This window comes from Gambusia affinis, linkage group LG19 (assembly GCF_019740435.1).
Source record: "Gambusia affinis linkage group LG19, SWU_Gaff_1.0, whole genome shotgun sequence".
In the NCBI taxonomy this organism is placed as follows: domain Eukaryota; kingdom Metazoa; phylum Chordata; class Actinopteri; order Cyprinodontiformes; family Poeciliidae; genus Gambusia; species Gambusia affinis.
In genome coordinates this window covers 267830-392063 of record NC_057886.1, presented here as the reverse complement: position 1 = coordinate 392063, position 124234 = coordinate 267830, and the positions used below count along the sequence as shown (strand labels likewise).

Sequence of the window (124234 nt, the reverse complement as noted above, 5' to 3'; positions counted from 1 at the left end):
CTGGTTAAACGCTAATTTTTGTTTTATGTATGACCTCGTTTAGATCAGGTCGCCCCCCCCCCCCCCCCCACACACACACACACACACACACACACACACACACTCACACCCCGTCAGGATGGCGAGCTACCACCGGATCACCGCAGCTTTGCGGTAGGATGTAATTGAACCAAACTACCTCATTTTTTCCGGACCTTTACCTTTTTCTTTCTTCCCTTGGATAGTCCATGGACTAAAAACAGTTGGACTATTGTTTTGGTGAATCCTTAATCACCATACCAACAAAAAGCAGACTTGAATGAGAGAAAGAAAAACTCTTGTCTCATCAGGGTTTATTTATTTGTTTGTTGTTGTAGTTGTTTTCTTGTGTTTATTGTTTATATTTCTAAAAAAATATTATTATTATTAAATACCATCCTAAATATATGAAAAAGTATGCATTAAAACACAATAACTTTACTTTCTGTCGGATGGTGTTTATTCACACACGGGCTCCTCGGCCGAATCTTTCTGATTGCCATACCACCATAATTGGCTGTAGTCAGGCGCCTAGCTTCAATTAGCGTTACATTTTATTTTTCATATGCATGCTGTCTGTACACCTCTAATCTACAGTTTGTACAATTCTGTTTTACTATATAGGCAAAGTAGTCTTGGAAAATTTGCATATATTGAATACACAAAGTTATCTGTTTCACCTGGAAAATATGTTACGTAATTCTTTATGTAATTTATGCCTCTGTATACTGGTAGCCTGATATGATTGCAGTACTGTACTGTGCAGTGAAGCATATAATTTACAAAGTAGCATAGCAAAGTTTAAAGGATATTGATAAATAGCTAGTGTACTTCACCAAGAATTATAATAAACCAAAAATGTTATTGTAGCATATGATACCAGTACTAATATATTAAACATATCATGCTTATATGTTGACATTCTCAGCCACTGATCATAATCGGCCGATTTCCATGAAAAAGTGTATAATAGGTGATTGCCGATCACACAAACCGATCATCTGTATCTCACTTTGCAGCCTGTGTGTGCAGCTTATCTTCTCTTTCCTTCACACTGTGCAAGCGAGCAGCAGCAAATCCTAAGAATTGTGACGTGGAACTTTAACGCTCTGAGAGTGAATGGGGACGTTTGCATGTTGCGACAGAAAATTACCTCAGAGGTGAAGCACATCAAAATGCATCAACACAGCAAATCTAATATGACATTTATAAAACAAGCACTCGACGGGGCATGGCTATATCGAGGCTCACTGCAGGTTAAAAAACATCCGGAGTGGCCAGAAAGCAGGTAAAGCAGCGTACAACTACCAACACTCACCCGGAAGAGTATGATGGTCAGAAAGCTAAACACATAACCCAAAAAATATGCTACTGGTAGTAATATTTCACCGATGTAGTGCCGCTCTACGTCTACCCAGCAGTGAACTCTCACATCAAACGTCCATTTAAAGCTTCAGCACGTAACGTAAACAAAAATATATTTTACATATGTATTGAAACTTTCGCTATAAGTAGATAATCTGAAAAGAAAAATCGATCTCCTCTGCTTCTTCCCTGTGTTCTGCAGAATTATTCGATCAGAAACAACCAATAAGAACCAGCTTTCTGATTTCTATCAGGAAATTTTGATATAGTAACTGAGGATTGTTTTTTATTTCAATGTAATCTGTATTTAACTTTGAGTGAATGTTTCCCTTTTTTATTATTTGATATAGACACTGTTATGAGATTTATTTGACTCATGTATAACTTAGGGTACTGAGAACCTTACTGCTAAATATTATTTTACTGATTGCAGGTTTTTCAGTTGTCCTTTTGACTGAATGGCTGCTGTATTTTGCATGTTTTATGTCTAAATCAGGTGAATTTAGTACCAGATCATTTTTCCATTTTGTCAGATCGCATAGTAGCATTTACATCTAAAGTGAAAAATTAACAGCCAATCCAGGTGATTGGCAATAATCGGCCCTCATGGGTGATCGGTATCGGAATCTGCAGCAAAAATCCTAATCGGAGCATCTCTAGTAATCATGCATGGTTATACTCCATAAAAAGTAATATACTTACAGTGTACAGAAATACTTTTAGTTGTTCCCAAAAAGCCAATAATAGTACACTTAGTACATGTCAAATTGTAATTTTCTACAATTTAATTGCAATTAAAATACATTAAGCACAAAATTTGTTGTTTCAAAATAACATGCAGCAAGTTAAATAATCCTTAACAAACTTAACGTATGGGGATGATTGCATATTCCCCAGAGCCGTCTAACTACCTAGAGCAGTTAGAGGGCAGTTTAGAATTTATTAGCTAACAGGTGAAGGCTGCACAGACTTCTGTTAATAGCTGCTGCTCCTGTCATCAACCACACTCATTCTGCCACACATACCATCTCTCACTCGCTCCTAAAACATGTGTTTCAGCACGCAGCGCCCCCTTCTGACCGGAGGATGCTAATCATCACATACAGTCAAAGGCACTTCCCGCAACGAAAGGAACTGAAATAATCCAAAAGAAAAATTATCAAAAGTGGAAATGAGAACAAAATAATCATGCACCTTATTCTCCATGATATGATCAAAATGATCCTACACAGGGAAACCTTCCTCTTCCCTGGTTGATCCATGCTGGTATTCAAAGCAAAGTTAGAGTGACCAGACGTCCTCTTTTTCCCGGACATGTCCTACTTTTCAGACCTAAAAAATGTCTGGGGGGAATTTAAAAATCGTCCGGGATTTTGGTCAACTGCCTCAAAACACATTACATAGCTTACAGTGGATTGTGATTACATTGCCACTCCGTTCCACTACTCCATTCCAGGTATCTTTGTAAATTAGTCACGCCTTCTCCCCAAATCCAATCACGTTACATTATGTGTGTGAGTGTGTGTGGGAAAAGTAAAGATAGCTGAGTTGACTTGTACACCGGCCGCTAGACTAGTTAAACCTTAAGTGTGACAGGCGATAGTAGTGATGGGCAAATGAAGCCTCATGAAGCAATGAAGCTTCCGGCCCATTGCTTTGCCCAAAAGTTCATTACTCGATGCTTCATTCATTTCTCACTAGTGACACCTGCTGGTGAAGCTGTGACAGCCTTGTCACTCAGACAGACATATTTAAAAACAATTAGTAAATGCAACATTGTCACAAAGTTTTTGTCAAACTCACGTTTAGTAACAGGAGAGTCAATTAAATCCTATTTAACTAATCGTTTTTAGTTATTAAAATTATTTGTTGCCAATCCTAATGGCTGTTTTCTTCTGTCATTGACTGGTTTAACAGTAGACATTTGTTGTGGTGTACTCGGAGTGCAGTGCTTGTTGGGGCAGACAGTTTTCTTCGAGTTTTGATTTGCCTCCTGAAAAACTTTCTATTGGCTTTCTGATCTGATCCCTTATATTTTTACTCCTAAGCCAGAATTTTACTCATCCAACAGCTTTAAGTCTGTTTCTGCTGTGCAAGACTGATATATTTTTGCAGAACAAAGAAATAGTGGAAATTTCAAGAAGGTGAAAATTTTAGAGGTGAAGGGTTTAATTATTGTTATTTAAGAATCTTGTGAGTGAATCATCTCAAGTATTCCCAGATGTCAGATATTTTCTTCTTGCTGGCTCCTTTTCAATCAAGTTTATTTGTGTAGCACATTTCAGCAACGATGCAGTGTCAAAATGTTTTACTTAATAAAAACACATAAATATAAAGTCATAAAATATGCCACAATCAACCATTGAGAAAACTGGTAACAAACATTACACTTTGATGAGTGTCATCATCAAAATCATTAATACACATGAACTATAAAAGGTTCCTTTTATTTCGGCCACTTATGAAGACAAATACTGATGCGATCAAGCAGCGACTCATCACGCTTTTATTTTGAAAACCGACACGCAAAATGAAGCAGTCACGTGACCCATGCAATGCGAGGCCTCGTTTATTGCCAGTCACGTGGTTTTCAGCAAGACGACACAAGCCTCGAAGCGGGGCTTCATTGACACGCCCCCTTATTACTCGGTACAAGCCTCGAAGCCTGGCTTCAGATACCAGTGCTTCTCAATTCCAGTCCTCAGGCCCCCCTGCTCTGCATGTTTTAGATGTGTCTCTATTCCAGAACAGGTGATTCTAATCATTGCATGACCATCAAGTGCTGCAGAAGCCTGTTAATCATCCATAAATTCAATCCAGGTGTGTGACAGGAGGGAAAAACCTAAAACATGCAGAGCAGGGGGGCCTGAGGACTGGAATTGAGAAACACTGAGATAGACCATCACTAGGCGATAGCACATGTGTGTTCGCCGATTCTATGGCAAAAATGCCTCCAGGGGTCTCAAACTCCAGTCCTCGAGGGCCGCAGTCCTGCAGTTTTTAGATGTGCCACAGGTACAAAACACTGGAATGAAATGGCTTAATTACTTCCACCTTGTGTAGATCAGTTCTCCAGAGCCTCAATTATTCCATTCAGGTGTGGTGCAGCAGAGGCACATCTAAAAGTTGCAGGACTGCGGCCCTCGAGGACTGGAGTTTGAGACCCCTGGAAGTCACAGATTTCTTTGTGACAGAGTCAGACAGTGCAGCTGTCACTGCAGCAGAAGGCAGCTTTGCTTTCCATACTGTTAAGCAGTATAAGGTCAGTAAAGAGACACAATATTTATTTATTTTTTTGGGGGGTTATGAAGTACCCCCCCACAAAAAAAAAAAAGTGTCCTCCTTTTCAGAAACCTAAAACTGGTCACCCTAAGCAAAGTACACAAAGTATATAAAACCCACAAACGTCGACACTGTTTCTTCCTCATAAATACAATTTGGTGCGTTCTCATCCAAACAACACAGGAACTGTATCAGTCACGAGGTTTTCCTTAAAGTGATACGCACAATGACATGGGGTTTCGTCTTGTTTGCTCAAAGCATGTGCTGAGGTTTCTGTGTTGTCAGGCCAATCACCAGCATTCAGGATCTCCTCTCGCTCTTCTCTCTGGTTCACCTGGTCAGAAATCCCACTCAATCCCAAACCCCGGAAACCTTCATCTTTCCCCCTTTGGTGGAGCATCTCCTTAATCATCAGTATGCAAGAAAATTTACCGTATCTTTTGGACTATAAGCCGCTATGTACTTTATTCCCCACGCTTTGAACCATGCAGCTTATAGCCTGATGTGGCTTTTTTGTGGATTTTTCTTCAACCGCAACAGGGCTCTTTGGAAGTCAGAATTGGAAATAAAAGTAGAAAACAGTAATTTTCCATTTAGAACAAGCACATGTTAGCAGGAGGCACAATGGAGAAATTTCTTCAAACTCATACCCCCTCACCATAGAAATCACATGAAGAAGTTCATATGATGCAGCTTTTAAGTTGAGGGCTATTGATATAGTAGTACAGGAGAGAAATAGAGTTGCTGCACATAAGCTCGGCTTGAACAAATCCATGGTTTGGCATTGGAGACAGAGAGCTGCGTTCCTATTAAATCCAGCAAATTTATTAAGGATGCAGCCTTCTGCTGCGTCCTTGTGAAAAACCTAGAGCGGTGGAGATATCAGCAGCTTATAGCCTCGTCTGGCTTATATATGTACATTTCCAGTTTAAAAACTTTGTAGATGTGGCTTATACTAAGGTGTGCTGTATAGTCTAGAAAATACGGTAACTTGCATTTTTGTCCTCACCTACTCACTTCTCGTCTGCTCTGTTTTCAGTGATCCAGTTGTTCGCAGCTTCCAGTCAGAAAAACTCACTCATTCACATTTACTTGTTTGTTCAATAAACTTTATTTACTTCTCGTTTCGTCTCCTGAGTGTTTTGCATGTGGGCCAAAAACCATGATACAGTTAACAATTAAATTAACTGAGGACAAGTATACTGAGGAGGAAGCGGACCGGATATTAGATTCTCATGTGTGCTTTTCCAGGTATGTCTGTGGTGGCCATCTTAGTCAGAACAGTCTGTAAAGTAAAAAAAAGAACAAATTGTACAATGAGAAGTGGACATTTGCATGATGTGATTGGAATCTGATTGGTTAAATGAAAGTTTCTATTTTCATTGTTATAAATTAAATTGATTATTATTGGTGAAAATGAATCCCAATGGCTTGTTTCTGGAGGGCCTCACAACAGGCTGTGTGTTAGAGGCGCATTTTGTGTATTATAAATGCAGTACTACTGGTAGAATTCACTATCAAATAAAGGCCACTAGAGCCAGTTAAAAAAAGTCAAACTTCTGTAAAGCAGTTGAAATGTAGGTTTCAAACTACTTGCATAGTTCTCAAACTACCTTCAAGAGGACAAGTGGGTGCACTTCACCCACCTAGGAATGGTAAGGGATTGTAATCTGTTCATTTTGTTTGCCTCTTTGTTTATATTTATAATACTCCTATAGGTTATATGATTGAATTTAATAAATTTTTTTGTACAGTGCTTTGACACAACATTGTGAATTGGCACTACATGTATAAACTGAATGGAATTGAATGACCACAAGCAATGAAATTTGTTGTTCCAATTGCGATCACATATTAAGATTAAGCTAATAAAATAACAGTGTCATGAAGTGTAGTGGTTGATGGACCTAAATGCACAAGGTTGAGACAGTGAGTGGATTTTAAGGATTCAAGCATGAAAAAACAAAACCTTACAACAAAAGCTATACAGAGAACGCAGGAAGCCAGAGCAGAACAATAACAGAAACCAGGAACAACAGGGAAGTAACAGATTTAACAGGAGGAACCAGCGAGGGGAGGGTGAGTGCTGGAACAATGGACCTGGGCTGATTAGCTAATGGAATGCAGGTGTGAGAAGAGAGAGTAGAAGACAGACTGAGGGTTAAGAGTCGGCAAAAGAGAGAGAGAGAGAGAGAGAAAAAGAGAGGGCATGACACAGTAGTGAGGGAGAGCATACTGGGCACTGGGATGTGAATCTAACATTAAAAATAACTAGGCATAAGAAACATAATAAAACTAGAGTAGTAGGGAATAACTAGTAAAACATAATAAACTACTATAATCAAGAAAGGACTAAACAAAATAAAAATAGAAACAAGGCTGATCTAGCACATTTAAGAAACACAGTAATGGAGTTCCATTATTGTGTTTGTTAGGATAAATTAATCTAAAACAACTTCTAAACAAAAGTGTGGCTCAGTCAAGGCCACACTGGCAGAAGTGTATTCTGTAGCTGAGTGGCCCCAAGCAGCTTCATTATTGCATTGGAAACACTGTGGTTAAATGGGGCATGAGATGTAATTAAAACTCATGAGTCAGTAATACAGAGAGAGCTGGAGTGATGAAAATCAACAAATAATCCATTAATACGTAACACATACGCACATAGCTAGAGCACTGGTGAGTCAGCCTCCTGTGAGTCACAGGAGAAATCAGAAATGTCATACAGAAAAAGAGCACTCACAAAAAGTTCACACACACTCTCTGTCTTTCTGTCTTCACAAGGACGTTGTATTAACTTCCATAATGAAAATCATTTTCATTATTTTGTATAGCTTAACCCTGACACCTGCTTTAGGTCTAACCCTAAAAATAACCCAAACTCAATTCACACCATGACCCAAAAACAGCACTTCTTTTGGGGCCCAGACTATAGGCCCCAGAATATAGTCCACAACATATTTGTTAGGGAAATGGTCCTTACACACTATCAAATGCATGGCCAAATACACACCTTTGTACTCCTATCCACACACACCAGCCTTTTCTGACATTATAAGTTAAGATTTATTTGTCAATGTCATCAACAAATTACAACCAGATTGAGACCGTGTTTGACTCGAGTTAAAGTGCAGGTTATATACACATACACAACACACAATATAAATATACATACATAAAAAGATAAAGAAACAAACAGCACAAAACAAGAAATAAATAGACATCAGAAGGTGGTTGCAGAGCCTGGAGGTGTCACAGTGAACAGAATTTACATTTTTAACAGAGTGATGTCAAGAGCAGAAGTTCTTATGCCTTTAAATTTCATGCCATGATTGCCATCAGGTAGAAACTGTTTTTTAGGCGATTTGTCCTGGTTTTTATTGCTCTGTATCTCTGGCCTGATGGCAGCAGCTGGAAGAAACCATGGCCAGGGTGTGAAGAGTCATTTAAAATGTCCAGAACTTTCTTGTCCTCCAACTCCATGCCCAGAAACCTGAACACTGGGACCCTCTCCACACAGGTCCCACTGATGGTGAGAGGCTGGATGTCCGTTTTGTTCTTCCTGAAGTCGATCACCAGCTCCTTTGTTTTGGAGATGTTGAGGAGCAGGTTATTGACTTTGCACCACTCTGACAGTCGCTTCACCTCATCCCTGTACTCCAGCTCCACCTTCCTGTCTGAGATGAGACCAACAACAGTCGTGTCATCTGCAAACTTTATGATCTTGTTGTTGAGGTGGTTGGAGACACAGTCATGAGTGTAGAGGGTGTAGAGAAGTCGCTGAGCACACAACCCTGTGGCGATCCGGTGTTCAGGCTCAGAGCAGTGAAGGTGTGGGGGTCCAGTCTGACCCTCTGGGATCGACCTGTTAGGAAGTCCAGGATCCAACTGCAGGTGGCTGATGGGAGCCCAACGTTTACTAGTTTGGACACCAGACGTTGGGGGAGTATAGTATTAAATGCTGAGCTGAAGTCCACAAAGAGCATTCTGACGTAGCTCCCCTGCTTCTCTAAGTGGGTCAGAGCGGCATGAAGTGCTGTGGATACAGAGTCCTCTGTGGACCTCTTTGCTTTGTAGGCAAATTGGAGAGGATCCAGCTCAGCAGGCAGGCGGGCGAGGAGGTGACTCCGCACCAGTCTCTCGAAGCACTTCATGATGATCGGTATGAACGGAGCATAAACATAACTTTTCTCCACATCTTATAATAGACCGACCAATATGAGAGGGTCAGATTTAACAGACATGAACAGAAACCTGAATACTCCATTCTCCTGATTCACAAACAGCCTTCCACTCTTCAAACACAGGTACGCCTTTTCTTCTTTTCCAGGAAGCTTTTAACAACCAACACTTGAACATTTAATGATAAAGAAAAGCTATTTTGTAATTTTCCATCAACTCTTTATGGTCTTTCTGTGCAAAACGCAAAGAGGACAGAGATACAGCTACTGCTTGATTAGATTTCTCTTGACAAACTAAATTAAATAAGGCTACAGCACCCTCAAGAGGACAATAAAACAGAGGGAATGATCCTGGTTGCTGTTCCTGAAATAAATTCCAAATAATACTTATTTTTTTTAATATAAATAACCTTTGATTTGACTGGGTGTAAATGTAAAGAGTTAGATCTTGCAAAAAAAAAAAAAAATCCCATGTATGCTTAAGTTAATTCTCATTTTACTGCTAGTTTCATTCAAATGTTTCTATTTATCTGTAGTTTTACAGGTCATCCTTTTTAACAGACAGGCCCACAACTAGAGAGCCTATGGACAATATTTTTAAAAATTATGCAACATTGTTTTGTGTTTTCCCTGATTAAGTAAATTCAAAATGAGTAAATGTGGTAAGATTATCTAAATAAATATTGTGTTTATTACATCCATGGCACTTTACGAGCAAAGCCTTTTAGTTTTTAAAGGGATGATGACCTGAGTTTTGATAGTACAGTTTTTTTACTTTTTCATAAAAGTAAAACGACTTGTACTTTTTCTAAAAGAATTTCCATAGAAATGCAAAAGGAAGCAAGAAGTTTACAGAAAAGCCTCAATCCAGACGTTTCTCTTTTTAAAGTTGTAAAGTCTTATTTGTTGTGTCTTTTTGTCTGCCTACCATGTTGCACTGATTGTGTTTTTATTTTTAGTTTGATGAATGTATGTGTATTTTCTATAATCAAAGATCAAAGTGCATTAACATTAAAATTAAATATACATATTCTGAAACTATGTATATTTTCAAAATAATTTACCAAAAACACAGTGGTGCCCTCAGATGGGGGAGCAAGATTGCAGGATATATAGACAGATCTTAGAGAAAAGGCTATCATTTTAAATGTACACTTTCTTTTTTCAGTGAGAAAGATTGAGTTCTCCACAGTTCTTCCGCTATTGATTTTATACTTTCATGAACACTGAAAATCAGCCTTCAGTTGTTCATTTATTTCTTTTTGATCATTCTGCTCTGTCTTCTCAAGCCTCCAGTCAGCCAGGGCAAATGGCTGCTTGTACTCAGCTAGCTTCTGGTTCTGCTGGAGGTTTCTTCCTGTGAAAGGTGAGTTTTCCCTCAGTGTGAGGGATTGCTGTAAAATCAACAACACGGTGCAAACGATTATTGCAAGGTTCTCATCCAGGAGCAGAGAACGCTGCAAGTCAATGACTATGGAATCTGCTGGGTTTCCTTAGATAGACATTTTTTAACTGCTATAAGTAAATGACTGAATTCTGTACTGTTGATAACTGGCATAAGATGCAATGTATGTATAACTGAATTGTGTTGGCGCTATCTGAATAAAATTGAATTGAATAATAAAATCATCTACTATTGATTAGAGAAATAGGAAATAATTTTATTGTGTCAGCTCATTCAGCCTGTTAAAAATTTTAGGCTACATTTATTTTGGATATAGCCTTAGTCTATTAAATTATTGAGTCTTGTATTTTTTATTGCAATTTTTTATATAAATCAAGTCTGGTGAGGGTGTATAATATGATGGGTTATCTTTTTAAGTCTTGTTGTGACCAATGTCTTGCAGATGAATTTAAGAATAAGTAATATTGGAGTGTAGATTGATGGAATCATGGGATCTTTATTCAGCTTGAAGATTATGTTACCATGAGTTGTGTTTGGAGAGCATTCTACAAAGTCTTCTGGTCACTGCAGACCTTCACCTTTCAAACGATGGTGGTAGCCAGGCTCGGCGGGATGGGCAGACAATGCCCGCCCACAGAGTCAGGGCAGACAGTCTCCATGGGAGAACAGGTTCCAGTCTTGTAGACTCTTGACGCTTGGAAAAGTCTAAAATTGTCCCTGTACCACCCACCCCCTCCCAAAAAAATCATAAAAGAAACCTTTATATTTAAACAATATCAATATTATAAGGTTAAATAAACAAAGAATGATATAAATCTGCCACTTATCTAAGAAGAAAATATGAACACATTTTAGCCCCACTGAAGTGAGGAGCTATGGCTCTGCAGTACAAACAACAAACTGTAAATACTTAAAGCAAAAAACATCTTACACATTTTATTTACTTTAACTTCTAAATAGGAAGAAACACATTAACAATAAAAATCAGACTGCAGTTCATGATTTTACTTTGACTCTGACTTAATCATGATAAACTGCCAAATCAAAACTAGCAAAACTGGCTACATTGCTTTGATAGACTTAGCTTTGTTTTTCCCAAAGGTAGCAAACATTTCAATCATGCTTAGCTCTTTAAATCTTACATTAAAGGATTAGAAACGGGAGGAAGGGGCTGATTGCTACAGCCAACAGCTCAGGGTGTGGGAGCTGAGAGCAGAGAGAGACAGAGCAAATACCATCCCCAGAACCAGAACCAAATCAGGAGAAGCAGCATTCAGCATCTATGCACCACACATTTGGAACAAACTTCTAGAAAATTGTAAAACAGCTGAAACACTGACTCCCTTTAAATATCGACTAAAAACCCATCAGTTTAGGATTGCATTTGAAATGTAGTCAATTGCAAATTTAATGATGGAACTTGACTTATTGTCATGTTTTGATTGTTGATTCTATGTTGCAATTGCACAAAAATCTGTGAGGGATGGCGGAGTCCCAGAGCGAAATTCCGTGAAAGAGGTTTACGGAGCCTCTTGTTGGAAGCGAATGACTGAAGGTTATTGTGATTAACCATAGAATTGCACAAAAATCCGTGAGGGACGGCGGAGTCCCTGCTCGAAATTCCATGAAAGAGGTGTGCAGATCCTGGTGCCGGAAGCCCTTTGAAAGGTTGTTTACATCATTTTAAACTGTGTGATTGTGAGCTTGAGTGGGAATAAAAATAGCAATAAGTATTTTGTTCCATAGGAGTGTAACTGGTAAAACTTTTATGGATGCAAACTCCACTAAAAACCAACCTGTTCCTGATTGTTCATGAAAGTATTTGAATGATCAGAATCGGGTGTTTCAATGACTTCCATGGCCACAGATGTATAAAATTAAGCACCTAGGGATGCAGACTGTTTTTATAAACATTTGTGAAACAATGGGTCGCTCTGAGGAGCTCAGTGAATTCCAGCGAGGAACTCTGATAGGATGTGGAAGAAATCCAGTGGTGAAATTTCCTTATGTGGGGTTGTTTTTCAGGAGCTTGGCTTGGCGCCAGTGAAAGGAACTCTGAATGTTTCAGCATAATAAGAAATCTTGAACAATTCCATGCTTCCAACTTTGTGGGAACAGTTTGGAGCTGGCCCCTTCCAGCACCAGCACAAAACAAGGTCCATAAAGACATGGATGGCAGAGGTGTGGTTGAACTTTACTGGCCTGCACAGAATCCTGACCTCAACCCACTAGAACGCCTTTGGGATAAATTGGAGCGGAGACTCAGAGCCAGGCCTTCTCATTCCAACAGTTATGTGACCTCACAAATAAGCTTCAAGAAAAATCGTCAGAAATCCACATCAACGCACTCCTAAACCTTGTGAACAATCTTCCCAGAAGTGTTAAAGCTGTTCTAGCTGCAAAGGGTTGAACAACGTCACATTGAAATATATTGCCAAATTTTGGCAATATAGTGTAATATACGTAAAAAAAAAAATGCTAGTTCAACTACAGTATTGGTATTATGTTGTTGGTATTATTCACATTAATATTTAAGAATGAAAATCTTAATTATCACTAATAAAAAAATTATTAAAAATGTTGTGATTTAGCTAAAGTGCTTTTTGTTTTAAGGTTCAAAAGCCTGTTTCTATAATTCATTGTTATGTTATCTTTTGAGAGATGCCTGCTTAATTTTCTTTCAGAGAATTGAGCTTCTTCATTGAATGTGAATAATTTATTGTAGATCTGCCTTAGGTTTGAATAACTTAGGGTTTAACAGTTGGGCTGTGGGGGACCCAGATGGACGGGTTAACCCAAGACTACATTCGTTCAAAAATGGCTACTGCTGGAACCAATACAAGTGCTTAAGTATATTATGATTAAGCACTGTTTGTTCTTCTCTCTCTCTCTCTCCACTCTCGCTAACATCCCCGGTACTCTTTATTGCCAGGGCAACAAACCTCTCTGCACCCAGGATGTGAGGCATCAATAACCCCCCCTCCTCCCGCTTTTCCCCCTCTCGTCCTGACGTTTCAGTCAACCTCTTGACGTAGTGATGACGTTTGACTTATTATTTCGTCTGTGAATTTGTCAATATTATTATTTTGGTAATTGACACGTACTTTGCAACTGAGAGGTATAGAAAAAGGATGTCACTATCATTTCCCTTAGCATTAATTTTGTACTGTGGTCACGTGGTTTGAGTCCGTGTCACGCCTATAGATCACACAGACGCTCCCACTTCTTCGCTCACTGAGAGAAAGAGAGGAGGAGGAAGGAGGACCTGAAGTCAGGATTTGACTTCCTTAACGTATCAAAGCGGAGTAAGTCTCGTCGTTCTTAAGTCAAACTATACAGTGCTTCTTTATTTGGCATTTAATTATGGGTTTTGGTGGAAGCGATTGATGTAATACTAAATATAAATATAAGACACTCTGCTGATCACAGATAACAGGTGAAAGCGCACTTCATTGGCGCAACAGTATCATGTATGTTGATGCCATTTCCCTCAGTAACGTTTATTTTGGTGCTGCTTCTGGTCTACTACAGTCTAGTAGCTCTAGAATACTAGACTGTTTGCCGTGTCTTTACTAATGGATTTTTAATCTCCATAACACAAGTCATAATAGATTATTATTTCACGGCTTCATGTAACTCTGTCAGCTGACACTTCCTGTTATGTATTTTCGATCTCTTCAGTTGGTAGAAAACATGTTGATTCTCTGCGTTTGACTTTTGCTAATAACCCAAATTTATGTTGCTTTGAAATTATTTTTTAAATAAAATATCAAATATACCGCCTGACAATTTAAAAAGTAAATCGACAATCCAGTGGTGCTGATAACGAAAACACAATTTAATTGATGAAGAATAACTCTCTAGTGATTATGAAATTAAATTAAATGGCACTTTGAGTGTCCAGCACTTTTCTGGACACTCAAAGATATGGAAGAGGATTAGAACGACTGGGCAAAAATAATTCTGACGTTTTTCTCAGAATTCTGACTTTTTGCATGTGGGTATTCTCTCAACAATTTGCACCTATCTTATATCTACTCTGGTGAGTACTTTTGTGTTATTTTTAATACAATAGCTTTAGTGTTGTCTTTTATATTAAGTAACTAATGTGTAACATAGGACTGTATTTGTTCTAAAAGTATGTTTTGAAAGTTGGGTCACTCTAATGGCCATGTTATTTGCATTAACGAGGAATTAGAATTAGAATTTATTGTTTGTCATTGTGCATATGTTCAATGAGATTTAAAGCCAGCTCCAAAACAGTGCAATGTAGGGAAATCTAAACAAGATAAACATAAATATGATGATATTTACAGTATTGAAACTGTTAAATTTATATATACACACATACACAGATAGCCATCATATAATTAGTTATGTAGGCATTCAGGATGTTAATTGCTTTTTTGAGTCTTTTTGTTTTGATATTGATGCATCTGTAGCGCCTCCCTGAGGGCGACAGGTCAAGAAGAGGAAGCCAGAGTGGGTTCTGTCCTTGGTGATGGACTTGGCTTTGCTGAGGCAGCAGGAGGTGATAAATCAGAGAGGACAGCCAACAATCCTCTGAGCTGTCTTCATGACCCTCTGCAGCCTCACACTGTTTATAACAGTACAGCTGCCATTCAATACTGTGATGCAGTACATACATCAGGTGCATGGATGAGTGGTAGAAGATCAATAGAAGCTTGGAATTTAGTTTGTGCTTCCTTAGTACTCTCAGGAAGTGTAGCTGCTGAATCTACTGTGATGTCTGTCCAGAAGACGTCAGCAGAAATGAGGACGTCAAGAAACCTGAAGGTGTGGACCCTCTCCACATTCTTAGCATCCTCCCTGATCTTCTCTAGATTAATGGTGAGCTTGCTGAAGTGCATGATGACCTTGGCTTTCCTGGTGTCCAGAGTGAGGTTGTTCTCTGAACCAGGCTGCCAGCTTCAGGACCTACTTTCTGTGAGATGAGTCCAACCACTGCGGAGTCATCAGCAAACTTGATGATGCGATTGTTGTTGTGGGCCGGGCTGTAGTCTTGGGAATACAGACAATACAGGAGGGAGCTCAGCAAACAGCCCTGTGGGGAGCCGATGCTCAGTGTGCTGGTAGAGGAGAGATGATGGCAGTCTGGGGTTGGTTGGTGAGGAAGTTCTTTGTCCACACACATGTGAAAGGATGAATGCCGAGAGTGACCAGTTTTCAGAGGAGTCTTTCCGGAATTATTGTGTCAAAGGCTCAATTGTAGTCTACAAAAAGCATCCGGACATAGCTATGCTGCTGCTCCATGTTCAATGCTGAGTGGAGAGAGCTACAACAATGGTGGAGATATCAGCGACTTATAGCCTGGTGTGGGTTATATATGTACCGTACCTTTCCTGATTTTCTCAAAAACCTTGTAGGTGCAGCTTATAGTAAGGTGCTCTCTATAGTCTGGAAAATATGGTAAGTGACATATTGATGAACTGAGCAAATACTTTAGATTTACACAGATACATTCTTGCCTAAAACCATCCACCCATCCATCCATCCATCCATCCATCCATCCATCCATCCATCCATCCATCCATCCATCCATCCATCCATCCATACATCCATACATCCATTTTCTGTTCACCCTTCGTCCCTAATGGGGTCGGGAGGGTTGCTGGTTCCTCTCCAGCTGCGTTCTGGGCGAGAGGCGGGGTCGCCCTGGACAGGTCACCAGACTGTCGCAGGGCAACACAGAGACACACAACCACTCACACACACACTCACACCTAGAGAGAATTTAGAGAGTCCAATTAACCTGACAGTCATGTTTTTGGACTGTGGGAGGAAGCCGGAGAACCCGGAGAGAACCCACCATGCACAGGGAGAACATGCAAACTCCATGCAGAAAGACCCCGGGCCGGGAATCGAACCCAGGACCTTCTTGCTGCAAGTCAACAGCTCTACCAACTGTGACACTGTGCAGCCCATTCTTGCCTAAACATTGTAAAAAAAAAAAAAAAAAATCAAGTTGCGTCACTTAAAGTGTAATATAACAAAATAATTTGCCACTCTTGACCGCCATTACCGCTTTGCCTGAATGTCCGGTTTGGACCTGCAATAAATCATGGGATGTGTTGGGCCATGAAGGATACACCAGAGCCATCCTTCAAATCATTTGAATTCGGACAGGCCTTGGTGTAAGCAGCCTACAAATCTGGCCTTTGAGGGATGCAGCCCATGAATTGAGACATGGCCACAGAGTCTACCCTCTCCAATTTTACCAGGATCTGGAGTCCAGTCCCAGCAGAGCAGAGTACGACCTGTCAGTTGCAAGCTGGCATCAAGTATTCCCGGGTGAAGTCTAGGAGTCAAGTCTCAGAGATAATCAAAATGTAACAGCTCCGAACATAACAATTTCCAATCAGTAGTAGTTCCAAATCATCTGTTTTATGCCGAGATTTCGCACTGGAGAGATATAAGCATGGAAGAGGCTCCAGCTGAAAGCAGCAGAGTGGAACAAACTCTTTTTAGCATAAAAAACCTGCTTATAAATGAGATTATGACTCTTTTTCTTACATCTGCACAGTTTAACTATATTTTGAGTGTTTGGTTGATCACTAACCTGCAAAAATAAAGAAAAAGCACAACAGCAATGAACACAATGTGTAGCATTTGTCATCCAGTTTGTTTCTGATGTGAGGGGTGCGTTTCTCAGTCCTTTCCTCCAAGCATTTAAAATAAGGTGTAAAATCTATCAGAAATAGTCAAAAAATATTGCAATTTTGCTACACAAAAAAAGGTGATCACACAATTATTTTGGGTGTACTACAATTTGGTACTGTTTACATTCAGATCCTCTGGTTGTAAGAACCAGGGATTGGGGGGATTTGACCACAGGGAGCGGGGGCCATTGCCCATGTCAGCCATATTAGAAACCAGCACTGTCAGAGATGGATAAGAAGCTGAGTACAGAGTCTAGTGACCACTTTGTGGTATGGTGAGGAAACAATCATCTCATCTTAAATGTGAACAAATAAAAGGAGATGGTTTTAGATTTCAGGAAAAATAAGGTTAAATCAAACACTATGTCTATCATAGGAGAAGAATCGGAGATGATGAATACCTCGATGTGCATCTGGACAACAGACTGCACTGGAGATGCAGCAGTGAAGCATCTATAAGAAGGGACAGATCTTAGCTTGAAGAAGCTAGTCATCTGCTTTAGTCAGAGCTAACCAAGAGGGACACATCTGACATCGTTTGTCTTTAGGCCCCGCCCGGGATATTCATGTTTCCAGCAATCAAAACTCTTTGAAAACACTATGTACTTCTCTTTTACTTCATATTCTTCACTGTAGTGTCTCTGATGTCAGGTTTCATTCCATTGTTTTGTTCAAGTTGTGTGTTTATCAATGTCTGCGTCAATGTCTGGATGTAAATAAATTCTGTGTATCTGTTTCTGGCTCTCAGACTATGGATGATTTAAGCCCTCGCCATGGTGGCTCTGTGTTTGCGGGGCTGGTGGGAGCGTCGCAGGTGCTCGGCCTTGTGTCCGTGGTTCTGACTGGGGTGTGGATGGGTCACTACCGAGGAGGTTTTGCCTGGGATGGTTCAGCTCATGAGTTCAACCTGCACCCTCTTTGCATGGTACTGGGCCTGATTTTCCTGCATGGCGATGGTGAGAAAACCCACACATGTTTTATTTTAGTCCACACAAAATACATCTCTTTCAACATGCCCTCATTTGATTGCATTAGAAGAATACTAAGAACATTTTAAGTGATTGAGGCCAGTGAATTGTCTCTCTACATGTTATTAACCCTTTAACTGTCACCCCAAATACTGTCACATGCAGGTCAATGGATCAATCGGACACATGGCAGTTAAAGGGTTAATTCAGCATGATTCAACAGTCCAACTATAGGCTATCCTTGCAAGAAAGACTGCTTTCTTTAAATCAGTCAGTGGTCATGGTTACACCTCACTTTGAATAGTAACTGAGTATATGAGGGAGAAGCTCCTCAGAGTATGATTGGGTGTGTTGCTGTGGTTACAGTCGCTAATGTCTGTTTAGCCTCAGGCTGCTGACCTGTTGAATTAGAAAAACAAAAACCAGATGCCTGTCAATCCCAAACTGATCGAGTGAGTCAGAATTTTATTGAAAAAAAATTATTGGCTTGTTCTGTGATGCTCTGACTGGTGGTAGAATATGTCAAATGGACAACTATTAGCTGTACACTCTATAAATCGGATCTCTATGAAATTGTGGCAGGAAGAAAGTCAAAAGAAGTTATTTTTGTAGTCTACCACACACCACGTACACGGCACAGCAAATAGGTAGAAGAATTTGCTCTGGTCAGATAAGAACATCAATACATATTTTGGACTGTGTGTAAAATTATACTGGACCCTAAAGGATGGTGAGGAACCACATAAGATAAAATTTCCCACATAGATTTCTGACCTCACTAGTTGTTCCTCTTGACTAAGTGATCTTATTTGGAACCCAGAAAATTAGTCAAAGTCAAAGTTTATTTATGTAGCACATTTACAACTGCCTCAGCCAACCAGCGTGCTTCACAGCACACAACATCCCTCCTTTTCCTTTTTCTCTTTAAGTGGTGTTCAAGGTCAGGGAGAATAGATGAGTCTTCAGTCTGAACTTAGACTGAGCAACTTACTGAGAAAGCTTAACAGAGAAGGCTCTGTCCCCTCTAGTTTTTAGCCTAGCTTTAGGGACTGCCAATAAAATCTGGTTTGTTGACCTTAGGCCTCTGGGTGGGCAGTAGGGCTGCAAGAGCTCACTTATGTAAGAAGGCCCCATGGAGTTTAAACACTTAAAAACAATCAAAAAAACCTTAAATTTGATCCTAAAAGGAACAAGGAGCCAATGAAGGTGCACAGAACTGGGGTAATGGATTCACGCCTCCTTGTTTTGGTCAGTAGAGGAGCTGCAGCATTTTGTATGCTCTGCTGTCACTGCAGGAAGCTCTGCTCCAACCCTAAGTACAAAGAATTACAATAATCCAAATGTGATGTAATAAATGTGTGGATAGTTCTCTCAAAATCAGGCAGAGGAAGATAAGTTTTTCTCTTATCAAGGGTCCTCAGCTGATAGAAAGTGGCTTTGATAACAGCACTAATATGCTTAATACATTTAAACATCGGATCAACAATCACACCCAGATTTTTTATGAATGGACAACAAAAAGAAGACAGGGGACCAACACTAAAATCCCAGTTTTTTCCATATTTAGGTTAAGAAGATCTACTCTTAACAATGCCTGTACATCCTGAAGACAATCCTGTAGCATAAATACAGCAGACTGGCTAAATTAGTTTTTTTTTTTTTTTTTACACTGTAGCACTTATTCAATTAATTTCAATTCAAAAATTATTCATTAGCCCCTGAAGACATTGTTGTCAGTCTGTAGAAGGTGCTCAGGGTTATCAGTGATGTTATTGAGTTCTTGGTACAATCTCCAGAGCTTCCAGAGCAGTCCCCAGGACCAAACCAACATCTGACTATTAGTAAACAGTTTTCAAACGTAATAGAAACAAGATAATTTTTCACATTAATCATAGCCCTATGTTCAAGAAAATGTCCTAAGAAGTAGATAAGATCAGACAGAATGAGCTGTATCAGGCTCCCTGCCCATCCTGAATGAACTTCAATATGATACTTTCTCTCGACATAGTTGGTAGTTACCCCATTTCAAAGATTTTATTTACTGTTTATCAGCAACTATATTGTAGCTCAACTGGCAATTGTCATTAATCTCATCCTTCAGTAAAATGCAATATCTGTGTAACAGGAAGGCTGGCCTCATACAATATTTGAACCAGTTATGGTAAAAATTCTTTTCTTCTTGTCTGAGTTTATGAACTAGTTTATGAACTTTTAATGTTTGTTTTTCCAAACTTTTTCATAAGTTGAGATCTCTCCAAAATCCACAAATGATTTGAGACTTCTAAGAGAATAACAGATTTTGTCGACCCTGCAGGGCGCACACTGCAGCAGATCCTGTTAATGCCTTTTTACTCAGACTACAAAACAATATGAATTATCCTGCTCAATCGTTTGGTGTCTGTAGCCCTTGGTAGTTTCACAAATGAGAATAACCACATTAGACCAACTGGTGCAGTCCTGAATTGCATTATGTCAATAAAGGAAAAGGTCAGTTAGACGTTAGATGGTGACTGTAATGGGGAGGCTGATGTGTGTAGTAAAGCCCCTGTGGCTTCCTCACCCAGACATTAAACAGAAATTGGAGCTAATGTAGTTACACTGGAAAGTACGTATACTATTCTACTCACAATCTTTCCTTCCTTTTTGTCAGAAGTCAACGTCCGATCTATTGACTTCTGACAAAAAGTGGACATACTGTAAGGAAAGGAAAATGTTCAAGCTTCTGGAAGTAGATCTCTTGTTGCATACAATTTTCACAAAAACGTTGCCACTAAATAAACTTAGACAAACCTACTCGTACAGATGCATCGTTGATTTATTTAATAACATAGTTGTTGTTTGCTCTGAAATGCAACAAATTCTGTGGCTATAACACCAATATATTTTGCAAACTTCTGTTTTTGTGATGACTCCTCAAATTTTCAGGTTGATGTGCAGAGTCACCTTAACATCACCATTAACCACACAACATCAGAGCATGTTGAACTGCAAGAGTGCAGCAGAAATGACATTTTCAGTGCATTTAATTGAAAGCAAGAAAAGAGAGCATTATTAATTATTAAAGTGCTTTCAATCTGTGAACACAAAAGCATTTTCACTTTGAAAAGTGGATGAAGTTTCATCCACTTTTGGTGTGTCGAAGCACCTTCAGCCTCTGTTAAGAAAAATAATTTTAGAAAATGTGGCACATTTTAGTAAACTCAGTTTACTAAAATCATCTCTGCCTGTAGCAATTAGGTAATACAATGCCCAACTCTGACATTCCTTTATCAAATTCTTCTCTGGACTAATTTATTTTTAGATTTATTTATAGATCAATATATTTCCAAGTGCATTCTTATTATTTTATTTATTTATTTATTTATAAGATATGTTTATTGTATATTAAGTCATATTTAAATTACAACTTATGTATATATTTTTATCAACTTTATATTGCATATGGTTAATTAAGGTGTACCAATATTTAACACTTTGAACTGAGTTTTAATATCTGGGGTTGTTTGACTTTATTATGGGTTTATTTATTTCTCTGTTAATCTTCTTAAATCAGTCTTGTTCCTGTCTTCCTTTAGTCTTAGTGCTTTTAGTTTTGTTTATTTCTTAGTTATTCTTTGTTACTTTAGTTTTATTAGGTTTCTTTAGTCTAGTTATTATTTAGTGTTAGAATTATTTCCTGATCCCCTGTGTAGTCTCTCTCGTCCCCTGTGCCAGGTTGCTGTGCCCTGGTCTAGGTCTTTTGTTTAGCGTTCAACCTCCTCAATTTCTAGGCTTCTCATTTTCAGTCACCACTCGCCGGATCCTCTTGTCTACTCCCATCTGTTCCTTGGTTCTCCTCCATGCCATGTAATAATACATTCTCCATGACATTGCAGTTTATTACGATTCAGTGATTTGGAGGCGACAGAGCCTTCACTGTTGGACATTTCGCCCCAGAAACATTGAAGTCATTATTGCTTCCTGAACGATATGACTCAATAAATATGGTTACAGTCCTTCAGTAGAACCAGACCCCTCTTCCTCATCGCTCCAAAACTGCAAATAATTTGATCAAATCTTTACTGAAATCGCTTACAACTTCCTTTGTTTTTTTTTATACTCAGTTTACTTGTTTATGGTTTGACTTACCCTCATTATGTCACAACACGATGCCTGTGTTTGACCCACTTACTACAGACAAAAACTGCAACACTCTGCAATACATTGTACACAAAAGTTTTTAATAATAAATATTTCTCACAGACGACTATAAATTCCAGAGAATAAAATCACTGCAGTTCATCTTTTTAAAGTGGTTTTATTATGTCAGGGACATATTAAAGTACTATTTATTCACCAATCAACACATTAAGTATTAATTGATTTCACTGTGTTCATGATAACTGAATCATCTAGTCACATTATCATTAAAAGAATTAGAGACTGCTTTTGAACCCTTAATGAATTGCTGTAGTGAACAGATGAGTGACTTAGGGACAACTGGGGCAAGTTCAGCCAAAGGGTACATTGAGTTACCCATTGTGTCTAGGAAATGGTAAAAAAAAAAATATTGCTCATGTAGCCAAATAATTAGGAGTAAGGCATAATTTAAAGACCTTTCTGAAGGTAAGAACCTCGTGAGTAAAGAGATTATTTCTTAAAATTAAAAATCATTTTTCACTTTTGAAAGTGAATTTACTCTATCATAAGTTTCATCATCAGAATTGTGCTTACGCCATAATAAGTTTTTTAATTTTATTTATTTGTTTCATATACCAATTGTTATGTGTATGAGTTAAAACATGAGGTCATAAACTTAAGTTAAAATCGTATCATTTGAGGTAAGATGGGGGATTTAATCTCACTTGTCAAATTGGTTGCATATACCTACTACTTGTATTTTGGATGTAGCATACATATCTTAAATATTAAATCAACATTCTGAATGTACATTATTACAGAGTGGACATAATGTGTCATGTATATAAGCACTAAACAGGTAGGAGAGCTGTTGGGTCTATTTTAGTTCCTAACCTGCAAGGAATCAACCAAAAACACAAATTGCTTTTCTGCAGAAAAGGGAAGCTGAGCCAGACGCGGAGAACCGCCGTCAAACACTGTCTGTGGTCAACTCCGTCTGCTCTCAGTCCCCAACTGCCTTTTATTATGACTACAAAGAAGGAGGTTGGCTTTTTCACACAATGGATCAAAAGACCTTTACTACAGGATGATCCGGAACCTTCTGTGGACATGCCCTTACAAGGACACGAGGCTGACCGTTACCAATCAGTTTCACAGGAAGCTAATAAAACAATCAGCCAGTGACCAGCAGCTGAAGACACAGGAATGTGTCAATGTTTCTAGCCTCCAGGCAAACATCCTAAAAACAGTTACTGATGTACCACAAAAGAAAGAAGTCAAACAAACAACACACAAAATAATAATATGAGTTTATTTAAAAGGTAATGTTTTTATAAGTAAATGAACCTAGATAATTTTTTCTAACAAGAGCCACCACAGATGTCCTGGAAACAGCCACCAAGGAAGTTAGAGAAACAAAGAATGCAAAAAGTATACAAAAGGACTCAGAAATGGTATGTAGCATTTTCAAATGCCACTCTCCAAACATTAAGAAAGAAACTATGATTCTGAATGCTATAGTGCTATAATATCGAAACAGTGATGTTTACACATATTCTGATTGTTGGAAAGAATGCACAACATTCTGAAATACATGTAAGTTAGCGACCAAACTAAGTTTGCCTTAATTCTAAATATGAAAAATTTTTCATTTTACCCAAGTCTCTCCTGCAAAACTGAAAACATTATGACTTTGGTATTCTGAGAGGTGTTTGTTTTGTGTACTTGGCAGCAGGGCTGTCATCAGGAGGCAAAAGCTGCCAGTGTTTTACCTGATGGGGTTCAGTGTTGCTCTTTGTAATAATTACAGTCTCAACCAGCAACCACACAAAGAGAGATGGTTGCTGATTAAAATAAGTGTTGTGAAGTACATTATGATATCATCTAAATGGCTGCCTTGTATCACTAAATAAACCCTGATGTCTGACTTGTTCATCTCCACAGCAACTCAGCTGCAGACTGCTTTAAAAATCAAAGTAGCTCAGAAGGGCTAACTATGCTAGCATAGATTTAAATTGGCACGGTGGAGATAAAAATAAGTGGATATCTTCTACATACAGCCATGAGGTCAAAAAATTATTGAAATGCAAAATAAGTTGAATAAAAAAATAAATCATTTCATCAGGGTTAATATAAATACATGTATGCACCTCAAGTTTGAGTAAAACCTTCACATTTATAGATATGAACATTGGGACATTTTGATTTCTTGAATTGGGGGATGTTTGGTTTTCCATACATGATGAGCCTCAAACTATTGGTTCAGAATTTTCCCTAATTCCTTACATGACGTTTTTAGATTGGAGCTCTGAATGCTCTGAGCATTCCTTTGAAGATGAGGTCATTTGTGCTGCAATGAGCAATGAGCAATCCCTTTACAACCCATATGTGAGGTTGTGTCTCATCCAAGGGAATAGTCTTCCACCCAGTTCAGCCCAAGGTCACTGCAATGAGTAACTTCAATCTAGAACCTTTTTCCAATAATCCAGGCATAACGCGATGTATGTTTGGTTTATCACTGTTGCCTAATGACATCATAATTTATCATGCTGTAAACACAATCAAGTTTATTTGCACAGTACATTTCAGCAACAAGGCAGTAGAAGGGGCTTTACATCACAGAAACATAAAAATACAAAGTCATCAACAATTGAAGAATTACATTTTGTCAAGTGTCATCCTTAAATATAAAAAATATTGGTTAATGTTTCATGTATAATGTTTCAAATGCAACTCTAAACAGGTGGGTTCTTAGTCTAGATCTAGAGCTGTTTAGGCAGAACTGTGAACACATTGCAGTAAGTGATGCAACTACAGATAAACGCATGGATGGGTTCGTCTGGTTCTTGCTGGAACATTAGTGTTTTAACCCTACAAATGTTTTTCAGATGATAGAAGGTCACCTTTGTAACTGTCTTTATGTGGCTCTGAATGTTCATCTCAGATTTGAGCCTGAGCTCTAGTTTCCAGCTGTAGTAACTGAATTGACTCTAGATATATGACTCTAGATCATTCCTCTTTCATTCCCAAAATATTAATGTCAGTTTTGTTTCTGTTCAGCTGGAGACAGTTATTTCACATCCACACATTCATCTATTTTAAGTAACTGTTCAGTACCTGGAAGGTTCAGAGTCACATGGTGACATCATAATGTGATGCTGATTACATGCTGCATAGTTATAGTAACTAATCTTAGGATTGAGCCTTGGGGTTCCCTTCATGTAACTTGTCCTTGCTTTGATGAGGTGTTTCCTACTTAAATAAAGAAATCCATTTTCTATAAGTAAGATTCAAACCAGTTGAGTTCTGGACTGCAGAGTCCAACCCAACTCTCCAGTCACTTCATTAATATGTCATGGTCAATACTGAGGTTTAACAGAACTAGAACTGTGGTTCTTCCACAGTCTGTGTTTATATGGATGTCATTGAACACTTGACCAGGCCAGTCTCAGTACTGTGGTAACCATGGAAACCAGGCTGAAACACGTCAAAGTGGGAAGCTATTTAACTGTTGAAACAGCATTTTTGATCATTTTAATGATGAATAGGAGGTTGGAAACCGGCTTGTAATTTTGTAGTAGTAATTTGTTCAGATTGTTGTTTTTTTTCTATCAGTGGTTTGATAACTACTGTTTTAAAGCCTGAGGGAAAACACCCAATGAGAGGAATGAGTTCACTATTTGGATTATATCATTTGCGATGACAGGCAGAACTTTCTTAAGAAAGGTTGTAGATAGGATATCAAGACAGCAGTAACTTGAGCTTAATTGATTTATAATTTCTTCTAGGCTTTTACAGCTAAGTAGTTGAAATAAAGTTATTTTTTCTGCTTTATTATATCTGGTCATAGCATTGGTACTGGATTTAGTGTTGATTGTCAGATTAATTCTCTGTTTTTCTTATTTTTTCTGCAAAGTACAATTGGCAAATTCATTGCAGGCCTCGTTTAATTGCAGGTCAGTCACTGGAGGGTTTGTGAACCTGTCAACTGTTGCAAATCAAGCTCGAGCATTGTTAGTTTTTGTTTATGATTTCTGCAAAAAAACATTTCCCTTGCATGGTTTAGTGTTGAGTGATAGCTATGCAGTTTCTTTATAGATTTCATAATAAACATGAAGTTGAGTTTTATGCCATTTACGTTGGGCCCTACAGCAAGTTGTCTTGTAGATCTGTTTGGTCATTTCTCCATGGAGACTTATTTCTATCAGACACAACCTTCACGTTAATGGGGGTGATGGGATGGGTCAGTATCATCCAAGGTTTGGTTCAGGTCATAATTTTAAACTTCTTTGGGAAAATTGCAGAAACTCAAAGATTAATGAAAATTATGCAGCAATTACAAACATTAATTTTTAATTAATTACTTTGTAATTAACTACCTTTTTCATCTTTTTAGATTTTTTTTCTAAAAAGGTAGATTAAAATGTTGAACCTGCAAAACAAAGGGTATTTGTTACTTCCATAACCAGTAAAGAAATACAAGCATTTATATCCATTAGCAGCTATGATAAATTTGAACTATTAATGTTATTCACACCTGATGAAGACCTGTTTCTCTCTTTTTAGCCATTTTAGTTTACAGAGTTTTTTGTAATGAAGCAAAAAAACATGTGAAGCTGCTTCATGGCTTTATTCACCTGCTCGCCCTCATCATCAGCATCGTAGGTAAGAGAAAGTTGATTCAATAAACTTTAACATTGTAGGGCAAAATCATTACTTCCTGTCATGAAGCTGTCCTGTAAAATATTGTGTGTGTGCAGGGGTTGTAGCTGTGTTTGACTTTCACAGAGCAGCCAAGATCCCAGACATGTACTCTCTTCACAGCTGGTGTGGCATGGCCACCCTAGTCTTCTTCTGCTTACAGGTAGAAATGCACACACTCACATGCTTTCAGTGCCTTGCAAAAAATATTTCATTGCTTTTGACTCTGAAAATGTGTACTCTGACAAACATAAATGTATAATCATGATTCATGGTATTAGAATTACATGCCAAACTTTTCAATTTATTAGTACATCTATCAAACCCCCTGCAGTCTTACACCACCAATTAAAATAGTGTACAACTGATTTCTTTTTGTAGTTGTCCAATGACACTGATCACAAATGACATCAAACATTTAGAACACTGATTGCCAAGGAGGAACTTGGCAATTAGTTCTTTCTTTCCACACACTCTGAGTCCTCTGCATTTCAACCATTGTTTAAATTGCTCCACACTGTATGAAAGCAGGGATTCCCCCAGTGTATTACAAGCCTGGTGCCCCGCCATTCTTTACTAGCTGCCTCTTTAACTCTTTAATACTTTTGCTTGCATTAATCTGGAGGCAAGCATCTCTGTGACTCTGAGCGTTTCACTGCCAGAGCAAATTTACTCCTAAAAGATAAATTTATAATTTATGCATTTAAAGCTGGGAGAACAAACCAATCACATATCTGACGCCTCTGCACATTGCCTCTCTCAAAGGATCCGCACTGAGGCAGCAGCAGCACTCATCCTGGACACAGGCTGTCCTGTCTGGATATTTACATCAACCCCCTGTGTGGAATTATTTTTCTTTGGCGAACTTCACATCAAGGTGAAAGTTTAAAACCCACTGCGTTAGCTCTGGTTGTGCAGCTCTGAACCGCAGGAATAACTTGTAGAGGAGCGCGTCGAGTGAGCGGTGAGAATGATTTATCTTTGTGGGCAAAGAATTATGTGGGGGGTTTACATCTCAACACGTTGCCCAGCGTGTGGCTCTGTCCCTGTAAAGTTTATGTATGCAGTCCCAGTTGGCCGGTGGTTAATGAACAAGCCCTTCTGCTCTTTCCTAGTAGTCACGCTTCACACTGGTTTCATATTATATATTTTTTTATTATTATTTTTTCCGGTTACACGATGCACCAAACCATAGCAAATGCTTGGTACACTTAGTCAGCCAGAGTTAATGCGCACAGCCCATGAAGATCAGAAAAACTCGTCCCATAAACTTGAGCAGCCAGAACAGTTTCTGTGATGCTTGTTAAAAACTCAACAGACACAAAATGGAAGAGCTACTAAAATCACATTAGCAGCATTTAATTAAATCTCGAGTTTGATGCGCAACTCTTAGTCCGCAGTGCAGTGAATTTAACTCATCATGCAGGGCCGGTCCTAGGCTGTATGAGGCCTGGAGCAGAATCTGACTTGGGGGGCCCTCTTGCTGCTACTAACACCAGCACCTCTAACAGCTTCTGTGTTAGTTTTAGTGAAACGTGGGAGAATGAGAAATGGCCAACCTAAAACAATAAGTTATAATTGCAGTTTACTAATTTGTTTTTGTGAACAAACAGAGTTTAAACTCAAAGATTAAACTCACAGCATCAGATTGATTGTTACTATGGTAACAAAACAATTTGTTCTTTGAACTTTTATAAAGTAAAGTTGCCATCTCCTTAAAATCTTACATTTAAATGTTAAACAATTTAAAATGTTTTAATTTATGCTGAAATCATTAAATCAAATTAGTAGCATTGATGATCTCAATAAACAAATGTTACCTTTATTTATCTATGGTCTGGCCCCTGAAGACCTGAGGAGCCTGATGGAGCAGCTGACCTAATGTGCATTAAACAGAAGTGCAAATAATTTATATTCATTTTAAGTGTATATTTGATTTGTTGTTTTTAAGACTAGTTGTGGGTTAGGTAGCATTTCACTGGTGATGTTTTCCTGTAACATGTAACATACCCAGTAGTATTTTTACTTTTCCTGTCTACTTAACATCTTTTATTAACAAAAACACGGTGGATCGCCTCTGTCCCCGATCACTGGGCTTAGCAAGTTTTCTGGAAAGAATATTGAAACAAATCTCCCGGGTCATCTTCCAGTGTCGCTATTCTTTTTGCACTTTGTTTGTCCGAACATCCAGCAATAGTGACATCATTTGTGGTCAGTGCCATTAAAATCTTGAAAACAAAGGAACACTGCAGACAGGGTTCTGTTTTCAATTTGCTGCAAGCCGTCTAGGAACCATATCTGGAACATGCTGTATGTTGTTACAAAAAGTGAACTTTCTGATCTCATGGCAAAATGCAATTTTCCAAAACCTAATTCTCCATTTCACACTGAATACACCATCGCCAATTGGTGGAAAGTGGGGGTACACCATGAATATAATAATTATACATATATAATTATTGATTTATATGTAATATATAATTAATGTTTCTATATTATGTATTTAGAGACGAATGGGTAAAAGATGCCAGTATTTATGTTCATAACTAGAATAAAAACACTACTACATAATTACTGGCTGCTATTGTCCTAAATTATTAAAGTGCTTGAATCCAACACATTTTTAAGATTTTTTTTTTTTTCCTTCCACTTCACAATGAAAAAAATGTTTGTTTCTTGGTTGTATCATCACAAAATGTGAAAATATTCACGAATGTTCTACCAAGCACTGGCCTACATACAATACAGCTTAAAAAAAGAATACTTATTATTTATGTGTCTGTTTATCCCAGTGGGTGTTAGGTTTGCTGTTTTTCCTTTTTCCTGTTGCATCGTCATGGTTACGAGCCACATACCTGCCTATCCATGTCTTCTGTGGGCTCACTCTGTTGGTAATGGCCATCGGGACGAGCCTGCTTGGCATCACAGAGAAACTCCTGTTCAGCATTACGTAAGTCTCTGTTGGTCTGTGCCAATAATAGTAGGCACTGTCTTTGATTATAGAAGTTTTTTTTTGTTTGTTTGCTTCTTTTTTAAATAATCAAGATCCTTTGATTGCATGACAACCCCAGAGCGCCTCCGGGTAAAACCTGCAGAGGGAGTAAGTGTTAAAGATTTGTGCAACACACAGTATTTAAAAGCAAGAGATTTAAAAAAAAATATTTGAATAAGATAAGATAATGTAGTAATTATCCATCCATCCATTTTCTGTTCACCCTTCGTCCCTAATGGGATCAGGAGGGTTGCTGGTTCCTCTCCAGCTGCGTTCCAGGCGAGAGGCGGGGTACACCCTGGACAGGTCACCAGTCTGTCGCAGGGCAACACAAAGACATACAAGACAAACAACCATGCACACACACACTCACACCTAGGGAGAATTTAGAGAGACCAATTAACCTGACAGTCATGTTTTTGGACTGTGGGAGGAAGCCGGAGAACCCGGAGAGAACCCACCATGCACAGGGAGAACATGCAAACTCCATGCAGAAAGACCCCGGGCCGGGAATCGAACCCAGGACCTTCTTGCTGCAAGGCAACAGCTCTACCAACTGTGACACTGTGCAGCCCTCTATGTAGTAATTATAGAGACCCAAATATCAAATTACAACAAAGTGCTCAAAAATATGCCTTAAGCAACCAAAATTAATATATTTTGACAGTTGAAACCAGTAGCTTAAATACGCTAAATAAAATGACACATGTGCATTTTATTTTTCATTTTAGGTCAATTAGGATCATCAAATTTTTTCTATTTCCTAAATACCAGAGTAATGTGTGAGAGAGATTTTTTAAGGCAATGTTTATTACTTTCTTAAAAGGAAAAAGTTTATTTAAACTTTACGAGTATTTGGGGTTTTTTAAAAACCAAAAACCATTGAAGTGCACCAGTCTTTTGTGCAGCATAACAGCCCCACTCCATAATGCTGCTACCACCATGTTTCACAATCAAGATGGCGTTCTGAGGCTGTCAAGCCTCCTTCTTTTCCCTCCAAACATAATGATGGTCATTGTGGCCAACCAGTTCAATATTAGTTTCATCAGACCACAGGACATGTCTCCAAAATCAAAAGTCTTATTCCTGTGTGCATTGCAAAAATGTATCTGTCTTTTATGTTTCTTTTAAAGTAACGGCTTTTTTCTGGCAGAGTGGCTTTTCATTTTATGTACTTGTTGATAAAGTTCTCGTTTCACGCTCTGGACAGAATTTGCATACGCAGCCAAGGTGTTGAGGGGATCCATTATGGTGGCCTTAGGATCGCATCTCTGCTTTTTGTGGATGATGTGGTCCTACTGGGTCAGCTGAGTCAAAAACTGAAGCTCCTGATTTACCAGTCGATCTACGTTTCCACCCCTATCTATTGTCATGAGATTTGGGTCATGACCAAAAGAACGAGGTCACGGATACAAGCGGTCAAAATGAGTTTCGTCCCCCGAGTGTCTGGGCTCTCCCTTAGACATAAGGTTCTCACAATACGGGAGGGACTCAGAGTAGAGCCGCTGCTCCTTCACGTCGAGAGGGGCCAGTTGAGGTGGTTCAGGGATCTGGTCAGAATGCCTCCTGGACGCCTCCGTGGTGAGGTGTTCCAGGCCCCTCTCACCAGGAGGAGTATATTTCACCCTGAAACAATGTATCACTGACCTTCCATGTCACACTAATATATGATTGTGTGTTGGTCTGTGACATAAAATAAGTAAAGCTTTAATGTGAAATGTGAAAAAGTTAAAAGGGCGTGTTGCTGACTTACTGCATGCCATCTTCACTATATTATAGTTTTTGTTTCTGTTCACAGGGATGCATACTCTCTGTTTGCCCCAGAAGGGGTGCTGGCCAACATGTTGGGGATTCTGCTGCTGCTTTATGGGGTGCTGTTAGTTTACCTGATCACCAGAGAGGAGTACAGACGTCCCCCAAACCCTGAGGAAGAGTCTCTATCTGTCCACTTCAAGAACCTGACTGAGGGTGGGGTGCCACCAACACCCTGAAGCTCCAACTGACACTAACACATCTGGACCTTTCTCATAAAAAAAACAATGTTTGTGTAAGCTGTGATTTTTACAAAGCATAAAATAATGAACAGAGAGCAGTTATGATTTACTCTATCCTGAAAACAAAACTCATTTATTTTCACTTTCCTCCCAGCTACCTAGCTTTATCTAAAATTGTGTATTTGTGCTACAGAATATGAATAATGCATCACACAGAATGACTGAAATCTCAGAAACTACATTTGTGAAAATAGCAACAGTCGGTGCTTAAAAAGAAAGTAGTATTAAAGATGAATTTCAAAAAGATATTTATTTCCCTGTATTCATCAAAATCGGCTACTCCAAAGTTTTAGAAGAGATCCCCAAATCCGTACTTTATTCAAGACAGTTTAATTTTAAATATTTTCTTGATTTGAATATAGATTCAACTCAGGAAATATGACAGGATTCTGTCTTTATCAAAGCAGTTATACTATAAACAGATTAAATACATCGCTCAGTAATGACAACAGCAGCAGAAAACACAATAATAAGAATATTATGAAAATCAATCAGGACAAGAAACTTTATTTCCTGCTTAGCTGTCAATGGGGAGCGGTCATCTCATAAATTCTAAGAGGATATGTGGTGGTACGCCACTGGGGCTTTGAAATTCATTTTATGTTTTATACACTCCACACAGCTATTAAACATAAATGAGAGTATTTTCATATATTGGGATTCAGAATTAGGGGTTCAGCCAAGGCACCATTCTCAGAACTTCCTAACTGCATGCTGTCAGTGTTGTGCCCAGACTGGGCAGACACTCATTTGCTGCAAAATTAGCCTCTAATGAAAACCTAAAACACATATTTTCCTAAGCACAAATCCATAATCTCCAGTTTGAAGTGATGAATAATATATATGGAGGAATAAGAGACATTCTTCCAAGTATCTTACTTATAATAAGTAAGATACTTGGAAGAATAAGTATCTTACTTTTACTTGGTATCTTAAAAACATCAGATGTTTTTCAGTTAAAAAAAATATAATTAGTTTGACTCTCACTGGCCTTTGTTCCAACAATTTCACTGAGAATCAACACAATTTATTGAAACCAACCTTATGTTGGAGCTAAGATGTACAAAATAAATGTTAGAGCATGAAACACAGAGCTTTTTCCTTCTGTTCAAATAGATGCACAATATGCAACATGGTCTTATAAAATCTAACTTCAAGATTTGTGTATTTTAAAGATGGCTACATGAGATCTATTGAACATGGAGCTCCAACTTATTATGACTACTTTGTAGGAATGGTTTTATGGAAACACTTTCAGGTTTAAAACCTTATCTTTTTAAAACTTTGTAATATCAGTAGCCACTATATGGGTATGTTGACACCTTTAAACTTAGGGTTGTCTTTTCAGTTCTACATGCCATTGAATGTGATATATGTCACAGAAATTCAAACACATAGTATATGGAAATGAGTGAGTGCCAAGTAACAACCATTAACAGCATTGAAGGAAACCTGAAACTTCCTGCTTCATGTGACTTTTAGAGTCAGATTTAACCGAAACAGTTATTCCTGTCTTGAAGCTCTAAACTTGACTGTTCTACGAAAAGTTCTCTGTAATTAAGTTTTGGCTCTGTGGTCACTGCTTTGTAAATGTTATACAGTACATACCAAAAGTTTGGAAACACCTAATTGGTGTGTCTAATTAGGTGTGTCCTAAATCTAAACAAACAGACAAAAAAAAAAAAAAAAAAAAATCACAGAAAATCTAAACTTCAGTCTGGAATGGAAACTTCAACAGTAAATAATATTTAGGTTGATTTACATTTGATGATATCTTACACCTCACAGGGTGCAGAGGCAAGAGAGCACTCCAATACTTCAATGGAAACTCAGCAACAGGAGTCCACAGTGAGGGGTCACCAAATTAGGTGACACACCAAATCAGGTGCGTCTAATTGGAAGGACACACTTTGAATTCAATTAGAAGGTGTGTCCTTCCAAACTTTTGGAAGAACACACTTCTTCCATTAGAAGGTGTGTCCAAACGTTTGGTCTGTACTGTATATGTTTTCTGATGAAACACAATTAGGCAGAGAGTCTTGCTGGTTATTCTAAACACAAATGAGCTTTACCTACTTTACCTACTTTATCTTGCCAAATCTCCACTGCTGAATGTTGTTAATCTTGATGTTCCTCTTAACATTGTAACTGTTCAAAAAGAAGTCCTAATCTCACTATGTAAAATAAAATGTGTGTGAAATGACTTGACTCTTTAGATGCAATTTAGGATATGATAAATTTTAAAAAAATGCATTTGAATAAATGTGTTGTGAAGAATGTCCACATATAAGGCATTATTGGCTTATCTGGGACATACCATTAAAGGGACTTGACAATATAATGAGATAGCATCCTCTCATTGTAAATTATGAAAATTCAAAGATGAAAATTAGCATTTACAGTATTTTGTGCCCAACCTGCTGTCTTAATGAATCTGAGACTGTTCCAATAGTTAAACTCTACCTTTTATGTTTGAGCTCTCTGAAACCTGGTGAAGACATGAGAGTAGAACAGATTTTTAAAGAATGGAGACCATAACCTTCATGGTGTCTTTGACCCTCATATTTAGTGTGCATACTGAGAGGGAGAAAGAAACCCTAGCAGACAATCAGTTTGAAAGGCCTTCTGCTCCAACTGACCGTGGGTTTCAATAGACGGAGCAGACACACTCATAACAAGAACACAAAAGCCCTGGATTAGAGGCCATTATTAGTTATATTAAAGATAATAAAAGGCCATCATCACTAATTAGATTGCAGATCACATTTTATTACAGCATGGACATGTGGCAGTATGTTAACACACACACACACACACACACACCTATATATATATACATATATAGATATCACTGTTCAAGTGAGTTGTTCCATTTAGTTCTCTCACTGGTAATGAGTGGAAGTGTTCCAACTGGACAGTTTTCAGTTTAGCTTTAAAAATGTGTTGAAGCATAACTTTCCCAACCGGGAGCTCCTGAGCAGTATGAATTATTACTGACAGTGGTCAAAAATCCTCTACACACACACACACACACACACATATATATATATATATATATATATATATATATATATATATATATATATATGAGAGAAACATCAGTAACGATTAGTCTGCAATGTCACAAAGTCACCTGAAACAAAGACAGGTCTGTGCAGTTTGTGTCCACATAAGTAATGTTCGGTGTGGAAAATTCAGTCCCATCTTTTCCCAGAATTGACAACATGGTAAACACTTCCTCTTATAACAATATTGCTGATAGATGAACATATTTTATGCTTTTCTAGAAGAGCTCAAACTGAGGTAGAAGTTTGATACATATGAAGCACCTCTGTGGCTATAAAGGAAGAAACACACTTTGTACAACATTGAGTGTGCAAAATACTTTATCTTTTTCAATTATTTGTTAGTTTGTTATTTACACATAATGATTATGTTCCCCAAAATCCAAAATGAATTTGATGCAAAATGTAAGGGGACAATTAAAAATAAATAAGACAAAAAGTGAAGATATTGTATCCAGTGTGTCAAGTCTTTAATATCTTTCTCTATGGCTGCCAAGCTGCTAACTTGAGACAGAAAGTACACTGGCCCAACCCAGTTCCAGAAGGTAGAGGGTCAGATGTGCATACAAGTGGTATAAGAGGAGGATTGTGGCTGGATTTTAAATGGTCAGATATTTGCGGTTTCTTAGTATTTAAATGTCCAAGTAAACCAGCAACAAAAAGTTAGAGATGCACTGTTTGCTGCTAATTCTTATCAGATTCCAATTCCACCCCATAATAGATATGAAAGTAATTAAACATATATCTTTATTGAAAAAGTCAATAATTATGGAGCGTAGCATCTTGAAGAAGATGGAATAAGTCATTAGTGTAGTCAGTGAAGTAAGCATTCCTAAGAATAAAACAGATGAACTTTGCTGTTTTATAATATTCAACTATTGTATTGTTTACTGAAAGATTTGTCATTTCTCACAGCCTGAATTAAATAGCTTTTATAAAGCTTCCTACATCTGTCAGCAATTTTATTTCATTTTTAAACACCTCATTGAGTATAAAAAAAATTGCTAAGTGTTTGCACTGACAATGTAATTATGGTGTGTTTAGTAATCAGGAAAAAAAAAGTGTTTTTGAGTTTCTAGTTTGGGCATATCAAACTGAGAAACATTTCAACAAATTCCTTAGGGTATCTTTAAAAATTATACAAAAGAATCTACGTAGAAACATAAATTCACGTCTTGTTATTGTAGGCATTAAACTTGGTTCAACGCTTAATTCATTCAGTTTTTAATTAATTTATTCTACACATGGGAGAAAAAACTCCAGAAACCAATATTTTAGATGACATAGAGGGGAATGGTATTAATTAATATAGATTTCTTCCAATCTATATAAAAATAAGGTATTATTGGAAGTCAGGAGGATCTGCAGAATTTAGAACCAATAGAAAAAACAGAATATTAAAATTGTCTTCAGCAAAAACAAAATATATAAAAAAATAAAATATACAAGTAGGGCCAAGAAAACTTAAATATATAAAATAAATTACAGCTGCAAGCAACCTCTAACAGCCCTCCCAGCTCAGCACTGCTACAGCCTCATGTAAAATATTGTAGGGGGTGCTGTAGAGAAATTAGGCCACACCCACAAAATACTGTTGTGTATTGCTATTGGGGGGTGGACGAGGATTGATAAATAGAAACCATTTTATTCACAGCAAAGAAGTCTTTAATAATTTTAATGCATTGTCTGACTTTCTTAAACTATGGATTTGGGTCTGAGATGCTGATGTTTTATTTTTACATTTTTACATCTCTCTATGTCATTTTAGATGGCATTGCAACAGGAAAAGGTAACAGCGGTGCTTTATTTACTTTAGTGAATCACTATAATACTGAGCTATTTGAACAAGATGAACAAGAAAGAGAAAAATGTGGATGTTTTTTTCAACTGTTTCCATTTCACAGAATGCTCCTCCGCCATCTTGTGGCTTTGATGATTGAAAATTTTCTCCAGTAATCATTCCTTGCGCTGCCTGAAGATACCAAACCAAGTAAAATTTTGTTTGTTGTTAAACTTCAATTCAAGAGTAAATGCTTACAGTGTGTGCTGGTCATTTAAAAACTGATATTGAATGTAGAACTTCAGTGCAGCAATTGGCAAAGTGTTCTTAAGAGTTATAACTTTCTTCAAAAGTTTAGAATATAATTTAGACTCTTTTAGAATTCTGCTGGATACTGACAACAATGTCCAGTTAAGCGCAGTCTTGTCCAGCCAAAACCTGGAAGTGAATGCCATTTAGGATTTGAGTTGTGCATTTGACTTTTTAACTTCTGAGGCTAGTTTATTTTAAGCAGTTTTTAATTCCTAATCCCAACTTGAAATATACTTCCCGATGAGTTCCTTTAAACCTTTTTTATTTTTTGTTCTTCTTTACACATTTGACTCAACAAAGGGTCTTTTTGGTTTGACAGAAGAGGTAGGTACAATCCTTTCTACTGACCTGTCAGAGCAGTTTTGGCTAACCGGCAGTGTTTGGGCAACCTTCACATCAAAATAGGAAGGGTTCTGACTTGAAACTCGTCCCGAATACTCATTCCATCGGCTGTCACCAGGGGTGTTGTGAGCGTTGTTGTTACTACAATTGTAGTAGGCATTAGATAATGGAGCTTCTGGAGCCAAGCCTTTCTGGTTGCTAGGGCTTTTGCTAGGTGACGTGACAATCGTGTCGACTGAAGAAACAGCCCAGGAGCGAGAGAGGCTGAGGCAGGATGCTGAACTACAAGGAACCTGCTGATGGTACTGCTGGTGCACCCGTACCGACTTGTCTGTTATGGGGTTCCTGGAAGAGCGTCCTGCCTCTCCAGGATATGTCCCTCCTCCAGTCATGCAGATCTCTGACTGCAGAGAGGAATTAAGAAAAGGATCATCATGACAACCATAAGAATCTCCCATAGATTCTGAAGGTAGATCCATGTGCTGGGCAGAGGTCCTGAAACCTTGACCTTCATTAGTTAGCAGCCCATTTGCAATGTTAGAAGAAAAGTGCACATTAACACTCTGGGAGTCTATAAGAGACCTGGGAGGAGGAGTGAAGGCTGGGGCGGCATTAAGAGGGAGATGAACTTCATCCTGGTGTTGATAGTGAAAATCTTGGAGTGACTGATTGCCCATAGTTGCCTCTGTAACTTCCATTGGGTAGTAAGCTGCTTTAGACTGGTTGCGGCTGAACTGTCGAGACTGGCTAAAATCATTTACTACCATTTGGTCCACTACTGTTCCTCTGCCATGTACAGGTGTTGCTTGCATCTGGCAAACAGCCACATTGCCCAAAACATGAGACGCGCTGGAACCAACACCACAACGGACAAGTGGGCCATGTCTGACATCAAACTGTCTAGGGTTAAAGTCTTCCCATAACTCTGCTAACTCTTCAGGAAGATTGGTAAACTGGGAGTAGGCAGAACTCCCTAAAACCAAATCAGAGTGGTCTGAGGAGCTTGGCTGACTGCTTAATATGACCTCAGCCTTGGTATTCTGGAGCCGCAGGCTTTTGGAAGGGCTGCGTTTAAACAGGGATTTCTGATCGGAACCAACGTTGTTCTGCTGCCTGCCCTGATTATGATCTGCTGGGCTAAGCACTGAGACAGTTTGAAGGTGGTGTTGTCCTCTACTTTCAAACATTGAGCCAGCTCTTTGTGGATGCTGCAGGGGTGTTGAAGGACCCTCACTGACATGAGGATGGCTGGGGGAAGTGCGAGGTAGTAAAGAATGACTGGGGGAAGAGAGGTCTGCTAAATGAGTGGGACTAGAGGGGCACTGCTGCATTTGAGTTGGAGAGAGAGAAAATGGTGATTTCAGTCCAGGGTAGCAATGGGTGTCAAGACTGTGGACTGTGTGAGGAGGATGATAGGACAAAAAGTCTTCCTCTGCCCTGAAATGCCCATCTTTTTCTTTGTCCACTTCCTCATCTTCCCTGTTAAAGCTTTCCATGTTCTGCACATGAAAACAGTCAAAATCCCTACACCGGGCTTCATTGGTGGACATCGCCATCTGGTGTTGATAAGCAGAGGGAGGGTCTTGTTGCTGTGAAACTTGCCGACACTCTTCTTTCACCCGAGACAGAAGGCGCTGGATCTCCCTGTTGGATGGACATAGACGGCTGGCATCCATCAGGTCGTCCAACGCAGCATGGAACTGTCTGAAGGGACACCAACAACAAAATGGAGCATTTTAAAGAAGATCAAAGAAAAAGAGAAAATGGAACTTCTAACTTTGTTGAACTCGTTCATACAATTTCTTCTACAACACACTTCCCCCTATATTTCCTAATCTTTTTAGCTGTTATCCTCTTTTGTCTTGACTCTTCATGGAGGGGCCATAATTGACCTGATTATAAATCTCCAAAGAAAGTTGTTTCAGATGTGCTAGAGACTAGGGATGCTCAAATCAGGATTTTTGCTGCTGATTCCGATATCGATCACCAGTCGGTGACAATCACCAATACTGATCAGATGGATTGACTATTTTGTCTTTTCATACAGGTATAAATGCTACTGTCTAAGTGATCTAGCAAAATGGAACCATAAAATCAAGTAATTTAGACAACATGCAAGCAGCAAAAATTCAGTCAACAGGACAACTTAACAACCTGCAATCAGCAATATAATAGTTAACATTAAGGCAGTAACATTCCAAATTATACATAAGGTCAAATAAATCTCACAATACTGCCTATGTAAAAAAAAGTCAAGTAAAAAAGGAAATGTTCAAAGTCAAATACAGGTTGGATTCAATTAAACAATCCTAAGTTACTAAATCAAAACTGACTGAGAGGATGTGAAAACCGTTAGTCACTTTTGACATTGCACGACAGTGCTAAGACCCGCCTCCTGGCTCTGATTGGTTGTTCCTAACCAAATGGAGTATTCCTCAGAATACAAGGAGGAAGCAAATCAACTGGATTTTTTTTTCACAGATTCTGCCTCATGTTAGAAGGTCTGGTTAAAGCTGCAACATGTAACTTAAAAAAAGAAGTTTTTATGTATTACAGCTTTCACTGTCCTATGTGAGAGTCCACTGTGGTGGAGCTTGAATGGCTCCATGTCTGTGCTTATGTGCCAGAAGCAGCAGTTCATCAGCAAGAGCAGTCGATGGAACTCAGCATCTTCCACCTCTGGTCATTTAACTCAATGACGTGCTTCACCCCCGAGGTCATTTTCCATCACAAGACACAAATTTCCCCATTCACTCTCAGAACAACATTGCTTAGGATTTGCTGCTTGTGCAAAGTGAAGAAAAGAGGGTGATATGTTGCACACGGGGTCTCTGCAGGCTGCAAAGTGTGAGACATGGGTAATCAGCTTTTGTGATTGGCAACTAGAGCTAGTGATCGGGGAACTCCAGTCATATACATTTTCACAAAAATTGGCTGATTATGATCAGCCAATTTTTGATCACACTCCACTACTAGAGACCTCTGTCAAAATGTTGTACAATCAAGTCAAATAAAGGGACTTGAAGGAGTTGAGGAAGTAAAATATGAATTAAAGTCATCCATCGATCCATCCACCCATTTACCATCTTCCTTGTATCCAAGATCGGATCAAAATCGCTGACAGTTTGACACTGAGCATTTGAACATTTTCAGCTCATTCAGGCATTTCCAGGCTAGACATGGTCTCTTCCCAGAGTGACTTGCTCGGAAAACCTTTAAAGGGAGGCACTCAGGAGGCATTGTGATTATCCAAACATTTGTGCATAAGCATACCCCCTCAACTGTTTCCTCTTAATGCAGCAGCTCTACTTTGAACATTCCCTGGATGAGGGAGCACCCTATTGTTTCTCTAAGTCTGAGTCCAGCCACCCGCCAGAGGCAGCTCATTCTGGTCAGTTGTATCAAGGATCCTATCTTTTAAATTGAAGTCACCAATTAAGAACTGAAATATTACTGCAGTCAGGATAATAGGTTTTTCACCTGAGTGAATTTGGACTTCCCACCTTCTTCAAATCAAACTGAAATTATAGTGGCACAAACTAAAATTTCTGCTGCAAAAAAGTTTGATACCAATTCTAAGATTTTAATAAATGTTTCCAGAGGTCAGAAAATGTCAACCAGCCTTCCCACACTTGCACAAACAAAACACTTGTAGCGCAAACATTTGACACCAATTTTTGATTATGTGACTATCAAATTAAAGAATTTAGTAAAGGTTTCCTGAAGTCATGAAAGATGAACCATCCACCACATGATCTTCAAGTCAAACAAATCGGTATCACCACGTTTGTGCTGATAAAATGTCCATTTGTGAAGACATCACTGAAAATTAAAGATCAACCAGCATCCCCACATTAACTGAAAATCAGTCATTTCTGCCTGAGTCCATTACATGGACGTCTGAACACTAGCATGGTAGTTTTATTGAGAGGCTAAGATCACAAACAAATGAAAGAAAATAGTCTGAATATTTTATGCTCTCTATTCCACTAACTTGACAAATAGCCTTTAACCTGCTTTGTTTCTGAGTCAAACCGATTCACTTTAGTGATGAAATAGATACCTGCGGCTTCGTTTAGCCCTGGCTCGGGCATAAAAGGCCTCGTAGGAGTTGGATTTCAGCTCTAGAGCCTTTGTAGCAAATTCCTCAGCAAGGTTGAAGTCCTATCACACAAACATACAAAAAACACACAAATAATACACAAAGATTAGAAGTTACACTCAAAAATTACTAGAATTGTTTTGGTACTAGTGGCCTTTATTTGACAGTAATCTGACAGGAAGGCACAAGGAGGTGCCTGTGTCCCATCCTCTGTGCTGCAAAAGAACAGAGGATGGGACTCGTAGCAGGGCTGCTGCGTCAGGGGTAAATTGAGCCAAAGGTTGACCCCAGAAACAACACTTTTGTTTGTAGGTGTTTCTCACCGAGGAACAAAGGTGAGCCACCTTTTGATTCTAGGAAGAGGCGAAGAAAGAAAAATTGTTGATCATGACATCAAATAGATAGGAGGAAGGCATTATTTCATGAAGCTTGTGAATGTAAGAAACACATGGCTGACGTGGTTAGACTTTTATTTCTTAGACAAAATTCACTTTCAAGAGTGGAAATTTGTTTATCACAAGTTTCATAAGAAATGTGTTTAGACCACAATAGGTATTTTTAAAATTTGTTTTATGCATCAATTGTAGTATGTATGAGCTACAAGATAAGGTCATAAACCAAAGAAAAGTGTAACATTTTGGGAGCGGACCCAAATAAAGTTGAAATGGTAGTTTTGGGGTAAGTTGAACCATTTGACCAGGGGTAAGTTGAGTCACTGGCTCAGCTATGATTCTCAAACAAGCATTCAGTTCTGCTGCTTCTTATGGCTCTATCTACCTCGCACCTACACTAAAAAAATAACTCTTTGGATGAACATAAAAAAATCATGGAAAGGTTTTCCACCTGATTACTTTGTTTTATTTTAGCACCATGTAATTATGTTACTCCTATTTAAAGCAAATGTGTTAGGTCAACTTAATTTATTAAGGTTATTCCAATGTAAAGAAATTGTGTTGGCTCAACTTATGTTATTTTGGTTATTTTATTAAGTGATGGATCAACTTAATTTATTATGGTTATTCCAATTTAAAGCAAATGTGTTGGCTCAATTTAACTTATTAAGGTTGATTCAACTCATTCACTATAGTTGGACCCAATGTAATTTAAAAGAGCCAGCCCAACTAATTTGCAAAGCTTTGGACAAAATAATTTACTTGACTAAGATTAATGGCAATTTAGTTGAAACCAACTTTTTTTTTTTTCTCCAAAGAGTTTTTGTGGCGCTAGTGGCTCCTATTTTTTGAGACAGTAGGAGGACATGCGGCAAAGGTTGCCAGGACCGGGAGTCGAACCAGTGACTTCTGTGTCAAGGACTATGGCCTCCAAACGTGCAGTGTGTTAAACCATTGCACCACCACAGCACACTGGAGAAACTAACTTATGTTACAGTGATACCTTCACAATAATTATTAAGTTGATTCAACTCATGAAAATTAAATTAGCTCAACAAACATGCTTCATGCTGAAAGAAAGCTATTTAATCATGTGGAAATCCTTAATAACGTTAATTAAAAGACTTTTTTTTAAAAAAGACATTTTTTTACAGTTCTTAAATGCTGAAAGAAATTTAAGAACTGTTTCAGTGCAGTTCTTAAATGCCAATAGTGCCCTGCAGAGAAAAACAAATATCTATAGTTTAATGTGTAACTAAAACTGCTTTGAGTCTTCCCAGGCGCAAAACAGTGATGTTGTGTGATCTTCAATAATCTCTCGTGATCCTCTGATCTTGCTAGATCCTCTTTGGAGGGAAATGAATCTGACTTAATTGAATCACGTTATTTCAACTTGAATACATTATTCAAGACAAAAAACGATTGTCTCGCGTGAACTCGCGTGACATCCCGTGATCTCACTCGGCTTCAGCACTATATCAGTCTGACTATAAAGAATCATGTTATCTCAACATGATTAGATTTCATAAACATGAAGTTGTTGAATTTCTTGTTCATCCAACATGATTGTATCACATTTTTGTTTGAAACATGAAATTATTTAGTTAAAAGTACATGATATTCTTTTGTTAATCTGATAACCCCCTAAATTCATTTTGCTGAAAGAAAGCTATTTAATCATGTGAAAATCTTTTCCATGATTTAATAATGTTAATTCAAAGACATTTTTTTTTAAGTCAGACATTTTTTACAGTTCTTTTATAGTATAACACTGCATTTAAGAACTGCACTGTTTCAGTGCCAATAGTGCCCTGCAGAGAAAAACAAATATCTATATCAACCAGCAACCCTTCTGACCCCATTAGGGAAGAAGGGTGAACAGAAAATGGATGGATGGACAATACAAGTTAGAGCAATGTTTCCCCAGACTCTTTGTTTTAGGAAGCATCATTCTGAATAATCATGAAAACAGCATTAAAATCATCAGTCCAATTTATTAAGGCCAAATAAGTGATCATATTGTTTTGGAACAGAGAAATAGTTTAATGTTACAGCGCTGGTCCATCACCACACTTCCTTATGGGAAACAACAAATGGCCCTAAGCAGTGGATTTCCACTCCTTTTCTCTCCTAAATAAGCTCCGCTCTAAAGAGGATGTTCCCCTGTGATGTCATTTCCTTACCCTTGCGTGTGTAACCTTACGTGTGGGTGTATATGTGTGCATGCAAGCAGCTAATAGAGACAGAGAGAAAAACTCAAAATCATTTAACCATAACAGCAACTCGTCTATCACACCAGTCATTGCTTTGAATTACACTACTTTGAGTAAACCCTCCTACAAGTACAGGCATTTTACAAGCCTTTGTAAGCATTTGTAAAGCTCAATAATGCTATAGATCAATGTTAGCCACAGCCACGCTTGCTATTCCAACTCCTGACTCATCACTAGGTGGGTGTTTGTGTCTGGATGAGATTGTTGTATGTCCATAAGGAGGGTTGTGTGATGAAAAGCTGTGCTATTCTAAACAACAAGAGAATTCAACTGTTTAGGCACCAACGCGAACACATTAAGTTGGTTTTATATTGTTGAACTACACTAATTTACACAAAAATGTCAAAATTCGCACAGAAATATCAAGACAGTACCTTAAAGTACATCTTTCACTTTAAACTTGTTGGTTTCAACATGTTTGTATTGTAACAGGATTTAAATTCACATTTTTGGTGTAAAAATGGACAATATTTCAAAATAAAAGGTACCAGTACTGCCTCTATCTAGCCTGCTTACTGCTCCACCTGAGAAAAGGCCCCTAGCGGCAACCATTACTGATGTAGATGGAGGAGAACATTCCGGACTGTGCAGCTAAAGACACAGAATAGGACCTGCAGGAGGTGAACAATCCTGAGAATTAAATTGGCTACATGTTTAAGATTGAAGGCTCAGAGGTGAGCCAGAAGCTAGAATTATTGACTGCATAGTAAACAGCAGAAGAATAGATACAGGAATGGAAAACAACATTTTTATGGGACTATATCTACCAAGATAAAATAGATAAATAAGCATACATACTCAGAAATATTCATACCTCTAGAAGATTTAATAACACTCTCCACAGCCTTGTCCAGGTCAAAGTTGGGACTCTGGCTCCGTGAGATGAAGTACCTGGTTTTTATTTCCCATGTCATTGCTATACATGAATACAAGGAAAGCTCAATGTAGCTTAATTCTGTACAAATAAAATTTATTTTAACCAATAAATTCTATTATGGAGAATTTCTTTTTAGTTCTCAGAATTTGTGGGCTTTTTCTCATAATGTAACAGGTGTCTGTGTGATCACTTTGGACACATGGACAGCAATACTTGTGACCATTGGTGAGTAGTCTAGAACTCATGTTCTACAATTTATGTTCAGTCTTACCATACCAGCTTCTCAATTTTCAGCCAGCCGTCTGGTGATAATATTCTACGGCTAATTTATTACATTTAGGGAGTGGCCTCATACATCTGTCATTTAACATGTCATTTCTACATTTCTTATTATTAGAATTGTACAGTTTTGTACAATTTGGTAACACAACATCACATGTAAACAAACAAAAACATTCAGTTTCACAAAATGTTTAATGTTGTACACAATTAAACTACATTCATCATTGGGCAACACATCTGCAACCATCATCAGAACAGCCTCACCTGATGAAGCTGAAGACAACAAAGGCCTTCCAAAGATTACTCTGGACCAACAGTTTTGAAGTAATAAACCTTTATAGCATACTTTGGCCACATAAACTGTATAAGAATATTAGACGTTTAGTTTTAATTAGTTTCTGATTTTGTAGCAGCTTTGACTGTGCAAACTGACACCATAAACCAAAGAAAACAGGCATGTTTTTGTGGAGCATGTCTATGTTCTCCAGGACCACATGAATGAAATTGTTGTGGGGGAAAGAAATGGAATACTGGCACTGGTCAGATGTGCAGTCATCCATCATATAAGGTACAAATTGTTCATCAGTTGTGTCAGGAGTTACTGCTGGGGTTTCCAACTGCAATATTGCATCTGTTATCTGCAAAAACATGCATCCAAAAACATTCATTAGACTTTATATATAAACAGTGTAGGTGTATACATTTGATTTAAATGACAAAACTTTCTAAAACTGTTTTCTACCATTTTACAGATTACCTTAATTTGATAAGTTAGGAGAGATTCACATATTTGCATTTTATATACCGTGTTCCAAATTATTATGCAAGTGATATTTTCTCAGATCTTTTTAAATGGTCAATGCAAATGATGGTCAGTATAATTTTCAAGTCATGAACTATTACAGTATAAATCAAATTTTACTGAACAAAGTTCCCCATGAATTTTTTTCAAAAATAAAATCTCAAAATGCACTGTTCCAAATTATTATGCACAGCAGATTTTCTAAATATTCTATGGATTATAAAGAACTGCAAACGGTCATTCTTTGAATGTACTGCATTAAGTGGTCACATGTACTAAAATCAAAAGTTATTTTAAAGGAGCGAGTTACATGTTAACATAGGACCCCTTCTTTGATATCACCTGCACAATTCTGAACAAGCCCAGAGATGTTATTAGCTATTCTTGCTGGAAATGTGATTACAAGAGAGACAAATCACCAAAATAACTGGTGATTTGTCTCGTGCCCATTCTAGTCTTGGAATGGGCACGACTAGATAAAAAGTTTCAGAACAAATAGTTTAAAGTACTAAGCTGATCCTGAGGCAACCAAAATGCACCAGAATGATTTGTTTTAATTAGAATTACTGCATAAATTAGTAATCAGTTCACAGCGACAAGAGAGATACATTTCTTCTTTAACGCTTCACTTTTACAAATGAGAAAGGTGCAATCTGTACGTCTTCCACACATTCTAATTAGATATGGCAAAATATTAAACTTTTTGCCAGTATATTTTAATTATTGAAAGTACTGAATCATTAAACGTTAAGTTCCACCTACCATTGGGTTCTTCCAGTTTAGGAGCTGCTGACCGGGAAGTAGCTCCAGAGGAACCAAAGCTCCAGCTGCTGCTGGAAGAAAGTGTTTTGTCTCTGCTCCCAATCAGTGCTGTTCTTCCCGTCTCTGTCTCTGCTGTGTTATAGTGGTACTGCAGTGGATTTCAGTCTGATTTTGTCATTTCTTCTGGATCCCATGTAGTATTCATTTGGTTGTAAGCCCTCTCTCAGAAGTGCGCAGTACAGATCGCCGTGTTAGTTCACATTGTTGGTGGTGAAATACTGCCTTTCCAGTTGGATGAATCTCACCCAAGGCTAAAAGGATTTTTTTGTTGTTGACTTTTCTCACTGTGGGCTGAGAGCCTGAGCAGTCGCACATAAACAAGTTTCTACCACAACAGAGCCAACAAAACCACCTTGAACATAGCAATCAGCTCAGCCGTTACGTCACACAAACTGTACAATTTTTTCTCAAAAGATAGATTTTTGGTTAATTCAACACTTTAAAACATTCTCTAGCTAATTAGAGACCAAATACAGCAATCAGATTTGCAATTTGACCTCAGAATATATTTTTCTACCATTTAAAAGAACCTTAAAGAAGCACTTCAAATGATGTATTTAGATACTTTATAAGCGAAAAAAAATTGGCCTTAGTTTCACTTTAAATGTGTTTTCCTTAACTGAAAGTGGAAAACCACAATTAAACAGAAATAAATGCATGAAAACATGGTCTAATTCCACTCTGTATGGAATTAGACCATATAATGTGTCTCACTTGATGAACTGAGTTCTTAAAAAAATTAACTTTTAAAAAATATTCAAATTTACTTAAAATGACTGTCTCCTGGGTTGTTGTGTGTGTGTTTTTTAATCCACAGAGACTCACATTCATTTTACGGCGGCAGCGGGACAAGTTGAGCAGCACACACACTCTGAGCTGTTTGAAGGGCTTTAGCTCGTCTCTGGGAAACTTGTGGAGGGCTGACTGGTAGGACTGTGCAGCTTCTCTCACCTTTCCTTGCTGTAAATATACATACATGAATTACTGCAAATATCAGTAGCAGTGCATGTTATTATTCTGGACATTAGTGGTAGTATTCACCTTGTACAGTCTGTCTCCTTCTTGGATGATTTTACTGAGTAACACCATTAAAATGTCCGGCTTGGAAGTGGCCATGGCCCAGGTTGCTGGTCCTAAGCACACATAGACATGAATAAATATAAATATATTTAAACATTTAGTTTGATGAAGGTGGAAAAAAAGAATCTGGCTTGCTGCAGATTGAATAGCCAAAACAGATATTTTCAGCACCTTGAAAAAGCAAAGCCATCAAATCGTTTCCCATTTCTGTCATGGTGTGTAGATGATTGGGTAAAACATTATTTGAAGGAGTGTGGATAAGACTGACATGACACTGTCATAAATACGACATAACACCTGTTATGAACATGAAGATGTGTTTATGACTGTTTGACTGTTGTCACTGTGTGTCACTCAGTTAGCAATGACACTTTAATGCATTAAAAGTTAAAATTGCGCTCACAGATACCCATATCAACAAACGCGTCAGCAGGTTTACAGAAGTTGGGATGAAACATTTTGTCACCTTTCCAACATTCCAGTTGATGTGAACTGTCTCATCTTTGCATCCTAAAATGACTGGCTGAGCTTGGCCAACCTGCTTAGCATGCTTCCCTTTCGGCAGAGCTAAATAATGCCTCAATACAGATGAGATTTTTTTTACATCACTAAAGTTTATTTGGACACGACACTTACCCTTTTAAAACAATAGAAATTAGAACACAGTATCCACTGCATTGTTTTTTAAACATTATAGGTGATGGTTTATTACTGTGTGAAACTATTCTGAGTCATGTTCCTACCAATCTTAGCTCCCTTCTTGAGAAGAGCAATAACTGCTGAAGTGTTCCTGCAGCCAACTGCTCGGTCCAGAGGGCGCATCCCACTGCAGTCCATGTGCTCCACCAACGCTCCATGATCCACTAGATACTGGACCTGCAGCAGCACCGTCATGTAAGTAAACACCAACTTTACTTAGAAAATGAATACACTGTGTCTAGTCACATGAAGTCACATCTGTATCTGTGTAAGCTAACCACTTCAGGGTCTCCACAAAAGGCTGCTAGGTCCAGAGGTGTTCGACTGCTGCGATCAGCATGGTCGGTGGCTGCCCCTCTCTCCACCAGCTCCCTGACCAATGTGAATTGGCCTTTGAGGCATGCCCAGCTCAGAGCAGTCAAGCCTTCCCTATCGATCTGGTTGAGAGAGGCCCCTAATTGGAAGACAGATGACAATCACATAACTGATTTTACTGTGTCACACAGTAATCTTAGAAGCTGATTCTTATGGTAAAAAGTTACTCACCCTCCATGTGCAAGTACACAGTGCCATGCTAAAGTATTCATACCCTTTGAGCTTTTTGTTTATATTGACAATGCAATGACAAATCCTGACTTGGTTTTCTCACTTTGTCTGGGTCTTTAATGGTTTTGTTGGGGGGTTCATTTTCTAGCTCCTCAGCCCTCCTAAGCCCTGTTGTTTTCTTGCCTACTAATGCTTCATCTGTGAGTTTTATAAGGAAGAGGCGAAGAAAGAAAAATTGTTGATCATGACATCAAATAGATAGGAGGAAGGCATTATTTCATGAAGCTTGTGAATGTAAGAAACACATGGCTGACGTGGTTAGACTTTTATTTCTTAGACAAAATTCACTTTCAAGAGTGGAAATTTGTTTATCACAAGTTTCATAAGAAATGTGTTTAGACCACAATAGGTATTTTTAAAATTTGTTTTATGCATCAATTGTAGTATGTATGAGCTACAAGATAAGGTCATAAACCAAAGAAAAGTGTAACATTTTGGGAGCGGACCCAAATAAAGTTGAAATGGTAGTTTTGGGGTAAGTTGAACCATTTGACCAGGGGTAAGTTGAGTCACTGGCTCAGCTATGATTCTCAAACAAGCATTCAGTTCTGCTGCTTCTTATGGCTCTATCTACCTCGCACCTACACTAAAAAAAATAACTCTTTGGATGAACATAAAAAAATCATGGAAAGGTTTTCCACCTGATTACTTTGTAAACATGAAGTTGTTAAATTATTTGTTTATCCAACATGAATGTATCACATTTTTGTTTGAAACATGAAAATATTAAGTTAAAAGTACATATTCTTTTGTTAATGTGATAACACCGTAAGTAAATTTTTTTCAGTGTTGTGCAAAGGCACTATATGCCAAACTTGGAGTCAGAAGTCTTATGAGGTGAATGTTACCGTGATCCAACAGAAGCTGGGCAGAGGTAATGTGTCCTTCTGAGGCTGCCGTCATCAGAGCTGTTCGACCCTGCTGGTCCACACTGTTCACCTCAACTCCATAGTTCAGCAACAGCTCCACCACCTGATGGAGAAACAAAGGAAGAGGCAAAAATTTGGTCTCTGCAGGATTAAGTCCAACTGTCACACTGTAAGTGGGTTTTACCTGTGTGTGTCCCCGTCTCACGGCGCTGAAGAGTGGAGTGATGCCATGCCTGTTGCCTTGCTCAGCAGCAGCTCCCTGATCCAGCAGGAGTCTACACACAGCAAGCTTTCCATGTCCTGCTGCAGCTGTCAGAGCTAAAACACACACCAACTAGTCAACCACCATTCCAACTGTTTTCAACCACACTAAACAACAATAATAAAATACTGAGCGTGAAAGACCACAAAATACAAATTAACCCCACTTCAGTAACACCTATCTATTTATCCAACTCATAGCTACTCTTCCTGTTGTACATAAAAGAATCAGTTTGCTTAAAGACATTTAGACAAGTGGTGACTGCAGGGTCTGTAATTAATCAATGGAAAGTAATTGCATTTTAATTGAAAGCCATATTCTGATAAATATAGATTTTCAACTCAAAAACGACCTTGGTGCAAAATTATTGAATATATTGAATATGAGCTCAACAACAAAGATATTGTTTTAATCTGTTCATTTATGTTATCCATCATCAGATTGGTACAAAGTGCAATTATATCCAGCTTTCACATTTTTCAGGAACCCTAGATCACTGAGCTTCTTTGAAAAAATATTCCTTTAGAAATGTGGACTGTGGATGCAGAAATTAGCATGGATGTCTGTGCTGCTGTAACATGCAGAAGTGCACACTGAGATGCTATTTTAGACCTGGAAAGCTTCAATGAAAGGCTAACTCCTTTTAGCACAACTTGTGCACAACAATAGTTTTATCCAACATCCTATCAAATCGTTTTTTGATCCAGAAATGAACAACAAGTGATCCACGAGAAAAGAGACTTTGTTGTCCATTGTTGTAAAGGCACTACTGTGAAATATATAGAAATCGTTGTGGGAAGAAGAATTCTTCAAGATAGTTATGGAGAACCCTGGGCATTCTCCTCAAGAGACTGTTGTACAGAAACAAGTTATTCAGTCAGAGGCTTCTTCAGAGCTGCTGTAATACAGACCACTACAGGAAATACTTCGTGCTCACTTCCATCAGCATCTAATGACATGAGTCACATCATTTAATATCCCTCTGGTATTAATAATAATTTTAAATGAACTGAATTGCTTACTTTTTAATTTACAAACAAAATCTGAAATATGTAAGCTGTATTTTGGAGACTATTTTTCAGCTGAGTTGAACATGAAGGAGAACAGCTTTTCAAGATTCTTAACCAGATTAAGGGAGAGTGAATAAATCCAAGACATAGCTCCTATATTATTTAATCTAGAAAACAAGTTGGAAACCAAATATAGTTTTCCTTTCACGTCTCAGTTATCCACTACTTCGTTTTGGAGTAAGTAGAAAAGAATTCTATAAAATTCATTGAAATGTGTATTGTATTACACATTATTGTAACGTATTAAAATGCGTTACAATAACATATTTAATGCCTGAAAATTTTTTCCAGAGCTCCCTGTTTTCCTCAGAATCTGTGTTTTGCTTAAATTTCTGACATTTATTATGAATCATACCTGTTTCCCCCCACAGACAGTCATATGTGTTAATCTCAGGTCTCTGCTCCTCTTCCTCATCTTCTTCTGGAAGATCCAGGAGGTATGACACCATCTACATAAAACACATCATGTTATTATGTTACACATTATTCATGATACCAACCTTACAGTATATGAACAAATGTCACATGCTCTTATCCTGAGTTTCTCACTTCCGCATGCCCCATGTTGGCTGCTGCAATCAGAGCCTGCTGCACAGCTTGGCTCCTGCTTGTCCCCCTCTGGCTACAACAGGAAGTGCAGCTCCAATCAAGGCTCTTCAGCAGGAAGCGCAGCACCTCAAGGTGACCGTGCTGGGCTGCCAGAACCAGTACACACCGACCTGAGCTGTCCATGTGGCCAATCTAAATGTATAGGAAGGCAGAGACCATATTCGGAGCAGTATTATGTTTGGTTCTGTTTTACAAAATAGGTTTTTGTTGAAACCTATTTTTTTCTTTTCCTTATTTTTTTATTCAGTTAGAAATTTAGCTACCTTGGCTTTGTGGTGACTCAACAAGGTGACAATGTCCAAGTGGCCAGCTGCAGCAGCAAATCCCAGAGCTGTTAAACCGTCATCTGACTGAGCATCCACCTAAAAATAAAATACACAGGCCTCCTGTTTGGTTAAAGTCTTTCAATTCATTGCCATAATCTCAGGTAGACAAAAACAAAAAATAATCACTTGGGCTCTGTGGTCGAGCAGCAGTGCTACGACATCTTTGTGGCCAAGGTGAGCATGGACACACAATAAGGGGGCACCTTTAAAGACTTCAGTTCGGTAATCCACATTGGCTCCACCCATTATCAGGAGCCTGCTCACCTGAATGGACACAGAGACAAAAGTGTGCATGTACCATCACCACAAGCACAAAAAAGCTGGCGTGGATGTTTTATGCTACCTTGATATTGGGGGTATAGAGGTTGCGCAGCGATGAAAGCACAGGGCAAAGTCTTCCAGTGCTATATGACATCCACAGCCCCTGAAGAACGGAGGAGGAAACCCCAAGTTTTTTACTCAAGCCCTGGAAGAGAGTGACACACACACACACACACACACGCATATATATATATATATTCAGAGTTGGTGTTACTATGCATATTCAACTTCATAATCAGCTTCATAATTCTAAACTTTGATTTTCAAACAACTCATTTGAATTTTAGCAGATTTGTCACGTGTAAATACAATTCCCCAGGTTTTTTTTTTAAGTGCTATAGATTTGTTCTGTGATTTATTTGCATTTGCATGGCAATGGAAAATACATCACCTAGGTTAAAAAACACTCCAGCATTGCTTTCAACAGATGTGATGCTATATAACTTGTTCACAAGCTAAGTTACGTTGCCTGGGGCTATTTTTTTTCTTACTTTTTTTTATTGCTATTTGCAGAGTACAATCAAGAAAAAAGGCAAAACAATACACAAGAGCTGTAAAAAACAGAAAAACTAAAACAAACAATTTGGACATATGGGGAGACTCTTAAATAGCACAAAACACAAGGATGTTTATTGTTTATGGTCTAAACATCAAGAGCTCCTAAAATACAACCCATTTCATAACATACACCGCAACCACATTCAAAAATTGTATGGATGTGCCTGTTTCAGAGGGTTATCAGTCCCTTGATATTTGGTTTGACTTTGCCAAACTTCAAGTCAAATAACCCAAATAGTTTTTTTAAGAAAATTGTTTATATGTCCAGTATCTCATTTCATGAGATCAAACAAATGTTTTGATTACAGCGCTCACAGAGCTCGAGTCTTAGGAATGCCTGTAAGACTTAAGCTTAGAGGCATTCTAATGCTTGAGAATGCCTCTAGTTTTTGGATCACTAGTCCATGTCAAGTCTGAAGTTACTTTTTTAAACAACTTAAGTGTGTGTTGGGTCAACTTCTAGAGACTAGAGTCACCATTGGTATCGGCTGAAACTAGAATCGGCAGGTCAGACTTTTTAAAGATCTGTAATTGGCCGGAGATTTGCAATCAGTGCAGCCCTAAAGGTATGACTTTCTGTTGTTTTTATCCAACAATTGTTGACTGCATGTTGTTTTCTTTATAGCTTTGTAATTTTTTGTATTTATTATGTAAAGCACCTGGAACCACCCTGCTGCTGAAATGTGCTATATAAAAAAACTTTGATTCGATTTGGTAGGCCATGAAAATTCAGATTTGTTGTAGATTGCTAGTTTGAGATCAGCCTGCAGTGGTAACTGTTATGAAATGTCATTTCGAAAAGTTAAGGGTGTTAAAGTTAGCAGACTTTAAAAGTCTTCCCCACAACAATTCAAAAGATAGCCTACATGTAAAGGTTAATATCCTTCACAGAGATTTAAATAAAAGAGCTTAATATGTAGGTTCTGTAATATTGTTGCATTATGACAAGTCACCAGAAGCTTTCAGAATTGTAAGAGGATGTTTTTGTTTTAGTGTCTGCATAGAATCTACTATAAAATGTTTCATTACTCAGCAAAAATCAACCACCATTCTCAGTGTCTAGTTTTACTTAACATAGTTAATCTCAAAGTAGTAGTAACCCAAGTAGTAGTAGTAACAGTAGTGTGACAAAAGAACGACAAAAAATGGATTCAGGGTAAAGGAAAATGAGGTAAAGTAACAAAAATTGATCCATAATCAGTTTCTGAAGAGTAATAATCATGTTTAGGTGAAACAATAAAATAAAAAGATTTATTTCTGAGTCAAGGCAAACCTTGTAGATATGAGCCTTCAGAATATGATGTCCCAGCTGCAGGGTCTGCTGTCGGCTTAGTTTTCCCTCTTGTCTGCAGAACCAGAAGGCCAACAGGGTGTGTCCACTTCTAGAAGCAGAGAGACAGATGGATCAGAGAAAACAGCTGCGCACTTTTCATCAAAACGTCCTAGAACCCAAAAAGCAATATTATGACATTGACTTTTCTCATAGCTAAGTGCTAATCTGATTGCTGTGTGATTACAATGGTCCATAGCTGACCATCTAACATTATGAAAGCATATGGTCTGCCAGTACTATATGCTCCAACAGACACCACACATGATGATGTTCTCGTCTGCAAACTTCACTTTGGACATGAAATTTGTAGGGTGGTGAGCAGACAATGAGATTGAAAGACTTCAGCTTTGGCTTAATTTCATTAGACTGTGATATTTTCTCCCACGATATCATTTGTTTGCCAAATTTTACGCAAGAAAGCTAACATGTTTAAGTGGGCTTTTTCTTCAACAGTGGAGTCTTGGGCTGTGAGTACACATTGAGGAAATTTTGATCATTTCCAAGTCTGAATTTCTTTACATGTGCTGCCTGGCTCTTGGAAAATTCTTGTGAATTTTCTTTTGACTCATCTGTAATGTGTTTCATATTCTTTTCCTGTGTAATTTCCAAGTTTGAACCTATAATCCCATTTGAACAAACTTGCTTTGTTTCTTTACATGAGTGCATTGCTTGGGTTGTTGCAGTCATCTGGTGTGAATTTTATGTTCCCTCATACAAAAATGTTACGGATCATTTTACCAGCAATATGTAAGGCAAACAACTGAAATATTTAGTAAGTTTAATTCAATATTTTTGTGCATGTGCACTAAAACTTTATAAGTCTCTGGTTCCAGCTGCATCTCAGGATACCTTGGGTCACAGAGGAACTTGTCATCCTGCCCCTCCTCCCTCCACACTAGCCACTCCCTGAAGGAGGCATGGTTAAGCATCCTGCTGCCGTCACTCCGCAGTAGCAGGAAAGAAGAGAGCTGATCTAGGCGATGTGTAAACTCCTCCCACTGGAATGTTTCTCCACTGAGGCAACCTGCATTCACCACCTCAAACAACTTGGGAAACAGTGAATCCAGAAGTTAGATTACCTCTGCGGTTGAGTAAAGTGGCACCAATGTTTGGTTTTTATTACCTTTAAAAACTGGTATATACCTGCTGATCGGTCAGTGGGTGGAGCGAAGCCACAGTAACATTGAGCAGAGCCAGTACTCTTTGAAAAGACGACTGGGTGGGAAACCTCATGTTAAGCTGTAGCAGGTACACTTCTGCTAGGTTGACTGGAACCACCTGCAAGCAAAGAGAATTGATTATCTACTTCGCACAGTTTGACATTCTCACATCTTTCTTTGCAAATGTAATTTATAAAAAAGTTTTCCATTCTGTAACAATAACCCTATCCTCACCTTAAAGCTAGAACTCTTCAGAACAAGGTAACCTCCTTCGATTAGGTCAAGAGTCAGTTTCAGGTAGAGGTAAGAGCCTTTGCTTAGGCTCTTCAAGTGGCTGATCATCTTGGTCAGTGTTGTGTTGTCCAGGCGACCATTGCCCAGCGACACATTGTTCTGGATCCCAGGGCTGCTGTGGATACGCTGCATCAAGTAATCCTGAATCACAAAAAACCAAGATGCATACAGTAATTGGAAAAAGTATTAGCCTCTTTACAGAATTCTTATGTTCTTGATTTTCATACTTCAGTTTTATACATCATATCATAACATTAATGATTCAAGAACGTAGTTTTCTATTTCTTTATTCAGGAAAAAAGACATCCAAATCAACCTACAGTATGTGCATAAGTAATTGCCCCCAAACACGCCAACGTTGCACCACCCCTTAAGGCAACAACAGCTGTGATGCATTTGTGATAACTGGCATTGCATTTTTCCATCACTGTGGAGAAAGTTTGCATCCTTTTCATCCAGTGATGAAGCAATTTCCCCTGTCAAAAAAGGTCAACAAACATTGGCTGAATCCAATTTCCACAAGACTGCATCAAATGACATTAATGTAATGAAAGCATCCCCCAAGGAGGACCTGGAAAAGGGTATTAAGGATCCCAACCTTGGAGCAAACCTTCCACCAATGCAAAGCAGCCTTGGAATAAGTTGCGACATCAACACAGATGAGTTTTCCTTTCAAGTCTCAAAGAAGAGAAGCCTTACACCCGTAGAGGAGTGCTGTCAACTACACTACCTTCATATACCACACTGCCATCTTCTGTAAGTTGAGTTGGAAGACTGAAGAACAAAAGATGGCAGACATATCAATGGATTATACTGCCGTCTCACCTCCATGGCATCACAAAGCACATACTAGATTTCAAGTTGTCTTTTGTACAATAAAGAAACAGGAGGATGTATGTGAAAACAAAAACACAAAACACAGCCATAACCATGCACAAGCACCTAAACAAGTGGGTAAAAAGTCACTTGTCTCTTTGCACATCCTCCGAATCGGATCTGGTTACTTGATCTCTCAATAGTGCGAATAATCAAGCTTTCTCAAGACTGGGCACAGGAGATCCCACTTTTACTGCAGGGACTAACCCGGGGGAATACACCCTGGATTTATTTGGATTCATGATGACAGGATTTCTGCTGTTTGAAGGTTTCAGATACCTGGCATATCGACAAATTTGTGATGGATTGGGATTTTAGACTGACATGCTGTGGGGACAGGGGCGCAAGATGAATGTGATTCTTTCGCAGGCAGAGTATGGACACTAAAACTCGCTAGCGAGATAAAATCGCAGAAGTTGTTAGTTTTGGCCCAGTGAAAATAACCACATCGATTTGGATAATTGGAATTAAAAGACATGTACTAGTTAGACTCGAGGGCAGATGGAAATTATTTAGTCTGCCCAGCTCTCACAAATCTCCTGGAGGTTATGTAAACAAGCTGCAAGGCAGGGGGAGATGGAACTTGAGCCCCTGCCCCTTTTGTCCTTGATGGCCCTAGTGCTCTTTTTGAATTTTTTATTTATTTTTGTTTTTTTAATCTGTATGTCAGAAGGCCTGCTTGTGCCCCTCAGCAATAATATTTAGCTAAAAATAGTAATTTAGCTAAATAAACTAGTCTGACTGCCCTCAGTGTTATAATGACTCAATTTCTCTTCCTCCATGTTGTTCAGACAGGGAGACGGATCTGTATTCTCTAACTATCAAATAATGGGCAAGAATATTTTTTATATACTGGTTTGTGAATAAAAACGTAGGTCTGATGTTGACGTTAGAAAAACTGTTTCCATTTATATTTTTATAATTTTCCTCGCAATAGCAGGACTAAACCCGCCTCGCCCCTAAACACAGAAATGATTCGGCTGCACAGAAAACTTCTGACTTTAACTTTATCATTCTGCTAAATGCCCGATTGGCTACAGGCAGTCTGAGTCGGTCCCACCGACAGATATAAAGAATGTCTGTCTTTATATCAGACATCCTGATATAAGACATGGTACTGCGACTGTCACCGCGAGTCGCTACGCACCTCAAAGTCCCGGTACCACCTGGTACCACCTGCTGTCTGTTCGCTCTTGTTCTCCTTAACGTTTCTACCAGGCGGGCTAAAGCCTCTATTGATGGGATCTGGGCTGGAGGTTCTCGGCTGTAAATAGCACCACAATACATTAAAGATTTACTGCTGTTGTATCAACCTTCCAGACCTCTTAGGTCTTCTGGTTCTGGTTCTGCTCTGCATCCCCAGAACCAGAACCAAACGAGGAGAAGCGGCATTTAGCATCTATGCACCAAAAATCTGGAACAAACTTCCAGAAAACTGTAAAACAGCTGAAACACTGACTTCCTTTAAATCTCAACTAAAAACCCACTTGTTTAGAGTTGTATTTGAAATGTGATCAATTACAAATTTATTGACGGAATCTGACTTGATGCTGTGTTTTTGATGTTGATTCTATGTTGCATTGTGTTTTTGTGTTTGATTTGATGTAAAGCACTTTGAAATGCTTTGCTGCTGAAATGTGCTGTACAAATAAAGTTTGATTGATTGATTGATTGATTGATAGAAGTTATTGCAGAACCTCAAGTGTTAAAGGAAGATTCGGCCCAGAGCATTTAGAGTTCACAAAATAAACATCAAAGACAATACTGTAGCAATAATTAGAACCGCAGCATAAAGCCAAACATGCCACAATAAAATGAATCAAAATGTCTCCAAAGCATCGGCGGACTGACACAGGGGCCACCGGGGGATTCCAGGTAGATTCCAGAGATGCGCATCGCAGTGGCTGTTCATGCAGGGCCGGCCCAAGGTAATATGGGGCCTTAGACAGAACCCTCCAGCCCCCCAGAACCCTTCCTACTAAGAACCTCAGCATCACTAGCATGTTTAAATATTGATAAGGTGAATCTGTGGGAGGGAGACCAGGTTTATTGACCGAGTTTAAAATCAATCACTGATTATTGGTTATTTGCTGTGATGTATTTGTGAACAAACCCAACACAAACACAAAGATTACACCATATTGTAACCATGGTAACATAACAATCAAACTATCAAGATGCTTCTTTAAACTTTTATAAAGTAAAGGTCCTAATTAAATCCTAAATGTACTATTTATTTTTCTCAACTGAATACATTAAATAAAATGTAATAACATTTTCATTTTCTATAAATGATGGTACAGGTTTAGATCTATGGTTTGTGTCACAATTAAACCATTTCTAGGGTTCCCTGAATGTCTGAATGTCCCCTACCAGCAGCTACTGAGTTTTCTTTGCCTTGATATCCCAGTCTTAAAATTCTAGATCTCAGAGGTGCTAACATCAAACTATTATACAGAGTTAGCCCCTTTGAGCTTTTTGGATCTATAAATCAGTCTGCAGCCAGGTTGTTCTAGAGGTTAAATAAATATTATTAGGGCTTCATTAGTAAAATGGCAGCAAATTAGCTTATTTCATAACTTCATAACCAGAGACCTTCTCTCCTCTGGTCTGTTTAACATCTACAGTTTCAGATCAACTCAGACCTCCAGGACTGTCAGCAGCAGAAGCAGAAACTTTATACCAGTTGGGGAAAATATACATTTGCTTTGCATTCAATCAAAATCAATCAATCAATCAAACTTTATTTGTATAGCACATTTCAGCAGCAAGGCATTTCAAAGTGCTTTACATCAAATCAAACACAAAAGACAATGCAACATAGAATCAACATTAAAAACACAACATCAATAAATTTGCAATTGATTACGTTTCAAATACAACTCTAAACAAGTGGGTTTTTAGTTGAGATTTAAAGGAAGTCAGTGTTTCAGCTGTTTTACAGTTTTCTGGAAGTTTGTTCCAGATTTTCGGTGCATAGATGCTAAATGCTGCTTCTCCTCGTTTGGTTTTTGGTTCTGGGGATGCAGAGCAGAACCAGAACCAGAAGACCTGAGAGGTCTGGAAGGTTGATAATCAATACGACTGAAGATAAACGCATGGATGAGTTTCTCTAGATCTGGCTGAGACATTAGTCCTTTAATCCTGGAAATGTTCTTCAGGTGATAGAAGGCCGTCTTTGTAACTGTCTTTACGTGGCTCTGAAGGTTCAAGTCAGAGTCCATCACTACTCCCAGGTTTCGGCCTGATCGCTGGTTTTTAGTTGTAATAACTGAAGCTGTGCACTGACTCTAGATCGTTCCTCTTTAGGTCCAAAAATAACTTCAGTTTTGTTTTTGTTCAGCTGGAGGAAGTTTTGGCACATCCACACATTTATCTGTTCTAAGCATCTGCTCAGCGATTGGATGGGTTCTGAGTCTCCTGGTGACATCGTAATGTAGAGCTGTGTGTCATCTGCATAGTTATGGTAGCTAATATTATTTCCTGTTATAACCTGAGCTAGTGGAAGCATATAGATATTGAATAAGAGGGGTCCTAGGATTGAACCTTGGGGTACCCCACATGTGACCTTTGACCTCTTTGATGAGAAGTTTTCAATTGAAACAAAGAAATCCCTGTTCTTTATGTAAGATTCAAACCAGTTAAGCACTGGACCGGAGAGTCCGACCCAACTCTCCAGTCGATTCAGTAATATGTCCTGGTCAACACTGAGGTCCAACAGAACCAGCACTGTGGTACTCCCACAGTCCGTATTTATATGGATGTCATTGAACACTTTTACGAGGGCAGTTTCTGTGCTGTGGTGAGACCGGGAACCAGATTGGAAGGAGTCAAAGCAGTTGGTTATCGTTAGGAAGCTATTTAACTGTTTACACACAACTTTTTCAATAACTTTGCTGATGAATGGGAGGTTGGAGATCGGCCTGTAATTCTGCAGTAGTGACTTGTCTAGATTGTTCTTTTTTATCAGTGGTTTGATTACTGCCGTTTTCAAAGCCTGGGGGAAAACGCCTGATGAGAGTGATGAGTTTACTATTTGGATCAGATCAGTAGCAACAACAGGCAGAACTTTCTTAAAGAAATGTGAGGGTAGAACATCCAGACAGCAAGAACTGGAGCTGAGTTGACTTATAATTTCCTCTAGGGTTTTATAATTAAGTAGTTGAAATTGGGTCATTTTTCCTGTATTTGTTTTGTTTGGGTTCAGTGTTGGTACTGACTTTATAGTGGATGTGCAGATTAATCCTCTGATTTTTTGAATTTTCTCTGAAAAGAAACTGGAAAACTGGTTGCAGGCAGCAATAGACTGAAATTCAGGTGGTAACGTGATAGGAGGGTTTGTGAGCCTGTTAACTGTTGCAAATAAAGCTCGAGTATTGTTAATGTTTTTGTTTATGACATCTGCAAAGAAGGCCTGTCTTGCATGTTTGAGTGTTAAATGATAGTAACGTAGTTTTTCTTTATAGATGTCATAATGTCATAATTTGCATTGTCCCCACATGATGGTAATGATATAGTATGATTCAATTAGATTCTTGATTAACATGGGTTGTTGCTATGTTGTTGTAGGGTGTTATTTTTCAATGTGCCCCTTTGTTAAATTTAAGCCCAGGCCCCTCCAATGGTCTCTGCACGGCCCTGCAAGCTGCTCTTCCTACATCCTCCTCTCTTCTGAAGCCACCCGTGGAATTGTATAGCTGAACTTTCCAAGGACTTGCTCGTCGATAACAGCACTTTCTTTGAGACTTTTGTCCCTTAAAACTCGAGCAACCAAGAACAGTTTCTGTGGTGCGTATTAAAAGTTCAACAGACACAGAATGGAAGCACTACTAAAGCCACATTAGTAGCATTAAATTACATCTCGCGTTTGTTGCCCATCTCTGCACAGTGCAGTGGATTTAACTCATCATACACTGTAAAAAATGAATTTAGGGGGTTATCAGATTAACAAAAGAATATCATGTACTTTTAACTAAATAATTTCATGTTTCAAACAAAAACGTGATACAATCATGTTGGATAAACAAGAAATTCAACAACTTCATGTTTATGAAATCTAATCATGTTGAGATAACATTATTGTTTTCCTTTTTTCTTTTGTTGTTTCTTGTGTTTAATGTGGACAATTTACCAAAATAAAGTGATTGATTGATTGATTGATTGATTCATTATAGTCAGACTGATATAGTGCTGAAGCCGAGTGAGATCACGGGATGTCACGCGAGTTCACGCGAGACAATCGTTTTTTGTCTTGAATAATGTATTCAAGTTGAAATAACGTGATTCAATTAAGTCAGATTCATTTCCCTCCAAAGAGGATCTAGCAAGATCAGAGGATCACGAGAGATTATTGAAGATCACACAACATCACTGTTTTGCGCCTGGGAAGACTCAAAGCAGTTTTAGTTACACATTAAACTATGGATATTTGTTTTTCTCTGCAGGGCACTATTGGCACTGAAACAGTTCTTAAATTTCTTTCAGCATTTAAGAACTGTAAAAAAATTTCTTTTTTTAAAAAAAGACTTTTTTTAAGAAAAGTCTTTTAATTAACGTTATTAAGGATTTCCACATGATTAAATAGCTTTCTTTCAGCATGAAGCATGTTTGTTGAGCTAATTTAATTTTCATGAGTTGAATCAACTTAATAAGTATTGTGAAGGTATCACTGTAACATAAGTTAGTTTCTCCAGTGTGCTGTGGTGGTGCAATGGTTTAACACACTGCACGTTTGGAGGCCATAGTCCTTGACACAGAAGTCACTGGTTCGACTCCCGGTCCTGGCAACCTTTGCCGCATGTCCTCCTACTGTCTCAAAAAATAGGAGCCACTAGCGCCACAAAAACTCTTTGGAGAAAAAAAAAAAAGTTGGTTTCAACTAAATTGCGATTATTCTTAGTCAAGTAAATTATTTGGTCCAAAGCTTTGCAAATTAGTTGGGATGGCTCTTTTAAATTACATTGGGTGCAATTATAGTGAATGAGTTGAATCAACCTTAATAAATTAAATTGAGCCAACACATTTGCTTTAAATTGGAATAACCATAATATATTAAGTTGAGCCAACACGTTTGATTTAGAATCAACCATAGAATAACCATAATAACACAAGTTGAGCTAATTCATGTTATTTAAATTAGAATAACCTTAATGAATTAAGTTGACCTAACACATTTGCCTTAAATAGGAGTAACAGAATTACATTTTGCTGAAATAAAGCAAAGTAATCAGGTGGAAAACCTTTCAATGATTTTTTTATGTTCATCCAAAGAATTATATTTTTCAGTTTACAGGGCCGGTCCAAAGCTGTATTAGGCCTTGAGCAGAATTTGACTTAGGGGCCCCTTTTGCTGTTAAAAACATCAGCACCTCTAACAGCTTAACAGAGGACAGAGACTGACTTTCAAACCTTTGCTGACGCAAATAAGATCAGGGATAAGATGGGGTTCACATATAAGTATCGGCCAATCACAATCCCCCAAAATTTAGGAAATCGGCGCCCAGAGATTCACTGGCCAATAAATGTATTCTATATTATACATGCATAGGTTATAAAGTAAATATGGATGCTTGGGACGGTCCTGTCCTAACCAGATGCCCAAGCCACCTCAACCGGCTCCTCTCGATGTGAAGGAGCAGTGGCTCTACTCTGAGTCCCTCCTGGATGGAAGAGCTTCTCACCCTATCTCTAAGAGAGAGCCCAGACACCCTACGGAGAAAACTCATTTTGGCCACTTGTATCCATGACCCAGTTCTTTTGGTCATGACCATAGATGAGGGTAGGAACGTTGTTTGCTTTTTGACTCAGCTCTCTTTTCACCACAACAAACCGGTACAACACCCACTTCACTGCAGACCCTGCATCAATCCGTCTGTCGATCACCTGCTCCATTTTCCTCTCATTCATGAACAAGATCCCAAGATACTTGAGCTATTCCACTTGGGGCAGAACATCCTCCCCGACTCCTTTTCCAGCTCAAGACAATGGCCTCAGATTTGGAGGCACTGATTCTCATCCCGGCTGCTTCACACTCGGCTGTGAGTCACTCCAATGAAAGCTATAGATCATGACCTGGTAAGGCCAGTAGGACCACATCATCTGCAAAAAGCAGACATGCGATACTAAGGCCACCAAAAGAGATCCCTTCAACACCTTGGCTGCACCTAGAAATTCTGTCCATAGACTTAGACTTAGACTTAGACTTAGACTTAGACAGACTTTATTGTCATTTTGTATGCACAGGGGTGTATACATAACGAAATTTCGTTGCATACGGCTCAGGACAATGTTTTGAGGTTTCAATGAGGGTACTCAGAATAAATAAGACACACAATAAAATATAAATATTAAATATAAAGTGCAGGAGTGACAGTTAAATAGAAGTTATTTAGCTATGTACATGAAGTGGGGACCAGTTATTTCGAGTGCAGTCCAGTTAAGAGTTCAGCAGTCTGATGGCAAGTGGGAAAAAGCTGTTTCTGAATCTGGTGGACCTGCACCGGATGCTGCGGAACCTCTTTCCAGAGGGCAGCAGGGAGAACAGTCCATGGTGGGGGTGTGAAGGGTCAGTGGCGATGTTTCGGCCTCAGGACACGCAGCGCTGAGATGAAATTTCCTGAATGGAGGGAAGGGAGGCCCCGATGATCCTCTCTGCTGTTCGCACCACTCTCCTCACGTTCTTCCAGTCGGAGGCGCTGCAGCCTCCACACCACACAGAGAGGCAGCTGGTCAGAATGCTCTCTATGGTGCTTCTGTAGAACGTCTTGAGGATGGGCGGGGGCAGGTGAGCTCTCCTCATCCTCCGCAGGAAATACAAACGTTTCTGTGCCCTCTTGACCAGAGTCGTGGTGTTCACAGTCCAGGTGAGGTCATTTGTGATGTGCACCCCCAGGAATTTGGTGCTGCTGACCACCTCCACAGCCGAGCTGTTGATGAGCAGTGGAGCGTGGCTGGGCCGGTTCTTCCTGAAGTCGACAATCATCTCCTTCGTTTTGTCAACATTCAGGATCAGGCTGTTGTCTCTGCACCAGTCCACCAGCTGCTCCACCTCCTCTCTGTAGTCCAGGTCGTTGTCATCTCTGATGAGGCCCACCACCGTTGTGTCGTCCGCGAACTTCACGATGTGATTGGTGGCGAACCTGGGGGCGCAGTCGTGCGTCATCAGAGTGAACAGCAGAGGGCTCAGGACGCAGCCCTGAGGGGAGCCTGTGCTGAGGGTGATGACATTGGAGGTGTGTTGTCCGATCCGGACTGACTGAGGTCTGTCGGTGAGGAAGTCTAGTAGCCAGTTTCGCAAGGGGGTGCTGAAGCCCAGGTGTCCCAGTTTTCCTGCCAGATGTTGTGGGATGATTGTGTTGAACGCTGAGCTGAAGTCCAGGAACAACATCCGCACATGAGTGTTCTTCTCCTCCAGGTGAGCCAGGCTCAGGTGTAGGACGGAGGAGACGGCGTCCTCAGTGGAGCGGTTTCGGCGGTAGGCAAACCATAAAAGCAATGAACAGAATTGGTGACAAAGGGCAGCCTTAACCGAGTCCAACTGTAATGAAAAATTTTATCATGTGCCTCTCGTCCCTCTTGTGCTTTTGATTGATCTCATCATGAGATTGGTCCATCTGCTCTCCTATAGAAACATAACAGCAGGAGCTCCTTGATCCTGGAGACAAAGTGTTACTTCCCCAACGTAGAACTTATCTGCCTTTTCTAGCATCAGAGAACCACCTCCTTTCCTTAACAATCGACAAATGGCCAGACCATCTGTGTTAGCTTCCACAGAATTGTTGGTACATCACAATCAGGGATTCTCACCTATTGTCCAATCAAGTCTCTCTTCTCTGACCAGAACCTACATAAGGAAGCCAGATCCACTCTTGGTCAGAGCAGACTTGACAGACTCCTTTGACTCTGTATTTCTGTTCTAACTTTTCAAGGTTTTAATAAATTTCTTATTTCTTCTCATCCAGAATCTTGTTAAAATAATTTCTTCCATGACACAACTCTCATCGGAAATGAGCCCGACTTACTGCCGGCAATGCAGACCATTAGAATAACCTATGGACCTAACAGTCCATTTCAAAGGGCCTCCTACCCCATATTCCCAGAGAACCCCCCACAGGGCTCCCCGAGGGACACGGTCAAACTCCTTCTCCAAGAACACAAAATACATGCAAACTGGTTGGGCGAACTCCCATGCACCCTCCAGGACCCTGCTGAGGGTGTAGAGCTGGTCCAGTGTTCCACGACCAGGACAAAAACCACACTGTCCTTCCATAAATTTAATAATTGTGATTAATCAATTACACACCACACAATTCCCTCGATTAAAAGTTTTAATGGAGTCAGATCACTAGTCAATGATTTAGTCTACAGCCCTATTTAGGCAGGGATGTGGCGATCAAAATTAAACAAAAATTATTTCTTAACAATGGGAGAAATATATTTTTTGTACAGATTTTGTTCCACAATATGTGAAATCTAAATTTGGAAACTGCATATGAATTTACTCAAGTAATCTTTGTGTAATATCAAAAACTGCTAAATGATCTAAAACAACTCAATGTGACCAAAAAATGCAAAAACAGAGGCAATCTATAAGGAGGGAAATACCTTTTCACTGCAAAACATGAACAAATCAAAGTGAAACAACTTGAAAAGGAGGTGTTCAGGTTACCTCCAGGTCCTGGTCTATAGCGTTGTTTTCCTCCTTTCCATCCAGTGAGATTTGGTGAAAAGGCAGACATTGGGCAATGTCCTGAATAATTAAAATTAGTTCAGAAAAATGTTAATTCAGTATTTTATTTGCAATAAAATTTAGGGTTTTAACGCAAGACTCTTAGCAGGTGGTAAATGTTGCTTCTGATTCTATTTAAAACAAGTTATATAAGATTACTGAGTTTCTATACATTATAAAGCAGATGCATAAACTCAAACATGAATAAATTTAGGATTTTTTATATAACAGGTCCATTTCTTTTAATCTTAGCACTTCAAAAATGACAAAGAATGCAATGAAGGAAAAAGCATATATCTATACCTACTACACAAGTTATATAAAAAAAGTAAGCACAAAAATTATTTAAGATGACTGCAAAAATTTAAAATAGATAACTGAATACAATTAATTAAATGCACATTTTTCTCTATCTGGTATTTTTGGTTAATTGCTCTTAATTAAACACAAATTACAAATTTCCTCTTAATTACTTCAGAATTAAGAGGGATGACTGAAAGACAGAATCTCTGAGAACGCAAACAGAAGAGCTCATTTAAATTACCCACCGATTCTCGGAAAATAATTCTACATTTAAGTTTATATGCTTTTGGTGATACATCCATCCATTTTCTTTACACCCTTGTCCCTAGTGGGGTCAGGAAGGGTGACGTTCGCTGGTGCCTATCTCCAGCGAATGTTTCAGGCAAGAGGCGGGGGTCACCCTGGACAGGTCACCAGTCTGCCGCAGGGCAACACAGAGACATACAGGACACACAACCACGCACACACAGGGAGAATTTGGAGAGACCAATTAACCTGACAGTCATGTTTTTGGACTGTAGGAGGAAGCCGGAGAACCTGAGAGAACCCACCATGCACAGGGAGAACATGCAAACTCCATTCAGAAAGACCCTGGGCCGGGAATCGAACCTGCTGCAAGGCAACAGCTCTACCAACTACACCACTGTGCAGGTGAAATAAAAAAAGTACTTCCCCCAAACCTAGAGAAGACCAGTTAGCTGACATGTAAAGCACTAGAATAACAGCAAGAACTGTTTATTTATTATGACTGCAGTTAAGATATTTTTTGATTTGTAACTTCAGAAAAGATTCAAATGGAGCTTCAGGTATTGTGCAGCATGATTTTATGAAACAGTGTATACACATTGAGAAACTTCATAGCTCTAAAAATGTATTAAATCGTTGCTATTTGAAATATATTTGTATAATACTTTTTGTGAGCATACGTACCTGCTGGCTGGTCCTGACAGTAGAAATTACCTTCAACCACGAAGGAAATTTTTGAATGTTTCGAGAAAGAAATGAAGTCAGTGTATCTCCGTAATCAGGCCGGTGGAACTCAGCCTCGTTTAGCCCATCAATCAGTACAATGAGACTCTCCACATCAATCTGAAGCTTTCGCTCTGAAAGGTAAAAAACAACAAACTAAAACCGCAAGCATAACTGACATAAGGCCAGCTCGCCCCCATGTGGAAGCAGAGCAAACCCCGACAAACAGTGTTATAATGGCAGAGGCAGTAAAACTCAATGCTATACCCAAAAATTATTTTGAGTTACTTTTGCCTTTATCAGGTAACACTGAGGCAAATGCAGCACGCACTGCAGCCAGAGAGCCGGATCTGTTCATTTTCACGGCGCTTTTGATCGATTTCTCAATAAAAAAACTCATATAATCATGTCAAGGTTGTAATTTTCAGTTTAATCGGCTGTTAACAAATTGTAAAATAAATAAATAATCAAGGTCTTGTGTGGAGGTCTTCTTACACTGTTTTGTGTTGTCTTTAATCCAAAGAGAATCTATCTTTTTCCTACTTTCGTCACTCAATCTGACAAAAAAAAGTAAGTCACCAAACACAGTTTTCCAACACATTGTGTGTATTTATAATTTTTTATTGCTAATATACGAGGAGGGAAGCTGGCTGATAGCAGAGCACAAAGATTAGACTTCCTGAAAAGATGAGAGTGTAGGCTTTCTGGAAAATCGCCTTCTGATGTAAAATGGATAGAAGAAATTTCTAGTGATTTTTTCACAAACTTTGCAACTGTGCTTATTCCTCTCATCAACAACAATAAATTCTTTAAGTTTGAAAACATTTGCTCTTAATTTGTTGACTGCAAATATAAAGGCAGTATTTTAGCTGCCTGAAATAATCTGTTCCCCCTCTATAACATGGGAACAAATTAATTTACCAGCAGGTCTTTAACTGTGTTTATTCATCTCTTGAACAGTCAGAGACTGGTCCCCCCCCCCCCTACCTTTGGCAAATAATGAATAACAATTTCCAAAATCACATGTTTTATTGTTGATGATGAGAGGAATAAGCACAGATAAAACTTGCTGGCAAAATAATTTGTTCCTATGTTATAGAGGGGGAACAGATTATTACAGGCTGTTAGGATTCAGTTTTGATGTGAGAACTCTTCCCATAGACGATCTTCATGGAAGAGTTCTAACTGGCTGGCGCACCTGAAGCAGATTCCACCAATCAGCTGATGACCTCTTAAGAAGCGCTGGAGCTGTCAGTCATCGCTCGATGGTCCCCACTTGTTGGTCAGAGGCAACCTGAAGATCTTGTCACAGTTGTTTTACAAAACCTTCAAGTTATTTTGTCTTCTGCTATCCACAGACCCCGATTGTCGATATGGATCCAGGCCGGAGCCCGTCAAGCCAAGGCTCGAATCATGGATTGATCCCCGCTTCCAGCCTGGGGACTTGGCACCTACCTGAATCCTCTCCTCTTCCTCTGCGCCCCCCTCCGCCAGGGAAACCTGTTAAGCCGGCGAGCCGCTCACGACTCCAGAGAGCGATCTGGAATAAACCCGACCAAGACTGATTGTAATAAACTTCCGAAACAAGAACTCTTGGTCTGATGTGTGAACCTTCATGTGGGTCAAGAAACTTAAAACCAACATGACAGAACCATCGAGCCATGTTGACCCAGCAGGTCCTCACCCGTTTTAAGTTCAGCAGATCTCCTATTGGATCAGCAGAGTTTCCAGGGTCAGCTGATGAATCAATTGATGTCCTAGTCTCAGAACTGTGAAACAGGCTGGAACATAACCCTCAGCCTCAAAACACAGCCGGAGCGGCGGCCCCTGCCTCGTCAGCTGGGATGGAGAATTCGATGCCATCTGTTTTGGTCAGGTCGTTCCGAGGATGGGAAATTTTGCCGCCGACACCCGAACATTATTCGGGAGAAATTGAAAAATGTGGAGGGTTCATTTTGCAATGTTCAACTGTATTCCGTGCCAGACTCATTTCCAGATGACTCCACCAAAATAGCGCATATGATCGGGTTATTGAAGGAAAGCCCTTAGATGGGCAGAAGCTAAATTTAGTCCAGCTCAGAGATATCACATCAGCTTTGGAACATAAAGCACGGGTCCCGTTCCGTAGCTGAATTCGCAATAGACTTTCGCACTCTTGCCGCCACATCTGGGTGGAATGACGAAGCGCTTAAAGGAGCTTTTATCCAGGCTCTTAATGAGTCCTTTAAAGATGAACTGGTTTGCAGGGACGAACTCGCCAGTTTGGAGGACTTAATATCTCTGGCTATCAAGATTGATAATAGACTAAGAGGGAGGTCCCGAGAGAAGAAGGGATTTAAACCTGTGCTTTTTCCTGACAGTTTTGCACCTGATGTTGCCATGGTAACCACCACGAACGCGCTCCCTCCCGAGGAGCCCATGCAGATTGGTCGCACCAGGATTTCCCCCACAGAGAGAGAACGAAGGTTAGAAGCTCGGGCCTGCTTCTATTGTGGCCTCACTGGCCATTTCGTCGCCGCCTGCCCCGCTCGGCTAAAAGGGAGAGCCCACCAGTGATAACGGGAGTCCTGGTGGGTGGCTGTTCCAGTTCGATCTCCCGACTTTCTCTCTCTGCTTCCCTTTTCAGCAATCAAAGGTCAGTTAATATCTCAGCTCTAATTGATTTGGGATGTGAGCAGAACCTGATTGATGAAGAACTGGTTAAGATACTAAATATACCTACAACTTTTCTCCCCGCTCCGGTCCAAGTTTCTGCTTTGGACGGAGGAGCCCTGCCTGTCATTTCTCGGCAGACTAAGCTCATTGAACTCCTGGTTTCAGGCAATCATCATAAGTTTTTGACTTTTTACGTGTTCCCCTCTCCACAGACCCCTTTGGTCCTGGGTTTCCCCTGGCTGAGGCTACATAATCTTCCCCTTAATTGAGGGCAGAGTGGAGTCAAGGAGCAGAACCTGCCACGCAGGTTCTGCACATTTCTCCTTAGAAGAAATGTGCTAATGCCCCGGTCTTTATTCAGCCAGACCCCAATCAGCAATTCACGTTGGAGGTGGATGCCTCCGAGTCCGAGGTGGGGGCGGTTTTATCTCAAATCTCGGCCACTGATCACAAACTGCATCCATGTGCATTATTTTCTCGCTGCCTGTCGCCTTCAGAGAGGAACTATGACGTAGGGCAGGGGTGTCAAAGTCCAGTACTCAAGAGCCACTGTCCTGCAACTTTTAGATGTGTCTCTGCTGCACCACACCTGAATAGAATAATTAGGTCATTAAGGCTCTGGAGAACTGATCTACACAAGGAGGAGGTAATTAAGCAATTTCATTCCAGTGTTTTGTACCTGTGGCACATCTAAATACTGCAGGACAGCGGCCCTTGAGGACTGGAGTTTGACACCTGTGACGTAGGGGATCGTAAGTTGCTGGCTATTAAACTGGCTTTTGAAGAGTGGCGCCACTGGTTGGAGGGAGCTGAGCTTCCGATTGTGGTGTGTACAGATCACAAAAATCTGTTCTATCTGCAGACAGCCAAACGGTTGAATCCCCGACAGTGGAGATGGTCTCTTTTTTTTTCTCTCGGTTCAATTTTCTCATTTGTTACAGACCTGGATCAATGAATGTTAAACCAGACGCTCTTTCTCGGCAATTCTCCTCTGATGAGGAGAGTCCTGTCATTGACACCATAGTTCCACTTCATGTATCATGGGGGCAGTCTCCTGGAACATCTCTGATCAGGTCATCAGAGCTCAGCAGTCCAATCCTGTTCCAGGTATCAGTCCCCTGGACTGAACCTATTTTCCTCTTTCTGTTTGCTCCCGTTTAATACATTGGGCCCATGTTTCTCGTTTTTCTGGCCATCCTGGCACCAGCATAAATCAGACACTCCTTCTGGTGGCCATCCGTTCATAAGGACGTGAGGGAATGTATGTTTCAGCCTGTCCTACCTGTGCTAAAAACAAGTCTCACCATCAACCTCCCAGTGGTCTTTTGCAGCTCTTACCAGTTGCTGGACGTCCTTGGTCCCACATTGCGCTCGTTTTTGTTACCGGCCTGCCTCCTAAAGGGTTCACGGTCATACTTATTGATCGTTTTTCCAAGGCCTGTCACCTTGTGCCCCTTAGGAAATTACCTACTGCTACAGAAACCGCCCTTTTGCTCATTAAACATGTTTTCAGACTCCATGGGATTACCACTGATATCCTGTCTGACAGGGGGCCCTAGTTCATATCCAGGATGTGGAAAGATTTTTGTGGCGCGCCAAGGTGTCTTTATCTTCTGGTTTTCACCCGCAGACCAATGGGCAAACGGAGCGCATGAATCAGGAGATGGAATCTACGCTTTGCTGCCTGTGCTCCTCCAACCCCTCATTGTAGTCCTCTAATCTGCCCTGGGTTGAGTATGCCCATAGCTGTCACATTTCTGCTGCTTCTGGTCTTTCTCCATTTCAGTGTTCTCTAGATTATCAGTTTTCTCTCCTACCCTCAGACGAAACCTCGGAATACCGTTACTTCAGTTCAACACCACATTCGTAAGTGTCAGCGTATTTAGAAAGACGCTACTGCAGCTTTGCACCACACCGCGGCTCAGAACCGCCGCTTTGCTGATAGAAAAAGAAGACTGGCTCCTGTTTATAGTCCGGGTCAGAAAGTTTGGCTAACAGCGAAAGACATAGCGCTCCCAAGTATTAAGGTCCTTTTGAAGTCCAGGCTATTATAAACCCCACCGCAGTCAGACTCAAGTTCCCACATTCTCTCAGGGTCCATCCTGTGTTTCATGTTTCACTGCTTAAACCTGTGAGATATAGCCCACTTTGCCCGCCGGTCGATTCCACCCCTCCCGCCCCTCACATTGATGGGGATTCGGCCTACACTATTAATAGGATACTTGATGTCCGTCAAAGAGGCAGGGGTTTTCAATATCTAGTAGATTGGGAAGGTTACGGCCCTGAAGAGCGCTCCTGGATCCCCAGGTCATTTATTCTGGACTAGTCGGTTCTGAGGGGATTTTATGCCTCCAAAGCCACAGGTTAATCTTGGATGTGAGAACTCTTCCCATAGACGATCTTCATGGAAGAGTTCTGACTGGCTGGCGCACCTGAAGCAGATTCCACCAATCAGCTGATGACCTCTTAAGAAGCGCTGGAGCTGTCAGTCATCGCTCGATGGTCCCCACTTGTTGGTCAGAGGCAACCTGAAGATCTTGTCACAGTTGTTTTACGAAACCTTCAAGTTATTTTGTCTTCTGCTATCCACAGACCCCGATTGTCGGTTTGGATCCAGGCCGGAGCCCGTCAAGCCAAGGCTCGAATCATGGATTGATCCCCGCTTCCAGCCTGGGGACTTGGCACCTACCTGAATCCTCTCCTCTTCCTCTGCGCCCCCCTCCGCCAGGGAAACCTGTTAAGCTGGCGAGCCGCTCACGACTCCAGAGAGCGATCTGGAATAAACCCGACCAAGACTAATTGTAATAAACTTCCGAAACAAGAACTCTTGGTCTGATGTGTGAACCTTCATGTGGGTCAAGAAACTTAAAACCAACATGACACAGGCAGCTGAAATATATGGTTCCCCCTTATAACTTTAGCAAATAATGAGCAAATGCAACTCCTTGAGTTACTTTAACAGTTCAGATTGGTTCAGTCTATCAGGTCTGAACCAATAATAACTAGTTCAGACTTTTCAAACATTGTATAGTGTTTTACCTCTGTGGAGTGCATCCAGGGGGTCTAGTATTCCTTTCTGAAGGGCTAAGCTCGGATCCTGAATGCAGGATCGCAGACTGAGGATGCCCTGCAACTGTGGTGAGTGCTGCAACAGTTTTCGATAGGCGGTCAGTTGAGGAGCAGCGATCAGCATGGCAGCCATGTTGTGGACGAACTCAGGAACAAGGCAGGTGTAACAGTTATCAGCTTGACAGAAGTGATAGGACACTACCTGCAAAACAGATCAGCATACACATAAGTTTGACTGTCTTTTCTTGGAAATGCGACAGAAAAGACCAAGACAAACTTTATTGTCATCCAATTGTATATTTAAAATGTACATATTGAGCAACATGTACTGGTGGGCTCAGTACACACTGAAATCATTGTGTAATAATGCAATAATAAATCATTCTTATTCACTCTGCTTAATCTGTTCCACATTTTCTTAACTTATAGTCACAAACTTTAGTATTTACTACATTGTCAAATGTATTCATTTGTTTGTTTTCACACATGAACTTTAGCTTCAACTATCATCTATGCTGGAGTCTGTTGGATCTGCAGCTTATCTCCAGCTGAGATAAGCTGCAGTTGGATAAGCTTGCTAGTAGGGCCAGTTCTGTGCCAGGATGCCTGCTTACCAGGGAAAGTAATTGGAGACAGAAGGAGTGGCTTAAACAACATCACTATCTCCCACCCCATGCATGAAGTTGTTGCTGAACTGGAGAGCTCCTTCGGTGACAGACTACAGTGTTTCCAACAAGACCACTTCCCCCCAAGAAGCTCACATGAAGTCATACTGTGAATACATCAGAGTATGTGACGTGTTCACAGATAAGGCCAATCATTTTATCAGCCTATCTAAATAACACCCCCATCATGAGCCTCTTCTGTTTTGATGTGGGAGCTGCTCTGCTACTGACAACTCTCTCTCAAACTAGGTTTATAGGTGATGAGTTGAACTTGGCAAGAGGGTGAGCGGCTGGTTATGCACGTCCAAAGTTTTTGATCTGGATTGCTCACAGCACCTTACACTCAGAATGGTTGGTTTTGAACCAATGTTTTACACCAAACAGAAAGCTGGCCATCTTAGATTGAAATTTCAATTTTGACCCAATTCTGGCCATTTACAGCAATTACAGTTGGTTGAACTCCTTCTCGTGACTTTGATCATTCATGCTTAAGGGGCGTGGCCTGACATCAAGGTTTGACATCTTGCCATAAAATACAAAAATATCACACACAATAACTCACTGAGACACCAAACCTTCAGGGATTGAAGGGCTCAGTGGTCAAATCCTGACATCATTGAAGCCATGCTGCGGAAATAGGAAGTTCAGTGTTTTACTTTGAAAGGTCCACATCTGACTCTTGTCGCCTAATCAATATGGCATTGTGCCCATTGACAGGAAGTTGGTGAGACATGGCTTACAGTGCTGACGTGTTTATGTGTGCACTATTGCGTCCTAGTATCATGCCATTCTTAGTGCACATTGCTTAATATAAAGTTTGCTTACCTGCTGCAGCCATAGGAGGTGAAAGTGAGTTTTGAAAGCTTTACACAATATGCATGAGTGTGTTTATAGAATTTTAGTATTCTTTCAGAAGTGCATTTGTAAGGTGCACTGATTTTGGACAAGAAAACTTGGTTTGTGGTCAATTGCCATAGTTACTAATTAGCTCCTGGACTAATTAGTAAAAAGAATCTCAGTAGAAATATAACTGTTCTTTGAGGCCGCAACATCTTAAACGAGAGAAGAAAAACAGGGAAGAGGCCCATGGCATTTCTGGAGGAACTGCACAGAACCACAGCTCGGTTAGAAAAATGTGTAGACAGGAAAACGGTATGTAATGCGCTCAACTATTCAGGAAAATCACCCTGAAACACTATTCTCACTGTGAAACATGAAGCTTCTCCAGAAAGGACAGAGAAACTGGTCGAAACTGATGAGAAGAAAGATAGTGCTTAATAGCACATGAACATTTTGCAGAGGCATGTTTTGTTTGCTTGGATATGCAATGTAACCCTTCTTTGTATATTAGCGCCTTTAGATTGAAATAGCACATAGATTCAAGTGCTTTGAGTATGTACGTTTTACTTTGTTGCGGGTGTTAAAGTAGAAAACAAATAGCAAAACAGTTACTAATTTACTAATGTAAATTATTAACTTCAAGTACAGTTTGACACAGAAGAGGAAATACAACCTGTCCAGCTAGTCTCCACAATGCCTCCTGTTGTCTTTGGTCCTCTGGAGTTCCTGGAGAGCTTTCTCCTCCATTTTCTTCTCCTGCCCCTCCTCCTCTTCCACAAGAATCAGTTGAGAGAGAAACCGATTCTCCATCTGTAATGCCAATAAAAATGTTGGATTAAGTTTTGTCTCTGGTTTATTGCTCTTCATATCTGATGGATTTTATAAACACTCTCCATTCATACTGACAAAGCCTTAGATATTTTTTAAAGTAAGAAAAATTTTTCAGTCTCTAGATAGGTAAAACTGGTACAGACATCTCAGTCATCTCAAAACAAGGAAAAGATAAGGAACACTGTGGCAATTACAAATCAAATCAAACTTTATTTGTATAGCACATTTCAGCAGCAAGGCATTTCAAAGTGTTTTACATCAAATCAAACACAAAAACACAATGCAACATAGAATCAACATTAAAAACATAACATCAAGTCAGATTCCGTCAATAAATTTACAATTGATTACGTTTCAAATACAACTCTAAACAAGTGGGTTTTTAGTTGAGTTTTAAATGAAGTCAGTATTTCAGCTGTTTTACAGTTTTCTGGAAGTTTGTTCCAGATTTTCGGTGCATAGATGCTAAATGCTGCTTCTCCTCGTTTGGTTCTGGTTCTGGGGATGCAGAACAGAACCAGAACCAGAAGACCTGAGAGGTCTGGAAGGTTGATACAACAGCAGATCTTTAATGTATTGTGGTGCTAAACCATTCAGTGATTTATAAACTAACAACAGTATTTTAAAGTCTATTCTTTGAGCTACAGGGAGCCAGTGGAGGGACTTTAAAACTGGTGTTATGTGCTCTATCTTCCTGGTTTTAGTGAGAACACGAGCAGCAGCATTTTGGATCAACTGCAGCTGTTTGATTGATTTGTTGGACAGACCTGTGAAGACGCTGTTACAAGGTTACAAGGTTCCTCAAACACAATTTGCGACCTGGGATAAGATAATATCAAGATTCATTTGGGGCGGAAAAAAAACCTAGAGTTAAATATGAAACTCTTCAGCTACCGAAAGACAAGGGAGGTATGGGTCTCCCAAAACTAAGGGAGTACTTTTGTGCAGCTCAACTCAGGCATGTAATATGCTGGTGCACACCAGAATACATAGCTAAGTGGAAAGATATGGAGAAAGAATTTGGAGGATACCCAATTCAAAGTGTTATTGGAGATGAAGATAGATATGAGAAAATCAAGAAATACATGGACCCAATTACAGTGTTCACACTGGAATTGTGGTTCAAAACATTAAAAAAAACACAAGATAAAGAAAGAAATGAAGGTGCTCCGCTGGATAGCATATGATAATGAATTCAAACCAGCAATGTATGATAAAGGGTTCAAACAATGGATAAATAAGGGGGTCACAGGATGGTATACCCTTCTGAAAGATGGGGAGCTTGTGATGTTTACAGTGTACCCTGTGTTTCTTGTTCAGCCAATCCAAGTCACGCCCCTCATTTCCGTTATTCCTCGCACTTGTGTTTCTCCCTAATTGTCTCCCTTCTTAAACCTCCCTCAGTCACAACCAAGCTGCCAGATTATCGAACGCTTTCAGCTAGTAGTTTTCCAGCACTCTTACCTCGCCCTTATAATCACGACCACGCCTTGTTCCTCGGACCTGTTCCTTTTGCCTCGCCCTTGTCGGACTATTACTGATTGCCTTTCTGGATCTCGACCCACGCCTGTTACTGTAACTCCGCTCTCGCCCACTCCCACGGATTCTGTTCTCTGTCCCGATCGTGTATGACCTCCGCCCGTCTGACTAGGATTCAGGATCTGGATTTGGTTCGTCTGCTTCCCCCACAAGTTGGCACGCTGCCCTGCATCAGCGCTTCCCTCCCCAGGCACTTCGTCCCGAGCTCTGCGTCAGCGCAGCATCTGCTCCACTCCTTATTCCTCAGCCGATCCCCACATTTACTGAACGCCAGGTTAGTGTTTCCCTTCACACATACGCTAACTGATCCCTTTGTTGCTATTTCTCCGGTCATCAACCTCTCCTTTTCGCCCCCCCTTCGCAGTGCTGCAGCTGACGATCCTGTGCCCGGTTCAAGCTGCCTTTTAATAAATATCAGATTTACTGCTCACTCCTGTGTCGTGGCTGAATTTCTGGGTCCCTCTAGTGTACCATTACAGAGCTGAAGAGTTTTCAAAAAATGAAGGAGAAGTATAATTTAGATAAACATGAATTTTACAGGTACCTGCAATTGAGAGACTATTATAAGAAAGAAATCAGGTGGGATCCCTCTGTGGAAGTGAATGGGGTGATTAAAATTGTGATAAATTCATCCAGTGGAACAAAAATTTAAATTATCTCTACTCTATATCAAAAATTGATGATGAACAAACATTCAACTAAATATATAAAAGAAAAGTGGGAGTCAGAGCTGAACACGACAATTACAGATGAAGACTGGTTGGATATGTGGGAAACACATCAAACATCCACCAATTCACGGATATGGAGGGAATTCTCATGGAAAAATCTAATATGATTTTTCATCATGCCTAAAGTCCAGAATAGGTACAAGGGCACAAACATGGGGTGTTGGAGGAACTGTGGATCAATGAATGCTGATCATTCTCACATATTCTGGAACTGTCCTGTCATTGTCCAATTCTGGAAAAATGTTCATGTAACAGTGGAGAAGGTTCTGGGATATGATATCCCTATGAGTAGTGAGGTACTATATCATTGCAATTTTAATAATATCAAAGTAAGGGCAAAAGACAGGTATCTGATTAAGATACTGTTAATAGCTAGCAAGAAAGCTATTACGAAGAAATGGGGAAAGGCGGATCCCCCTTGTCAAGAACAATGGACTGGAATAATAGAAGAAATCCACATTATGGAAAAACTGACACATCGTTTGAGACTTCAGCAAACACAAATGGAAGAGAAGTGGAAGAAATAGACAATATTCAAGACAAAGGTCAGCGACAAGAAATAAAGAACTAGACAAACTAGATGGAACTAAGGTCAAATAGAGGAACAGCTCCCAAGCCAAAGTTTTATGTTATGTTATGTTGATTGTAAAGTGTTCATGTATATTGTATATGTAAGCAAAAATGGAAAAAACTAATAAAAAGTTCAATGATAAAACTGGTACAGACATACGTTAAATTAGTTATAAATCTATTTGAATCAAAAAGGTGGTTTTAAAATCGACTCATGCAGGCTGAGTAAAAATGCAGGACACATCATGTTCAAAAACATGCATAATTTTTCTTCACAATTATGCAATATTTTCTGTTCTTCTATGATTTATGCTTCAAAAGACAAGATGCTGTATGTCAGGTGCAACAATGAGATGGTCATATCATTACAGTGACACTATAGTCATAAGACAAAGACTGAATATGACTGTGGTCCCTTCATAATCAGTAATGAATCTTGAAGATACACATTATGTTCATGATGTGCACACAAAGTGTGAAAAGATTTAGTAACATTATCGTAAGTGGATGTCACAGCTATGCAGCAAGAATGTGTTATAGATGTCCCTACTGTGGTGGTAGATATAATTCCTACTCTTCCATCTGGGTGCTTAAATTCATTGTGGTCAGTTTATTTCACACCAAACTTCAAGGCAATTTTATAAAATTTTAAATAAATTGACAACAGAAGATCAAAAGCTAAGTATAGCTGAATATGCTTACATTTGGGTATGATCTGCTTGCCAGTGGTGCTCGGCCACATGTGGTGTCCATGACAGCTGAGCGCCACCAGCCTTGCAATGATAGCCGTCTTTCCATAGCCCATGTTGCCAGTAATTAATATGCCTCTGTTAGTTGATGGGTCATTGCCATGCAGATGGGTGTCAACTTCCTGGAAGAGCCACTCTCTGCCCATGAACAGCCAATCAGACAACAGACCGGGAACCTCAAAATGGAGTGGTTTCAGGTTGAGGGCTGGAGTAAAATCAACTGCAGCACGGAAAAAAGGAAAATTGTACAATTATTGCTATTTCACAGTATTTCCAAATATATTTGATAATCTTTGCCTCCGTGATCCTGCTGATTACGACTCCCAGAATTCTCTCCAGCCATTCTGAGGGACATCTTTGAGGCTAAATGTCTCTGTTGATCATTCAGAAAGGCTACGTCTTCAAGGTGGGCTGAACTTGTGGCTGGAAAAAGAAACAAATTCATTTTTGTTTAGGTGGAAACAGATAAAAGCAATTCTGTTCTGTAAATATAACTTCTCAAAGCTACCACTGGATATTTTTCAAGTAAAAAGAAATTTTAAAACTTATTTGATTTCAAAGATTTTGTGTTTCCAAATGCAAACAATAAATCATGAGGACTTTTGGTGCTCTGATTTCTAGTATACTCCCAGAACCTAGCCCTTGCTTCATCACCAGTCTGTCCGTGTTTCTAACAAATTTTCCACACTCAGGGACACACCAGCTGAGAAGCTGACTCTGGTAATTTGCAGCAGCATAGTCAGAAATGTGGGACTAGAGATAGAGACACCAGGGATCAGAGTCAAATGTTTGCCAGGGCTCAGAACAGACAACATTAATTCTACTTGCAACAAGTGGCTAATATCTGATGACATTCCCTGGAGCATATCTGGTTCAAAGTAACATTCCAAACTTTGAAGGAAGTGGTGCATTAAATATTTTAATGGAGGAGTAGACAGTTTACCTTGTTAAAAAAGAAAGTAATGAGTTAATTTGACTGTAACAAGTGCAGTGTGCTGCATAATTAAATGCACACATGGCACTCTTACTTGTAAGTTAATCAATCGGGTTGAATTAGGCTCAGACAAAATATCTGGCTTGGTCTGGGTTGTGCAGGACTTTTTTAGGTTCGATCTAAACTTTAGCAGAGATTTCTCCTCTAAATAAGAACCAGGAGGAAGTTATGAAACTGTGGTTCAAACCCCAGCAGGTTAAGCACGTGGCACTGATTAATTTAATTGTTCTGTCAATAGTTTTAATCACTGTGGAGAAAAAGTTAGATGTGTTCATCAGCTTGATTAATATATGATAGAATAAGGTTCAACTTGTTGAATATTAAACAGAATAAAAATTAAATGCACCTGAAGAGAATGAAGTTCTTTTTGTGTGCATGTGTGTGTCAATATAATTTAAAATTTAAGGGATTAATATGGAATATGACAGAATATGTTTGATGTCGTCAGTCAAAATGACAAAAAAAATCAAAATAATCTAGCGCAACCTCTGGATTGAAATGAAATATTTTTTTTCTGCTTTGATCTAATACATTCCATTATAGCTGTAAGTTCATGGTCATAGTCCTGGTGCCTCAAACAGATGATCTTCCAGGGTTGGCGTGTATTTTGCTCCGTCCATCTTAAAGTCTGTCATCAATGATAAAAAGCATCCCCACATCTACATCAACACTGTGTTCAGGGTGGAGTTCAGTTTTAGTTTTACACCACACATTATGTTTTGCATGCAAGTTCAACTTTGTTCAATCAAACTGCCTGTTTAGAGATTTTTTGTGAAAGCCCTGGGTGGTGTGTGATAAACTAGAGAGAGGGCTTCTTATGGATTACACCAAATGATATCTTTCCTTTTGTCACTCCTACATAAAGGTCAGATTTGCTGAAAGCAATAGTCCTAGTTGTCATGTGACCAGATCCTTCCACCTGAGCTATGGAATTCTGCTACTCCACCAGAGTTGAGAAGGACCTCTTTGCTGTATCTCTGACTGATTCTTTTCAACTCTGGCCTGTCAGCAAATACACACATGTATGGGAGGGTACTGCAAAATTGTTTGAACTGTGTTTTATTTTAGGGTTGCTGCAGTGAAGGGGGCAGAAATAATAATCTTAAATCATTTAAAAAACAACATATCTTTTCCCCTACACTTTATATTTACTCTGCTCTTTGTGATGGTCTACCATACAGTAACTTAATAGAGTACATTGAAGTTTGTGGCTGTATAGATTAAGGGATATAAATACTTTTGCATGTAACTTTGTACATCAAGGAAAAACTTACATTATTATTAGAAATGTGGATGTTCAGATTTCAGAAAATGCAATAAGTAATAGTATCTGGAAACAGAAACCAGATATTTCTGTTGTGGTTTCAAGGCACAGCCAGCTCTCAGACTGGCTGTGCCTTGTCACCTGCAGGCATCAGAAACGGTACAAATGTCATTTCCTTCCTTTGCTCTAAAGGGAAAGACAAGAGGGAGAATGTGTTGTGACTGTGCTGTACAAACAATGTCACTCAGATATGAGCCTTCTGATTTTAGGTTCATGCTTTAAAACTGACACATAATGATCCTCTTTGCTTCACAGCTCTGAGGAGTATATCTAACAAAAGGAATCTTGTTTTGAAAGCAACTAGTAACTATGTTTGTAATGCTTTCCTGACTGCTGACTCTGAGAAAAAGTGATGAAGTTCCTTCCTGTGTGTGTGTGTGTGTGTGTGTGTGAGGGAGGGAGGGAGATGCATATGCATGTGTGCATGAACACACTGGAACACACTATCATCTTACCAGCGACTGAATTGGGGCGTGGAACGAGGTTGAGGGCTATGGAGTGAGTGGATTCAGAGGAGGGTGAACAGCTGGATCCTCGATGTGGGTGGAGCTTGTTCAGGCTGTAGGTAGAGGCGTACAGGCTGTCTTCTATCCTGTACACCGAGCTGCCGTTGGTGCGACTTGTGGATCTCATGTTCGAGAACAAAGTGGACACCACCACTGGCTGGCCTTCCTGCTGCCAGATGTTGAGGCTGCTGCTGTTGTAACTGTCACTAGAACACTTGGTGCTGTCCTCCCGCTCTACAGCAGAGTCAACAGAATAGCTGGTCAGCATGGCTGGAAAAACATACGGAAAAACATTAAAACAGTAATTCATTTAGCACAAAGTCTTGCAAAAGTTTTCATAAACTTTTCTTATTATGTCACAAATTTTAATGTCTTTTATAGGGATTTTATGTGACACTTCATATAATTGAGAAGTGAGAAAACTTCACAATTATATCAAAAAGTTACATACATACTAGTTTAGTTGACTGAATGAGGTCATGGGTTCTCTACCTTACTCCCACTGTGTCTAAATTCTAAATACTCCTTAGGCCTTAATGCACATCTTTGTTGTCCTGTGTGTCTCTGTGTTGAGCAACCTGGCTAGGCAACCTGTCTAGGATGTACCTAGGCTATTGCCTAATGGCAACTTTACGTGGGTAAAGCCAATAGATGGATAGACAATTATGTGAAACTGCATGTCACTGACATGTATAAAATAAAAACAGTTTATTTTTGATCTATTTAATTGGGGGATGATGGTTCATTTGTCCTGACAGAGCATGCTTGTTAGTAATATAAAAAGGTTTTAATTAAGTGTTATTTTGTTTATGCCATTATGACCAGTGCTTCTGCTGGCCTATCAAAGAGCTGTAGAAGCTAAGAAACACTAGTTTTACTGCTTTAAGTTAGCATTAAAGAATGGAACATGCTCTAATATGAAACATTTAAGAATGGACCACACTCTGTCTAAACTGGCTTCCAACTCCTATTTTATACATAAATGGAGATTGTGCAGACTACAATTCGCAGACTACAGAAATTTTCAAAATGAGTGCTTCATCTGCTAAGGGTGATGCTCCAGGAGTCATTCTTTTATGTCTCACCTATGATTCCACTGTCTCTGCTTTCCAGTGTGGAAGAGGGGGAGGTGACAGAGGCATGGTACAAGGAGGCATGTTTGCCGCTATTGTTACCCCCCATCCCAGTGTGAGGATGTGGAGTGGTGCAGGGGGAGGAGTTGCTGCTTGCCAGACTGGAGGAAGGAGACATCCTCTGTGGGGAAGGAAAGACACTGACCAATATGTGTATTATTTCACAACAATTGCTTTTATACTGTGAAGTCTTATACCACATATATGTTGGGATCTTTGTCCATGTAACAGGTGACCTTTTGCAGCTGGATTTATAGTGGAGATGAAAGTTGAGGCAGAATAAGGTGGAGACAGCAATGGTTTATTCTTTCAGAGCACAACATCAGGAACAAAAAAAACACAGGTGCAATTGCAGCCTTAAATAGTCCCAGCTGTGAAGGATCAAACCACTTTTAAATCACAGGGGATCTCAATTTACCAATTTCCAATTATGTAAATATATAAAATACCTTTTACCAAATTCAAGCACATTTCTATTTACTTTTTATAAATATTTTATGTTTTAGCCGTACACCATAACAAAACCCACAAACAATTCCCCACCTCCCACTTTTCCATGGCCTCTCCTGGAACCTTTAAATGGTGTCTGGACCCCAGGGAAGTATTTGTCCAAACACCCTGGAGAGGACACAGAAGAGACAAGTGAGCCACTCCATCCTAGCACCTCCACACTTTACATATTATGCACAAACATTTGCTCAAATTTTACAAATCAGTAACTCCTTGCTCTGAGTAACAATTATCCTCCCTTCACAGGCAACCACCTCACTTCTCAATGAGGAGCATCTGTTCACAGCACAGAACAAAAGGCTACATACTAATCACCACAAATACTCAATAAATACAGTTAAAACTTCTTGTGTGCAAATTATTATTGTGGCGCAAATCTATGCATAAGGTGCAGTGCTAAATAAAGTGCTAATTTTAGTAAAGTGCAAAAAGTGATACACAGTGACTTAAGTAAAAATAGTTCCAGTAATGAAGATCTGTCCATTACATTTCCTCCCTCCTCTCTTAAGACCACAGTACCTCAGTCTTCTGCTATTCTAGATATTTGTCCTGGCTAGGACAAATATCTAGATAAACAATCAGCAACCATATTGGACTTCCCTGGCTTGTACTGGACTGTGAAGTCAAAGGCCTGCAGTGACAAGTAACATCCAGTGATGCAAGTGTTAGCATCCCTCATTTGTCTTAACTGAACACATGGCTGAATATCTTGTTTCTGTGTCGAGCAGCTTCCAACTCAGAAACACCACAGGCCTTTCACCATCAACCTCTTGTTGAATGACTACTCTAAGACCCACTCATAAAGCATGTGTTTGCAAGATAAATGGCTTACTGAAGTCTAGGGTGTGTAAAACAGGATGAGTACATACTGCTTAATTAAGGTTTTTGAATGCTTACATTCTTCTGTCCAGCACACATTGTTGGGGGCCGCATCCTTTGTTAGGTGGTTCAGTACAGCTGATCGCTCTGCAAAAGAAGGTATGAATTTCCAGTACAGGCCCACCATACCCAGAACTCCTCTGACCTTTTTCTTTGTAGTTGGAACTGATAAGGAAAGGATTGTTTCCACCTTTCCCATTTGAGGCTTTATCTTTCCAAAACCAATGACAGAACCAGAGTACTCCACTTCTCTATGGGCTACAGTACACTTCTTGGGGTTAACAGTCAGTCCAGCCAGTTTGATTTGGTGTAGAACAGGGGTCTCAAACTCCAGTCCTTGAGGGCTGCAGTCCTGCAGTTTTTAGATGTGCCACAGGTACAAAACACTGGAATGAAATGGCTTAATTACTTCCACCTTGTGTAGATCAGTTCTCCAGAGCCTTAATTATTCTAGTCAGGTGTGGTGCAGCAGAGGCACATCTAAAAGTTGCAGGACTGCGGCCCTCGAGGACTGGGGTTTGAGACCCCTGGTGTAGAACCTCCTGTAGGTGTATCAAATGCTCCTCCTAGAACTGGCTATACACCACAACATCATCCAAATACCATGACCTAAAGCAAGTTTTCAGCAAAGATAAAGCATAAAGCCTCGTCATTATCATCTCATCACCCATATGACTGCGTCTTGGATCTACTCCTGGGGACTCAGTCTCTTCAACATCTCCCATCCCAAACATATGTTTGGGATGGGAGAAGCCATGGAGAAAGGAATCACTAATCATTGGATGTATGATTAGTAGGGGCAGGCTTTTTCTTTGTTAGCAAGGACGACAGCTCCCTCCAACCCTGCATAGACTACAAAGGTTTAAATCAAATCAGTAAAAATAAAAACCCTTTTCTTCTCATTTCCTCATTATTCGAACCAGTACAAGAAGCTACCATGTTTTTTAAACTAGACCTCTGCAATACCTACAATCTTGTCTGCCAGGGAGATGAATGGAAAACAGTTTTCAAAACTCTTATCGGTTATTTTGAAAACTTGGTTGTACCTTTTGATCTCTGCATTGTCCCTGCTGTCTTTCAAGCCCTCGTCGCTGATCTCCTTTGTGACTTTCTGAACATCTATTTTTTGTCTATCTTGATGACATCCTCATCTACTCCCAGAACCCTGAATACCTCGAAAGACATATCTGCCTGGTCCTCCAACACCTTCTTCGGAACCATCTATATGTCAGAGCCAAGAAATATGAATTTCATAAACCTTCAGTCTCATCAATACTGACCCCAGTGTTGGGAAAGACTCAAGTGCTTGAGCGCCTTTCCCCAAGCTCAAATAATGATGATGATGATGATTGTGGACATGGTAAATCAAGCACTCCAAAATGAACCAGACCTTAGTAATGTCCTACCAAACTGAACTTTCATCCCTACCTCCAATCCATTCCCGCCTCACTCATTGGATGTATTCCAAGATTTTTGCTCACCCTGGCACCAGTAGAACTACTTCCCTCATTTCTCACCATTTCAGGTGGCCTTCCATGCATAAGGACATCAAAGAGTACATACTCATCTGTCAGGTCTGCACTCATAATAAACCCTTGCATTGTCCTCCCACTGGACTTCAATTCCTATGTCCTCAATCTCATATTACCCTAAATTTTGTCACTTGACTGGTGCCATATAAGGGTATGACCACCACGCTAACCATAATTAGCATATTTTCCAAAGCATATCACATTATATTTACTTAAGAAAACTTCAGTCAGACTGTCACACCTCACAACTCCCTGCTAAGTTGTGAGGTGAAAATAGAAAAAAAAAGATAATATTACAAGAATAAACTTATATGAAAATACAGTTGCAATAATACTAGAAAAGAGTCAGAATATTTCAAGAAAAAAAGGATATAACATTATGAGAATAAAGCTGAAATATTTTGAGAATAAATTGATGATATTTCTAGAATAGAGTCAAAACATTATGACTTTATTCTCACATTATGGCTTTCATCTCTTGTGGCCCTGCTAAGCAGGGAGTTGTGAGGGATGCCATGTCTCCATGGAACTGCTGGAGACATGGCAACAAAACAAAAGTTCTGTCTGACCATGAACCCCAGTTAATTTCTCAGCTGCCTTGCTCTCAGTGACAAAGTTTCTCACCTCAGGTTACCATCCACAGTTCAACGGTCATACACAATTTGTAAACCAAGAACTCCAATCCACTCTGAGATGTTTCACCTCCACAAACCCCTCAGACTGGAGTAAGTTCCTTCCATATGATGAATATGGCCACATATCTCTGCAGCCACAGGTCTCTCCCCTTTTGAGATTTCCCTCGGTTACCGACATTCTCTCTTCCCAGCAAATTAAAGAGACACTTCCCCCACCTCGGTCTATCATCACATCTGCCGTGGCAAGCACATTTGGTCCAACGCTGTTTCCGCCCTCCAACATTCAACTGAACAAAACCACTGCTTTGCTGCGTGTAAACGCACCCAGTACTCACCTGGACACAATGTTTGGCTCTCCTCTTGTGACATTCCCTTCAAGTGTGTCTCCAAGAAACTTGTTCTACGCTACACTGACCCTCATGTCATCGAATCTGTCATCTGTCTCACAGCTGTTCATGTCTGTCTCTTTTCCAGTCTGTGTTCAACCCTGACAGGTTTGATCAGAAAATGTCTGAGAGACGTCTCCCAGATAAAACCAAAATGGTCCAAGGGCTCATAGACTCCTGTCGGCAGGGTCATGACTGGCAGTGCTTACTTGACTGGGAGGGCTATGGTTCTGAGGAACATCAGTGGGTCCACCGTTCTTTTTTGTGACCCCTTACTCATCTCTGATTATCTCTCCTTTCTTCCTTCACAGCCAGGAGGAGTGCCATTGAGGGAGAAGGGTGATGTTGGGATCTGTGTTCATACACCTGTCAGTTCTTTGAGTTCTCCATCAGAAGGGGCTAAGGAGCATGGCTGGCTGCTGTAAGTGAGGTTTCGCACACCTAAAAATCGTCCACCTTCATCAGTGGAGCTTAAGAGAAGTCTACTTCCAGTCCTTCAAAACTAGAACATTAGCCAGTATGGTAATTCCTACCTCCTCATTCCTCCAATGTTTCTCTTGTTTGTGTTATTCTTCATACTTATCTCCTCTGTGTTTCCCTTTTCAAGGCTTCCTGGACATAATCTTGAATGATCTGATCTCCTTTCAGATAATTCACCAGCTCTGTCAGCAACCTGCAAACCTTCAGTTATTCCTTGGATCTCTTCTATTCTGACCTGCAGCCTCAATCTCCCCTCATCCAGCTTCACTGGTGTTTTGTTTGAACCAGTTCTGCCCCCATCATGTTCCTGGCAAACAAACCTTCTATGAACCCTTTATCAGCCTGGATCTCTTCTGGAACCTCCATCAGACTCATATACATATCTCACTCACCTCTTCCTGATGGCTACCGTCTTTCACACAAGTAAGTATCATCTGTATTTTTGCTGTTAAACCTCATTTGTGCACTCACCTGTCCTCAGTGCCCCAATCCTCCTAAGGTCTTGGACCTGACCTTCAGCCAGACATCATCTTTGCACATTTCATTTCTGTTTTAAATAAATCTTTAATTATTTTTTCATTTTCTGTGAACATAACTGCATATGGGTCAAACTAATACCTCGGAAGACCCAGGACACACTGGAGTGAGTATGTTTCTCGGCTGGCCTTGGGATTCCCTCGGAAGAGCTGGAAGAAGTGGCTGGGCAGAGGGAAGTCTGGGCCTCCCTTCTTAAGCTGCTACCCCCGTGACCCGACCCCGGAAAAAGCGGAAGAAAATGGGTGGATGGATGAATGGATGGATGGATGGATGGATGGATGGATGGATGGATGGATGGATGGATGGATGGATGGATGGATGGATGGATGGATGGATGGATGGATGGATGGATGGATGGATGGATGGATGGATGGATGGATGGAAGATACCAATATCATGACAATATGTGAAAGAGAAAGTTTGGTCTTAGATACATACCTGTCCATCATTTGGGCTGTGATAAGGTAAATCTGACTCTCCAACTGTGACCTTCTCTCCAAGGAGAAAGCCCAGCCGGGTCCTCAGAGCATCAGCTGCTTCGTCTACAGAAGGTGGTGGTCCCAACTCCTCTGCCTCATCTGAGGAGCAACAGAGAGCAGAGGAGGGAATTTGAACAAAAATTTAAAAATAATTATGTGATCTCTGCTGTCAAAAATTCTCTCTTACCCACAGACATGTGCAGAGGGAGGGAGCGATGGGGGCTTGAGAACCTGCCCCTTTTATCTTTGATGCCCCTAGTGCCCTTTTTTGAGTTTTTTTATTGTTATTTTTTATATTTTTTAATCTGTATGTCAGAAGGCCTGCTTGTGCCCCTCAGCAATAATATTTAGCTAAAAATAGTAATTTAGCTAAATAAACTAGTCTGACTGCCCTCAGTGTTATAATGACTCAATTTGAAATGAAATTTATTCGAACATGATACAAATATAAAAATAAAATAGTGCACAGTAACAAGAAGTGCATAAGAAAGAAGAGAAAATACAGATTTTTAGTTTCAGTTAACATATCATGCTCAAAATGGGGTAGGAAGAAGTGAGAACTTATAAACTCCTACCCCTAAACACTTGAGACTTTAGAGTCCTACTGTCATTAAAAAAAAATCAAAATCAAAGTGGCAGTCAGAAGTAACAGTTACTAATATTTACCTATACATTTTCCCATTTTATGCTGGTTTATCTTTCTAAACCCTTACACCAAGTTGTTATCTTCAATACACACCTTATTGCTTTCTGTCCCCATGTGTGTATCTATTGAAAATTACCTCTTTGTACTTTCTTTTGAATTGCGTTAAACTATTGCTTTGTTTTAAATCTTCATGTAACTTATTCCATAACTTTACACCTTCTCTTTACACCATTTCTCTTCCTCCATGTTGTTCAGACAGGGAGACGGATCTGTATTCTCTAACTATCAAATAATGGGCAAGAATATTTTTTATATACTGGTTTGTGAATAAAAACGTAGGTCTGATGTTGACGTTAGAAAAACTGTTTCCATTTATATTTTTATAATTTTCCTCGCAATAGCAGGACTAAACCCGCCTCGCCCCTAAACACAGAAATGATTCGGCTGCACAGAAAACTTTTGACTTTAACTTTATCATTCTGCTAAATGCCCGATTGGCTACAGGCAGTCTGAGTCGGTCCCACCGACAGATATAAAGAATGTCTGTCTTTATATCAGACATCCTGATATAAGACATGGTACTGCGACTGTCACCGCGAGTCGCTACGCACCTCAAAGTCCCGGTACCACCTGGTACCACCTGCTGTCTGTTCGCTCTTGTTCTCCTTAACGTTTCTACCAGGCGGGCTAAAGCCTCTATTGATGGGATCTGGGCTGGAGGTTCTCGGCTGTAAATAGCACCACAATACATTAAAGATTTACTGCTGTTGTATCAACCTTCCAGACCTCTTAGGTCTTCTGGTTCTGGTTCTGCTCTGCATCCCCAGAACCAGAACCAAACGAGGAGAAGCGGCATTTAGCATCTATGCACCAAAAATCTGGAACAAACTTCCAGAAAACTGTAAAACAGCTGAAACACTGACTTCCTTTAAAGCTCAACTAAAAACCCACTTGTTTAGAGTTGTATTTGAAATGTGATCAATTACAAATTTATTGACGGAATCTGACTTGATGCTGTGTTTTTGATGTTGATTCTATGTTGCATTGTGTTTTTGTGTTTGATTTGATGTAAAGCACTTTGAAATGCTTTGCTGCTGAAATGTGCTGTACAAATAAAGTTTGATTGATTGATTGATTGATAGAAGTTATTGCAGAACCTCAAGTGTTAAAGGAAGATTCGGCCCAGAGCATTTAGAGTTCACAAAATAAACATCAAAGACAATACTGTAGCAATAATTAGAACCGCAGCATAAAGCCAAACATGCCACAATAAAATGAATCAAAATGTCTCCAAAGCATCGGCGGACTGACACAGGGGCCACCGGGGGATTCCAGGTAGATTCCAGAGATGCGCATCGCAGTGGCTGTTCATGCAGGGCCGGCCCAAGGTAATATGGGGCCTTAGACAGAACCCTCCAGCCCCCCAGAACCCTTCCTACTAAGAACCTCAGCATCACTAACATGTTTAAATATTGATAAGGTGAATCTGTGGGAGGGAGACCAGGTTTATTGGCCGAGTTTAAAATCAATCACTGATTATTGGTTATTTGCTGTGATGTATTTGTGAACAAACCCAACACAAACACAAAGATTACACCATATTGTAACCATGGTAACATAACAATCAAACTATCAAGATGCTTCTTTAAACTTTTATAAAGTAAACGTCCTAATTAAATCCTAAATGAACTTTTTTTCTCAACTGAATGCTTTAAATAAAATTTGATATCATTGTCATTCTCTATAAATGACGCTACAGGTTTAGATCTATTATCATTACAATTCTACCACTTCTAGGGCCTCTGAATGTGTGGAGCCCCATGAATGTTTTTATCCCAGTCTTATATTCTAGATCTCAGAGGTGCTAACATCAAACTATTATATAGAGTTAGCCCCTTTGAGCTTTTTTGATCTATAAATCAGTCTGCAGCCAGGTTGTTCTAGAGGTTAAATAGATATTATTAGGGCTTCATTAGTAAAATGGCAGCAAATTAGCTTATTTCATAACTTCATAACCAGAGACCTTCTCTCCTCTGGTCTGTATAACATCTACAGTTTCAGATCAACTCAGACCTCCAGGACTGTCAGCAGCAGAAACAGAAACTTTATACCTGTTGGGGAAAATATAGACTAGATTTGCTTTGCATTTCCCTGGATGATGGCAATTATATAGTATGATTCAATTAGATTATTGATTAACATGAGTTGTTGCTATGTTGTTGTAGGGTATTTTACGATCTTGTTCAATGTGCCCTTTTTTAACTGTGAGCCTCTGCCCCTCCAATGGTCTCTGCACAACCTTGGCCTTTTTAACAGTTTGTTAAGTTAAATGACAGCATTATCAAGACAAAGGAAGCTGGAGCATTGACTGCAGCTTCTGTTTTGGGGTAAAAAGATTGGAATTGAGCTGTTCAGACTACCATACAAAAAATGGATTTGGATGGCATTTAGACAAAAAAAAGTGGGATTTGCGTCACATCTGCCTGCTGTCTGAACATAGCCTAAGTGTGTGTGTGTGTTTGTGAGTCATAACCACTGCTTTAAGCCAGGCCTCTCGGATCCTGCCTTCAAACTTTGGTCAGGCAGGGGTCTCTCCCTTCTCTCAAGGATCTTTTTATCAATAAACAGATTTCATCATACCCTCAGCTACAGTCTAAATTCATTTTGTCCCCAAATGATTTTTTTCTATATCTGCAGGCTAGGAGTTTCGCAAACCAACTTGCTCTGAGCACAAATCAGTGTTCAGTGCAACATATTTTTTATGATCTTCTTATAAAATCTCCCACTTCCAGACATTGAATCTCACTGTTTGTGAATGTTTTCTCTATGCCAACGTCATCTACTCATATCAGAGATATGATTGCAGTTACAAATGATTTGGGAGTTACTATTTCTACTGCGCTTTGGGATCGTGTGCTGTTGGGAATAAAAAACTGCTCCATTAATGCCAGATTGCAACTAATCCAGTTTAAAGTGGTGCATCGCCTGCACTACTCTAAAGCAAGATTGAATAAAATATTCCCAAGTCATTCAAGTACATGTCACAAATGTGGACATCCTAAGGCTACCCCATTAGGGAAGAAGGGTGTACAGAAAATGGATGGATGGATGGATGGATGGATGGATGGATGAACCTGATCCTGTACAGCCAGGTCACATGTGCCTGACTGTATGTCATCGATACTTGACAAATGTCACTGAAATGTGCAGCAGGAAGAAAAACAACAACCATGGTGGATGAAACTGATGATTAAGTTGTTAATGTTCTGGACAAGAACTTTAAAATCACAAGATGTGCCCCATTCTTATCATCCATGTTTATTTCTACAAACACTGAGCAAGCTTGCTCCATGTGATGTTATTGTGCCATCTACTGAACATGCAGGGACACTTTCAAGTCTCTTGCAGTTAGGAGATCACATACAAGCCGCATATGTTTAGAAAAGTGAACAACCACAAAACTTTATTTGGAACTGAAAGAAAATAGAATTGAGCAGTCTAGAATTTAGCATTAGAATGTAGCGTAAGTCAGTGAATTTGAGCAAAACATGCATGCAGATGATCATTTGAATAAGTGAGATCAGGTTTCATGGATGATGTCATTCTTTTCCTGGAAAAAGACATGTAAATATTTTTCTGGTACCCGATAAAAGGCACAAAATGGAATAGATCAATTCTCATGATTGTTTTTAAATAATCTTCCAACGTATATTACTTGCAAATTGTTCACATTTATAAAACTCTGACAGTAAACTCCTTGAAAGGTTTTGTGAAGTTAAATTAAACCTTAAAGATCTCTGCACTTTCATTAAAAGATTTTCAAGAAGCTGGGAGTGTTTAGGTTTTATTGGACTGCATGTTAAAGCAAGAACTTTGACATGCAGTTCTTCACCCTCTCCTTGCTTTTGTCCAAGCCTGGATTTTAGCATGGGCTCACCAGGGCTGCAGCCCAGGGCCCCCGATCTTTGGGTGCCCCGAATGATGCTTTGTATTTTTGTGAATGAATAAGGTCAGAATGTCTTAATTTTATCACTGGCTAAGAGGATTTTGACAGTGGTGTTGAAAAATTGTCTGATTTGTTCTGGCAAAAGTCCATTGTGAATGCTTGATTATTATTGGTCCAAGTTTGTCTTTAGCATTGGGGAAGGGCATCTGGGAGCGATTTGTCACCATGGAGGATAATGAAAGTATGACACCTGAGTGCAGGAACGAAAAAAAAAAACAAGTACGCAACAGTGTGGTAATGAAAAAAATATTCAAGCTAACAGAATTTTTTAAACCTCATATTGGACAACAGAACATTCATCCCTCTTCATTTCTCAAAGCGTTAGCCTTGCTAATAGTCCTATAGTTTGCCAGACCCTGGAACTGTAGTTCTGAACTGGTGCTTGCGGAGTCACAGGCGGTGGAGCGTTTGGTTCGGGTGTTTGGCCTGAGCAAGAAGCAGGGAGCTGTCAAAATATAGATGTTAATTTTAAAGCATTGGAATATGTTCACAAAAAATCAGAAATGTCTCATCTTCAGATCGCGCTATGAAAGGCAACTCCAAGTGGTGAGTACATCCATACCCAGGCTGTGTTTATCCTCCATTCACCGGTGCTGTGTTTTGCTTTGCATGCCGTATTATTAACAATGCTAAAAGTCAGTGACGCTTTGAAAAGGGTCTCCATGACTGGAAAGACTTAAGACAATGATTTAAAGAGCAAGAAAACAGCAAAAGTTGTCTCTCACTCGCAACGCAAACTTAAAAAAGCGGAACTAGCATTAGCCTCCAGCGAGCAGCGGCGGGAGGAACTGTCCTTCTACAGGTGAAGGGCCAAGAGTACAAAATAGTTCAATTGTTGTGCCCTGCCCTGACACGCAGATAAAATCCAGTTGCCACAGAATAAAAATTTTGACCAGGTTGGCTGTCAGAGGAGAAATACTAACCCTGACTATGAGCTTGGTAAAGAAATAAACCTGATAATTAGAAATATTCAGTTGATAAAAATCGTAAGAGGGAAGGAGACAGATGAAAAAGGATAGAAATGAAGAAGGATAAATAAATACAATATATATATATATATATATATATATGTGTGTGTGTGTTGACACCACTTGCTCTCGGAGTGTGCACACAATTTCTGCTGAGCAGTCCATGGCAAGCTACAACTGGTTTACAGTTTTATGTAGAATACAGAGAAAACGATTCTAGAAGATCTGCTTCAAGATCCAGCAGATCTTAGAGCATCTGCTGCCATCACCTGGTTCTTTGTGGTCCAAAGCTCTTCCTTCAACAGAATACACAGCAGAAGAGAAGAGAAGAAATATACTCCAAGATAATTAGAAAAATGTAAGACCTTCAGATTCTAAGCATTGCGACTGTGGGAATCCCACAAATGACATCAGCAAAAGTTTTTTATTGAGAAGATAAAATAGTGATATTGAGTCTGACCCAACCCACAGCAGATCTGTCGTACTTTTAGTTGTTCAATGAAGCTCCATTTTTGTTTCCACAGCTAGAACAAAACTAGTAATATAGAAAATAACTAATCAACAAGGTAAAAAAAATCTGTTGTGGTTTAGATAATGCCATGAGTGAAAAACAAGAAAAGAATCCAAGCGTTCGTCAGTCTTGCTTTCAGCAGACTGTGCTATAAAATGACCTCCTTCCACTCTGTTCACTCCAAATCAAAACCTCCCCTCCTCCAACAAAAAGAGGGACATTCGTACACACACAGAAGGGTTGCAGAAGGAGCTGAACTGGGAGAAGAAGCTGTCTCACACAGAGAAGCGAGAGGAAAGTTTTGAAAGACAACTCAACCTTGCTTACTCAAAAAGAAAAAAAGAGTCACATGCAGAGAGGTTAAAGCTTTAATGTGAAATGGAGATATGAATGCACGTGACCAGGGATTCACCAGAGATCCACCAGAGATCCACCAGAGATCCCCAGTGATAACAGAGACGATTCTGTAGAGCTCCACCACTGGCCAGATGGGAGCAGTACAGGAGAGCTTGGGCAAGTTAAGCACAGACAGCATTTTGCCAGTCCCTGTGATTTATGTCAATGCATGAGTGAAGACCAGATCGTGTAAACTCCAAACAACAACATCTCAACTACTGAAGTGGGCCAGTGTGCATGTTGTCTGTTGTCAAAAAAACTCTGCAGCTCTGGTCAACATTTTGTCAGTTACAGTTTGAAGAGTGTGCAACAGTTCATTTAATTACATTTTAAATGAAGACAAGGAGGAGTGCACAACCTTGTCTGATTCCTCTTAAGATGAAAAAGAAGATTTTTCATCTTAGTGATTTTGTACTTGCTTACTTGAGTATGAAAGTGAGCCATCATTGGTGTCCTTTTGTCTCAATAGCTGCTGCATTGTGCCTGTAAAGTTTTTTGTGTTTCTGACTAAATTAAGGTGATTTTATTGTTCTTCTATCGTTCTATGCTAGATCACAGAGCCATTTATACCTAAATCAAAAAAATTAACAATCTATGTAATCTGTACTGGTGATCAACAGTGATCGCTATTCATGGGTGATCGGCATCGGATCAGTATCAGAAGCAAAAAACCTGATTGGATCATCCATAGTAAAAAACAGATTTTTTTGTAAATTACATACTGTAGCTTTAAAGAGGAATGTGTCAAAATTCCTCCGTAAAAAGACAATGGCTAACTGAAGAAGTGATATGTGACATGTTTGTGGTACATCAGAGACTGTATATGTAAGGATTTGGTTGTTTCTGTGTGTTTATTTAGGTTTCTGTGATCTGTGGCATCTACCCCTTGATTAGTAGCACCTGTTCCTTGTTTCTCCTGATTGGTTCCCTGTGTATTTAAACCCACCTGTGGTCCTTGTTGGGTCCTTGTCTAATCTGTTGTGTCAAGCAGTTTTGTAGGCTGTCTCTTGTTGGCCAGTAGTGATGGTGAGATGAAGCCTCATGAGGCATTGAACCACTTGAGCCAACTGGTTCGAGAAAGGGTTCATTTCTTGAGGCTTCATGTGCACACGAAACCACCTACTGGCCAGGTGTATAATCACAACCAGCTGTATCTTAACACGTGTGATGAATTGAATTTTTGTCTATTATTGCTCTTGGGAATGACTTCACAAAAGGTGAAGAAAAAAAAGACAAAGAGAGAGAGAAAGAGAAATATAGAGATAGAGATAGAGAGAAATATATATACAAAAAAATCCTATCCTGTCCCACAGCTATCTTAAAAATCCTAATATAAAAATTAAGAACTTTAAAACTAACAAACCAATCCTATTTATAATAGTGAGATTATTAGTAAAAAGCTCAAATTAAATAAATAACCCAATTATAAGTCCTGAAATAATAAAGTCTAAAAACATTAAATATTAATCCCAGAAAAATAAATAAAGGGGGAGGGGGGGAAAATTAATTTAGATCAATACCTTGCTTATTCCAGAGCAAATCTGCTTATGATGTGTGTGATGATGGTATTGGAGTTCAAGGTAACTCAAGTTAAATCAAGTGGTGAAAACTCACGTATCCTTAATATTAGAATTAAAATTAAAATTAAAAATAGGATAGCTGTGGGACAGGATAGGATATTCTCTTTTTTCCTTTCTCTGTGTCTCCCTCTCTCTCTGTATATATATATATTTTTTCTCTCTATCTCTATATCTCTATCTCTCTCTCTTTGTCTCTGTTTTTTCTCTCTTTCTCTCTCTTTTTCTGTCTGTATGTATCTATCTCTTTCTCTCTGTAAATATCTATTTTTTATTTTTCTGTTTCTCTCTATCTCTAGATCTATATATCTTTCTCTCTCTCTTTGCCTGTCTTTTTTCTCTCCCTCTTTCTGTATCTGTGTCTCTCTGTCTCTGTTTCTGTCTCTCTCTCTCTCTCTCTCTCAGAGGACGAGGAGTTGTGGACGACGTGCGGCGGCCCGTGCTTTCCTATGACTTCCTAGTGAAACTGCCCTATTGGGTGGGGGAAGTTGTAGTGTTTATTATTTATTCTCCCTACCTGTCTCAAACTAAATAACCACAATCCAAACTATCAAAACTCTATCCACTCTCTCAACTGACCGCAACTCGCCTACAACAACCCACATTTTGAATGAAGCCTGTGTGGTTTCTAAACCCCGTGCCAAAATCTGAGCCATTTCCCGAAGCAGTCACGTGGTACAGCCGGGCAGCGAGGCTTCGGACGTCATCGTTTTCGGCTCCTCCCCTAAATGAAGCAAGCCTCGATACGCGCTTTACGGAAACGCCCCCTCCATTACTCGACACACGCCTCGAAGCCTCGGCTCATCACGTAACATCACTATTGGCCAGTTGCTACCAGATTTGAGCCTTAACCTTCCGTTCACTCTCTGCTGCCTGGATTTTGGACTTTGTATTTCTGACAATTTCATTAAATTTATCATTCATTCTTCATCTCAACCTGAGCCCACAGTGTCCTCCTCCCCACCTTCAACACATTTCATGACAGAACAAACCTACTCATGACAGAAGCAACAGAAAGGAATGAACAAGAACAGACAAATAAAGAAAAACAAACCAATTGAGGAAAAAGCAGCCTCTCTAAAATCTGAGCATGTGTGTACATGCTGGAGCCCTCTCACAACAATGATTATGTTTTGAGAACTAGGGGCAAAGAGCAAGAACTGAGAATGGGGGTCTCCACATGGTAATGTTTAGAAAAAGTGTCTCAAATCAACCCTGGAAAGAAGGAAGAGGTAAGGCAGGATGGGAGTTAAATTTCATGGATTGCTCTCACTAATGGGCACAAAGATGATTGAAGGAAGGGTTAGAGGTCATCAAGATTTTGTGGAGGGTGCAGCTCTAAATCCCACAGCAAACAAAAAAGGATGCAAAACGGTTTTGAACCCCTTAGCTTGGGCTAGGACAGATTTCTATCAGAGGCTGTTTGTGGCAGTATGAGGGGGAGTCATGGGGCCTTAATGTTGAGAGTATTTCTTTGCTGCTGACCGACAGAAAAACCAGTCCTACCATTTCTCTTGTCCAGGCGAAGATTGAGAAGGGGAGAGGAGGGCAGTGAGCGAGTGAGGCCCTTCATCATCCTGATGTCTGAGGCGTCCGAATCAATGCTGCTGTCATCTGTTAGTAAGCAGAAAACCAGTCAGAAAGGAAGCACAGTCAGCTGGATAAAAAGTTGAAGACTTAAACAAAGAATCCCTGCCCCAACACGCTTTGAACAAACAGCTGAATTACCACTTTGGAATGTCAGCGAGTTTTGCAAAAACCATTCATTTGATTCAGGTGTGTTTGGTATAAATCTGTCAGGAGTTGACATCTCCAGTCTTGGAGTGCCAGTCTTCTGACACTTTTGGATGCATCCCTACTCAAAGAGGAACAGAACTATATAGTGCTGTGCAAAACTAAGCTTCCAGAAAACACTGGTACACCAAAAAGCATCAAAAAGATCAGAGAAAACAGCAGGCTGGTGTGGAATAAAGGAGTTCCAAATGGACTGAGCTTAAGTTATTTAGCTTAGATGGTTTGGTTTCCTAATCTTCTTGGTTAACAGAGAACTACCTAAAAAAAAACTTGCAGCTGTAAATGCAGAAAAAAAGTGGTTTGGGACAGTAATGACTCAAAAGGGCTGAATACAAAAACACAATACATTTTTGAGAATTTTATTTGTAGAACAAATTATAAATCCAGAGAAGGTGAGATAATAAAAAACACTTTGTCATTTTATTTAACACCAATATGTTCTCTCCACAGTGTTGAATTACTCTCTGTAGGCCAACATCCCAATAAAATACTGTGAGGTTTGTGACAGTCACTGGAAATTGTGACAGACAGCACCATCTGGACAAAGTAAAAGATGGTGGATGTACAGACCGTTGTTCAGCTTGCGACTCCTGCTTCCAAGCAGCATCTTCAGGCTGTTTCGGAGCATAGTTGCAAATTAATATATTTCCTGCTGATAGTCCCTGGGGAAAAAGGGCAAAATAAAACCAGTTTGCTTTCCAGCTGATTGGGTTCAAGAATTGACTGACATCTTAAAGAGCATGCATTTTCTATCATAGTAGCTCAATTTCAAATTGAATACATTTCCATTACGCAAATGTGTATTATAGTTTTGGGTTCGGTACAACCAGTAAAGACAAACCTTTAGAAGATCCCAAAGAGAAGATATTGCATTAATACAAAGAGTTTCCCTGAGTGTATAATAAGTCCGCTAGGCTTTACCTGCGCTTTCAGTGGTGTGCGATGAAAGCAAACACCACTGTGCGGTTAGAATGATTTGTCGTTGTGAACAAATAATTATGTGCAGTATATATGTTTACATCTCAACACGCTGCCCAGCGCAACTCTGTATATGTGCTAATAAATAATATGTATGTGGTCCCGGTTGGCCGGTGCGTTAGTGGTTAAGTGGTTCCACCTACTGAGAAGCTTTTACGTCTGCCTCACAGTCATGCAGCATGCTAGGGGTTTTTTTTTATTTTATTATTATTTTTCTGGTTACATAATGCATCAAACCATGTTAAATGGTTTGAAATGGGGACCACTTAAGTCAGCCAGAGTCAATGCAAGTGGCTGTAAGGAGATCAAAAAAATTTGGCCCACAAAGCTCAGGCAACCAAAACATTTTCTGTGGTGCTCATTAAAAACTCAGACACAAAATGGTAGAGCTCCTAAAGCCACATAAATTAACTCTCCCATTTGTCCCTTTGTATCCAGCATAGATGCACAGTGCAATGGATGTAGCTCATCATGCAGGGCTGGTCCAAGGTTGTATGAGGCCTAGAGCAGAATTTGACTCAGGGGCCCCTCTTGCTGCTAAAAACACTTGCTGTAGCCCTGGGGGGCCTTATGGAGCCGCTAACTTAATTTGGATAAAACAGAAGTGCAAATCACTGATATTCAATTTAATTGTGTTTTTTGATTTATTGTTTTTAAAACTAGTTGTGGGTTTACGTAGCATTTCTTTGTTGATGTATTTCCATAACTACCTAGCAATATTTTTACTTTTTCTGTCTATTTAGCATCTTTTAATACTAAAACACGGTGAACCGCTGGTGGACCACCTTGGCGCCCTGACCACTGGGCTTAGCAAGTTTTCTGGGACATACAGACAGGAACATTCTCCCATCGAATGGCAGCCAGCACAGTTAGCAAGAGGTTGCACAATCCAAGGTGAGGCTCGGGTTGCTACTGCCTTACCAGCTTCGCTTCCGTGCATTTAAATGGCCTTGCCAAATGTACGTGGGGTTTGTCGACTCATGGAAAAATTTCAGATTTTTCTGACCAAAGGCATGTTTTTGAACTCTGATAGCATGTTTTAGTTTGGCTCTGGCTGACCTGAGCACTTCTCTGTCCCCACATTTAAAAGCAGAGTTTCATGCGTACAGCATTTCACGCATCTCTTTTGCCATCCAGAGTTTCTGATTTGTCCTTATGTTGATGATTTTTGGCTGCTAAAATCTCCTCTTTCTCAGTTACCAGACAGCTTTTATGTGTTTGGTGGTGGGTAATTAGTACAAAGTGGGTCTCATCTGACTTTTTTTTCTCTTTCACTAAACATCTGTCATGCAGCTGTTGTGTTTGAAGGAAAGCTCTAATGCGAATGTTGAAAGGGCCGCAGTCCTGCAGTTTTTAGATGTGCCACAGGTACAAAACACTGGAATGAAATGGCTTAATTATTTCCACCTTGTGTAGATCAGTTCTCCAGAGCCTTAATTATTCTATTCAGGTGTGCTGCAGCAGAGGCACATCTAAAAGTTGCAGGACTGCAGCCCTCGAGGACTGGGGTTTGAGACCCCTACTCTAGTGGTTTCTGAGGGTAAATTACAGAGGGGAATCCCAAACAGCTGACACCACACAACCTGAAGTCCAGCGGACATTGGAGATGATATGTGGAAACAACATTAATGTTTATTCAACATTTCGTGCAAAGAATATAGAAATGACAAGAGGAGGAGTTGGAGTGAAATTGCTACCACAGATGATAAACCCCATAACTTTTCAGCTGTTCTTCATTAACGTGACATAAATAGGTTCTAATGATTTTCATTCAGTCAGGACGTTACGCTGACACTAGAGCCACATGTGTTACAGGTAGATTGTATTAAAGCATTGATTAATGCCTGGTTTTAAAATTGGTTCACTGGACTTGTAGCCATTATTATGTGCCCATTGTTGGACAACAGATGACACGATCGAATCCGATCAAACCATTATGCCTAGAATTTCTGACAGCTAATTTGTGATCTCTCAGGTTTTTAAAATGGGCCGACAATCGGCCAACAGCTCTAAGATGGTGTAGTGTGAACTGGACATTACACTGAGGAAATGAGGAAGGGAGGGTCAATGGAGAGCAGTGGAGTTGAGCCTTTTTTCAGTGTCATCAACAGAAAAAGGCTGGAAGAGATGATAAAGTCGATAATTAAAATGACGTTGATAGTTTTAATTTATCATACGATTAATTGATTTATTGTTTATCGCAACAGGCCAACTCTAAGGAGCATCAACTTTACCCCAGCTGTGCCTGGGGTAAAGTACAATCCCAGTCAGCAACAGCTGACCCTATAGATGTACAGCCACTCACACCATTACATCCTCTTAAGAGGGACTAGTTCCTTTGCACTGTCAGTCAGAAAGAGAGGTTGCTGGAAGGTCTATGGCATGATGCTGCAGTTGGTATGCTTCCTTACAAAGGAAATGTCTGACCAGGAGGAATTATGAACTCAAGGGTATTGTCTTGTATTACATATAAATCAGATTGAACTGTGTATCAATGTACTACTGCTGCCAATAAATTGGCAATTTTCTACTTAAAATGTGGTTTCAGATTACATATGTTGTAATCAACACATGTCAGCTTATTAGGTTGACACAATCAAGTCAACCTAATAAGTATTGTAGTCTGTCCATTTGTTCTAGGGGGTGTATGAGTCACCTAATTAAACTAATACTTGACATAGGGATATTTGGGGGGAAGTTAACTGAAGCAGGGTTAAACCCCCAACAATGAAGTACAGGATAAAGGAGATTACTATGGGATTACATCCATTTGCATTACTAGTGTCTAGCAAGACGAGGCGGGGAATACAAAGGACCTCAATAAACAATTTGTTCACATGGTATTAAATTCTCCATGAACATGGTATATAAGAAGAACTTCATATGAAATCACGTTCATATCACCTACACTGTGAAATTCTACAGTGCCAGAAATGTTCAAAGTGTGAAAGTTATTCTTGCAGTATCCAAACAAAGGATTGGTGTTTCCTCTCAAAACAACTGCAAATCTCCAGTTGACTCACAAACATCCAGCTCAATACACCATTAGTCTATTTCCAGTCTTACCAAAAGAACTACAGTGTTGTTCTTGTTTTTTGGGGGGTTTTTTTGCTTGGTTTTTTTTTTTGTCTTTTCTTTACAACTACAGGTGAAACACTTACACACTACAGAAAAGAGACTCTAGCATCACGGACAGTATATGGAAATACTTGCATTATCTTCATGTATTCATTGCACATTTTAAAGGTATATTAACTCCCTGTGGTCATTCAGCACTGATCTGCTGGATCAGCACAAAGTGACTACTATAACATTCATCAACACAAGCAACATTACTGATCTCAAATTAAACACCCAGATCATTCTGTTCAGCGCATCAACCTCATTTTACTTATAATTTTTGATTTGAATATAATTATTACAAAGGCTTGGCTGCATTTTGTTTTGATGAATTTGGAGGATGTGATGTAGGATTTGTTCACACGAACATGCACGTACAAACGCGGGCGCTCAATGATAAAGCACAAGCACAAATTCGTTACAATAACATCCTTCCTTCGGTCACACATAGGTTTCCCACAACACACACACTGAAATAAGCCCTGCAAGATACAGTAAACCCACCTCAACTATTGTTTTTCCTCAATACACGTGCGATAAAAACAACGTCTGACTGGTAGATAATAGGTTGGTCATGGCCGTTTGTGCTAATTTCCACCCCTTAGTGTGTCCTCCGTAAATATCCGGCGGAAACCAGCGTAGTCGAAGAACATAAGGCGGATTCCAGTGTTTTCCTACGCCCATTTCATCACCGGAAATAAGAGTACCCTTATCCTTCACGGATGGTGATATTATAGCCGTTAATCTCCCTTGCGAGTGAGCAAGCGCTGACGTCTGGAGATTTCCTTGTGGCACTAGCCTCCTTCTCCTGTTCAACGGGAGGTGTGGTATTATTCATAAGAGGGGCGTGGTTAACACTGACTCCGCTTTGGTCCGACGGATAACAGTAGAACCTCCTTTCCTTCCCTCATTCTCCCCTCCACTTCACCCTGCCCCCTAAGCAGCATCTGTCAAGCGAAAACTGATTGAATAAGGACATCTAGTGGTCAAAGGGGCACCTGCTCCCAGAAAAAGGAAAGACTCTCAGCAAGGACAGTAGTATGGAGGCATTCTTAGTGCAAAAGCTTGTGCCTTGCTTTGTAACTGAGGAATTTAATTTGCAGGAAAAAAAAAAACTTTTAGAGGTTTTTGCAATGGTGGATGTTTTTCAATCTTTCACAAATACAAAACCGCAGTTACACCTCTTCAAATTCGTAAGTAGAAGATGAAAATAGTATTCTTTGAGTCACTCTTTAAAAAGTCTTACCCTTACAGTTTTGTCCCAAATGATCCGAAACAAATAGTACCAAATAAATCTGCATACCTGTGTCAGAAAAAAATAAATTGTGATTCTTTTTTTTTTTATTATTCAGACACAAGACTTTGGTTATCCTTTAACAGACTCCATTCTACAAGTCACAAAATACAGAAGTCCTGCCCTAATATTTTTGTTCCAGTTAGTCCATTACATTTGAAGCAAATGATGACATTAAAGTAAAAAGTTACAGCATTGACAGACACTCATTACTTGTAATCTGTGCATACATCTTGACGTGCATGGAGGACATCCCTGGAACCAAGATTATCACCACATGGTTAAATTAGAAACCCTGGATTACAAATACAAAGATTGCAACTTTTAAAACAAAACGCTGCTTGGAGACAGAGCAGTAACATGTGGTCAGGGTTAAAATAACATATAATGATAAAATTGTGGGCTGCACAGTGGTGCAGTTGGTAGAGCTGTTGCCTTGCAGCAAGAAGGTCCTGGGTTCGATTCCCGGCCGGGGATCTTTCTGCATGGAGTTTGCATGTTCTCCCTGTGCATGGTGGGTTCTCTCTGGCTTCTCCGGCTTCCTCCCACAGTCCAAAAACATGACTGTCAGGTTAATTGGTTTCTCTAAAATTCTCCCTAGGTGCGAGTGTGTGTGTGCATGGTTGTTTGTCTTGTATGTCTTTGTGTTGCCCTGTGACAGACTGGCGACCTGTCCAGGGTGACCCCGCCTCTCGCCCGGGACGCAGCTGGAGATAGGCACCAGCAACCCTCCTGACCCCATTAAGGAAGAAGGGTGTAGAGACAATGGATGGATGGATGGATAAAATTGTTTCAGTTGCTATATTCACCCAGTGGTTTGTAGTATAAAGTATTTATTTTACCAATTTTGATTTTTATCTTCTACCTAATCTCACTTCTAAACAAAAAAGAGAGAACAGATACTATAATTTACTCTGCATGTTTTGTTTAACATAAGAGTCCTGGAACATCATGCATCTGTGTTTTTTAGAGAAAGATTATGGTTTCTTCTAGATGAGGAGTTAGTTCCATGGTTGCTAAATTCTCTGTCTGGAAGAGGGATTCCTGAAAGTTGCTGACTTACTTTAGTCATCATGGACAAAAGAAAAACTTTTTACCCGTAGACATAATAAATGACACTGTGTACTTTGTTTAGTCTCTAATGAGAAACTGAATGTTATGTAATTGATGTATGCAGTTCTGAAGGATTGTTTCCACAGAATCATGCTACAATATAAAATAATAAGAAAGCTTTATTTATTATTCTTTTGATCCACATAAAAATACAGCTCCCCTAGTGATGATAGTAATTTCCAGTTCTTCAAAGCAAAAACAAACAGCCAACTGTCTGTTTATGAAAAACAATGAATTGGTTCTGCAGATGCTTTAGAAAAAAGTCTTGATTCAGTCCTGCAAAACAAGGAAGAAAACATGTTAAATGATACTAAAATAGTGTTTTTATGATCAGTCAGCAATAATAATAATAATTATAGCTGCAAATAGCTGCTGTGATGTTGTGGTGGCTACAGGTTTTCCTGTCTCGCCATCCATCGCTGTCGGAAATTCTCTCACTTGTCCCCTTGGAGGTGCATTTGGTGAATCTTGAAAATGGCAATCAGTCCAGTTCAGTATAAATCCAGCAAAAATTCTCTAAGGTTTGGCTAAAGACTGATTTTGTGCAGAGGAGTTATTCTCACTTCCTGTTTCATGGTGAATAACTGGTGAGGACTTCCTGTAGGCTTCTGAATACATCATGTGTGGTTATCATGGGTTAGTGTATACAGTTTGAACATTATACACAGGGAGAACCTGGAGGAGTCACCTAATAATTCCCAGTTTCTACTGAGGGGAAGGCGCTTAAGTGATGTCATGAAACTACCACACCAAAGTGTGTACCAGTACTCCTTTAATGCACAAAAATTCTGGTAGAGATGACATATGAGGGAAATTTGGCTGTTGGAGTATTCCATGGGGCACACTGGTGTCAAATTCCAGTATAATTCTATTTGCCTCTTTAGAGGTTAATAAATGTCATTCATATCCAGTTTGGTACAAAGTAGATGATGCACCAAACTCATCATCTTATAACACAGGTTGAAATTTGCCTTTTTGCCACACCCAGATGTCAGTGGTAAGAGAAGCATTCAGCTTAATCTTGTTCTATGTCATCAGACTCAGGTTTAAATCAGGATAAATCAAAAAGTAAAAGGAAGACAAGTACTCAGTAAAGCAGGTGAGTTTCAGTTCAAAAGAGGTGGGGCTAAGGTGACGTTACCAACTGACAATATGAATGTGATGAGTGCTGATCATTGGAGGGAATATATAGAATGACAGAAAACTTTATTAATCCCTTTGGGTCGTTTCTGTCTCCCATACTGTACTCTAGATATGCATAAGACACTTAAAGCATTAAATAAAAAAAATAACATTAACATCCCAATATTATAGTCAGTTTGTTTCTGTTGTATTCCTGTTATTTCTCCTCCCTCCTAGTGAGGAGTTGAACAGATTAATTGTGCAAGGAACAAAGGAGTTCCTCAATCTGTTAGTTTGCACTTGGGAAGCAGCAAACTCCCACAAAACCCACTTTGCTGGCTGCTAATAACAGTGTGCAGAGGTTGGCAAGCATTATCCATAATAATTAAAAGTTTCTGCAATGTTCTCCTCTGCCATTGTTGCCAGAAAGTCCACCAGCCTTGTGCTGACTGAACCAGTCTGCCTGATTTGTTTCTCCAGTCTGAAAACGTCAGTCTTGGCGATGCTTCCAGCCCAACACACCATCATACGACAAGACGCAGTAACACTTTAGAAGGGATGCGATAAGACTGACATGACACTGTCATAAACATGACATAACACCTGTCATGAACACTTGACTGTTCTTAGCAAGTGTCATTTGGTAAATGAGGACACTTTTAATACAAAGTTGACATTGTTTAAAGTATGTCATGTATCTCTGTGCATTATTATATTACTCTGTCATTTGTTGTTAGTCTTAACTGCGACTGTCATGAGACCATAACTAGTAGTTTTAGAACACTTTGTACTTGTGTAAGACTCGTGGGTGTCCAGATACTGTGATTCTCCTTTGTAGAATAATCTACAGAAACAATTGAGCTATTTCTCAGTGTTGAACATTTCATTTCTTTTCCACTACTCAGTCAGCTGTCCAGTGCTCAGCTGTCCCTGAACGTTCGCTCTTCCCCCCATCCGGGGAACCTTTCAAAATAAAACCTTTCCAAAACATTTTACATTTTCATAACTCCAATTTTCACTCTTACACTACTTCCTCCTTACAACAAAAGAAGCATCCCTGCTTCAAACATAACAAATAAAATGGGCTAATTTAGTACAACAAGAAAGCAGCCATTTTCATAAACCAGAATTATACTATTATGTGCTATTATGATTGAACTGTTAACACAGGGAAGAAAGGAAGAGAAAAAAAAATCACAACGCGACTTCAAATAAAATAGAAAATACTGACCAGGGCATGAGAGTAATCAAAAGTCATAGCTTAACAGTGAAGAAGAAAAAAAAAACCTTCAGAAGTCAGGGCTGAGAGGGCAGTTAGAGTGAAGGGTGAGGGTGAGGGGTAGATGGCGGAGCATCTGTCACAGGGGACTTATATGGCTTGAGGCAGTTGTAGTGAACAGCTTTGGGTTTAGTTCTGGGGTCAAGTTGGTCTAACACCTCATAGTCAACACCCATGTCTGCCTCAAAATCCTGCCGTTTTAAAACTTTGAAAGGACCAGTGCATCTAGGAGCCAACTTATGCCTAGACAAAGCTGGGATGTCAACCCATTCTAAATCCCCAGGATCATAAGCTTCATGTCTCACTTGCCTGTCATAATAGTGCTTCTGTTGTAAGGCTGCAGCAGCAATGTAAGCAGCTGCAGTGTCAAAAGCAGAACACAGTTTGTTTAGGACACTAGTAGCATACACTTTAGGTGCACATATAGGTGTTTGCCTATTGTTAGTGGGAGTACTAAGGAAAAGATCAGCTGGTAAACAAGCCTCCCTACCATGAACCAAAAAGAATGGGGGGACATTTGTAGTGGAGTGTACAAGAGTGTTGTATGCAAACTCAACCTGCTTCATGTATTCATCCTACTCACCCCCTTTTGAATAAAGGTACTTGGCTAACTGGCTATAGCCCGTTCCACCATTCCATCTGACATTAAATGATATAAGATGTCCTTGTTTTGTGTACACCCATACTTGAACATAGACATTTGATAAGGTCTGAGTCAAACTGACGTCCCTGGTCTGTGTATACGCTGTGGGGAACACTATGGCGACAAATGTAGTCCTCAAACAAACACTTTGCTACAGTAATGGCTCTCTGCTCAGGAAGCGGATAGAGGTTAATGTAATTCATGAAATAGTCTATTGCAACAAGCAAGTATCTGTTTCCATGAGTAGTGAGGGGCAATTCTGTGAAATCCCTCGCTATTTTTTCTAATGGCTTTGAGACAACAAGATGGTCCTGCTGACGGGAAGTTGGTGGCCACCGTGAATCGCACACCACACATTCTAAACACCACTCAGTTATATCTCGAGACATGTAAGGCCAGTAGCCTGAACACACTGTAAAGTCTTTACTGCATCAAAATGTCCAGCCAGAGAATGATCATGTATGTTTGGGGCCGGCACCACATCGACACGGAAGTTAAGATAATCTGAGACAGTGACTCATCCCCTATGTCCTCACCATAATGTTCCAACATCCTAATTTGTGATGTTAAATCAGTCTCTTTGGGCCTCTTCTGCTTCAGGAGTCCATCTTTAGGAAGAACGAGTGGAGACCCCCTATTGTTGGACCAGGCGGTGTACTATGGTTACATGTACACCAGGTGCTGGTCTGAAGTGACCAGTGGGGGAAGGAGAACAGCCTTGTATGCATCCTTTACATTAGTGCACAGTAAATTGGTTATCTTATTTAGTTGACAACCTGGCATAAACCACTCACCAATCATGGTGACATGATTAAAATCTCCAGATATTATTATGAGGGCATCAAGATTTTGCATGTGAAATTGACCTGTGACCCTTTGAATTTTTTTCACAGACAGCAGGTGGCTCCGCCCACAGAGGGCGATCATGTGATTGAACTTCCAAGGAAGATAGTAGGGGCACAGACTGACAGCCAAAATCTCTAGATCAGGCAAAACAACTCTGCCTCCATTGTAATATGTCCAGGGTTACACCAACACTTGACAAATGATCAAACTGCCACCTCTGCTTTTTCCACATTACTTTTTCCAATGGTCAGAGTCACTATGGACTCTGCATCCAGTATGATACCAATTAGACATGTCTCTGTCAGGCTCCACTCATGATAAGTCTGCTGTTTCTCCAACACAGACAACTTGTCCATCTTAATGGGAAGTGAGTTGACCTTCCACATGGATGGTCAACTCACTTCCCATTGTTTTGCAATGCCTCCGGTTAGCAATGCCTCCGGTTAGCAATGCCTCCGGTTATCGGCAAGCCTAGCTTATAGCTTAACCCCAGTTTTGCAGCCCAGATAACTTGTCTGGGATAGTATACCTGCATCCAGCGGGCTCTTTCTGAGGGCCGGCAACGCTTCTCTTGACTAAACGAGAGAGATGACTCTTGTGCACAGGTCTGCTGTACACATATGTAGTTAAAACAAAGGTAAATAAAATAAAATTAAAAGTGCTGAGGAGCAACTGGAATTGCTCCTCAGCACTTTTAACTTACTGTTGGGTTAGGGCAGACTTCCAACAGACCTTTTTCTCGTTTTAAGGGGTTCTAATGAAAAACCAAATTTCAACTCTACATCATCTGATCACGCCCATTTAGAATTCTATTAAAATACAAAAATTCTAGTGGGGGGAGAAATTTGAGTAATATTTGAGGTTTTGTAAATGTTTATTATGGTAATCTGGCCTCTTTTTTGTGTTATATTCATGGGTTTTATATTTTTGGGATTTGTTTTGATATTTTGAAATTATTTGTATTTGCTATTATATTATTTTGAATTCATGTTTTGGTTTTCTCACTTTTTGTGTTTACCTTTGAGACTAGCGTTGCCACCCACAGCCCATCGGGGACGCCCACTTCAGCTGACACAGGTGTTCCTTATTTGAGCAGCATACAAACAGAAAATTGGCAGGATAAAAAGGGTAGTGGAGGGGTTGAGAGAGGCGGATGGACAGAAGGACATAGAGGGCCGGGCAGAGGGTCGCATCCGGCAATAGCCGGAGGCCAGGGACATGTTGGTTGACAGGAATAGCAAAGCAGAGGGCCAAAGCCCACCGATCCGGGAGACGTGGCACCAGTAAATGTGGTTCGCACACAGCTGGGAGGTGTGTAGTTTCCCAGATCTAGCGGTGTGGGCGGAACACGGAAGACCCAGCATTGGCAATCGCTGGAGGTTGAGACCGAAGAAGAATGCCAAGGAGGACCAGGCCCTGGATGATGAGCGCTGGGCGAGTGGCAGAGAAATTAGAACACTTGAACACCGGAGAGGATGGAACACTTGCAAGAGGACCATGTCCCCTCCCTCACCCAAGACTTTATCTCAAGTTTCTTTCCACAGAGGTTTTATTGATTCTGCTGCATGACATTTCCCTGCATGTTTTTAAAGACTTATTTTGTATTAAATTGTCAATCTTAATCGGCTTGTTTTTAAAACTTGCTCAAACTTGCTGCTTTGGTTTTATTTAGATCATACCACTCTGGTCCCACATTTAGACCTCCAAATTAGTGCTTCTTTTGTGCTCTTATGAATATTATTATTCCTCTAGTATTTCCCTGTGCATGACATATGATTGAAACTCTATCCACCAACTTAACCATACTTGACATCTTCAAAAGCCTGGGGGAAGACCTTGCCAATCATTTGCCATAAAACACCCTTCCCACTTACTGGAAGGCTTACTAGACTTGCCGCTAGACTTGTATTAAATTGGACGGAAGGTGAATTGCAAGATTCGCCAAATGCGCTACCTATCGACGAACTTCGAGAATGATGTGAGTGTTCACAAAGGTGACAGGATGATGGTGTTAGAGCTCCAGCAGTTGCCATGAGGCTGGAATGGTGCTGAGCACCAAGGGCTGCCCATTGCTGCATCCAGCTTTAACTTGACATTGTACCTTAAAATTCCAGATCACCATGGCTCCATCCAGGCCTACGCTGCTGTACTTTTCCACTTTGGCTTTCTCCCCTGATACAACACACAGCTGCCTGGAGGTCAAAACATATTACAGTTGTGAGAAATGCTTTCAAAAGTCAGACTAGTTGTACCTCCCAAACAGTGACTAAATGTTGAAAGTCTAAAATTATTATTTTTTAAAAACTCAGATGCAAAATAAATAATTCATTTATTTGTTAAAGCTGATCTATTATAGTTCTTTACCATCAGGAAGTTCATATAATACAGTTAAACGCCTTGGGCTGATCGAAAACGCTGCAGCTAGAGTTCTGATAAAAACTAAAAATTCAGCTTATATTTCTCTTTTAGCTTCTGTTCATTCACTCCCTGTTAAATCTATAATAGAATTTCCTTCTTATCTCTGACCACATACTTGTACCCAAATAGCAAGCAATAATTCACTGTTAAATTATTGTCAAAAAGGTTGATTTTTGGTTGAGGTCGACGATTGACGTCCCCTTCCCTCCTTCTCCTTGTTGTCTGAGTGAGAGAATTGTATTATAAGGCGGGGGTTCATCACATCTTAAATTAAGCACTCTACATTGAGAACAGTCAGTTGTGATTCCGTTTTTGTATATTTTCTTGTCTGTAAATATTATTACTGGCTGTGCAAAACATGCTGACATAAAAATGTCTACAAGCAAAATGTGAACAAGCAGTGGAGCAATCTGACTCCACCTTTTTATGCTAAGTGGTTTGTCCTAAACACACAGTCCTGTTGCTGCTGGCTTATTTGCAACCTGGTTCTGAATTGAATTCTACTCTGAACACTTTTGAGGTTTGGCAATATTACTCTCATTTTAACTGTGTTTATTGAAAACGAAAACTACATTGTTTTGTGCCTATGCTGCAGCCCAATAGGTAAATGTGATATATGTCAACTAACCTAAGATACATATTCATGAACACTAACTGTTATTAATTTAACGGTTCAAGTGGAACTGTATGGTTTCTATGTTTGTTCTCAGACCTATAACCAGTACATTAATATTTTAGCATGTTTCAAAATTTTTCTAATGTTTATTGTATTTCTAATAGGTTCAAACAGGTGCCTTTCTCACTCTTATTTTTGTGTTTTTCAGCTGCTGCTTGGCCATTTGACCCAAAGCTGACTGACAAGGACTACAGGAAAACTGTCAAGAAGTGGCTTTGCTATGCACCAGAGCGGGAGTTATGCATTGCAAGAATCCAAAGTGATGCCAACCAGCTCTGGGTGGACATACCAGAGCTGAGTGTGTGTCCACCCAGTATAAGAACCAAGGAAACTTATACTGTTTCCTTGGTTCATACAGTACAAGGCTTCACCTCCTTTCATGATCAATAGACTGTTGTTCTGACAGTCAAAAAGGAGTGAAATATGTTTGCAGATTTGTGCCTGTTATCTTAATTAAAATATAATATTAATGCCATGTTTTTTTTTAAGTTTGCTTACACACATTTTTGGAAATATGGTAATGCAAGAATTTTGAAGAACATAATGCCCAACATTTGCTAATAAAATTGTGCATTTAACACCAGTGCAGAAACTTTTAACGGAATGTTCTGATGTAGACCTATCATACAAAAAATGTACATGAATCAATATTGATTCCACATCTTTGATCCAATATAAAATCAATATGAATATGCATACACATCAAATAGGTGATGGTTGAATCAACACTGAGAGCTAACATTGATTTAATGTAAAACTATTATGTGCATGTAAATCCACATTCAGATGATGGTTGAATCAACATTGATAAGGTGTCAGTCATGTCACTGACCACTTTCAATATTGTTTCAATATCAGGCCTCAACGTGGATTCACTGTTTATGTTTAACGTTTCAACATTGATTCACTCATGTTTTGCCATCTGGGTATCCCACAATCATATTCATACTGTATACCAAAACTGCTTGGTGCCATTAATAGCTGTCTTGGAGTGCTTAATAAATTGACAATAAATCACTTTTGCCAGATGCTAAATTTCATAAAGTTATCACAAAGGCAAATGATGACTCCATCACTTGTAGCCAGTCTGATTCTAACACAATCTCAAATTCTTTGTTGTAAAAATCTTTAAAAGCTTTTTATCAATATCAGATCATCTCTTGCTCTCGTCACTTAAAAATGGTTCAGGTTGGATAAGATGCAGAAGCTTTCTTCTGATTTGGTTGACATAAAGCAGCAGCTTTAAGGCAGCCATTTAAGGCATTCTGCCAATGCCTTAAAATGCAGGGCTGATTTACAGACTGTTTGACCTCAAAACTGTGTTTTAAAGTGGATTCAATAGCAGCAGGCAAGACACCTAAAGTTTGGTTGTAGATTTAATAAAGAAGGAAAAATAAAAGTAGCCAATGTACAAACATGCAAAAATCTGGAGTACACAAAAGAAATCCAAAGCAAAGCCAGGAAACACAGGGAGAACACAGGGAAGAGATGGGATTTGACAAGAAAAACCAGTGAGTATAGACTGACAAAAAAGTGATCAAATACTGGGAGGTTGACTGCTGGAACAAAGGAACTGAGCTGATGGCTAACAGGTTGCAGGTGTGAGTAAAGGAAGCAGGAGGCAGACTGACTAGAGGGAGAAAAAGATCTGGCACAGGAGGCCATGGGAGAATGCACAGGGCAGCAAGAACGTAATCTAATATAAAGAATAAACAAACTAAAGAAACACAAGAAAACTAGAGAGACAAAGAATAACTACAAACAAGAAATAAACTAGACTAAGGAAGAAGTGAAGTGAAAATGGAAATGAGGCAGAACTAATAGAAAAACATAAGGAACACAAATGACAAAACCTAAAACCAAACACAAACAACCTCAGATCTGAGCAAAAGCAGCTGGTGATGTGAAGCCTCTCCGATTACTTACCAGATCTGCATATTATGAGCATGGCAATAAGGCTGGGAGGCAGCTTGCACACTAATCATATTGCCAAGCTTCCTCACATCTCTTGTATGAAAGGAGATGAGATGAGGAAAGCAAGAGGGCTAAGCAGTTCCTATCAATTCAGTTTTTGGATTATTTTATTCCTCATTATACAGGTCTAAGTTCCCACCAGATGACGTTGACATACATAACTTGCATCAAGCATGCTGGACCAACCACTATCCATTGAAGAATTAACCTTTGCACTGCAACAGAATATCAGGCCTGGATGGGTTTTGTCCAAGAGTTCACATTGCAAGTCATTGACTTGATGGCTTTCCTTAGAAAACTTGTCCAATTCAAATAATTAACTGAAATCGGGTCAAATTGGATCCAAGTTCAATTTAATCAAAATTGAATTTTGTACATTCAAATTGGAATGTATGAAAATAACTGAATCTGTCTTTGTGAGACAGAATTAACTTTTTTTTTTGCAAAGTGCCTTTAGAGGATATATATTTTGAATATAGGCTGGATAGATAAATTGAATTCAATCTATCTAAATGAAAAGGGTTAAACTAAAGTTTGATGACAATTGCAGGACGGTGAGAGAGGCAGTGTCTCCTACATGATGCTGTTCTGATGAAGAGTTTCCAACTCATTGTTATCCTCCTCAGTGGCCTTCTTGTCCAGGTTACGGAAGTGCTGCATGGCTGACAAACTGCCTTTTGATGTCTGCTTTGGGATATCCAGCTTCTTCACACACTCCAGGGTATGTGGACCTGTGTAGGTAAACAGGTAAGGGCAGCAATCGTGGCCCTGAAATGGACAAAGGAGAATAAATCAAGTCAAAGTCAAAGCCACCAGTGAAAATATGTTTGTGTTCATAATGCATTTTAAAGTTTTAAAGTCAGGGAAAAATTACTGGAAGTTGTCAGGATCTGAGGTTATTAAGGTTTTTTTGTTTTGTTTTCTCCAGTGTTTGAATATGTCAAACACTGAAATGTTTCTGTATTACACAATACATACAAGCAGTGAGCAGGTATAATTTACCGCAGCAACAATATCTGTAGAGTTGACATAAAGGACACTCAGCAGTGGCAGAAGGTCTGTGGTTAGCTGGGTTACCCTGAGTACAAAGATGGGATAGGCTGTAGTATGACATGGACTGCATTATTTAACACTCATTGGTCTTTCAGATGAAGTAATGACTATACTCACTCCTTCCCCTGTGCTGCATCAACCACAGTGAGGCTGCTGTTGTGAGCCACCCAGGCCAATTGGTCCCCACTAGGGGAGAAGGAGACACTGTGCACCCACCCACCACAGTCTTTATGCTCCAACAGCAACTCCCCAAAAGGCATCTTGGTCCCCCAAGCTGTGGGGCCTGGTTTGTCCTCGATTTCCTTGATGTAGGTTGAGAAAATCCTGAGAAGTACAGAGAGCTGCTATAGAATCTGCTGATTTGTAGCAGTTTTGCAACAGCTTTAACAGCTACACTGATCTAAGGTAATTGAATAAACATTTTCAGATAGCAACACTAACTTTAAAAAAAAAGTCAGAAAGGGTTTAAAACTGTTACAAAAAATGTGAATGTTTTTGTTTCTTAGCTGATACATAAAGTTTGGTCTTACCTGCAGTGAAGATCTGCAGACCCAGCTGCCAGTAGAATGTTGTTGGGATGCCAGTCTAGACTGAGAACTGTTGAACGGATGGACTTCTTAATGTGCTTGCTCAGCCACCTGAGATAGACAAAAACTCTGTGTCTGATCTGCTGAAAATCCTAACAATCAGCTTATCAAATAATGCTCCACACTTATAAGATTATGGAGAGCAAATCATGTCAAGACTGGCAATTAATATGGAAATAAACAGTTTTATAAGGTCAATGTGCAAATAGTGCATGACAAAGGTCTTTCCCAATGTATTTGATTACACTTTGTGGCACAAATTTATGTTTAGTGTTTCCAATATGTAACTGTACTGGACTTTATTGTAACGTAACTTTATTCCATTTTCCACTGTATGTATTTAATTAGTTTCCTTTTCATCTTTTCACACAGTGAATTAAATGCACCTTGCTGACAACATATGGAAGAGTTATGGGCAGAATATTTTGGAGCATGTCTGGTTCAAAAGCACATTCAAACTTTGGCTAAAACAGCTCTTTTAATTCCAGTCTCCAGTGTGGCAGCAGAGTGTAGATTAGTGTTTAAATCAATAGCCCAACCCAATTCCAAAATTCAGATTTCTTTGGCATGTTAAAGAGGCTTAGGCTTTTGACATGCAGAACAGAGGAAACTACACAAGAATTCTATGTTATATTAATACATGGGCTAACTAGAGGAGTAGGCAGTTTATTATTGAGGAAAGAAAGAAAAGGCTGCCATGAAGAGGGCATGTAGGGCAGCCTGGAGAATCTAGCTGGTTCAAGTTCAGGGAGGCTAGCTTAGCTCCAGACAGAGCACTGGGAAGCCCACTTACTGGGGCTGATGCTGCAAACTGGTCCATGACACAGAGAAGGGACTGGAGCTGTGGAGGAGGACAGAGAGCAGAATGTCTGGCATAGGTGGTGGTGGCTCGCTGATTGTTACTGCAAACATTGCCTGGCATTGCCATTCAACCTCCTCCATCAGCAACATCAAGTCGATCGTAGGGATTACAAGTGACCAGTCCCCCAGAGCGACGATACATTTTGAGGCTACCTTGAGTAGTCTCTGGAGAGAGCAGGGTTGAGCCAATGTATCATAGTATTCTTTAATAGTCCATTGAGGAGGTTCAAAAATAGTTTGGTCCATGTTGTCCTTTCTTTAGCGCAGACCTCACCGTAGTTCTGGTCGGGTCCTTCTCTCATGAATTGTGGTTTTGTGGTGAGGATGAGACGCGGTGGAACCAGGTTGTAATGAACTTTGTTAACTTCATTTAAAAATGAAGTTAACAAAGTTCAGGCAGCACAGGAAAGCAAAATAGCAAGGAGCTCAGACACTGGTAGCAAATGGAAAGGTGTTACACAGGAACTAGGCAGACAGGCTGAAATCAAACAAGGACCCAACAGAGAACAGGTGACACAGATCGGGTAGTATACACAGGGGAGTAATCAGGGTAATGAGGAACAGCTGGGAACAATTAATGGGTAGATATGACAACACAAGGACTAAATTAACAAGGAACACAGATACTATTCCACACCATAGGTTTGCCACTTGACCACGCCTCCCAAAGATTCTCAAAAACTAAAGATTTTTCTGACTTTTACTCCCCCTCCTTAATTGCATACTGAACAAGAATTAAACCAATACCTCAACATCCCAAAGTTCAAACTTTGTAAACTTGGAAATTTGCCCTGTCCCCCAAAATGGTTGCTTTTCTGTGCATTTTAAGACATACCTCCAAGAAACTATTTTTCTTGTCTTAAGGGGATGTACCCAGGTACCAAGTTTCAAACCTCCATTGTCTGTGATTTTTGGCCTATCTGAATATAGGGTAAAGCACTTTGGTGTCCTCTGAACTTGATACAGCGCCATTTACTGTTTTTTGGTGTGTACAAGTAGAACATGATGGAATTATCAGAATGACTGACAGCGTCAAAAATGCTGGACAACAAAAAGTCTGTACTCTGCTTGGTGTCATCATAATCATCATAACCCTGCTCACCAGTCATTCTCTTTTTCAAAGTAGCAGACAGAGATGAGCCGAGCTCCACTCCCCAAGGCAAACTTGTTCTCCAGCGGGGACCATTTCACACAGGTGGCAGCACGGTTGATACGCACCAGGACGAGAGTGGGCTTCCACACACCATCTTTCAGCGTCCACACATAGGCATTACGATCAGAGGCACAGGTCACAATACGGTTGGACACAGGCGCCCAATCAACACCTGTGGACAGCAGATTCTCCTGTTAGCAAAAACACTTCACTTTAAGTCTTAAATTATCTGGAGGAAAAACTGTGTAACGTCCTTCGTCAAACTTTTCCTTGAACAGAGGTGTTCAAGGAAAGGTGTCCATTGTCTTCTTTACATACACCATAGGGTCCATATCTTATCGTATAACATGTGTAAACCAGTGAAATGCAGTCCTCTTCAGGTGTGGAAACAGTACCTGTGATGCGTCCACTGTGCTCAGTCAGCTCATGAATCTTATGCCAGTCTTTGCCTTTCTTCTCATAAATGTTCACCACATTGTTGTTAGGACTCACAGCAATTTCTGCAAGAGTGCATGTTCAAACATGTAATGTTGATACAATGACACAAAAACACTGTCAAATATATTATAGAGAAAACCATAGTCATCTGTGGAGAAATCACAGGTTTCTTCAGTTCAAATCAATCTGCTTACTGGTGACATTGTTTGGATTTTCTTTCTTATTTTACTATTTCTGGTTTGCAGATATGTGCTTTTAGAGTTTGTACTGCGTTACTTTATGTTCAATTCTGTTCAAAAATACTTATACCAAAGGAAAATGATAAATATTTATGTGTTTTATATTATCATTAAGTTCGTTCTTCTTGAAACTATTAATGGCTTGTTCTGCAACCAGAGTAACTAGGCCTGTAAAGAATTTCTTTTATTCATTGTTGATCTCCACTGGTTCTCATTGAATTGGCAGTAAACATGTAAATTATTGTTTAAAAAATTACCCAGTTATCATAAACAGAGCCTAAAAAGTGAGCTGACACAATGCCTTACAGCTAATACTTAAATAATGAATATTCTTTATGAATACATTATTTTTAAGCTGTTGTATGTGATAAAGTCCAATTGTCTATTATTAAAATGTTAAACTGAATATAGATAGCAAACATAAAAATGTGTTCTCTGTGAACATTCTATTAAGCATGCAGCTACAAATAGTCCATTGCTGAAATATACTTTTAAAACCTAGCAAGACTAGCACATGAATTTCAGACAAAAAATTACATACTTAACAGTATTTGTTAATGTCAATAAATGTAACAGCAATCAGAAATAGCAATTCTATGTTATTCCAACTAACACAGGGGTGAGCTGTAGAGCAAGCCAGAGCTTATGCATTCTATAGTGGAACCATTTGTAATAATAACCCACAGCTGAAATGCAGCTACATGTCTGCATTAAAGCTCTTTCGCTCCATTTCCTGTATTGATAATTGGATTCTATGTGGTTGTCCTGGTAACATTACAACAAAATGGACAGGAAGAATGCATAGGCACACAGGAATTGAATTGGCCTTTTTGTTTTTGAAATAAACCAACACTGTATAGTGAAAAAATATCAAGGCTGGCAACATTTTATCCCACAGAAATGATTAAATGTTGATATGAATGCAGTTTTACGTACGAGACCTATCTTTGTTCCAGGCGTGGCAGGAGAGCGGCTCAAGCCCAAAGCTATGGAGCGACATGTCTGAGCAGGACCGGGAGAGGCTGTTGGAATGTGGCTGTTTTGTAGATGTCCTGCTGAAGAAAAACAACAACTACTGTTTAGTTTAAGAAAAAAATATTTTAAAAACAAGCAAAAAGCCTCTTTATTTGTTGTCTGTAGGAAGTACATGACTCAAGAAACAAAACACTTAATTGCACACATTTAAAAGATATATACCATCTTTTAGTTTTCCAAGTGTAGTTTATTTTGTTAATTTCACTGGCAGACTTCTTCACCTCTGTTGCAAAGTGATCCATAGCCTTAAGATAAGCTTGTCTTTATGACATAGTGTTCACACAAAGAGAAATGTAATGTAAATGCGACTGTTGGTCAATGATAAGCAATGTAGTTGAAGCGGTAAAAACTGTTTAATGTGATTTAAACTGTTAGATAACATTGGAAACATTGTTGGAAACATGTAGAATTTATATCTGTGATTTGACAGCCTGAAACTAAATATCTGGTACAGGTACCCTTTGCTAGGTTTTTCATAACCTAAGCAAGCCTACTGTGTCAGATTACTCCAAATAGGTTTCAGATGGAATTATGCTTTAATCTTGCCATATTCAGTAAATGGAAAGCATAAACCAAAAGGTTTCCTGGTACTGCTGCTTAAAACAGTGAAAGGTAATACTTTGCTTACCTTTAGTATGTAAGGTCGTCACTTGAATTAGTGGTGAGGGTGAGGAAAAGCAGAGCGGTATTCGTGGACTCTGGACAGTCTACACGAATGAAGCTATGCAGTCTGGCTGCAGTGAAGGAAATGGCTGTGATGTAACTGGAAGGAGTGGAATAAGGGTGGGTGTGTTCGCTAATAGCAGTTGAGCAACCAACTCATCTGTAAAGGACACATCTTTGTTGTGGAAGACCAAAACTGTCACAATTAAAAATATAAGCAGAAATATATTTTCTTTTTCTTTTTCCTAATACATGTGTTTGTTGTTTTTAAATTTCTTTGTCTCTGTTGGGAGTCCAGGTTGTTGAGTTGTTTTGGTAGTTTGATTTCATTCTAGTTTTATTATTTTGTGTTACTTTCCTATTTTAGTTAGGTCTGTCTTGTTCCTCTTTTCCTTAGTTCATTCTTCTGGGTGTTTTCACTTTTGTTTATTTGTTATAGTTATTTTTTCTCGCTCCAATTTTTTTGTCGTTAGTGTAGCTATTCTTTAGTGTTACATTTATTTCCTTTTCTCTTGTGTACTCATCCTTACTCCATGTGCCACTTTCTCTTTTCCTATCCTCACTCTGCCTCCTTCTGCCATCACTCTCACCATCCATCCATCCATCCATCCATTTTCTGTTCACCCTGCTGCCTATCTCCAGCTACGTTCCGGGCGAGAGGCGGGGTACAACCTGGACAGGTCGCCAGTCTGTCGCAGCAATCACTCTCACCTGAAACTTATCTCATCCTTTGTCTTAGTATTCTACCTCCCAGTAAATAAGCTTTTCTTTCTCACCCACTACTCACTGGATCTTCTTGTTAACTTTCTCATCATTTGCTTTGCATCATTGGTTCATCCATCCATCCATTCATTTTCTAATCACCCTTTGTCCCTAATGGGGTCGGGAGGGTTGCTGGTGCCTATTTCCAGCTGCGTTTTGGGCAAGAGGAGGGGTTCACCCTGGACAGGTGGCCAGTCTGTCGCAGGGCAACACAGAGACACACAAGACAAACAACCATCCACACACACACTCACACTCACACCAAGGGAGAATTTAGAGAGACCAATTAACCTGACAGTCATGTTTTTGGACTGTGGGAGGAAGCCGGAGAACCCGGAGATAACCCACCATGCACAGGGAGAACATGCAAACTCCATGCAGAAAGACCCCGGGCCGGGAATCGAACCCAGGACCTTCTTGCTGCAAGGCAACAGCTCTACCAACTGTGACACTGTGCAACATCATTGGTTCATGTGTATTTAATTAATTTAAGTTACATTCTGTCTACAGTGCTAGTTTTCTTGAAGCATAGCTTTTTTCCAAGTACGTATATACATTATTCTAGATAGATCAACTCCTCAAAGGTAATATAATTTTCTGGCCATTTTTTAGACGATCATGGTGTACACAGAATTTTCAGAGCCATATTCTGTTTTTCTCTTTTCTCATTTGTGAAACCTAAAAGGCTTCAGTTTAATAATGACTATTAACTGTATTTTGTCTTGATGTATTTTTTTGTTATTAGAGTGTGTGTCTACCTGTCTTTGTTACGCCACCTTCAAACATCAACAATGTCAGCAGCAACAACATCTCAGCACCATATTCTTGAATTTCAGGTCCAAATCAGACTCATCAGTGGTGGACCACACAACTTATTGTATGCTCCATAGAGACTGCTGTTTTATGATCTACAACTGTCTTCAATGAAATCCTCATCATCTAACACCCTTGGCTAATCCAGACTCCATCTCCATACTGTCACATCACTGAAATCATCAATGATGAAACATTGATTAACAGCAAGGTCTTAGACTTTATGGTGGCCCTTCCTAATGTATTGATAATAACATGAACACATAAGCCTCAATTTGTAGTTTTCTAAGCTTTATTATTCATTTAAATTAGTTTACCTTGTGTTTCTTCCATGTTATTTTCTAACAAACTGAAGGACTTAGGCCATCTTGCTTGGAACTTTTATCAACTCTCTACAAAGATTAGGCAAAAGGTATAAACCTTTCCTCATCTCCACATTTACCTGCTCTATGTGATTCTGTCTTTAGGGCAAAACTTTCTTCTGTTTTGTATCTCTAATAAAATAAAAATTAAAGAATACTATTGGGATATGTTCTATTTCATAATATTTTGTAAAAAAAAATGTAATCATTCTGTTATTTACATTAACAATTTTTATATTTGATATTCAGTGCTCATAACTTAAGCTAACAAGTGATCTTGTTACAATACTGAGCATATTTCTTCAAACACATCATGCCAAAAATCTTTCTTTTTTTTTTTACTTTGACTTGTTTAAGTCTTGTTTCTTTTGCAATTTTCACCAAAAGCATTCAACAATCATACTTGCATTTTCCCAGGAATTGCATATTTCTAGTTCACTGTGCTTTCTCAAACCTTTCTCTGCACGCTCAAAACTAGCCTCTGCTTGCATCAAATGTCCGCCTGAGCAAATTCTATATAGTATTTTTTCGCTTCCTGAACAAATGCTATAAATGCTATATTCTTTTCTGCTCTCTCTCTCTAAAAAAGTACAGTCACCTGGCAACCTCTCAGCCAATAGAATGAAAGTGTTTTACTGGGTGCGATTGTTTCCTTCAAGTTGGTGTGCATGTGTGGCTACTGTTGATTGTAGCAACCTGTGCTGCCCGCTTGGTGTAGTGAGAAACAACAACCTCAACTTTCTGCTCTGTGTTAAAACTTAGAGATAAGGATTTTTTCCACACAGTCTGTGATCAATAGCTTTGCACTGACTTATATGACAGACAGTAAGTCTATGTTCTCTTCCTCACTAAATATCCACCAGCAGTGGAGTACTGATCAAACAGTGGTTGTTCATCCAACCACAGAAAATGGATCCAATGAATCAACCATGTTACAACGTAGTCACGACATTCTATCTGTCCATCTATCTATCATATAAAATTCTAAACCATTCTTAAGTAACAAAACACCATAATCATACCTATTATTTGCTCAAATAGAGCATACATTTTGAGTATAAGCAAGTTTTGTGAAGAAAGACATGAGTTTCTGCTTTCAAACTGAAAATGTGTGCTCTCAATTTATGGCTAAAATATACAATTCTATACAATTCTAAATTATTTTTAACTAAAAACCATCATAATCACACCTGTTATTTGCTCAAATAAACAATTTCAAGAGATTGAAGGGACAATCTCTTGTTTATCTGTTGGTGCAAAGACAGCAACAACAGAAGATCCATTGTAACGGAGCCTATAAAATGTATTTTCTTATCAGCTCCTTTGATAGAGACAAATGGTATGTTTTGGATGTAAATAAGTACTTGTTTTGTTTTAGCCTGATTTCATGTTGTGAATTCTCTTTGAAGGTTTACCTTCAGTTATGTTTTGCTTTTGTTCTAAAACAGACTTCTACCACTTAGTCCTGTGTTTTAATCCACAGAACAATAATGTGGTGAAAATTAAATAAAGTGTGAATGGCAAGTGAGAAGAAACTCAACAACCGTAGATGACAATAATTACAATTAAGTTGCTAATAAGCTGGCTCTGGCTGGACAACAACTTTAAAATCGTAAGATATAACCGCTTACGTCTGCACACAGAGCACTCCTTTTTTTATGGCGGTTGGCAAAACACTGGGCACCCTCTCTATGTGAGATGTTATTGCGCCCTCTGCTGTGCAGCCTCTACTGTGCAGCCTCTACTGTGCATGCATGACACTTTCAGGTTGCTTGCGGTTCACACAGGAGATCCCATACAAGTCGCATATATTTCGAAATGTGGACAACTACACACACAAAAAAATCTAATTTCACAAAAAAATTCGGAATTCAGCATTGAGGCCTGCAGTGAGAACATAGCCAGACAGAATATGCCTTTAGACAAACTTTTTTGGAGGGAAAATCTACTCTAACAGGCTTGGTAGCAATAACAGGAAGCAGGTTTC

General features: G+C 39.5%; 3 protein-coding genes and 1 long non-coding RNA gene across 13 annotated transcripts; 2 read left to right on the top strand and 2 right to left on the bottom strand.

The window, feature by feature from the left end:
* The first annotated feature begins 13444 nt into the window (after positions 1-13444).
* Positions 13445-33965, top strand: LOC122821443 (transmembrane ascorbate-dependent reductase CYB561). The gene is made up of 6 exons (XM_044099375.1): positions 13445-13556; positions 17680-17887; positions 26585-26683; positions 26779-26882; positions 29512-29669; positions 31510-33965. The coding sequence occupies exons 2-6, from the start codon at positions 17683-17685 to the stop codon at positions 31700-31702; spliced, it is 759 nt and encodes a 252-aa protein (XP_043955310.1). The 5' UTR covers positions 13445-13556; positions 17680-17682; the 3' UTR covers positions 31703-33965.
* An 887-nt stretch (positions 33966-34852) lies between these two features.
* LOC122821441 (protein TANC2-like) lies at positions 34853-103716 on the bottom strand. Of its 8 annotated transcripts, none has more exons than XM_044099367.1 (31): positions 103421-103716; positions 99389-99480; positions 98531-98638; positions 88880-89019; positions 84026-84100; positions 83680-83727; positions 83435-83603; positions 82299-82619; positions 79823-79948; positions 79479-79745; positions 75779-75915; positions 73571-73802; positions 67838-68010; positions 66545-66625; positions 55942-56142; positions 55691-55825; positions 55397-55593; positions 54488-54596; positions 52679-52801; positions 52462-52599; positions 52273-52371; positions 51950-52141; positions 51756-51849; positions 50253-50386; positions 50048-50171; positions 48872-49047; positions 48638-48770; positions 47856-47947; positions 47640-47774; positions 41328-41428; positions 34853-38968 (listed from the first exon to the last, which is right to left on the bottom strand). In XM_044099367.1, exons 2-31 carry the CDS (start codon positions 99444-99446, stop codon positions 37201-37203), a joined length of 5886 nt encoding a protein of 1961 aa, XP_043955302.1. In that variant the 5' UTR covers positions 99447-99480; positions 103421-103716; the 3' UTR covers positions 34853-37200. The 8 variants fall into 8 exon arrangements, with proteins under 8 accessions (XP_043955302.1, XP_043955303.1, XP_043955304.1 ...); XM_044099368.1 differs by having other exon boundaries at positions 82299-82583; XM_044099369.1 differs by lacking the exon at positions 83680-83727.
* On the top strand, positions 76614-78921 carry LOC122821444. The gene is made up of 2 exons (XR_006369021.1): positions 76614-77749; positions 77840-78921. It is a non-coding gene; the product is annotated as an uncharacterized LOC122821444 (long non-coding RNA).
* A 1708-nt stretch (positions 103717-105424) lies between the features above and the next one.
* zgc:86896 (uncharacterized protein LOC415190 homolog) lies at positions 105425-120400 on the bottom strand. 3 transcript variants are annotated; one of them, XM_044100070.1, is made up of 10 exons: positions 120276-120400; positions 119549-119667; positions 118331-118435; positions 117885-118107; positions 115865-115972; positions 115452-115658; positions 115284-115359; positions 114859-115049; positions 111315-111405; positions 105425-105599 (listed from the first exon to the last, which is right to left on the bottom strand). In XM_044100070.1, the coding sequence occupies exons 2-10, from the start codon at positions 119610-119612 to the stop codon at positions 105594-105596; spliced, it is 1071 nt and encodes a 356-aa protein (XP_043956005.1). In that variant the 5' UTR covers positions 119613-119667; positions 120276-120400; the 3' UTR covers positions 105425-105593. The 3 variants fall into 3 exon arrangements, with proteins under 3 accessions (XP_043956005.1, XP_043956006.1, XP_043956007.1); XM_044100071.1 differs by having other exon boundaries at positions 119549-119664; positions 120276-120389; XM_044100072.1 differs by lacking the exons at positions 117885-118107; positions 118331-118435; positions 119549-119667; positions 120276-120400 and adding an exon at positions 116715-117285.
* Positions 120401-124234: the final 3834 nt, after the last annotated feature.

What these genes read in the sequence shown, in the direction of transcription:
- LOC122821443 (XM_044099375.1), top strand. Translation starts at nt 17,683, where the DNA reads ATGGATGATTTAAGCCCTCGCCATGGTGGCTCTGTGTTTGCGGGGCTG. An exon ending in TAGTCTTCTTCTGCTTACAG is followed by an intron (nt 26,883 to 29,511) that starts GTAGAAATGCAC and finishes TGTTTATCCCAG; the next exon opens with TGGGTGTTAGGTTTGCTGTT. An exon ending in AAACTCCTGTTCAGCATTAC is followed by an intron (nt 29,670 to 31,509) that starts GTAAGTCTCTGT and finishes TTCTGTTCACAG; the next exon opens with GGATGCATACTCTCTGTTTG.
- LOC122821441 (XM_044099367.1), bottom strand. Translation starts at nt 99,446, where the DNA reads ATGCTCCGAAACAGCCTGAAGATGCTGCTTGGAAGCAGGAGTCGCAAG. An exon ending in AAGTTCCTCTGTGACCCAAG is followed by an intron (nt 54,597 to 55,396) that starts GTATCCTGAGAT and finishes CTCTGCTTCTAG; the next exon opens with AAGTGGACACACCCTGTTGG. An exon ending in TGCTCGACCACAGAGCCCAA is followed by an intron (nt 52,372 to 52,461) that starts GTGATTATTTTT and finishes TTTTATTTTTAG; the next exon opens with GTGGATGCTCAGTCAGATGA.
- zgc:86896 (XM_044100070.1), bottom strand. Translation starts at nt 119,612, where the DNA reads ATGTCGCTCCATAGCTTTGGGCTTGAGCCGCTCTCCTGCCACGCCTGG. An exon ending in CTACAGATATTGTTGCTGCG is followed by an intron (nt 115,050 to 115,283) that starts GTAAATTATACC and finishes TGTCCATTTCAG; the next exon opens with GGCCACGATTGCTGCCCTTA. An exon ending in CTTCATCAGAACAGCATCAT is followed by an intron (nt 111,406 to 114,858) that starts GTAGGAGACACT and finishes TTTGACCTCCAG; the next exon opens with GCAGCTGTGTGTTGTATCAG.